General features: G+C 48.6%; 6 protein-coding genes, 1 non-coding gene and 1 pseudogene across 7 annotated transcripts; 5 read left to right on the top strand and 3 right to left on the bottom strand.

Moving 5' to 3' along the window:
• Window positions 1-182: 182 nt before the first annotated feature.
• On the bottom strand, window positions 183-1,121 carry LOC130024385 (olfactory receptor 145). Its single transcript, XM_056115110.1, has one exon. The coding sequence runs from the start codon at window positions 1,113-1,115 to the stop codon at window positions 183-185; it is 933 nt and encodes a 310-aa protein (XP_055971085.1). The 5' UTR covers window positions 1,116-1,121.
• A 9,982-nt stretch (window positions 1,122-11,103) lies between these two features.
• On the top strand, window positions 11,104-12,033 carry LOC130024381 (olfactory receptor 151). Its single transcript, XM_056115107.1, has one exon. It carries the CDS (start codon window positions 11,107-11,109, stop codon window positions 12,031-12,033), a length of 927 nt encoding a protein of 308 aa, XP_055971082.1. The 5' UTR covers window positions 11,104-11,106.
• Window positions 12,034-30,925: 18,892 nt separating this feature from the next.
• On the top strand, window positions 30,926-36,426 carry PANX3 (pannexin 3). The gene is made up of 4 exons (XM_056115231.1): window positions 30,926-31,106; window positions 32,859-33,001; window positions 33,640-33,854; window positions 35,787-36,426. The coding sequence occupies exons 1-4, from the start codon at window positions 30,926-30,928 to the stop codon at window positions 36,424-36,426; spliced, it is 1,179 nt and encodes a 392-aa protein (XP_055971206.1).
• A 4,172-nt stretch (window positions 36,427-40,598) lies between these two features.
• Window positions 40,599-46,743, top strand: TBRG1 (transforming growth factor beta regulator 1). The gene is made up of 9 exons (XM_056114853.1): window positions 40,599-40,900; window positions 42,139-42,209; window positions 42,746-42,978; window positions 43,503-43,639; window positions 43,875-44,021; window positions 45,100-45,197; window positions 45,379-45,489; window positions 45,769-45,911; window positions 46,453-46,743. Exons 1-9 carry the CDS (start codon window positions 40,760-40,762, stop codon window positions 46,626-46,628), a joined length of 1,257 nt encoding a protein of 418 aa, XP_055970828.1. The 5' UTR covers window positions 40,599-40,759; the 3' UTR covers window positions 46,629-46,743.
• A 4,266-nt stretch (window positions 46,744-51,009) lies between these two features.
• On the bottom strand, window positions 51,010-96,700 carry SIAE (sialic acid acetylesterase). Its single transcript, XM_056114822.1, has 10 exons — window positions 96,614-96,700; window positions 82,534-82,695; window positions 75,566-75,741; window positions 66,644-66,782; window positions 63,876-64,056; window positions 61,775-61,890; window positions 61,223-61,356; window positions 52,828-52,985; window positions 51,387-51,579; window positions 51,010-51,300 (listed from the first exon to the last, which is right to left on the bottom strand). The coding sequence occupies exons 1-10, from the start codon at window positions 96,678-96,680 to the stop codon at window positions 51,010-51,012; spliced, it is 1,617 nt and encodes a 538-aa protein (XP_055970797.1). The 5' UTR covers window positions 96,681-96,700.
• Window positions 74,039-74,142, top strand: LOC130024503 (U6 spliceosomal RNA). Its single transcript, XR_008792583.1, has one exon. It is a non-coding gene; the product is annotated as a U6 spliceosomal RNA (small nuclear RNA).
• Window positions 96,701-96,824: 124 nt separating the features above from the next.
• Window positions 96,825-109,111, top strand: SPA17 (sperm autoantigenic protein 17). The gene is made up of 5 exons (XM_056115003.1): window positions 96,825-96,908; window positions 97,867-98,047; window positions 103,987-104,057; window positions 106,735-106,812; window positions 108,806-109,111. Exons 2-5 carry the CDS (start codon window positions 97,894-97,896, stop codon window positions 108,935-108,937), a joined length of 435 nt encoding a protein of 144 aa, XP_055970978.1. The 5' UTR covers window positions 96,825-96,908; window positions 97,867-97,893; the 3' UTR covers window positions 108,938-109,111.
• A 9,609-nt stretch (window positions 109,112-118,720) lies between these two features.
• On the bottom strand, window positions 118,721-119,664 carry LOC130024299 (40S ribosomal protein SA-like; annotated as a pseudogene).
• Window positions 119,665-142,346: the final 22,682 nt, after the last annotated feature.

Below are 142,346 nucleotides of genomic sequence, written 5' to 3'. Positions count from 1 at the left end.
AATTTCAATAGTGTCATGTACTAAATTAGGATGACAAAAAAGCAGAGAAGACAGAGAATTGAATCTGTGAACTTCCTGTCTGAAGAGAGGTTAAAAAAAAAAACTTGAACTTGACTCTCTTATTAAAAACACACAGCAGTAAACAGAGCACTGCATCTTCTTCCTCAAGTGCTATTCCTTTCTCAAGAAGTGAGTTTTAATCCCAAGGTTTTCCTCAGGGCAACTTTGACATCCTTATTCCTCAAACTATAGATTAATGGGTTTAACATGGGTACCACAATTGTATAGAACAGAGAAGACACTTTCCCTTGGTTCAGGGGCAAGAGAGAAGGTGGTTTGAGATACATGAAGGCCCCAGAACCAAAGAACAGGCAAACCACAATGATGTGGGAGCTGCAGGTGCTAAAGGCTTTGGACTTGCCCTCAGTGGAGGGAATCCGGAGAATGCTGCAGAGGATCAGTGCATAGGAGATAAAGACCGTGGCAATGGGCACACCAATGTCAATGGCGACAACAACAAAGACCACCAGCTCGTGCACGAAAGTGCTGTCGCAAGACAGCTCGAGTAGGGGAAGGATGTCGCACATAAAATGGTTCACAAGGTTGTTGGCACAGAAGGTTAGACTCGCTATGCTCACTGTGTGGGCCAGGGCCCCGGAAAACCCCATCACATAGACCCCCAACAAGAGCGTCAGACAGACCTGAGGGGACATGGTGGTCGTGTACACCAGTGGTTTGCAGATGGCGACATAGCGGTCATAAGCCATTGCTGACAGCACAAAGGACTCAGAGATGACGAAGAAGCAGAAGAAAAAGAGCTGAGTTAGACACCCAGAGTACAGGATGAGGTTCTTCTTTGAGACGAAACTCTGAAGCATTTTGGGGATGATTGTAGTGGAGTAACAAAAGTCTATCAGGGAGAGGTTGAAGAGGAAGAAGTACATGGGGGTGTGCAGGCGAGGGTTCAACCCAATCAGGGTGATCAAGCCCAGGTTCCCCAGCACCGTCATCATGAAGAATCCCAGGAACAGGAAAAAGAGAGGGAGCTGCAGTCCTGGCTGGTCTGTGAGGCCCGCAAGGAGGAACACAGTCACAGAGGAGTTCCCAGCCGCCATTGGCCTCTCAGTTAGCGGGGAGGGTGCGGAAGTGCAGTGAGGATCTGTGAGAGCAAGGAGGGAAAGTCACTTCAAGGGAAATGCCCAGCACCAGCCCCTGCACCCTCACACCACTCATTCCCAAGCAGGATCCCTGAAAGATGTCAACTGGGCTGCACCGGGTAGGTTTTCCCACTGTGTTGGGGTCTGCCTCCATGGCCCAGTGACTCAAAGTTCCCAACAACAGGAGGCTACAAAGCCTCCAGGGTCAGATGTCTGGAAATATGGCACAATGTCCTTTAGCTATTATAGTCGGTTCATTTTCCACAGTCTCTCTTCCTCTCTCTCTCTCTCTCTCTTTCTCTCTCTCCCTCCCTCCATCTCTCTGTTTCTGTCTGTCTCTGTCTCTGTCTCTGTCTCTCTCTCTCTCTCTCTCTCTCTCTCTCTATTTTCCCGCCCCCTGTCTCTTCCTGCCTCCGGATCCCAACTGGCAGGAGCCAGAGAGCTCCCACATACAGTTACAGATGTTATACCAAGAACATGAGTCTACTGGAGTCAGAGCGACAGTGTGTGGGCAGGCGCTTGCCTTCCAGGTAGCTGATCTGATTTTGATCCCTGGCACCCCATATGTTCCTCCAAGCCCTCCAGAAGTGACCACTGAATGCAGAGTCAGGAGAAAGCCCTCAGCAATGTCAGGTATGGCCCCAAAATAAAACAAAACAAAAAAGGTGAAACCTACCTTTTCCCAAGATCTCTTAGCTCCAACAGTAGCTTTTATGATCATTAATCAATGCTAATGCTACCTTAGCAATTACAGAAAGGGGCTGTTTTTTAAGAGCTGAGTGACAATATCATCACCACCACTGATCACATGAGAAAGACAGGTTAAGAATGGAGCCCAAAAGCCCCCTACCACGAAGCTGCAGCCTGAAGGTGAAGGTGACCATCTGCGCTTCTGGGTCTGCCCTGGAACGTTTCAGGACCAAAGGATTCAAGCAAGCAGTGGCCTCCCTCAGGCTTAGGGTGAGAAGGCCAGACCCTATTGACCCAACCACAGCTGTCCACGAAATGACCTGAATGCAAAGATGGAACTCAGAACTCTCTCCATCAGCTCTGAATCACAGCAGCACAAACTCTCTTGTTTCTTCCAGCTCTTTTTACACTGAAAAGCATGGTTTCCAGTGGCTGATTAGGCCCTCCAGCTGCCTTGCCCAGCGGTGTGGAAGAGGAAGCAGCTTTGTTCTGGAACTCAGTGGCCTGATTATTAGACACCAACTCTCTCAAGACCATTTCCTCAGAGATCATTTTCCCTGTGGAATAAGATATGTTTGTTTATGTCCTTTATCAAGTATTGCTTGATTTGGCATTTCGAAACATCTTTGCTTCTTTCCTTCACTATCTTTTTGGTGAAGCAAGTTAGTTTTTAATGAATGAAACTTGCTTAGAAACATGTGAGAGGAGAGGAAGAGGAGAAATGCATGTTTAAGAGAGAACATGGGCTTCTCCAGAGTGAAAATAATCAGAGAAACAGAAAGAGAAGCAAGTGAGATTTGAGTTTAAGGAAGAACATGGGCTTCAAGAGTGAACCAAAAATCTCCATTTTAACTAGCATCTATCCAATACTCTAAAGAGAAAGAATGGAAGAAAAGAAGTTGATCATTACCCTGTCTCTCAGAATTCCTACTCAATCCCTGCTACCAAGAACCAAAGCGTTTGAGAAATCGATCCTTATTTAGAACTCACGATAGTAACATCCATTGTAGAGGCAAGTTTCTCCAAGTTGTTGTTCCAAGTACTCATACATGCCTTCAAGGTCTCTGATTCATAACCATCAGGCTAAATTCCTTTTAGTGAGAGCTACTGAGGACATTCAGGTTATGTCCCCTTACCACTGACTTTCTTTCTTTTTTTTTTTTTTTTTTTTTGCTTTTTAAGTCACACCTGGCGATGCACAGGGGTTACTCCTGGCTCATGCACTCAGGAATTACTCCTAGCAGTGCTTGGGGAACCATATGGGATGCTGGGAATCAAATCCAGGTTGGCCACGTGCAAGGCAAATGCCCTACCTGCTGTTCTATCACTCCAGCCCCAACACTGACTTTCCCTTGAAGTAACAAATAACTTTGCAATGACAAGTATTAGGAAAATTTAAAAGTAGGCAACAGAACACTTATGAGGAAGATATTAGAAACTTTAAAATGTTAGGAAATTAAGAAAGAATTAGAAGAACCAAAGGAGCAAATAAGCACAACTAGTAATACATTAGAAAAAATAGAAGTTTAAAAGAGAAATAAAAATAGAGAAGAGGGGCTGGAGTGATAATTGACTGTGTAGGGTATTTACCTTGCACATGGCTAACCCAGGTTCAATCCTTAGCACCCCATATGGTCCCCCAAACCCCATGGGAAGTAATTCCTGAGCATAGAGCCAGAGTGAGGACTGAGCACCAGATGTGGCCAAGAAAAAAAAAGAGAAAGAAATGAGTGTTTTAAGGAAATTTAGGAAAGTAATATGGATACAAAATATCAAATTAACGCAGAGGAGATGTCCCAAAGAAAATAATAAAAGCTAAAGACATAAATAATTATAGCTCAAATAACTTCTCTTCATGTTAAAAGATTTGAAGTGATATGTTACAAAGAAATAAGAAAACTGCACAAAAAGAGATCAGGATATATCCTAGTATCCTAGTAAAACTACTGATATATCTTGGTAAAGAGAGATCCTTTGACAATGATGCAATCACAAATTTTCCTAGTTCTTTTTAAAGAAATTTAAAGCAATAACTACCCCCACAAAAGTAATAAATGTGGTTGCTTCCTGGACTCCAAACATCTTGCACTGGGCTGGAGCAATAGTACAGCAAGTAGAACATTTGCCCTGCACACAGCCGACCTGGGTTCAATCTCCCGGCGTCCCATATGGTTTCCCAAGCTACACCATGAGTGATTCCTGTGTGCAGAACCAGGAGTAACCACTGAGCATCCCTGGGTATGACTCAAAACGTCAAAAAAAATCATATTCTACCAGGTAACAGATACTAATTCAAAGACTCAAGAACTAACTGAAGAGAGTTCCACAGTTCAAAGAAAGAACATTTGTTTTTTTGCTTTTTGGGTCACACCTGGCATGCACAGGGGTTACTCCTGGCTCATGCACTCAGGAATTACTCCTGGCGGTGCTCAGGGGACCATACGGGATGCTGGGAATCGAATCTGGGTCAGTCACGAGCAAGGCAAATGCCCTACCCACTGTGCTATCGCTCCAGCCTGAAAGAACATTTTTAACAAGAGAAAATTACAATAAGTTAAAGCATAAAATGTTTTATGCTTAAAATAAAATCTATTTAAACTAATGAGAGTATAAAATACTAAAGAATATAACAGGTCAACGTTGGAGGGCAATACAAATTAAATTCTAATTTTGAAGATTATGAAAACAAAGTTGGTGTTTTTAGCTAAATTGTCGTTATGGATATTCAATCTACATATTTAGAAAAATGGCATTAAACTAACAATATGTGTGCAAGCACACACACTCCTGAGTGTAAGTAAACCTGGAGAAACCTAAGTAGGATCCCAGATGGCATAGTTGAATATCCTGGGTGTGAAACTGAACTATAATTTCACAAAATGGTACCATCAGGTACAACTTCATAAAGGATGACAGATCTGTATAAATTACTTCTTAAAGTTGCACATGAATCTACAATTATCTCAGAAAAAAATGTTTATTTAAAAACCTTGGGCCAGAAGCCTCCTGGCTCTCATAGTCGGGGATGGGTGACCTCCCCACAAACGCCCTGTTCTTCTGGTGTCTGTAAGTCACACCTGTGAACTGCCTCTGGTGCCATATAAGCTCATTAACAGGCCATGATCCAGGGACTCATAAATAAATATAGAAGGAGATCCACAAGCTGAAGAGATGCCTCCAGAGCCTGTGCCAGGCTGAGTCTCATATCCAAGGCACTTTGGAGGGTGGCAGGTGAGTCCACCACCCACCCAAACAGAGCCCAGGCAGCTAAAAACCTTCAATACCCAATTGCTGCTATGCTCAGGGCTGGGCTCCACAGGCTCGGGTGAGCCTCATCTAGGAATTAATTTGTTGAAAAACTCGAGTATGCAGGTTTTGTGACCAAAATCTCCAGGCTCTCACAGAGTCCGGGGTGGGTGACCTCCCCCCATTTCCCTTTTCTTCTGGGAGTCTGGCAGTCATGTCCATGAACTGTCTCTGGCGCCATAAAAGCTCATTAACCAGCCATGATCCAGACTCATAAAGAAATCTCAAAAGAGATCAACAAGCTGCAGAAGTGTTCCCAGATCCCAAAGTCACCATTCATCAAAAAATTTAACTCCAGCTGTATCACCCCATTCAAAACTTTAGAATTTCTGGAGTGGCATCTCATACTCTACACCACTTATATACCAGGAATAGCACACCACATTGGATGGGATATAAAGTAGAAGGCAACCAATCTCAATTAAGAAAATATTAACACACAAGGCTTAACCTGTAATAATATGCTAGTAATCTCTTATACAAGGGTTCCATTGCTCCTGGGTGAGATACAACAATCTTCAAACTTCCTTCTAAGGAAATCTTTTTTGATCACTTTTAGAAAATTATTCATAACAAGCAATACAAAATAAATTATTTAGGACCTGCTATTGAGGCAGGTTTAGATGGTGGCTGGGAAAATTGGAAATAATGGTGGCATGAAGGTGTAATGCTGTTGGGATTGGTGTTGGAATACTGAATGTAGTGAATCATTGTAAACAACATTAGAAAAATAAAATTAAACTTTAAAAAATCTTGGGCTAGAGAAATAGTACAGAGATAAAGCATTTGCCTTGCATGCAGTCAACCCCGGTTTAATTCCCAGCATCACATATGGTCTCCCGACAAACCCTGAGCACAGATCTATGACGGGCTCTGAGATCTCCAAGGTGCAGCCCCAAAGCTAACATCATCATTAACAATCCTATTAGAAGAATTTTTATAGATACTACTGAATGTATTCCTAAGAACACGTTTTTAGGAACATAGTTCCTCTATGAGGGAGTGAAAACGTGCTGTGTTAGTTTATTCATAACAAACAAAACAAAATAAATTATTGGTTCTGCTTGGGTCAGGAGCTGGGGTTTGGGATGAAAACATCTAAATATGGTGGTGGGAATGTGTAATGGTGGTGTGATTGGTGTTCAAATATTAAATGTAATCAAATATTGTGAACTAATTTATAAAAATAAAATAAAATTTTAAAAAAGAAAAAAAGTGCTGTGCTAAGTCCACACCTCCACAAGTCCCTTGGCATCATGCCTGTCCACAGTGTAAAGTCAATAGGTGCAGCATACAGGTGACAAACTTGATATTCCTTAGAAATTAACATAGCACAGCGGTAGGGCATTTGCCTTGCACGCAGCCAACATGGCCGACCCGAGTTCGATTCCTCCGCCCCTCACGGAGAGCCCGGCAAGCTACCGAGAGTATCTCGCCCACACGGCAGGGCCTGGCAAGCTCCCCGTGACATATTCGATATGCCAAACACCGTAACAAAAAGTCTCCAATGGAGACGTTACTGGGCCCGCTCGAGCAAATCGATGATCAACAGGAGGGCCTTTACTTTACTTTACTTACTAGTATTATACCACTGAGTAAAATATTCAGAAAAAAAAAATTTAAATCCTATATAGTGTTTAAAACACTGCCTGATTAGTTTACTATATTTAATGGTGGTTATTCCTGGTTGAGTTTGCCTAATGAGGAGTAAATTATTTATACATCATGAACACAAAGGCAGTAACTGATGCTACTGATGGTGATACTGACATGGTGGTGGTGATGAGGGTGGGCATAAAATCATTGAATGCATCATTAGACTAAAGTTTCCTAAGCTGGATGATAACTCACACTAAAATGAAAATTAACACACTTGGGAGCTGAGAGCACAGGTGTAAAACAAAGCAATCTGTGCCTTCGGTAAAGACCCCAGAGGGGCTGCCCCCAGAGGTTCTGTCCATATATTCAGCTCCCCAAGTCTCCCAAGCTCAGCGACCAACACTTTTATGTGCTGGCCACTTCAAATACACTTAGCACGGGACACAAAGCGATACGGTTCTCTCATCTGCCACTGTACTCATGCTGGCTTAAACTGAGGCATCCCTGGAATTTTCAGAAGACAGAGTTCCATTTCTTCTCTGCAGGTATTTAATTACTGATTTAAAGCAAACATATGAGATAAATATCTGTTTCAGGAACTCCTGTGTCCAGTATTTCCAACTGCATGGTAAACCTTCAGTTCTAAGGCATTTTTCTTTGTGTGTTGTTCCCATTGGCATTGATTTTGAGCCTTTGTGGGAGGCCCTGATAGAACTACAGGGAATAACTATAGTTAAATAGGAAAAATGGGAGTCACGCTTGCCCATTTTATATCTCTAGGTATTAAAAGGCAGTAAAAAGTTCAAACAATGCTGCTTATGATTTTCAGTCTGAATTGCAATGAGCAAGTGGTATTCACTCTGCAGTGCTTCATAAAACTCTGACCTTTGGCAATGATATATTCAAGATAGACTTGGAAGGAATGCAAAGTTCCAATATTCACCCAACTAGACTGAATGGTTCATTTCAAGAGCCCAAAAAAGGAATGCACTTCAATCAGGAGCCCACCAGGGCCAAATCAATACATAGCTTCAAGGTGGATTTTTGTTGCTTTAAGAGTGGATATTGGGTATAAGAATATATATTTTAAATATATTGTTACCTACACCCAGTTTCTTTCTCCTGGTAAATGGAGATAGAAAAATAAAAAACACTTCAGCTAGCTTTAAGAATAGTTAATTGCAAAATTCAGTACCCTGCCACAATAAATATTTAACATATCACCTTTGCAGATTTTCTTGTCTTCACAATACATTCCATGGATTGAAATGCTCTTACATCAAAGAAATTAAAACCCAGCTAGTAACAGACTTTATTATTTTAATAATTAAATCAGTGTATTTTAAAGCAATACATTGAAGAATCAGAAAAATCAAGTTACATAATGTCCTTTAAATGTGTTTATATCTCAGTCTACTTTCTTATTTATATTTATAGCTAGTGACTATAAATATATATAAGATAAATAAAAGCTCTTTGGGAACCTCAAAAAATAAAAATAAAATAATAAATGCATTTATACTTACACACATGTAAGTATGCACAGAAAAAACTCTAGGACAGAAGCTGGAGTGATAGCACAGCAGGTAGGGCATTTGCCTTGCAAGTGGCTGACCCGGATTTGATTCTCAGCATCCATTATAGCCTCCTGAGCACCGCTAGGAGTAATTCCTGAGTGCAGAGCCAGGAGTAACCCTTGTGCATTTATGGGTGTGACCCAAAAAGAAAAAAAAAATTTAGTACAGTCACTACTAGTATTAGTCTCCAAATAGCAAAAAAAAAATGCCTTTTTGAGTTTTATTTATGTGTATTTCTAATTTTCTATGATGTATGCATATTGCTTTCGTGATGGGGGTTGGTGGTGGGAAGGGTGGCCCACACCCAGCAGTGCTTAGGACTTACTCCTGGCTCTGCACTGAGGTATCAATCAAGGCGCGTCCAGGGGACGAAAAGGCAAATACCCTACCCACTGTACTACTGCTCTGAGACCTACTATCATACTCTTAAATAAAACTGAAGTTAGGAGATTCCAACCCTCACATCCAAAAATGTATAACCTATATCTATTATAATATAATAAAAATAAGATAAAAAGTAATTTTAAGAAAAACAATAAAATGCTATAAAGGTATTAGCTACAGCAAAACCACCTTGTTTCATGGAAATGAAGCACCTGGCTGTGAGTTCTCGGCCCAATTCTATCTCCATCCAGGGCTATCAGTTGGGAGACTTTCGAAACTTCAGTATCCTAGAGAATGAAAAAGGCATCACAGAATTCCTCTTTCTCAAATCTGAGGCAATGATGACGCATCTTCACCCCCAACCCTGCTGGCTGGACAGATGTGCAGACATCCCCATTAGGCTACACGCTGAGATCAGGGACAAGCTCACGCCAGCACACAGCCGGTTTTTACTTCCAACTCACAGCTGCGGGTCACTTGGGGCCTGTTTGCTCAATGTGTAACTTGGAATGGAGCTCCTAAAAACACTTGTCTTCTCATACCCAACATTTTAGGAGGAGTTAAAGAGATTTACCTTTGGAGATGATTAGACAAATGTTAGTCATTGTTTAAGGAAGCCATTAAAATAGTGAGATTTTAAGATTTTCAGTCTCAGAAATGCATCTGAGACCGGGTGCCTAGAGCAGTTAAATAAACTGTAGATCACAGTCCCATTGGGGCTGTCTAGCTGAAGATAGGGAGTCATGAAAACTTTGACAACAGTGAGGTTTCCTGAATGCATAACCAAAAATTCATTCCAAATCCACCACAGAATGAAATGGTTTCTGGTCAGTGCTGCGATCCTCAGGCCAAAGGGGCAAGTGGAGAAACTTAAGGCCTGGTCTGCAGTGGTAGATCCCATGAAGACATGCGAACACAGCTGTGACCTGCATACTCTGCCTTGAGGGAGATTAGGGGGCAGCCCCCTGCAGTGCTGTGGGGATCGTGCAGTGCATGGACTAAACCTGGTCTCCTGCATGCAAAACATATGCTCAAGCCTTCTAGGCCCCACTCTGATTTCAGAGAACATCTTCAAATAACAATATTATTGAGGGCATGGCAAAAAAGCACAGTGGGTAGGGCACTTGCCTTGCACGCAGCTGACCCAGATTCGATCCCAGGCACCACATTCCATCTCCAGAGCACCATCAGGGGTAGGTCCTGAGCACATTCAAGTGTAGCACACACACAAAAAAAAAAAGACCCCAAAGTTAATTAATTATATATTATAATACTCAGCCAAGGTTGACCACCGCTGACTTGGGATCTCAAGTCCAGTGAAAAACTAAAAACAAATACCTAATGACAGCTCACAGATTTCCCTTTTCCTCCCCTTTGCAGTGTCACTATGAGTGGGGGCAGCCCACTTGGTTGCAGTGTCTCCCCGGGACCGGGCCTTGCACTGTCACCATCAGGGAGTCACATGAGCGGCACCATTAGGATTGGAGTTCTGGCACATGGCGGTGACAAAGATCAAATTTACAGCCTCAAAGCTGCCAGGCAGAGCTCTAACACTGACCCACATCCAAAAAAAACAGCTCACCACATAGCGGTCGTAGGCCATGACAGCTCACCATTTTTCAGACACCAAGCAATTAAAAGGGTATTTTTAAAGGCACAGACCCCCATTATTTTCTGCAATCACCTTTGGAATCGATAACATGAACTCCATCTTGCAAATGGAGAAACTCATTCTCATGCCATGGGACAGTTCTGGCTCCCTCTGCCCCTGGCAGCTCATCCATCGGAGTTGATAGTCATCTGTCTACATTTAGTGACTAAAATGTTCACAGATGAAAAAGAAAATGTAATTTCACAACCAATTGCCCCAGAGCCTGGGGATATGTTTCAGCCCATCCCGAGCACTACAAAAGGAAAAATAAAAGCCAGTACTCCAGCAACACACTCTGGAATGTCCTTCTTGGTAGTACCAGTAGACACTCCCTTACAGGAGCCTGTGTTATACCACCCAGAGGGAGAGGAAGTGCAGTGTGTAGAGCCCATCCCCAGTGTCCACTGTTAGGTCCTGCAAGGTCAGAGAGAGCAGCTCTAGTCTCCCTAGGTGAGGCTGTGGTTGCTGGTCCAAGGACTCAAAGCATCGGTGCTCTGGAACAGTTGAGACACTGCAAGTAGGGAATGTCCCAGATCCTACCACCTTCCCCTCTCCTCTCCGAGACCTGTAAAGAAGCCCCATGTGTGCTCTTCCTCCAGCAATCAGTGAAGCACAGGGAGGGAGCGTCAGGCCAAAGTCAGGACTGTCTACGGACCACAATGCCCCCACCTGGCTTTACCTCCCTCTGAGACACAGTTTCTCACGGGCTCTCTCTCCCACTCCCAGGGGTCCCCGCCGGAGAATGGCAGCAGGAAACCACTCCACAGTGGCAGAGTTCATACTTGGGGGGCTGACAAGCCGGCCAGAGCTCCAGCTCCCCTTCTTCCTCCTCTTCTTGGGCATCTACCTTGTCACCATGATGGGGAACCTGGGCATGATCGTGCTGATCTGCCTGAGTCCTCAGCTTCACACTCCCATGTACTTCTTCCTCAGCAACCTGTCCCTCGTGGATCTCTGCTACTCCTCCGCCATCACCCCCAGGATGCTGGTTAACTTTGTGGCCAAGCAGAACCTCCTCTCCTACACAGGCTGCATGGCCCAGCTCTACTTCTTCCTGGTGTTTGTCATTGCCGAGTGCTACATGCTCACCGTCATGGCCTACGACCGCTATGTGGCCATCTGCAACCCTCTGCTCTACAGCGCCATCATGTCTCTGCGTATCTGCGCCCTGCTGGTGGCGCTGGTCTATACCATGGGCCTCACGGGTGCCACCATCGAGACTGGCCTCATGCTCCAGCTGTCCTACTGTGAGCGGCTCATCGGGCACTACTTCTGCGACATCCTGCCCCTTATGAAGCTCTCCTGCTCCAGCACCTATGCCGTGGAACTCACTGTCTTCCTCCTGGCAGGATTCAACATCATCGTCACTGGTCTGACCGTCCTCGTCTCTTACGCCTTCATCGTGGCCAGCATCCTCCGCATCAGCAGCACAGAGGGCCGGACCAAAGCCTTCGGCACCTGCAGCTCCCACCTGGCCGCAGTGGGGTTGTTCTACGGCTCCACGGCCTTCATGTACCTGAAACCATCCACAGCCAGTTCCCTGGCCCAAGAGCAGGTGGCCTCCGTGTTCTACACCACCGTGATCCCCATGCTGAACCCCCTGATCTACAGTCTGAGGAACAAGGAGGTGAAGGACGCTGTGCAGAAAATACTGAGAAAGAGGTTCTGAGTCCAGTGCTATTTTTCATTTTGTTGCATTTTTGTAGTTTTAGGTTTCTGACCCACACCCAATGTTGTTCAGAGGCCACTGCCAGCCAGGTGGCTCAGGACACCATGGGGACCCAGGGATTGAACTCAGGCCTCCTGCATGCAAAGCCTCTCTCTCAGCCCCATGAGCCATCGAGGGCCCGTCTCCTCCATGCTAGAACTAAATTGCCACCAGTACCAGAAGGAGGTGTTTTGGGCACGTTCCCAGTCTGTTGGGAATGATCAGATCTTATGGGGGAAGCCCCCATCCTGTCCCTGACTCTCCTGCTCTCGGGTTCCTGTTGGCTTTTACGTGAGATCTGTCACCTGGGGGTCTCTGCCCTGAGTTCTTTAGTAGCTGTTTATTAGCTTCACTATAACAACATAAAGTTTAGTCTTCAGCACTTAATTTGCCCATCATTCGTTTATGATCTTCCATAGAGATGACCTTTTTTTTCAAACCTTTTGTGCTTTCCCATAGAAGATTCACCAAAGAGACATTGATGATAGGGAAGGCTATGAGGGAATGGAGTGATAGTACAGTGGGGAGGGCGTTTGCCTTGCATGGGGTCAACACAGTTCAATCCCCAGAACTTCATATGGTTCCCTGAGCTTTCCAGGACTGATCTCTGAGCACAGAACCAGGAGTAAGCCCTGAGCACCATCAGCCACCGCCACCCCAAAAAAAAATCTGCAAGCACATGAAAGACAAATTTTTACACTTGGGAGTTATTCAAATATCTAATCATTGATTCATAAAATCAAAATATATTTATTGAAGTAGTCTTTTGTGGCTACATGATCAGAACAAACTATCATTGGCAACACATATAAACGGTACACAGACAGTAACATAGCACCTCTGAGTAGATGTCAGCTTTGTGGGAAAGTAAGCGAGCCCACCTCGAGGGGAAAGTAAAGCAGTAAGAATGTGGGTGTCTGACTACAAACAAAACAAAGTGCGGGAATCAGGGTCGCACATGAAGGGTCTCAGACAAAGGCTGGGGCAGCAGCAAGGTGTGGTATGGTAGTCAAAGTCCCCTAGGTGCCTGCTGTCCCCAGAAACCCTGACAGGAGGGAAAACCCAAAGGAATAAACCAGCAGAGGAAATGCCCCCCCCTCCCCCGCAGCGAGAAGGTGCAGACACAGGCTGGTCTCAGCCTAGACTCGGCCAGAGCAGGGCAGGGATGGAAACTCTCTGGGGTCCCTAACCAGAGCCACACACAGCGGGGTGGCGGGGAGCTACAAGTGGATAGTCAAACCCTACCCAGACTGTCCCCATGAAGCAACCCTCAACCTATTACTCACGCAGAGCACAAGTGCCCTGGTGGCCCAGGTCTCTGGGCAGATGTAAAGTCTGCCGAGTAAGAGGGTGTAAGTGGAGAGTAAGAGGTAGCGGCAACAGCTGCTTCCAGCATCAACCCTCCATCTCTGCCAGGCGATCTACCCTCCTTTTGAGGTCCATTTGCGATCCCCCTGTTTGGGCACTCATGAGGCCAGAGGCTGGCTCACTAGAACCCTGAAGGGTAGGCCGCCGAGGGACCCTCAACCTCCAACCAGTGCACCCACTCGGGGATTTGACTTCTTGAGCCAGCAGAGCAAAGCGATCAGGACACATCTCAGAACATAATGGAAAGACGAAGATGACAGGGCCAGCGACCAGCTGTGCCCACAGTGCTCCACAGTGGTGTCAGCTTAGCTCAGAGAACAGTCAGAGTAGCCTTGGCTGCCATTTGAGACAACAAGCTTCCTTGGTCCATATTATTTCCCAAATTGGGATCCCAAGGCTTCTCTTCCAGTCTGCAGATCACCCCAGAGCTGCTGAAGTCATCCAGAGTCAACTGCATTCCACCCTAGTTGGAACAGAAAGAAGCTAGCCAGAGAGCGAGACAGGGGAAAGCAGGGAGAGAGCGCTCAGGTTCTCCACCACTGGACTGGTCATCAGCCCTCCACCATCCTGGCAGGCCAAAACGGCCCTTTCCTCTTGAATCCACATAGCACATGAGTTCTACTCAGGTGTTTCCTGTTCAGTAGAAATGGGGGGAGGTGCAGACAAGTCAGCATCTAGACATAATTATTCTACCAGAGAGCAGCATCCTTGAGGAAGAGAAGGGAAGTCTGTAGGCCATTTGTCTCACAAAATCTGGACCTGATGGCTGGAAAGATAGTACAGCAAGTAGGGCACTGACCTTGCACTCAGCTGACCCGGGCTCAATCCTTGGCATCCTATATGGATCTCCAAGCCCACCAGGAGTGATCCCTGAGCAATGCCAGATACAGTGAGTGTTTGGATTCTGAAGCCACCGCCCGAGCAGTCGCCAGCCTTTCAGGCACACACACACTGCCTCTGAGGAGGAGGAGGTGTGATCTACACAAGGGCAGCAGGTGCCCAAGTTATAAACTCTATTTAACAGTTTGATGCTCCTGGATGCAGCAGCCCACATTATGGGGTGGGTCTCAGCCCGGCTGACAGAGGAGCTCTGCCTTTGTGAATTGCAAACCCCTTCCTTGCTGAGCACTAGTTTTGAACACGGTTGCTATGGAAATCTATGCCAGGTGTATGGAGGGCTAAGAACACACCATTCTGCATCCTGCATGGCAAACAGAGTGTGACCGGCAAAAAGCAGGGGAGGGGCTCAGAAAACGTTCTCTAAAACACCAAGTTGGGTATAAAAGAGTCACATGTTTCCAGAGGAAGGAGGGAGAAACTGAGAAATGGGATTATTAAGCAACTTTATTGTCAGTGGACTAGACCGTGATTGGCAGAGGGGAGACTTTTCTGCCAGAACTGTGTGGAAGTGCGGTTCCAGAAAACATGCATGATACCAGGATGTCAGGGCATACTGTTGTGGATGGTTCTCTGAGTCAGCACAGCTCAGCTGTGGTGGCCAGCGGCTGCTGTGGGCGTTAGTGTAGACAGGATCCCTGCCTGTGATCATTCTCCATGATGTGGTAAGACCTGACCGAGCAGCTAAAAGTCTAAGAATAGGTTTCCCCAGAGAAGCACCGAGGTCCCAGTTACTGACAGAGGCGCAGTGCTGGACTGGGGGGCCTCTTCCTCCTCCTGGAAGGATGGGAAGAGCCTCGTCCTTTTGTTCCTCCATTATCCTGGCCAGAAGGTGGAACAGACAACCATGACTTCTGATTCAGGCAGTGCTCAGAGGCTCCTCACCAACTGCAGGACACATATTTCTGCACACTGTGGTCAGAGACAGTATTTGAGATGATCGCTCCGAGCCCTGAGCAGCAAACAAGGGGAAGCTCCCTCTAATATTCTCAGTTCCTGCAGAAAACACCACCAAGCCTGCAGTTCACACATGATGGGCCTGAACTCCAGCTATGCAAAGGTTTCACTTCACTTTTCTCCACTGGCCCACTTTCTCTGGGATAGTGGAGAAAGACCCCAATTCTGGCCCATCTGGCCCTGGTGCCCAAGTCAGGTGGGAAGCCTTCTGCCTGCTCTTCACATGGACAATCAAAATCCAGAAACACTATCTAGGATGGGTTTGGACAGTTTTGTGATAACCAACCTAGTGCAAGCTTTGTTTCACCTTTTGAAATCTATTGAGATTGATCAGACACTGGGACCTAAGTGATAGTACAGAGGGGAGGGCATTTGCTTAACACACAGTCGACCCAGGTTCAATCCCCAATATCCCATATGGTCCCCCGAGCACCATCAGGAATAATTCCTGAGTGCAGAGCCAGGAGTAACCCTATTAAAGGTGCTTTCATAACAGCATATGAAAAAGTGCTTGTCACCATGACACAGGGAATCCAATCAGGACCCAGAGACAAGCTTTGGGAGTCAGAGTTGGAGAGGAGGACCCTGGTGTTCGGGCAGCCAAGGTAGTGACGGTCTGTGGGGCAATGATTTTGAGCAGCACAGACCTCCACGGGCCGATGGAGGCAAGTCAGATCTCAGTAGACTTTAGGACTCTGTCTCAATACCAAATCTCAGTATGATTAAATTTCATCAGGACGTTTCTTTTTAAGTTTCTTTGACAAAACCAACTCCCTGAGCATAACCAACTCCCTGACTAGACTTGGAAGAGAGAATGACATAGCCAGACTCAAGATGAAAACAGCAAGCATCACAAAAGTGACAGAGACAATGGCATTGGTAGATAAGGTAGACCATGGCATTGGTAGATAAGGTAGACAATTAACTATCACAATTGGTAGACAATTAACTATCACAATCATACTCATGCATGCAATGATTTTTAAAATGAACATGCTAAAAGAACTGAGATATTTCCCAAAATGGAACATCCAAATTCTTAAAAATATGTAATATCTAAAGAGCAGGGAGAACCACTTTTATTGTAGAGCAACAAAACTTTTACCCAAACAGAAAGAAGACACAAGGGGGGCGGGGGGTACTGGAGAGACTGGTGGTGTAGAATGTGCACTGGTGGAGGGTTGGGTGTTTGATCATTATATGATTGTAATTCAAACATAAAAGGTTGTAAATGTATCTCACGGTGATTCAATAAAATAAAATAAAATAATAATAATAATAAAAGAAAAAAAACATGTAGGCTACAGAATCAGAAGGGAAGGAAGGAAGGAAGGAAGGAAGGAAGGAAGGAAGGAAGGAAGAAAGAAAGAAAGAAAGAAAGAAAGAAAGAAAGACACAAAAACATAGGGGTTAAGGGGTTTGTCTGATATGCAGCCAACCCCAGCTGAACCCCTGGCACATGGTTCCCAGTACTAAATGGTCCAAGCAGGACTGTATTGCAGACCTTGGCACAGACTCTGACCAACTGGTGGAGAATCACCTGCTGGGGTCCATAGATCTCCTGAAACTGCTTGGGATATATCCACCCCTCTCTCAAGTTTATTTTACCCTCAGTCTATGGAAAATATCAAACAATCTAAAATGGGTATAATCTTGGGCTCTCCAGCACAGCCATGACTTCAGAAGCACAAGGACTTAATGCAGAGCCTGGCAGCTTGTGGCAGAAAAGTGAATGGACTATGCGTTAATCCATGGCACCATACCTGCCCGGGAGGGAAAGGGTGTTGCTCCCTTCCGCCTTTTTCCCCCTGGACAGCAAGATGGCGGCCGCCTCGGAGCTTTTTGCAAGGCCAGGTATGAGCCGGTGGTGATGGGGCAACTGAAACCTCATGGGAAGGGGGGCATTCCCAGCTCGTCCTTCACGCCCTACCGAGGTCATGGGTTGCCCCCCAAGAGTGGCTCTACAGCACGGCTATGGCTCCAGAGCCACTGAAACCAATCTCATAATTATCTGACTCTCGGCAGAAACACTTCCAGGCTTAATAAATAAAATATCAGAAATCCAAAATCGTGCACCCGCAATAGTGGCCGCGCGACATCATTTAGTTCTTGTAACCAGGTGTAGAAAAAAAATTATTTCACAAAGCCTTTTCAGCAGGTCTGATTTTGGGGTGTAAACTCTAAATAATAATGGTGCATCTTTTGTCAAAACAATGAATCTAATCAAAGTAGACAGAGTGTTAACTAGAATTCATCTGCCTCACAGGCATTTGAAGGGGTGGGAGGGGGGGGTGTATTGGGGTTCTTGGTGGTGAAAAATAAGTACTGGTGAAGGGAAATGTGTTTGATGATTGCATGACCGAGACTTAAACCTGAAAGCTTTGTAACTTTTCCCACAGTGATTCAATAAATAAATTTAAAAAGAAAAATGGGTATTTTCTGAGTTCCAGGAGAAAGGAAGAAGATGTTCAAAGAAATAATGGCTCAAGTTTTTCCCAATTCGATTGAAACTATTACACCCAAGAACCCCAAAGCATCTACATGCAGAATACAAATAAAACCAAACTAAGAAAGAAAGTGCTTGGCACCCATCATAAAAGGAACATTTTAAAAGCACATTACAAGCACATTACAGAGAATGACTACAGACTTCCTATCAGAAAGGATGCAAGCAAAACTACTGTTGTGACATCTTTAGATGTAGAAAGGAAAAAAAAAACGTCAATCTAGAATTCTAAAGTTCTAAACTGAAGGTGAAATAAGGTTTCTTCTGTAAAAGAAAGCTCAGCAAATCTGCTATCAGTTGACTATAAGAAATGTTAGAGGCATTTTTCTAGGCAGAAGAAAAGATACCAGATTGTAATGTGTGAAGAAATGGGAAAAATTTCTGTTTCTCAATTCAAAATACCCTTTAAAAAATAAAAGAATGGCAGGGGGTGGGATGAGAGTTCTCTATGTGACACTGAGTGACCTCCTATATTTCCCTAGTGCTGGTGTCCCCCCACAATTAAAATTTTTTAAAGGGCAGATCATAGGAAGGACCACAGAACACGATACCATTTTAAACAGGGTGGTGAAGAGCTGCTTCAATTTGAATGTTACATTCACACAAATACATCTTAAAAAGTTGTGGTGAGAACAGTGCTCAGTATGATCAGATACTCTCATCCCACTGCATAAATACCGCTCAACCACCCCCTCCCAGATTAAACCCAAAGCACTCATTCTAGAGGAGAATTGAGACAATTTAGAAGAAGGGGTGGGGGCGGGGAGATGCTTCTGAGTCAAAGAAATTTCTGATTTAAAAGATCCTCTTCCTGAAGGGGTCACTAAGTCAATGATGGTTAGAAGGATCATTATGGGTGGGAGATGTGTGCTGAACATAGATAAAAGACCAAACGTGATAGCCTCTCAGTATCTATATTGCAAGCCATAATGCCCAAAAGTAGAAAGAGAGTATGGGGGAAATTTTCTGCCATAGAGGCAGGGGGAGGGATGGGATGTAGGGTGGGGAGGATACTGGGGACATTGGTGGTGGAAAATGTACAGGGATGGGTGGGATGGGTGTTCGATCACTGTATGACTGAAACTCAAACATGAAAGCTTTGTAACTGTATCTCATGGTGATTCAAATTTTTTTAAAGGGGGGAAAAAAAGATCCTCTTCCTGTGTCATATGTGAAGGTACCCATGTATATTTCCAATTCTATGCTCCAAACTCCCAACTCTGGCTATGCTAAATTCCATACACTGTACAAGTGACTCCAAGATCAACTCTTTGCTTCAAGGACTAATAAACTGGCATGTGACCACTTGTACCTCACATTCCTTTTCAGGGACATTTATTTTGATGAGGGCAGACTTTCTAATCCAAGCAATAAGCCTCAATTTGTGGAAATAAAAAATTCAGCCTGTGGGTGGGTTAGATATATTTTTGATCAAAGTTAAAGCACTGGAGGCCCCTGGGGAGGTTATGAAATCAAAAAGCTGAAATCCTCCTTCAGGATCTATTTATATGTATACACTTAATGACTGATTGTTTTTCCTCTGTGATTAAGAAAACTTCAGCTCTGATGGTGCCTTTTCACTTAGAACTTTGCTACATCTTTCAGCATCATTAATAAATCCCAATTTCTGTTCTCAATCCCACAGCACAAAATTGATAAATAAGAGAAAAACAAATCATTACCACAAACTTCAAAATTGACAAGTAGCAAAAACAATTCATTACCGCCAACTTCAAATAAGCCCCATAAGGCAAAATCTCCTTGGGACTCAAAAGCAAATGAGAACTCAGGGTTCATTAAAAGTTGACTTTTCTCTGAGAACCTGTTTGGATGATGAAACACCACGGAGAGCTGCTAGGAGTTAATGTGACTTTGGGGACTGTTACCATGGCGGCATCACTTCAAATTCATTTCAAAGCAATGAGACCACCCTCCTATTTTTACTTTTTGAAGTAAACTTCACTTTCCCCATTTAATGCACATAACCGTCTACACTGCGGGTTCTGGGTCATTCACACTGCTATGCAGCCGTCAGTTTGCTACCTAATTCCATAATCTTGTCATCTCAAAAAAGAAACCCTACACCTGTTAAGATTATTAAGAATCCATTCCTTATTTCCTTTTACCCAACTGACCCTAATCAGTTTTCTCTATTTCTCTCACTTAGTATCAGTGGAATCATACAACTTGGGGTCTTTTGTATCCAGCTTCTTTATTTTTTCTAGTTTGGGGGCCACACCCAGCGGTGCTCAGGGCTTATTCCTGGCTCTGTGCCCAAGGGACCATATGGCTTGCCATGGGTTGAATTCAGTGTGCTATGGCTCTGGTCCCCATGTCCGGCTTCTTTATCTCAGTATGTTTTCAAGGTATCTTCATGGTATAGCATGTATCGGAATATTACTCCTTTCTACAGCAGAATTGAATTCCTCTGTATGGAAACACCACATTGCCTTTACCCGCGCATTCAATGGCAGACACTGAGTGGTTTCCGCTTGGCGGCTGGGATAACCATGACTGCCTGAGAGTCAGCTGGAGATGAACATTTGGCATCTTCTCTGAGTAAGTGCCAAATCCTGGATCAGGTGAGGACCTCCTGGATTCAAGGAATATGTGGACATTCTTCAAAACCCTTATTTTTCCAAGACTTCTCATTTCCTGTTCTTTCTTCCCAATATATCTGATTATTCAATTCCTTGCTTCGACCATGACTGCTTGCACCAGGCTCCAGGAAAACTTTTGCCTTTAAGTGTTCCCACAAATCGGCCCTCCCTGAGTGGAAGGACAGGCCTGGGATAGGTCTGCCTGTGGTGCATAGAGGCCAGCCCTCTTGAGGTGCTCATTCAGAGGGACACCGCACAGGTCACACCACCACACAGTCCTAGGAGGATGAGGTCCAGAATGTGCCCTCCCGGGGGGCACTTACACCCCAAATGTAGGTGGCAGTTTCCAAGGCGTTCTCTGAGCTGGGTGGAGGCGGCACCCTGGGCCAGTTAAAGTGGCACAATTAGCAAACACAGGCCCTAATTGAGATCCAATGTTTCCCTCTCCTGGGCTGGAGCAATAGCACGGTGGGTAGGATGTTTGCCTTGCACACAGCCAACCTGGGTTTGATTCCCAGCATCCCATATGGTCACCAGAGAGACAGGAGGAGCCCCTGAGCATCAGCAGGTGTAATCCAAAAAGAAAAAAAAATCAGTTTCCCTCTCTGTTCCCATATTGGTTACAAGCACTGGATTTAATGTCCAGGGCTCCTAGAAAGCTCATCTTGAAGGTTTATGCCTGTTACTTATCACTTTTGTGGATGGAAGGACTGATGGTGGGGGCCTCCTTACCTGGCCCTCCCTCTAGAATGTTCCCCACTCACACTCAAACTTCCCCGTGCTAATGGGCATACTGTCCGGGGCCCTAAGTATTCAGAGACTGGATCTTGGAATCAGTCTGCACTCAGCAGAAATCCTGCCACCATCTAGCTGGATGACAGTGATCAATGTTTAGCTGCTCTCTGAACTGCAAATCTCTCGTCATGAAGTAGGAGGAAATACACTTGCTCAAGGGTGCAGCTAGTGGTGGTGTGCCATATTGAACACTGCAGTTACAAGAAAAACATTATAAACAGTGTGCATATAAATGATCTCATTTCAGGGGGAAAATAGGCCTAGGTATGTAGATAAATCTCTGGCAAGACGGGCATCAGGCACTTACGAATGTCAGTAACTGCAGAGGGGAAACGTAACGCTCTTCATTTCTCATTTTTCCTTACCAATAATTTTCTCATTTCTTCATGCATATGTAATTAAGTTTTTGAAATGCTTATAAAATACAGTAATAAAATCCACCCTCTCCTGAGCCAGAGTGATAGTACAGCAGGTAGGGCATCTGCCCTGCATGTGTCCAACCCAGGTTTGATCCCCGGCACCCCATACACAAGCTCCCACCAAGCCCATCAGGAGTGATCTTTGAATGCAGAGACAGGAGGAAGCCCTGAGCACCGCCGGAAGTAGCCCCCAAACAAAAATACAAAACAAATCCATCAGTTCCTGTTTACCCCAGAAATTCAATAAATTTTTTTAAAGTTTGCTGTTTCCACTGGTGTATGTATGTATGTAGGTATGTATGTATGTATGTATTTGCTTTTTGGGTCACACCCGGCGATGCTCAGGGATTACTTCTAGTGGTGCTCGGGTGGCCATATGGGATTCTGGGAATCAAACCCAGTTGGCCACGTGCACAGCAAACGCCCTACCCACTGTGCTCTCGCTCCAGCCCCCCATTCAATAAATTTTAAAAGTTAAGCGAAACAACATGTTGCAGTAGATGGCAAGATCTGCTAGTGGTCAGAAGTGGTGGGTTCTCGGCCCAGTCCTGCCTCTTCCTCACTCTCAGGTAGCTTGAGTAAGTCTGTGAACATCCGATTCCTGGAAGGTTAGAGAAGCACCACAGATTTCCTCCCCCAACCCAAGCTGTGCTGATTATAGAGCACAAGCAAAGCACATGTACCCAGCACTAGACACACAGCTGCACCAATTTCAAGAGTGACAAACCAGATCACTGCTCACAATCACTGCTGTGAATGAAAGTGGCCTCAAAAGGCTAAGATGCACAGAGCTGGACCACCAGGGTTTCGGATGCTGCTGGTCTAGGGACCCCTTGGGACAAACCTCTGCACTAGAGACATGACCAAAAGCACAGGGTCTTCCGGTTCCAGCCCCAAGCCACCCCTAAGATGGGTGACCTTGAGCTGGTCTCTTCATCCACCTGCACCTGAGCGTCTTCACCAATCTAAAAACCTGTTTGAATCCTGCTAATACATACCATCTGCCCCCCAGATTTGGTTGAGAAATAAATGATGGAAACTTGTGAAAAGGAATGCATAATTCCTACTGAATTATGCAGAGAGCATTAATTATATAAGTTAGACGACTCAAGTGGAATTTAAATTATTTTTATTTTAGGAAATAGATTCTCAGTCACAGGGCTATCTATCAGCTTTGATCCCAGCAGGAAGACCCGGGTTTCTGGAGAGCAGGTTCGGACTGGGGAGCTCGACCCCTCTTGGTGAGAGAGAGAAGGTGAGGTGGCGAGAACAAGCAAGATGCAGATGATGACAAATGTAGATGATAACCAACAAGAATTTGAATTTGTTGAAGGCTTAGCATTTACCAGGGACTGGAGTCCTTGAAACACCCCAGTCTAGGAGGCAGCTTCCAAAAAATCTCAAGCTTCAAATGGTCAAATTCCCTAGAGGGCCACTTCCACCTCCTACAAGGCCATTTGTTAATCATCCAACTCAGACTTAACTCCTTGATTCGGGGCTCAGAACAGTGTCAAACTCAAGTTTGATATAACTGTTACTAATCTCTATTGGCTGAGGGACAGATTGACAATTTCAAGGGGCTTGGCCTTAGTTCTGAACCCCCAGTTCCTCTCTCCTAGTCTCCCCACAGTGGGTACCTCGTCATTCTCATTACTCCATCAAGCTCATTGTACTGCAGTGCTGTTTCTTTACTATCCTTTGTCCCGGTGAACTCTGTCCCCATTGTCTTCTGTGTATCTCTTAGGGCCTTCATCAGCCATTTTCGAAGAATGGGATATGAGATATGATAGGCCAGTGGCTGTGGGCACCCAGGATACCCAGCATCTCAGAGAAGGGGAGAGCCAAGCATCTTCCTCTTGGTCTGGCAGAGCCGGATTTAATTTCAGACACCCCCTACTTCTTACCTGAACTGAACGTGAAGTTTTCCAGAGCTCCTCTGAGCACAGAAGGGCTTCAACGCCCATCTTTTTCTTACCCCACCCCCATGAGGACCCTGATTTTACTCTGGATCAAGTGCATCCTATGCCTACTTTGCCCGATGTTTTGGAACAAGGCCTCCTGCCTAGGGAGATGTTAGCCTGATGGAAACCACAGGGTTTAACCCAACCGACAATTTTAGTAGATTCAATTTCATATGCTAAGCAAACCTAGTTATCAGCAGAAACACCCACCAGCCTGTCTCCTACTTCTCATCTTGTTGATAATTCTTCCCAGAATTTTTCGTAAAATATTGATGACAGTGATCACGGTTGCTTTGGGGGTGGGGCCCAATCTTTGTTCTTTATTCCTTTCCTCCATCCTTGGCTATGCTCTGCAGGGACCAGGCTCCATCAGTCCCAGTTCTTTGCTCTTACTTGTGTGTGCATTAAAATCGCAGGAGTCACACTTCATGGAGCCCAACAGAGCAGACAATTCTTTCTGGAATGAGCCTTCTCAGGAATGTGAGGCTCTCCTCCCAATAATTCCCCTCAGAAAAAAAAATAATAATAATGCCCCTCAGAGCACAGAGGAGACTCCTGATGTTGTAACAGAGCTGCAAACCCAGGGAATGTCGGCTGGCTTTCCCTGGGTCTGACGTGTCTGTGCTTTTCCCTGACTCTCATTCTAGCACGGAGGTTCCCAAACTTCTTTTCTGTCAGCCCCTTCCCACAGAAAAAAAAAAAGTCACTCAGTGTTCCTCTGAAAATCTGTTCTTTCTCAGCAAACAAAGTGCCTCTCAACTGCCCCCAAAGCTACTGCCCACTGATCCCATGGGTCAGCCCAGCCCCTCACACACCCTGTTGCCACATGCCAACACACTCAAAGGGGAGGACATGAAAACACCTGCGTGGCATCTGTGAGGAGACACTGCACCCCAACAAGCCTTCTTAAGACCATAATCCAGCCATGCTTCAGACTTCTCCCTTGTGATTCTGACCCACAGCAACCCAGCAAAGGGGCCACCAAGTGCCCCACCTCCAGAACCAGGAGTGAGGGCGTGAAGGTGGGAAACACCGTGTAAAGAAAAACCATCAATGTGCAGAAGAGATGATGAGGAAAATACAAAGTACCAACGAGATATGACTTTATACCATCAGCTCTCACACATTATCATCTCAGCACACCTCTACATTCTTAAATACATCAAGAACCCCAAAGAACTTTTTTATGTGCGAGTCAGATTAATTTATACTCGCTATGTTAGAAAATACAAAATTGTATGACTGAAACTCTACTCCTAACAAAATCATGGTGACTCAATACAAAAATATTTACTCGTATTTTTAAAATATTAACACTGACTATCTTTGTATGTGTACTTACTTTCAAATAAAATATAATTCTGGGAGCTGAGCTGAAGAGATAGTACAATGAGTAAGGTGCTTGCCTTGCTTGTGCCTGACTGGATTTGATCTTCAGAACCCCAAATCCAGCAGAAGTGATCCTTGAGCACAGAGTCAGGAGTGAGTCCTGAGCACCGCTTGGGATAGCCCAAAGACAAAAATTAATTAATTAATGGGCTGGAGCGATAGCACAGCGGGTAGGGCGTTCGCCTTACAAGCGGCCAACCTTGGCGACCCGAGTTCGATTCCTCCGCCCCTCTCGGAGAGCCCGGCAAACTACCGAGAGTATTCGATATGCCAGACACAGTAACAACAAAGTCTCCAATGGAGACGTTACTGGGCCCGCTCGAGCAAATTGACGATCAACGGGAGGGCCTTTAGGGCCTTAATTAATTAAATAAGTCCAGAAAGAGAATTCCATGGGCTGAGCACATTTTGCATGGAGGAGGGTGGGGTTCAATCCCATGGTCCTGCAAGCAGAGAATCAGCCCCCAAGTGGCACCAGATGCAGCCTAAAAATTAAGCGAAAATGTAGCATAGTTTTGAAAAATAACTATTTTCTGAAATAAAGCCCCAAAATACGATACTACTTTGTAGTTGTGCAAATCTGGCTAATAGAAGGAAGATGGGTGGGCTCTTATATCTGCTTCTGATTCCATCCACCGAAAGACTATACATGGTGCAGCCTCTGGAAAACTCTACCCTACTCACACAAGCAGGATAGGAGTCAAACTGTATCTTTTTTGTTTTCTTTTGTAGAGCTAGGGCTCAAACCCCAGGACTCACACACACTCTGCCACTGGGCCACATTCCTCACCTCAAACAGTGTCTTGATTTTAGCATGATAATGGTGTTGATTTTTCAAAGTCCCTAAAGAAGCCTAAGGGAGGGGCTGGAGCGATACCACAGGTGGTAGGGCATTTGCCTTGCACGTGGCTGACCCGGTTCGATTCTCAGCATCCCATATGATCCCCCACCAAGCATTGCCAGGAGTAATTCCTGAGGGCATGAGCCAGGAGTGACCCAAAAAGCCAAAAAAACAAAAGCAGCCTAAGGGAGTCTCAGGAGTTCTTGAACCACACTTAGGGAGAATGCCACTTTATGAGAAATTTTTAAAAACTGGATTGAACAGTGGGTTGGAGCAATAGCACAACGGGTATGGCATTTGCCTTGCACACGGCCGACCGGGGTTTGATTCCCAGCATCCCATATGGTCCCCTGAGCATCGCCAGGAGTAATTCCTGAGTGCAGAGCCAGGAGTAACCCCTGTGTATTGCTGGGGTGACCCAAAAAGAAAAACATTTTTTTTTAAAAAATTGGAGTGAACAGGACAAACTGTTGGTAAAGAGGTGGGTATCCAGGAGCCTGCTCGTACTAGCATTTCGAAGCAGGGTGATCTATAAGACAGATGAATGCATGTGACCCAGAATTCTAGTCCTAGATATTTATCCCCAGCAAATTCTCCTGTACAGGCAAAAGGAGCATTTGTCAACAGGCAAGTGAGTAAAGTAAAACATTTTACAGAAGAAACACGTTAGCTATGGACACAGGAACTGAACTGACTACATTGCGGAGATTCTCAAGTAAGGATGATACTTTAAAATACATATACACACTGCAGTCAATGAAGCACTCAGTACCATAGCCAAGATGTGGAGACAAACCAAACGTCAAACAGCAGATGAAGGGCTAAAGAAATTATATAACAAATACTGTCACTGTCACTGTCCTCCCGTTGTTTATCAATTTGCTCGAGAGGGCCCAGTAATGTCTCCATTGTGAGACTTGTTGTTACTGTGTTTGGCATATCGAATACGTTACGGGTAGCTTGCCAGGCTTTGCCATATGGGTGAGATACTCTCGGTAGCTTGCCGGGCTCTCCGAGAGGGGCGAAGGAATTGAACTGGGGTCGGTCAGGTCGGCCGCGTGCAAGGCAAATGCCCTACGGCTGTAAGAAAAGATGAAATGTTGCAGTTTGATACAACTTGGAGGGAACTAGAAGGTATCATGGTAAGCAAAGTGAGAGGGTGAGAGACAATTACTAGATAATGTCACTCACCTGTGGCACACAGCGGCCCAAGGCAAAGGAAGGGAGTTATCAAATGACAAACCCTCAACCCCAGGTGACAGAACTGAGATGGCCCAGTAAGGGAAATGGGGGTTGGAAAGATGATGTAAACTGGGTATAACTTAAGGACATTGGTCGAGGGTCCTAGGCACTTTGGTAATCGGGAGATAAATGTATGTCAAAACCCTAAGCATTAACACTCTTGTAAACACGTGACCCACATGATAATAGCTGAATATTTTAATGCATTTTCCAAGGAGGTGGGATTCATAGGGGCATTGAAACCATGGCGGAGGGACGCTGACACTTGTGGCAGGTGTGGAAATACTGTGTGCCTGAAATTCTTACTAACAATATTTAAGTCAGTGCCCAAATAAAAATTTGGGAAGAAAAAAAGAAGTGAAAATGAGATTTTAAGTACATACAACATTGAGCCGAGAATTTAGGAAAAACTGGACCACACTAAATATATACACACAGACAGACACACACACACACATTCACACACACATCACTCCATTTGTATCAAGTACATAAATAAATGTTTTATTGTTATAAATGTAATGCATTGGGCTGGAGAGATAGCACAGCGGGTAGGGCGTTTGTCTTGCACGCGGCCGACCCAGGTTCAATTCCCAGCATCCCATATGGTCCCCTGAGCACAGCCAGGAGTAACTCCTGAGTGCAGAGCCAGGAGTAACCCTTGTGCATCGCCAGGTGTGACCCCCCCCAAAAAAAAATAAATGTAATGCAGAGCAAACGACATCCCCACAAAAGCATATTCCTGAACCCTCTCTAACGTACAAGCAAACCTATGCTATGCAGGTCCCAAGCGCCCTCTGGGTGTCACAAAGGGGCACGCCGAGGCCTGGGGGCATCAGGAAGCTGTCCTTCACCAGCTAGCACAGTGAAGAGCACTGAGGAGTATCGTATGTGTGTGCTGACGGACGCACGAGACTCTTCAAGAGAAGACTGTTCAACGGCAGGAAAGAACACAGGCCTACAACCCCATGATAAACATTTGGCAAAAGCACACAGATCCCTGGGCACACAAGAGCGTGGGAGGCAGTGGGGACAGCAGGCACAGCAGGGCCAGGATGCAAGGAGTCCAAATCACGTGCCGGCCCCTTCAGACCAGTGTTTCTCAACCTCATCCCAACTGTGGCGCCCTGCGGCCGTGTCCCATGTTGTGCCCTCCCGGTGTTTCTCACTCCACTCATGTGACTTTCACCTGTGACTCCTGGGAATGTCCTGGGGGGGGGCTCAGAGGGGCCACAGTGTCCACAGCAGAGGTTCTCTGTGATGGACATAAGCATGACCTGAGCAGGACCCTGGAAGGGGAGTCTCCAAGAAACCCCCTTAGCCCAAATGACTCCAGGGGTTAAAACAATGGCTGCTTGTTTCTAGAAGAATATTGGACAGTGAGGAAGTCCCGGAAAAATAACCAGATGGTCAGGCAGCAGATATGAGAGCATGTCCTCGAAGGCTGGGTATGCCAGGGACAGGGTGCTTACCCACGGTACTGCCTCTCCACCCCACCCCCACCCAGGAACACAGTATCTTTTTGTTTGGTTGGATTTTATTTGGGAACCACACCTGAAGATGCTCAGGGGTTACTCCTGGCTCTACACTCACTCCTGGTGGGGCTCAGGGATGCCAGGGATCAAACCTGGGTTGGCCACATGCAAGGCAAGCGCCCTGCCCACTGTAATATCACTCCAGCCCCAGAACCCTGTATCTTAAAACCAAAACTCCTGGGACCCAGGGAGATAGCTCATGAGGCTCAAGCCTCAATCCTGCACGGCCCCAGCACCACTAGGCATGGCCCTGGAAGGTGCTGGCTCTGTTCGGATGGAATGATACCTCAATGTACCCACAAAACTACCAAGCCTGCACAGCTGAGCCAAATACCACTGGGAGTGGGGGTCTGGGGCCTGGGTACTGCAGATTTTCACCCCACCCCTTATATTCCCCCGGAAAAAAGAAAAATTTAAATTTACAAGTCAAGCAAGCAAAGTGAAAGCATATTCTATCTGCCTACCTTGATACATACAGAGGTTGGACTGATCAAGAAAGGCAAGTGCAGGGCTGGAGCAATAGCACCACAGATAGGGCTGTTTGTTTGCCTTGAACGCAGCTGATCCAAGCTCAATTTCAGCATCCTATATGGTCCCCTGAGCACCGCCAGGAGTAATTCCTGAGTGCAGAGCCAGGAGTAACCCCGGTGCATTGCTGGGTGTAACCCAAAAAGCACTGTAGCACTGTTCTCCCATTGCTCGTCGATTTGCTTGAGCGGGCCCAGTAATGTCTCCATTGTGAGAATTGTTACTGTGTTTGACATATCGAATACAACCCGGGCAACCCGGGTTCGATTCCTTTGCCCCTCTCGGAGAGCCCGGCAAGCTAGCGAGAGTATCTTGCCCGCACGGCAAAGCCTGGCAAGCTACCCATGACGTATTCAATATGCCAAACACAAAAAGAAAAAGAAAAAGTAAGAAACCCAGGTGCATCTCATTCACAGCGGTGGGAATGCAAATTGGAACAGCATCAATGCAAAAAGGTAAGGAGATTCCAGAACATTTTCGAATCCTTGGTACCACATGGCACCCCCAGACCAACAGTTGTAGCAGGGGAGGTCCCCCAAGCACTGCCCGTGGAGGCCTTTGAGGTTCCCAGGCACTGCAGCGTGATCCTAGAGGTCCTGAACACTGCAGGGGCGGGAGAGGTACTAATCAGAACCGCTGCCCTGAACGCTGCTGGGAGGCAGGAGTCCCCGATGGCCAGTGCTTGCTTCTCCACCCACCCAGCCCCCGAGCATTGTACTCAGAGACGCCCCACACCTTACGGTTCACAAGCACCTCGAGTGCAGTGTTCTTAATGCTCACGGTCTCGTCAAATCACAACACACCACCACCAGGAGGATGAACAGGCTGAACCAAGAGGCGAAAGGAAGAGAGGTCTCGCCGGGCACAGGGACAAAAGACAGAGAGGTCTCCACCGGACGCCTTCTCCCTCCAATGTACAGGGACGTGTCCTTCCTACTGCCAAAAGCCCTCTAGAAAACTGACAGGGAGGGAAGAGGAAGAAAGAGAGGGAAAGAAAGAGATAAAGAGAGAGAGAGACAGACAGACAGAGAAGAGACAGAGACAGAAACAGAGAGTTGGGCCAGAGACAGCTCAGCAGGGCTGAGTGCTGACCTTGCTTGTGAGAGCCTGGAGTTCAATCCCCAGCATCATTTGACCTTCTGAGCACCCCCTGAGCACCACCAAGGATTCCCCCAGAGCCCAGAGGTAGTAATAGCTTCTGAGCACCAAGGGTACGCCCAAAAACAAACAGGAAAAAAAATATGGAAATTATAAATCCGTGGTTAAAGTATTTAGGGAAAAGACTAGAAGCAGGGTAGGAAACTGAACACCAAATATAGAGAAGTTTCTGGGAAACAGGCTGGCTCCAAGCTAAATCCTCGCCAGGACAGAGACCCTGTGAAGCAGCCATTCTTACTGATGGTGGGGGCCCTCAATTCCCACCCCAAACCTCAAAATGAGGGCCTTCCCCCACCTCTCCACAGTCCCCACCCAAATTCCACACCAATTACACGGGGGCCTGGCTCCACAGTCCTCCTCTCTGTGCCACGCTGCCAGGAATACTTTATTAATGAGAGGGAGCCATAAAGCCACAGACCTCCATCTGCTCCGGAACAACCCAGCCCAGGCGGGCAGCACCCCAGCTCACAGCCCACCCTCCCGCCGCCAAGCCCCACGCAGCCCAGGTCCCTCTAATCAGTAGGTGTGCTGCGGGCGCAGGCCAGGCCAGCTACTTAGACAGACCCCCGCCAGCCGCCACAGCAGCTCCAGGCCCGGCTGCTCCCGCCACTCCTGGGACCCCTCTGGCTGCCCTCTGCATCCCCCAAGCTCAGCACCATGTCGCTGGCACACACGGCTGCCGAGTACATGCTCTCGGATGCCCTGCTGCCCGACCGCCGGGGGCCTCGCCTCAAGGGCCTGCGCCTGGAACTGCCCCTGGACCGGATGGTCAAGTTCATCGCTGTTGGCTTCCCCTTGTTGCTGATGTCCCTGGCGTTTGCTCAGGAGTTCTCCTACGGTAAGTGGCTGCCCAGACCCAAGGGGGTCTCGTTTTGCAGGGGTCTGAGCGGAGACAGCTCCCGTTGTGTGGCCAGCACACTACCGGAAGCAGAGGAGGCTGGGGGCTGGGATGCTGTGATGCACACAGAGAGAGAGAGAGAGAGAGAGAGAGAGAGAGAGAGAGAGAGAGAGAGAGAGAGAGAGATGCATTTCCAGAAGTTATTGATAGGAGACGATTCATTCTCATTGCAGTATCTGTAGATTGCGTGGCACTGCAATACTTAGCTTTAATTCTGCAAACAGATAGTACAGAGGGGTAGGGTGCTTGCTTTGCATATGGCTGATCTGGGTTCGATCCTTGGCATCCCATATGGTCCCCTGAGCACCAGCAAAAGAGATTCCTAGAAAGGGAGCTCAGATAGAGAAGGGAACACCAAATAAAGGGTGTTGGGAGGATCCTTCCAGGATGGGAGAAGCATGCTGAAAGTAGACTATAGACCAAACATGATCGTCACCCATTGCCTCTTTTGCAAACCACAACACCCAGTAAGAGAGAGAGAACAAAAGGAAATACCCTGCCACAGAGGCAGGGTGGGATGGGGGGGTGGGGGGGATACTGGGATCCGTGGTGGTGGGAAATGGGCACTGGTGGAGGGACGGGTATTTGATCACTGTATAATTGAAACCCAAGCACAAAATTTGTAAGTCTACAACTGTACCTCATGATGTCTCACTAATAAAAATGTTTAAAAATTTTTCAAAAAGTGATTCCTGGGTGCAGAGCCAGGAGTAACCCCTGAGCATTGCCACGTATGACCCACCCAGAAAAAATCATAATAAATACATTTTTTAAAATAACCTTTGATTCTACTTCGCATGTGAGAGGCGGGAATGGGGGAGGGGAGAGGAGAGGCAAACTCCCTTGGCCCTTCCAGACTTGAGAGGATGAGGCTCTGGACAGCGTCTGCCCTGACCAGAAGTGGGGGCGAGCTGGATCCAGTACTGCCATACCTCCCTCCAGTCACAATCACAGTCACAATCCAGCCTCAGCCTGAGTGCCAGTATTGGGAACCACAGCAGGGCCCCTCCCCCTCTGGAAGAGCCTCAAGACTTCCAGGAAGTGGTTTTGTTCCCCAGCCATGCGATGTCACTGCTTTTCCTAAGGATGTGCATCAACCCAGCAACATGGGGGCAAGCACTGCTCCCCCGTGTGCCTATTTCAGCAGATGACGGAGCCACGAGAAAGCCAGAGCCTCTTCTCCGAGCCAACACTGCATCCTCTCTCCCCTGTAGAGCTCAGTGGCCCTAGAATTAATCTCATAGCCAACCTTTCCCAAAGTAGGCAATACCGCCCCTGGGGCGTTGGGGGGGGGGGGCAATCAAAGGATGGGGAGGGGTTTCTGCGTGTTTACTTCAAGGCTTGTTTCCAGAGGACCGCTGAGTCATTAGGGGTTTTGTTTGTTTTGGAGAGAGGTAAAATGCCAGTCAGTCTGGGGGCCTCTGATGCCACCTCTCTCGGCCAGAGGCTGGACCCCTATGCCACTGATGATGTCACACAAACATCAAAGGCAGCCTGGACCATAGCAAGCCTGTGCCAGATACTGGACACTGTCCCGGCACATCCCCTAGGGATGGCACTGTGCTGAGCCCAGGAAGCTGTGTCTTTGGGGAGGACGATGCTGACCAGGCACAGAAATGACATGGCCAGGACAGAGCACACAGTGGACTCCACCTGCCCAGCCTCATGCCGGGCACCGAACTCCCACTGCAGGCTCTCCCATCAGCTGCTTCTCCCCCGGGAACTTCAGTGCCCGGCAGGCCGCCTTCGTGGACAGTTTCTGCTGGGAGTCCCTGGTCCATCACGAGCTGGAGGGGTCTGGCCAGTACAAGACCAAATCGCTGTGGCCTCATAAGGTAAGGGGAGGGATGCTGGGAGAAAGCTTTCCTTGCCCTCTTGCCACTGTGGCACCAACTCCAGGCTCTTGGAGACCCTCGAGTACCTGTGATCTTTGGGGGTCTCCGACAACTCTGACCAGAAGCTTTATGCTGGGGGCAGAACCCCAGTGATGCTGGTTGACCAGCTGTTCAAAGTGCTCTCCCTGGGGGCTGGGAGATGGTACTGCAGTTAGGTCACCCAAGGCCCACTATCAGCAGGTGGTCCCGAAGCATCATTACTGCGCGGGAGGGGGGGGTAGGGAGGGAGGGTTGGCGGAGCACAGCCAGGGTAGCATGGGTACCCCTATACTGTAGGACAGGGCAGCATACACTCCTTAAGTCTTTGCAGTGAAGTGCTGGCCCAGTTGGCCAAAAACGGCCGGTGGGGCCCCTGGACCTCCTAAGGACCACCTGGGAAGCACCCAAGAACCCCTGCATGGGGAAAGCCTCAACTGTGTGTCTGGGGAGGGGGGGAGCGTGAGATCCACTGTTCCTTTCTCCGGGGCCTTGCGCACATGGCTGGCTCACAGAGGGCCTGGGAAGTCCTTTACCACACTGCCCGCCTGCAGCTGGGAGCAGGCCTGGGGCCAGGAGCTCAGCTCCCTCTCATCCCACAGGCCCTCCCGTACTCCCTGCTGGCCCTAGCCATAGCCATGTACCTGCCAGCCGTGCTGTGGCAGTACGTGGCCGCGCCTGCGCTCACCTCAGACCTGCTCTTCATCATCAGCGAGCTGGACAAGTCCTACAACCGCTCCATCCGCCTGGTGCAGCACATGCTGAAGATCCGCCAAAAGAGTTCCGACCCCCATGTGTTCTGGGACGAGCTGGACAAGTAAGTCAGTCCTTCCTCTCCTCTCTCAAGGGCTGGGTGCTCAGGACCGAGTACCCTAGCAGAGAAACCCCTACCCAACCTCTGGACAGTACTTGAGAGGGCACCATACTAGCCACCTCATGCCACTTGCCTCCTTGCATTTCTGCTCTGGGAGCAGCCTCCAGCTGTGGGGTGAATGCACTGAGCCCCCAGAAGCTGCATCTCTCTCCACGAAGCCTATCACAAATGAGTCCCAGCTCAAAAACTCACACAGCTCTCCTAGACCTACTGAACCACCCCCAAATTTCTCCAAGGCTCTTTGGACACTCTGTCACCAATTCCTTTTCCAAATTTCCCTCACAACCAGAAGCCCTACCCTCTAACCAAGCATGCTTCTCCTCTTGGGAACTAAGCATCCAGCCATTGGTGACAGGCCTCGGCACTATTCCAGGCGTCAGACACGTCTGTATGTGGCCTGGGACGCAGCTTGGTGGGAGAGGCTTGCCTGGCACACGTCAGGCCCGGGTTCAGTCCTTAGCAACACTAAAAACAAAAACAGAAGGCTGGAGCGATAGCACAGTGGATAGGGCATTTGCCTTACACACGGCCCACCCTGGTTCCATTCCCAGCATCCCATATGGTCCCCCGAGCACTGCAAGAAGTAATTCCTGAGTGCATGAGCCAGGAGTAACCCCTGAGCATCGCTGGGTGTAACCCAAAAGAAAAAAAAAACAGATACGTGTATGCATGCATGTGTGTTAGGTAAAGGTGTATAACAAAGTCACACATACTCACACAAGGCTCTAAACTATCAAAACAGACCAGGAGTAAGCCTGAGTCACAGGTAAAGCACCTGCTAGAAGATAATGGGGGTAGGGAAGTTCAGCAGAGAGTCTGTAGCGATTTCCCACACCCCATCGGGTCCCGCAAGCCCTGCCAGGAGTGATCCCTGAACGCAGAGCCAGGAGTCAGCCCTGAGCGTGGCCAAGCATGGAAAAAAAAAAATGTCAGCAGAGAAGGAGGTCAGGCTAGCTGGGAGGCTGCGTGATGGTGCGGTTTTAAATGAGGGGGATGGGCTCAGCTAAGCTAAGGTTCAAAACCGTATTCCAAGTGAAGTCTGTGTGCATATTCCATCCCTGCTGCCACGTGTCTGAGCTGCCTCCCACCTCCGGAAGGCAGCTCTGAGAGAACTCTCTCCTTAAAGGCCACACCATCCTCTCTCCTAACTTCCACAGTCACTGAGGTTGGTATCCAGCATTTTAGCAACTCACCAAGTGCTATTTTCATTCCAATTTGCAAATCTTATCTGGCCCTTTCTGTGAGCCAGAGCAGAGACTGAGAACTTCTTCAGCTCTGCCGAGACCAACTTACACAATTCTCGAACAAATGCTCGCTAGTGTGTTTGGCTTCACACACACACACACACACACACACACACACACACACAAATGAACTGCCTAAAAATCACAGAGTATACACTAGGAACCAGAGGGTATTCAGACTCCTGGTCCAGTGCTGAACGAATAAACCTGCGGCAGGCTGGAGCGACAGCACAGTGAGTAGGCTCCCAGCTTTGCATGTGGCTGACCCATGCTCAAACCCTAGCACCCCATATGTTTCCACCAAGCCCTGCCAGGAGTGATTCCTGAGCACTCAGCCAGGAGTAAGCCCTGAGCACTGCTAGATATGTGCCCCAAAAATGAATAAATAAGCCTATTGCTTCTGTGGGACCTGAGCTCAGAGGCCTAGTGGGTCCTGCTGGGCAAGACTGCTGACCATTCTCTGAGCGACAGCTGGGCGGACCTCACTGCACTCAGAGCTGGGACAGTGACCCTGTCCTCATGCTCTTCCCTTTGAAGAGAAGGTGTCTGTGCTCAGTCCTGGGAGCCCCGTAGCCCATGCCTTGCCCTTGCCTGTGGCCCCTCCTGACCCGGCCCCTCTCTCCGTGCCCAGGGCCCGGAAGGAGCGCTACTTCGAGTTCCCCTTGCTTGAGCGCTACCTGGCATGTAAGCAGCGTTCCCACTCACTCGTGGCCACCTACCTCCTGAGGAACTCACTCCTGCTCCTACTCACAGCCGCCGCCTACCTGTACCTGGGCCACTTCCACCTGGACGTCTTCTTCCAGGAGGAATTCAGCTGCTCCATCAAGTCGGGGCTGCTCCGTGCCGAGCCCCAGGTGCCGCCGCTGGTCACCTGCAAGCTGACTTCCCTGGGTGTCTTCCAGGCGGTCAGCCTCTGCAGTGTCACCGTCTACACCCTCCTGGTCCCGGTCATCCTCTACAACCTAACGCGACTCTGTCGCTGGGACAAGAGGCTCCTCTCGGTCTATGAGATGCTGCCAGCCTTTGACCTCCTCAGCAGGAAGATGCTGGGCTGCCCCATCAATGACCTCAACGTCATCCTCCTCTTCCTCCGCGCCAATGTCTCCGAGCTCATCTCATTTAGCTGGCTGAGTGCACTCTGCGTGCTGAAGGACACCACCACCGAGAAGCACAACATTGACACAGTGGTCGATTTCATGACGCTGCTGGCAGGCCTGGAACCCTCCAAACCCAAACACCTCACCTCCCGCCGCTGCGATGAAAATCCCTAGTTAAGAAACCAGGGAAGGGGCAAGACAACATCCTGGAGAGTCAGACTCTCCTTCCTCACAACAAAATGAGACCGGCCTGTAAAGTATGACCCACTGCAGAACTGTCATGCTTAGGTTCCATTCAATCGTCACCACGTTTTTCCAGAATGTGAGAAGATACCATCCACATATGGAACTGAGTCTGAAAGTTGGAGCTAAAGATTTCAAGAGCTTAAAAAAAAAATCATGCCCAGGGCATGAAGTGGGAAGAGGAAAGAAACTGGAGTGAAAGTCCTTTCATGCTCTCCTTACATGCTGGAATCTTCCATCTGGAAAGGAAGCTCTCGAGGATGTTGTGGAGGCAGATTCCTATTTACTACAAGCCCTGCTAGGTCACAGCTCATCCTGAAGAGCAAGGGCAAGAGAATAAAGATGTGAGCTTCCTGAAAACCTTTTCTTTTTCTTTTTCTTTTTTCTTTTTGGGCCACACCCAGTGATACTCAGGAACTACTCCTGGTTCTGCACTCAGGAATTACTCCTGGTAGTGCTCAGGGGACCATATCGGATGCCGGGAATCAAACCCAGGTCCTCTGTGTACAAGGCAAATGCCCGATCCACTATACCATCTCTCTGGACCCCAGAAAACCTTTTTGTGTGTTTTAAAATTCTAGGATTGTGCCCAGCTTGCTCTGTGGCACTCACAGCCTTGCCTGGCATTCTGTGACCCACTAAGCAGTCAGGAGAGAATGATGGCAGAAACTTATAAACCACTCTCAAGGCTGAGAACAGCAGAGAACACGGCCAGGCTGTGCAGAGCATCACATAATCTGGGCTGGGATCACAAGCCACACACACTCCTTCATAATTTGTCTGTTTTTTTTTGGGGGGTTGTGGTTGCTTGTTTGTTTTTTTGGTTTGGGGGCCACATCTGGCAGTGCTCAGGGATCCCTCCTGGTGGTGCTCAGATGATATGTTGTGTGCTGGGGATTGAACCTGGGATAGCCCCACATAAGTGCCTTACTAGTATCTCTCCTGATCACTCCTTCACAATTCTTAATGGGCTGATTTTGTGTTTAATTCCCCAGAGGGCAGTCAACTTCTGCCCACTATGTCCATCACTAAAAGTGACCACTTAGAAGTAAATTGGATAAGCCACCCCTTCTCTCTCTTCTCCTGACTCATCACATTCCGAGCTTCTAACTCCTGTTCCAGGCCTGGGTTTAACCTGACTCTCAAGGTCATGTCTGGCCTACAATACCATGATTTCTTTCTCACCCAGTATTTCTTTATAGACTTACACAGTATGTGTTTCTTTAGCTTTTTGCATAAGTCAGTTAGAGCCTTCTTCTTATAGATGAGTAGAAAAGTGTTATCCCTGACGAAATCAGTTAAGTTTACCTAAAACTAGCAAAAGCTGTATCCCAGATCTTCTGCCCAGGTTTTTCATTGGTACACAGAACTTTGGCTTCAGTCTCTCTTCTTGACTACCTCCAGATGTGCTGACAGGCTACTCACAGAGCCTGTACTTTTCCCGACGCCAGGCTGAACGCGCTGCCCCACTGCCCACTGTCTGGCTTCTTCTGAGCTGATCACTGACTCTCCTTCAGTCTTTCCACATCTGCTTCTTCAATTTTCCTAACTTTTCCTATCTCTCCCAAACCTTTCCTATGGGTGCAGCCATAACACTATTATATCATATTAATATTGCCTCCTTGGCATCTTTCCTTCTTAAATAGACTCCCAAAGGTTGGTTCATAGTAGGCACTAAATATTCTGCTGAATACATAAGTGACCGAAATGCCCAGTATCATTACATTGATTAGGACACACCAAGTCGGCTTCTAAATAAACCTGAATGGGGGGAAAACAGTGAACTTTGCACAACTGATGATCAAGAAGTTAAAGCACCTGGAAATAAGTGATATTAAATGATTATACCTTAACTGGAAGAATAAGCAGTCACGTAAGATTATGCTTGTAAAGATGCCAACATCACCCTGTGGTGAACAAGAAACATGTCCAGCATGATCTGAGCCAGCCTTTCTATACCTGCAGGCCACCCACCAGCCATCCCTGGACTGGAGATTAAAGACCATGGACCTAAGTCATGTGTTTGCCAAAGTGGGCGATATCCCCCCTAAGGGCAACCAGACCCATGGGGAAGGGGGCAGAAGTTGTGTCAGGGGGCAGGCACTGAACTTTTTTCTGAAAAGGAGGCAGTGGGCCAAAGAAATGCAGGAATCACTGATACACACTAGATGAAACTATTAAGTATACATACAACATCACTGATCACTGACCACTGGACTCCCGTTGTTCATCGATTTGCTCGAGCGGGCCCAGTAACATCTCCATTGGAGACTTGGTTGTTATTGTATTTGGCATATCGAATACATCACGGGTAGCTTGCCAGGCTCTGCCGTGAGGGTGAGATACTCTCGGTAGCTTGCCGGGCTCTCCGAGGATATTAAAAAGTGGCCTGCTACATGCGGCAGCACTAGGAATTTTTTTTCTCTTTGTACTATATTCAAGGTTTCTAAAATTTACGTGAACTATTTTCTAAATTGCGAAGCAAGCAGATTATTTTTGTGGGGATTGGGGCAATGCTGAGCTGAGCTCAGGGGCTACTACAGCTCCATGCTCAGGCTCCTGCATGCAAAGGATGCACTTTAGCCCTTTGCATCATCTCCCCAACACCAGAAATATTTTTTTTATTAGTGAAACACCATGAGGTACAGTTGTAGACTTACAAATTTTTGTGCTTGAGTTTCAGTTTTACAATGATGGAGTACCCAACCCTCCACCAGTGCCTATTCTCCACCACCAATGATCCCAGTATCCCCCCCATCCCCCCATCCCACTCTGCCTCTGTGGCAGGGCATTCCCTTTTGTTCTCTCTCTCCTATTAGGTGTCGTGGTTTGCAAAAGAGGCATTGAGTGGCAATCATGTTCGGTCTATATTCTACTTTCAGCATGCATCTCCCATCCTGGGAGGTTCCTTCCAACACCCTTTATTTAACACCAGAAACATTTTAAAACAAATTGCACTAAATTCCATTGGCCAAAGCAACTTAAAAGCAAAGGGAAATAATAGCACTTTCCCTCCCACTGTATAACACATATGAAAATAAGGTCAGATCACAAAGCCTACCAGGACAAAATAAGGTTAAAAAACAAGGAAGTTAGACAGTTAGCAAATCGGGTGCTTCCGGTTTTTGTTTGTTTGTTTGTTTGTTTGTTTTTTAAAAGGAAATCTCTTGTGTTCGCTCAGAACTATTTCCAGGTTCCAATGAAAAATATCAATGTGTATTATCAAAGAAAGGCATACGAGTTGGGGAAATGTAGCTGTAAACATTCCTGGCACTTTTCAAAAATGAAGTTATATGGATACTTGAGAAATGTTCACCCAAGCACACAGGTGGATCGTGCATTAAATGTCCAGATCCAACCAGCACACGTGGGGGACACGAAAAGCCTGTCCTAAATCTTCTCTGCCGAATCAACTTCTCAGACTCTGCGGCAATTTTCACCAGTCCCACAAATGTTAATACCTGAGTCATCAATTCCAAACCTTATTCTGCACTTTGTTTCTAAGTTACTTATACGAGTAAGTAATTCACCTCTGCAATTCACTAAACTTACTCTTTTAAGTATGTACATAGCTTTCTTGATTTCCATTTACACCCTCGTCTAAATTTTGAACCTATGAAATTGTACTTTACCTCAGGAAGAGTACCTGGGTCTTTGTATCATATTTATTCTAGAGTACTTTCAGGGGGGTGGAGGGTACTGTGGCCCTGGGCTAGGGCTCAGCTAGGTGAAGTTACAGCTAGAACTACAGTGCCCTGCCCGGCTCCCCTGCACCCTAAGGCGCGACCTCGGCTCCCGCTTTGCTTTCCGAGGAGCCTCGGCTGCAGGCTGGAGCTCGCGCAGCAGAAACGGACTCTGGGTTTCACCGGGTAAACTTTTCTGCTAAGCGCGGGTCGCGGGGGCGTGTGTCTCTCCCGGCCACACCTGTGCCAGGCTGGCCCTGCAGGGCCGTGCCCGGGAGTCGGATGGGGAGGTTGAGGCCGGCCCAGCCAGCACAGAACATCTCGCTCCCCCTCTCGCCCGCCGAGTTCCCAACCCGGCGGCGGGCCCCGCGCGGCCCGGAAGTGACGTCGCGCTCCGTGGCGTCACTTCCGGGAAAAGCTTCCGCGGAGCCCGACGCGGAAGTGCTGGCGGGCGCCGGTTGCCGGCTCGGGCGGCGGGGCACGTTCTCGAGGGGTCGCACCTGGAGGCCCGGGGCCGTCCGCCGCTGGGCCTCGGAGCCGATGCCGGCCGCGCCCCGGAGCCCCCGCCGCGGGGCCGCGCCATGAGCCTGCTGGGCGGCCCGGCTTCGGAGCCGCTGCAGGCCGGCAGGGCCAGAATGAAGAAGCCCCCGAAGAAGAGCCAGAACGAGAAGTACCGGCTCAAGTACCTGCGGCTGCGCAAGGCGGCCAAGGCCACGGTGTTTGTGAGTCCGCCCGGCGCCCCCTCCCCCCCCCCCACGCACCCCGGACCCGCACCTGTGAACGCGAGCCACGGGGGGGTGGGGGGGACGACGGGCCGCAGCTGGGCACCGTGCGCCTGGGCCCCGTTTGGTGAAAGCGGAGCGAGGGCCGAGAGATGGCAGAGTCCCTGGCCCAGCGGGACCGCCTGGTGCTAGTTCAGCCCACGACACACCTGCTGCCACCACCCACCCCGCCCAGCACGCGCGCGCACACACACACGCACACACACACCTGGCATCTCTGAGTCGCCCCAGTGTTTGTCCCCTCCTGTTGTCCCCCGGAGTGGTATCCACAGCGTGGTGACAGCAGCATGGCTTGCTAACAGCTGGAAACGGTGGGGTCCGCAAGCGTTGTCCACGCCCGGGTCCACACCGACCTTCCTGCCAAAGCTGGGCGTTCCCCCAGCTTCTTCGGAAGCATAAGGAATAGCGTGGGAATGAGAACCTTCCTTTCAAAAATACTTCCTTAGTATGATAGGCATAGGGAAGAAGAGAATCTGAAATTGAGAATTTACTGTCCTGGCAAAGGTGCCTGATACTTAAGAGTCTTATAAGTGGGGTTGGGTTCCAGGGGAACAGAAAGGTCCTATGAGGCCAAGGGCTAGGCTGGACTGGGAGAGTCTGAGCCCACACCTCCCAGGCCCCCAGACCCCAGTGTTCTCTTCAGCTGGGCAGAAGAGACGCTTGAGTGCACGCGAGCAGATTCTAAGATTTCTGAATATTACACCTGAGATTTTGATTGGTTCCATCCCATTCTTCTCTTCAAGGTTCATAACATGCGGGATGGTTCCAATTGGGTTGGTTCGGTAAGCAGTCCAGGAGGTGAGGTCCTTGGGAATGGGCGTGCCTGGGCTGCTCATGATGAGATGCCTCGTCTCTGGGTTTAGCCACCATCTCAGTCTGCACTTCTCTGTCCAGATGCTCCGTGACCAGGCCGATGGTACAAGATGATTTGCCCACGGGGCCCTCATTTACCACCATATCCTGACACAGTCACTCACAGGTGTGCCTTTCATTCCAAGGGTCCCGGTCCGTTCCCTGCAGTAGACCTTCTCTCTCCTTCTTCCTGTAGACTCTCCTCGGATCTGTCTACATGGGAGGCTAGATCATCTCACGCTTGTTTTGAAATAGAGCGCCTACTTCCCAGAACAATATTCTAATCATTCATTTCATGTGACCGTTTTTCTCATTTTTTTTAAAAGGAAAATGCTGCTATCTGTGATGAAATTGCTCGTCTTGAGGAAAAATTTCTTAAAGCAAAGGAAGAAAGGAGGTGAGCTGGCCTTTTCTGTGTGCTCCAAATAACATGGTTGGTGACTGGGTGTTACTGCCCCAGGATTCTCCAGCAGGATGCCTAGTCAGTCTAGCTGCCTGGACAGTACTTCCAGTCTAGTCCTGAGCCATTCACACGCTCTGGCGCTTGTATTTCCCTTCATGTGGGACCCTCGTGATAGATAGCGCCTCTGTTCTGACAAGGCTGTCTGTCTAGCCACAACTCAGAGTTATCTGATCCTTAAATCCCCCCCACCCCCGCACACACATAGAGAGCCAAGGAAGGAAAGAATCTTTCTTCCTTCATGTCACAGATCCACATTCAGTACTGCTCTGTGCAAGCCCAGTGTCTGTACACACCCAGAGACACTCCCTGTCCTTGACCTCTTGAGCATCTCCTGAGCCCATTTAAGAAGATGCTTTCACACATGTGACAATCTCAGCACATAGTTCTGGGTTTTGTTGTTTTCTGAGTAAAGTACTGGGCTGAGAGCCACTGGAAGCTCATGCCTCCACTCGCTGCCTTCTCTCCCTCAGGTACCTGCTGAAGAAGCTGCTGCAGCTTCAGGCTCTCACTGAAGGGGACGTTCAGGCCGCAGCTCTGCCCCACGGCTCCAGTCTGCCCCTGGCTTACGGTGTGGCCAGCACAGTAGGAACTCTACAGGGAGCTGGGCCCATTGCAGGGCCCAGCTCTGGGGCTGAGGAACCATTTGGGAAGAAATCCAGAAAGGAGAAAAAAGAAAAAGGCAAAGAAAACAACAAACTGGAAGGTACCCTGGGGAGAGGATGTCAGTTGTCCTGGTGGTTCGAGGACTAATGCCAAGCACCTGGTCCTCCCTGGTGGCCACACGTGGCCACTGATGAACTGCAGCTCTCACCTGTCCCTAAGCAGCCCCGCCCGCCTGAGATGCAAGTGTGTGGAGGAATCCCACACAGGCTGGAGGCAGCCAGGTCAAGGCCTCCCGCTCCTTCCAATGTCCACCTCAGGGACCTTCACGCAGTCCTTCCTAGGGCAGGGAAATGGGCTCGGTGGTCTTTCGAGCACATTGTTGGCACGGGACGTTCCTGATCGTAACGACAAAATCAGGCCTTGCAAAGGGGAAGGCTCTTAAGCCCTGAGCACTAACAGGAACTGCTTCCTGCTTGGTGGGCGGCAGAGAACCATCCTGGGAAGTCGGGAGCGTGAGTGGAGAGATCCAGGATTGGCTTCTAGTGTTCACTGTAAATTTTTCCCTTCCCCTCAGCACTGGGGGGGAGGGGGCTCAAAGTGGGTGACCCCAGATTTGCGTTTCAGTTCTGAAGAAAACATCCAAGAAAAAGAAAATGGAGGCAGGTGCTCGCAAGCTGGTCCAGCCCATTGCCCTGGATCCCTCAGGACGGCCTGTGCTCCCCATCGGACTGGGGGGTCTAACAGTATATAGCCTGGGGGAGGTGAGTGAGACCAGGAGAACCAGGCACGGGAGGGGCTCAGGCTTCCCTCCCGCCCAGCAGCAGCCCTGGGCTGAGCCAGACCAGCCCTTGACAAGCAGGTCAGTTCTGTCTGCACCACAGTCTCTGCTTTCTCCATGTGGGGTCCACCACCCTCAGGGGCCTTAAAGTGGTCTCAGGACACTGGACTCCCCGGTGCTCCCGGGAGCTCATCGCGGGCCGGGGGAATCATTTCCAGATCGTCACCGACCGGCCTGGCTTCCATGATGAGAATGCCATCTACCCGGTGGGCTACTGCAGCACGAGGGTCTATGCCAGCAGCAAGTACCCTGACCGGAAGTGTCTCTACACCTGCCAGATCAAGGATGGGGGTGTGCAGCCTCAGGTAACTGTCTTCCTTGTGAGCACCTTAACATGTTCCCTGTTTGCTACTCCCCACTCAGCGATGGGCTTGCAAGACTGCTCTAAAGCTTGACTCGTAGAACTCCAGTGAAGTCACAGCCACAGAGGAAAACGGACAGTAGTAAAATGCCCTCTGAAAAGTTTGGAATTCCAGAAAAAAACTGACATGTAATGTTGTTTTTAAAATGTATTTTTATATTTAAAATATGTATATACACAGAATAAACTAATTCAGTTTGAGGTGATATGAATACGCACCAAAAACCTGGAAATTACTTGAACTTTACATGGACCTAGTCAAAGAATTAGGTTGACAAGACAGCATTAGTAATAAAGTACTCCATGAGGTTGGGGGGGGCGCCACATCCAGTGATACTCAGAGCTTATTCCTGGCCCTATGCTCAGGGATTATTCTGTCAGGGCTCGGAGGACCATTATGTGATGCTGAGGATTCAAATCGGGTTGGCCGTGTACAAGGAAAGTGCCTGACCCACTGGACTATTGCTCTTGGCCTCCAATAATAAAGTACTCTTGGCAAAACTTGCTTGGTGTCAGTATGATTTCAATAGTTTCTTTAACGTAAGACACTTTGCAGTTCAGAAGATAAATAAGAAAATGAAAGGAGGCTGGTGTCAAAATGGCCTGCAGTGTTCCTCAGTGACAGTCCAGGTGGACAGGAAATGGTCTGGAAGGGTAGGTGCGGGTTACAGGGAATGGCCTAGAGCAAGGAGGATGGAATTACAGAACTTTCTCTGCATTCTTGGATTGAACGAGTTTTAGTAACACTCTAGGAGGTTGTACCCTCCCAGCAGGGCAGGGGGTGGCTTGAAGAGTGAAAGGCCCTGCGGTGTGTGCAGGAGCAGGCTCCATCGCTGGCACTGCACAGGCCCCAGACACTGAACCACAAGCGGGCCCTGAGCACCATCGCCCAAAAGCCAGGGGGAAGAAGAACATAGACGGCAAGTTCTAATAGTTCCAAGAGAAGAAATGTCTATAGGGATGTTCCGTTCTTTCTTCCTCCTGGAAGGCTGATCACTTAACTGCTCCTTCCTCTTTCTCAGTTTGAAATTGTCCCAGAAGATGACCCCCAGAATGCCATTGTCAGCTCTTCTGCGGATGTCTGTCACGCAGAACTGCTCAAGACCATCAATGCAGCCATGTGAGTTGATGCCGAGGGGGAGCAGCGGCCTGAACGCTGCCTTGAGTCACAGGGAGACGGGTGCCACCCCTCCTGGACAGGGTGCCTCTGAGTCTCCAAGAACGCTGCTGTGTTCTCACCCACACGCCATTCCCAGATCCCTTCTCTCTGCTCAAAATAAAATGCTCCCTCTCCTATTTAGGGGGAAACTCACGCCCAACCTGCTTCCGTCTGGAGCTGACTTTTTTGGGCTTTCTCATCCCGCTATTCACAGCCTGATCCAGAGCTGTCCAGGAGCTCAGAAGTGCATCAAGTAAGTTTCCTTCAGAGACGCTCCCTGACCAGGGGTCCAGGGCCTGACTACAATGCCCCTTGTCTTGTTGCTCTTGCCCCCAGCATAGTGGTCACTTCCACCATGTGTGTGTGTGTGAGAGAGAGAGCGAGAGAGAGACAGCAAAAGGGCTGGCAAGTTCTCACAAGTGCCACCAGAGAAGCTAATCTTATATGGGACACATGTACAGACACACCTGGGTATTCCAGCCATAGGGGATGGAGGTGGGGGGGTTCAGTGGCGTCCCCTTTAACCCTCCAGTTACCAGTGGGTGAAATATGATGTGTGCAAGCCTGGAGAAGAGCAACTGCCCCAGGGGGTCCCGGAGAATGACGTGACTGTAAGCTTTGAAGCCTTTCCGAGACAGACTTATGAGGAGGATCCTGACGACCCAATTCTACAAGGTACCATTGCTAATACCTCTCTCCCTTCCCCTCAGATAAAAGGCTATGCCCAAGAGTTCTAGAAACAGGCTCCTTTAGCTGCGTGTCCGCCAGCATCCAGACAAACGCGCCTGCTGAGAAACAGGCAGTCCCTTCCGAACCTGAATTAGACCTTTGTCAGCTCCAGAACAATTGTATTGTCAGGATGCGCATTCCCAGAGACGGAATCGGGATGGAGTTCCAGCCAGGGACCCCCCTATATCCAGGGAGCCCCTTTGCACATGCCAATAGTCAGGGACTGAGTCTGAGGTCAGAGGGAGGGCCCTGGGCTATACTTAAGAAAACAAAACTCACTTCTGGCCAACACATTGTCGCCCTAGGCAGGTCATTCTATTTAGGCCCCAGTTTTCTTTGTTTTAAGAGCAAATATCTGCCTTATCTGACCAAAAGGGCCATTAGTGGGCTTGCAGGTGAGGGCCTTGAAGAAGAGAAAGGCCACAGCAGGGACTGGCTGGGGCTGACCCGTGGGCAGCAGGGGCATTGGCAACGTATTCCCCTCCAGGGCCCCTGGACCTCCCGGAACTGCAGCCTGCGGCCTTTGAGTCCTACCAGTTCCTGACGCCTGAGGCCCTGGGGGCGCCTGCTCTGCTCGAGCACCTGAAGTCTCCCTCGCACTGTGGCCCTCTCAGTCCTCCAACTGAAGGGAAGGGATCCCCGACCCCAGCCTTCTCACTCTGACAGCCGTTGTGGAGTGACAATGTGGACACACTGTGTCTGCAGCTTCCTGGGGGGACTGTCCTGGGGAGAAACTTCAGCCGATTTATTTTTAGGAATAAATTTCTTTGACGCTTGTGCTTATTGTTCTCTTCTTGTAATCAGAACATATTTTGTCATTAGTTTTTGGGTTTGGGGCCACATCCAACAGTGCTCAGGGCTCACTCCCAGCGCTGTGCTCAGGGCTCACTTCCAGCTCTGTGCTCGGGGCTCAGTCCCAGCACTGTGCTCAAGACTCACTCCTGGCGTGTGCTCAGGACTCACTCCTAACAGGGCTCGGGACAATATGGGACGCTGGGAGTCGAACCTGGGTCAGTGCATGCCAGCACCCTCCCTGCTGTACTGTATCTCCATCCCAGTCAGCCTTGACTGTTCCGCTTGGTAGCATCAACTTAGGTCTCCTTCCAGGGGAAGTGTGGGGAAAATTCTGGCAGCCTGCCCGGACTTGAGGCTCAGGCCAAGGCTTGCCACCAGGCTGCTCCACTTCATTTTTCACATCCGGCGCCCCACACATCTCACACACCCCGCGAGGACATCCAAGTCCTCCTTGTCCCTCTCTCCATCCCCTTTGTCTTTCCTCACCAAAAAAGGCCCCGCACGAAGCGCAGAAGACACAGAGCAGCTGTGGAGGGAACACTGGAGCGTTGGTTCCAGGCCTCCACAGACACGCTCCGTTGTCTCTTCGACCCCCTGTTAGGAAACTGAGTCCACCTTCTATGCAGCTGCAGTTCTGATGGTTCGTCTCACCTGACCCAGACATCTCCAGCGCCTGCTGGGGTCCCTGGGCCTGCCCCACCAGGTGCGGGCAGGCTGGACAAGAAGGGCAAGGGGGTAGGAGAGGGAAGTGAGAGGGAAGTGGTGGTGAGGGCTGAGCCGGGGGCAGCACTCAGCTCCCCGGGCTGTGAAGAACCAGAAACCGAAGCAGCCTGATTCTAGAACTCTTTGCCACAGCCTTTTACCTAAGTTATCTGACATTACAATGCCCAAAAAGAAAAAAAAAAATGCATATTTTTAAAAATACAGAGCCAAGCTAAAAAATTTTAAAAATAAAATCTGGCATACCAAGGTTGAGAAGGGGATTACTCAAAGCTGATAATGTTTAATGGGTTTTGGTTTTGTTTCCTCTGCGGAAGTTACCTGAATTTATTTACACAGATAAACAGTATATGCTGCTTTATCATAAAGCAAATACCTGAGTAAAACCCTTAAGAGGACCTTGGGGTAGGGTGTTTGCCTTGCATGCGGCTGACCTGGGTTCAATCCCTGGTATCCCATATGGTCCCCCGAGCACTGCCAGGAGTAATTCCTGAGTGCAGAGCCAGGAATAACCCCTGAGCATTTCTGGGTGTGACCCAAAAAGCAAAAAAATAAAAAATAAGAGGACCTCATTTTTTGGTTAGTTTCTGCTTTTGAGGACACACAAAGCCATGTAGGCCCTTACTACCAGCTTGGGGGGGGGGGGGGGGGAGGATCATGTGGTACGCAAGATCAAACCTGGGGGCCCCATATACAAATCATGCACTTTAGCCCTGGGAACCTTTTCCCCGGCCCAGGCTTCATTTGAGGAACGACATCTAAGAACAGTTTCTGAATACACAGGGGTCGTGTTGAGTGTGAGGCCCCACTCTGAGCTCTCCGAGGACACTTTTTCAGACCACAGACCCTCCACCCGTTAGTGGTTAGACGTGAGCGAGCCAAAGCCCCACGTCCTCTAAGAACAAGTGCAAGTGAACACTAGCGTGCTTAGGGCCAAGGCATGTGCACGTTAAGGGCTACGTATGCTGACACACATGGAGGAAGGAACATACTCTCAGTGGAGATCATCATTTGGATTTGGAGTTTATCTGCCGTGGGGGCCACACCCACCTGCCCCAACCCGCAGAACTAGTCAACGTGGATAACCGGGAGAGGGTGCGCGAGTGGGAAAAAAAGAGAGAGACAGAAGAAGGGGAGCAAGACAAGACTGATCAAGCTCCAAATTTATTTCTCCCAAGCTAGCTTTTTATAATTGATTACATTAGGAAGTGGGCAAAATGAGGAATTAACAAAGCATGCAGATTTTCAGTGAATCAGAGTGTGAGCCCTAACAGCAGGCTCATGGCAGTTTTCTTGGGCGTAGCTCAGAAACTTCAAGTTAACACTTTTTCAAGAAGAAGTCAGTTCCTAAATTGTATGTCAGGCTGTACTACCTTTTGGCTCCCGGCAGTGTAACACCTGGGACTGACTTGGGGCCTTGCACAATGCAGGACTGACTCAGCCCCTGGCCCTTACGGATTGGATCATCATTTTGAAAAACACTGTTCTAGTATGCTTAAAATATCTTTTAGGGGAAGATGGGGTGGGGGGGGGGGTAGGAGGGATATTGGGAGCATTGGAGGTGGAGAATGGGCACTGGTGGAGGGATGGGTACTCAATCATTGTATAACTGAAACCTAAGCACAAAAATTTGTACGTCTACAACTGTACCTCATGGTGTTCACTAATAAAAACTTAAAAAAATATATCTTTTAGTCTTTTGGCTTGTTAATATTTTTAATTTGACAACATCCCACAGCAGTGAAAATAAGAGACAAAAATAGGACGATACCGTGTTGGGAACAGAAACTGTTGGCTCCTTTCAGAAGGTTAAGCTATGGGATTCAAACACTTCTCTGCAGGGAGCCAGAGCAATAGTACAGAAGGTAGGGTGTTTGCCTTGCATGTGGCCAACCTGAATTCAACCCCTGGTATCCCATAGGGTCCTCCAAGCACCACCATGAGTAATTTCTGAGTGCAGAGCCAGGAGTAACCCCTGAGTACCGCTGGGTGTAACAACAACAACAAAAAAACTTCTCTGCAGACCTGCTTCTCAGGGCCAGGGGCTGAGCTCCATCCCCAGTACAACAGGGGTCGTGAGCACCGCTAGGGGAGCCCTGGGTGGGGAACGAACAGTCAAGACACACATCAGCATTGCCTGGAAGCCCAGGAGCACCCCAGATAGGATCTGTGTCCACATGTTTTAAGAGTTCTCAGAGTTACTACTTAATAGCAGAAAACAAAACAAGAAAAATCACTATGTATAATGGACACAGGACTCCCACAAATACAAAACTTTCTATCCAACTTATTCAGGAAAATTATTTTGCTAAAACCTTTCAAAAACATTATGAAATCATATACCACGAGTAGGGTCTGAGTGACAGCACAGTGGGCAGGATGCTTGCCTGGCACTCAGTCAACCCAGATTTGAATCCCAGCATCCACTATGATCCCCTGAGTCTGCCGGGAGTGATCCTTAAGTGCTGAGCCAGGAGTAACCCCTGGTGTGGCCCAAAAACAAAACAATTTACACACCATGTAATATGTAAGGGCTGGAACGATTGCACAGAGGGTAGGGCGTTTGCCTTGCATGCAGCCAACATGGCTGACCCGAGTTCGAATCCTCCACCCCTCTCAGAGAGCCCGGCAATCTACCGAGAGTATCTCGCCCGCACAGCAAAGCCTGGCAAGCTACCTGCGACGTATTCGATCTGCCAAACACAGTAACAAGTCACTTTGGTCTCAGGTCGTTCCTCCTGTTAGACCTCTGAGGAAGAGGCTGGAACTGGACGCCAGTGATTGCTGCTGTCTGTCGGGGTTTCCTCAGCCCAGGGCTCCTCTACCCTCCTCTGGTCTATGACCACCTGGTCTTTCCATTCACTGCACATCCCCCAGCCCCTCCCCAAAAGCCTCCAGTGGCTAGTTGCAAACATTCACATTAGCATTACCAAGACTGGTCTGGGCTTAGAACACCAACAGGGCCAACTTTGCTTACAAAAAAACTCAGGGACCTGGACCTGGAGTTTTTAATCCCACTAAGGAACAGATCCAGGGAAATTCAAGTAGAAACTCGCTGGCGAACACACCCACCAGCTAAGTGCTTCATGAAGAACACATTGCCATGAGTTAGCCTAGAACGACTTGAACTGTCTTCCGACCCCTTATTTCCAGAATTCTGGGAAAGAGGGCAGAGCGATAGCACAGCAGTAGGGTGTCTGCCTTGCACGCGGCTAGCCTGGCCAATCAGGGTTCTATTCCTCCACCCCTCTCGGAAAGCCTGGCTAGCTACCGAGAGTATCTCGCCCACACAGCAAAGATAAAAATTATTATAAAAATAAATGCCCACACTGATAGCTGCATTTCTCAACCAGGGGCCACAGGTGAAAATTCACATAAATGGGGGGAGAGGGGGTAGGCATGGCACAAAATGCGGGCACCGACCAACCAGTGGAGATGGGGCACAGGAAGCAAACAAGGTTCTGAGGAGGACCATGAAGGACAAAGGTTAGCAAGCTCTGACAGGAAGGACCCCCATACAACAGGGGGTCTACAACAGGTGGGACAGAGGACAGCACATACCACAGCCCTGGCTCCAACCACACAGCTGAGCTGTCCGCGGAGTGGGAGCAATGCAGGCGGAGAAGGGGGGCGCTGGCAGGGCACTGGTGGGGTGGTACAGCAGACACCGTTTATAATCACAGGGCCACGAGGCCCAGGCATAGCGCACAGCAACCAGAACGCCATGACACGAACTGATATTCAGGGTCAGAGACTGGGTGGAGAAAGCGTCCACGGGAACTGGAAGCCACCGGCACTGACTGTCATTGCAGCAAGACACCTGGTCCAAGAACAGAGACAGCAGCAGTCAGGGGATGAGGGATGCGGGCCCACAACGTGCTCCCCCTTTCTTTTTGCATTTCTCACCGTAAATATCGTGTTGCTCCGTGCCATCACCTGGATCTGCTGGGAATATGTGAGGTTGAGCTGTCGCTCCTCAGTCAAGACCTCAATCTTCTCTGGCATGGGTCCCTGGAAGGTCACGTTCTCCCCGTAAGCCACGGCACGAGCCCCCAAGTGCAGCCTGTGAGCCACGGTCTGTTTATCCCGGGGGTGAATGCTACAGGATGAAAAACACAAAATTCTGGGGTTGATCTCAATAAGAGTCACTTTTTTGTACCAGAGTCACAAAGATGCTCCATGTGACCTTTGCTTTCAGTCACCTTCGGAGACTGTGCGTGGCATCATGTGCTTTCAAATAGAGACCACACACGTTCCTTCTGCTCCCGTGGCATTGGGCAGAGCATGTCCTGTGGCCAGCCTCACCTGGGGAACGGGGGGTTATTTATGACCTGCCCAGTATCCCGGCTCTAGGGGACGAAAAGAATTCAAAAAAGGAATTATATAAACCACCTTAAGTGTCAGTGATCAGGAGCGGGAGAGATAGCACAGCGGGTAGGGCATCTGTCTTGCCCGCAGCCAACCCAGGTTCGATTTCCAGCATCCCATATGATCCCCCAAGCACTGCCAGGAGTAATTCCTAAGTGCATGGCCAGGTGTGATCCATAAAGCAAAAAAAAAAAAAAAGGGGGGGGGGGAGGGAGAGTCAGTGATCAATAGAAGGTCCACTTCTCTCAGCAAAGAGTTAGGAGGAGTAAGCCCCCAGCAGAGGCAGATGTGTCTCAAACCAAAGACACCACCCCCTGTCCCGCACCAAAATGTGAGAGACCAGTGAGATAGTACAAGGGTTAAGGCACTTGCCCAGCACTTGCCCTTCTTGCAGTCAATCCCAGTTTGATCCCTGGCACCACATCTATTCCTCCTGAGCACCAACAGGAATGATCCCTGAGCAAGGAGCCAGGAGTAAGTCCTGAGCACGGCTAGATGTGTGCCCCTCACCACCAACAAACGCATAAAAAAATTTTTTTAAAGGTAAATGGTAACATAATCCCAGAGGGGACCCCAGGCCTTTACTGGAAGCTTTGAAGTACCGAGAGTATTCGATATGCCAGACACAGTAACAACAAAGTCTCCAATGGAGACGTTACTGGGCCCGCTCGAGCAAATCGACGATCAACGGGAGGGCCTTTACCTTTACCTTTACCTTTGAAGTAACAGATCACTTGGAGGAAAGCAAGAAACAAAGGAAGCCAGGAGATCACTGAATTAACACGGAGAGTTAACTCAGGTGGTTCAGGAGCCCAAGGATGTGAGACTTTATGCCCTGCAGTGCCAGGGCTTACCCAGATATGCCAACAGCACTTCACAGGCTCAAGCCTGAATCCACCTTCTCTGTTCCCTTCTGAGCACATCAGGATGAAGGCCATGGAGAGCACTTCTTCCAGCCAAGACCAAGCATGAGCCATACCTGCCATACGGCGAGTCACTGTCCCCGAGGTCCATGGCTACTGCCATGAAAGTATTGGGCATCCTTTTATTGGGGACAGAGCCAACATCAGCTGTTTGATGCCAACGGATGATGGGAAATTTCTCGTCCTGGGTTTTATCAGGCAGATATGAAGACAACTGAAAAGGAGAGAGGTGGTTGTTTTTCGGGGTTTTTGTTTTGGTTTGGGTTTGGGGTCTTGGGCCACACCTGGTGCTCCGGGGTTGCTCCCATCTTAGTGCTCAGACGGCCATACTTGGGCCTCTAGTCTGTAACTGAATCATTCTGTGTCTTCTTCACAGCTGGCCCTGCTTCTGCCTCTCCCTTCTGTTTTCATGCTCATTCCCAGTATTTCCTGAGCTAAGAAGGCAGAATCCTTTGTGTCACCTGGCCTGCCCCTGTCAGGAGGTCGAAGCTGTTCTCTGTGTCTGGAGTCTCCATCTCCTGATTTTACCCCCTGAGTCAACCATGGCTGGAAGAGGTCAGGTGCCCTCTTGGAAAAGCAGCAACGAGACACATCCTGCAGGTTCTCAAGCCTTCTGTTCCCAGCAGCCACGTGAGCAAGCTGGGCTAATATCACAGAGGGCAGAGGTGAGCCATCTCCATTTCCAGCCTGGCCGGTAACCAAGAATCACATTGGCTGATGTTTCAAGCCTGTGACCAGGGGCACCGGGAAAGTGATTCACGGACAGATGGAAGTGGCCCGGCCTGACAAAGGCATCCTTGAGGCAATTTCATTCTTATGGGAACTGCAACATGCGTAGGAGGTTATATGCATAGAATGGCTACAACAGAGTATGAGCCATGGTCAAGCACGTGGGCCCAGAAAATGATGCTGTAAAGAGGCACAGGAAACACGAGGCACACAAGGCCATTGTCCCTGGAACAGCTAAGTCATGCTGCCCAGTCTCATGGGGTGGTTCCAATCTTAGAGCCCCACATGATGCCTGGTGAGATGACCCAGGTGTGTCCCAGCAGCACCAGACACAAAGAAGCGTAGAGAAGGATTCGCTCCTGAACAAAATGCATCAAAGGTCCAACAGCCCACACCAACCTGCCCTCTGGCTTGGTGGTCTCTCACGTCTGCAGACGGGGTCAATCTCCCTGCCCCTGTGCCCAGTTCAGCTATATGGTTTGCTGGGGCAGAATCTACACTCCAGCTGGGCCATGCCAGTGCCTCGCTGGGCCTCAGACCTAGCATGGCTGTCTTGTTCTTCTCCAGAAACAGATGAAGTCCAAGTTTGTCCTCCCTCCCCCACCCCCTCCCCCACAGCCCAGACACACAGATGCCCAAGAGCCCGGCACATGGCCAGGATCCAGTAGCTCCAGTATGGGGGTGTGGACTGGGCAGATCTGGGGGCCGGCGGGCACAGAAATTAAGCCGTGCTGTGCATACAGCTGACATCAGTTTGATCCATGGTACAGCATGGTCCTCTGGGTATCACCAGGATTAACCACAAAGCAAAAAGCCAAAGATACCTCCTGAGCACCATTCACCCCAGAAGTCCCCACTCCCTCCCCCAAATCAAATAAAGAGGGCCGGGGCCAGAGACTCTCCAGCAGACCTTAAAGAAGTCAGCTGCTGGGTACTCCAGGGCTTCAAGGACAGCCTTCGGCTAGGACCCCAAACCTCGGCCAAGACCCCCGAGTAGTAGCCCGGCTAAGTCACACAAGGCCGGACTCTTCAGCCCAAGAAGCCATAAACTGTGGAGCAGCTGTGGTACTGGTTTGAGTTGCCAAATACACAGTTGTTTGTAGGCAGCCACAGAAAAGAAACTGAGTGAAAGAAAGAAAGAAAATTTTCCAGGCACCAGGAAGCGAAAATGGCAAGTGGTAGGTGGGAGTCACCTGGTATCTGTAGAGTGAGGCAGGCCGAGGCGCGGGGAGAGGATGGGGTGAGGGGAGGGAGGGCAGACAGCACCAGCTGCGTGGACCTCGGACACAGAGCATCACTGGGGCCTCGCTAGGCATGTCACCTTAGTGCACCCTTACACTGGCTTACGGAGCACTCGAGGGAAGAGAGGGAAGAGCAGGGAAATGCAGAAGGCACAGCCGGGCCTGAGCAGGAAGCAGACTTGAGCCTGTTCATGACGAACATGAACAGGCTCTCACTCCTGCCAAGGTGTCTCGCCCCAAACCACACAACAGTGCCCCTAAATGTTCATGCTGTGTCACACACACATACACAGGTCTCGCCCAAGGTGTGGACCCAGGCCAATTTGACCACTCGAATGCCACAGAGGACACTCAGTGTGTCCTTTGGAAGCAAAAATATATTACTATGAGCCCCATGGTCCCACGATTTCTTTCTTCCTTGGTCTCTGACGCTGCCACTGATGCCTCATGGCTCAGGGACAGCCCCAGACCTCAGGAAGTCCAAGCACAAGCCTGGAGACCGGTGGGGCCGCAGCCACCATGTCTCTGACCCATTTCAGACAGTCTGGACCCTCTGTCCCAGTCTCCTTAGAGAGCACAGGGCACCTGGGGTCATCCCCACCAATATGGCTGAGGACGTTTCTGCTTCTTGAGTTGCTCCAGAAAGGTGAGAAACTCTTCAGGAAATGCTGAAGAAGGTGCAATTATAGCAGAAAGGTGCCGTGGATGCGACAGGGACTAAGGGATAGAACCAAGCGTCTGATTCAAATCTCTTCTGTGAGTCAGCTTCACCATATAACGGGATGGAAGAAGATATTCCCCCGTGCAATCTTGAGAAAACTCGCAAAGCGGATGTGAAGACCCAGCAAGCAGCTCTGATCCCACACAGCACAGTAGACTGGCAGGGCACCTCCATTCGCCAGACAACGCCACCAGCAAGAGTCTGCGCCAAGTCCTGGCGTCCAGCAGACAGAGAAATACTGGTGACAGCCACTCCCACCCCAGACAACCTTCTCAAAATGCCAGGTGGAGGTGGGCAGCACAAGGGGTAGAACGCATGTGGCCATGAGTGCAAAGTCCAGAACTGCGTGCGCCCCTACCGGCACCAGTTGGGATGGCCCTAAGGTACCGGGAGCAAGCTCTATCATGAGTAGCTCCTGTTTTGAAAATTTAGTAATTAAAAGAAATTGTTAAGGCAACTTCTGAGAATTCTACAGCGACTGACTGGCCACTCTATCCCTGCACTGAAAATTTACTCACAAATCACAAATCATCCTGTTAACCGTCGATTGCCTCGAGCAGGCCCCAGTAACGTCTCCTTCATCCTAGCCCTGAGATTATATTCAAGGCTCTTTAGGAGAATGAGACCCATCATTGTTACTGGTATTTGGCATATTGGGGACACCACGGGGAGTTTGCCAGACACTGCCGTGAAAATTTACTAATTTAAAAAAAAATTTTTTGTTAAGGCAACTTCTGAGAATTCTACAGTGACTGACTGGCCACTCTATTCCTGCACTGCTGTCCAGTGGCCACGTGGGGGCACCAGCACACTCCACACCCCCAGGTACGCCAATGTTCATCCGGATCTGCCATGGGGCACTTCAGTCTCAGTGACAGGACAAAAGCGGCCGCTAAGGAAGGCTGACCAAAGGCAGAGATTATCCAACAGCATGCGCCTGCAGCTTGCGGTCAGTTCTTCTGGCCCTCCCTCCCTCCTTCACGTCCAGCCCTGCTCTTGTCTCTTGGCGTCCGACAGCTTGCTTCTCTACTGCTTGCTCGGACGCACAGCCCGGTGTCCCCACTGGGCTCAGACCTGCATCTTCACCTATGCCCCTTCCTGCGAGCTGCACTGCCGCAAAGCCGAGACTCTCTCACAGACCCACAGCCCCTCGGGAGCAGACTCTCATGATTGACAAGACACACTAATGGGACCTGACACGCGACACACGGCAGGATGGACTCCCCTGACGCTGAAAAGATCAAGGAATAACAGTGTCTCGCCCCAAACCACACAACGGTGCCCCCTGAATGCTCACACTTATGTCACACACACATACATAGGTCTCAGCCAGGGTGTGGACCCAGGCCTACTCGACTGCTCGGATGCCACAGCTGACACTCAGCGTGTCCTTGGAAGCAAACATTCCTTTCCTGAGTTTACACAAGTGCCCACATACTTCTGCCACTGGCAACAGAGTTCACACCCAGAGGCCCAGGGACTTGGCCCGAGGGGCCAGCACCCCACAGGTCAGAGCATCTAAGAGGTATGCAAGACAGACTCGAGGCTTGAACTGCTGAGGGTTTCTTTCAGTTTCCCAGGCTGGGAAACGAGAGCATCACCCACCCTTCGAGTGGCAGCCAAGTGGGTTGTGATAACTTCCCTGACCCCTGGGGCTCCCCCATCCCTCTCTTCACTCCTCACACAGTTCCTAAATGAGTTTACAGAGGCTGGAGGCATAGCACAGGGGGAGAGAGCTTATTCTGCAGGTGGCCAACCCCAGTTTGATCCATGGCTCAGCATATGGTCCCCCATGAACCAGCAGGCTCACCCCTGAGCACAGAGCCAGGAAATTCCCAGCTGGGTGTGACCCCAACTTCCCTCCTCCCAAAAAAGGCTTTTTTTTTTTTTACCTCACACACTCACGAAAAATAGGGAGTCCAAATGCAGTTCCCACCGACAGCAACAGAACTGGGGACACAAACTGCTATTTTAAAAATAATGAGTGGCCATTTTTACAACATACAGCCTAAGAGAAGGACCACATGGAGGGCGGGAACCACAGATCCTGGAGGAAAAAAAAAAAAAGGTTCAAAAAAGAGCCGAGATCACCGGCAAGTCCCAAATGGGGTAGGTACCGCATCCCGCATCCCCCAGATGGAGCCCTGGTGACCAGAAGCCGCTACAAGCACAGCTCGAGTATGCGGGAACTAGGACTTTTTCTCAAAACCGCTTGGCCGCTTACACGGCCGCGCGACATCTCTCTATATACAAAGTGATCATTGGGAAGTAAACCACCCAACATTTCTCCCTGAAAATCAGAGTTAAGTTTGGAGCATGGCCACAGCCCCAGAAACACAGGGACTTAATGCAGAACCCAGCAGCTTGGAGCAGAAAAGTGAACGGACTATGTGTTAATCCAGGCCATCATGTCTGCCCAGAGGGGAAAGGGTGTTGCCCCATTCGCCCTCTCTTCTCTGGAAAGAAGGATGGCGGCCGCATGGGAGCCTTGTGAACAGCAGGTATGAGCTGCGGGTGTGGGGGCGACTAAAACCTCATGGGAAGGGGGGCGTTCCGGTCCATCCTTCACGCCCTACCGAGGTCACCAGTTGCCCCCCACGAGCAGCTCCCCAGCACGGCCACAGCCCCAGAAGCACAAGGACTTAATGCAGAACCCAGCAGCCTGGAGCAGAAAAGTGAATGGACTATGCGTTAATCCAGGCCATCATGTCTGCCCAGAGGGGAAAGGGTGTTGTCCCATTCGCCCTCTCTTCTCTGGAAAGAAAGATGGCGGCCACATGGGAGCCTTGTGGACAGCAGGTATGAGCCGGGGGTGTGGGGGCGACTAAAACCTCATGGGAAGGGGGACGTTCTGGTCCGTCCTTCACGCCCTACCGAGGCCACCAGTTGCCCCCCACGAGCGGCTCTCCAGCACGGCCACAGCCCCAGAAGCAGAAGGACTTAATGCAGAACCCAGCAGCTTGGAGCAGAAAAGTGAACGGACTATGCGTTAACCCAGGCCATCAAGTCTGCCGGAGGGGAAAGGGTGTTGCTCCCTTCCGCCCTCCTCCCTCTGGAAAGAAAGATGGCGGCCACATGGGAGCCTTGTGGACAGCAGGTATGAGCCGGGGGTGTGAGGGCGACTAAAACCTCATGGGAAGGGGGGCGTTCCGGTCCATCCTTCACGCCCTACCGAGGTCACCAGTTGCCCCCCACAAGCGGCTCCCCAGCACAGCCACAGCCCCAGAAGCACAAGGACTTAATGCAGAACCCGGCAGCTTGGAGCAGAAAAGTGAAAGGACTATGCGTTAATCCAGGCCATCATGTCTGTCGGGAAAGGGTGTTGCCCCATTCGCCCTCTCTTCTCTGGAAAAAAAGATGGCGGCCGCATGGGAGCCTTGTGGACAGCAGGTATGAGCCGGGGGTGTGGGGGCGACTAAAACCTCATGGGAAGGGGGGCGTTTCGGTCCGCCCTTCACGCCCTACCGAGGCCAACAGTTGCCCCCCACGAGCGGCTCTCCAGCACGGCCATGACTCCAGAACACAGAAACCAATTTCTTAACTATCTGACTTTCAGTAGAAATACTTCCAGGGTCAATAGGTAAAATAGCAGAAATCCAAAACCAACATTTAATTCTTGAACCTAAGCTGTAGAAAGCAAATCACTTCACAATGCTTTTTCAGCATGTCTGATTTGGGGGGGGGTAAACTCTAAATAATAGTGGTGAATCTTTTATTGAAACAATGAATCTAATCAAAGCAGATAGAGTGTTAACTAGAATTCATCTGCCTCACAGGGGCTGGGAGGGGTGGGGGGTGGGGTTTTATTGGGGTTCTTCATGGTAAAAAATAAGTATTGGTAAAGGGAAATGTGTTTGATATTTGCATGACTGAGACCTAAACCTGAAAGCTTTGTAACCTTTCCCACAGTGATTCAATAAATAAATTAATTAATTAATAAAAAAATAAATAAATAAAAATAATGAGTAAGATAATCTTCCTCAAAGACAAAACAAATCTATGACAGGCAATTACTACAAAGTGACCATAAGTAAAATAGGTTCATAAAAATATTTATCAAAAAAAAGAAGCCTGGTGAGATGTATAACCAGCGAGAAGGGGTATGAGCCAGCCGGGAACAGCTGGCTGTAGCCAAGTCCGATGTACAGTGACATCTACTCTGTCAGCACTTGTGAACTGGACCATGTGTTTATGATGCCTTGCCTCACTTCCAAGATTCCAGAAAAGTCGCAGCTGCCCCTCCTTCACAATATACCCTTCCCCCGACCCCCCAGCCACGGAAAAGTCCGGCGCTAGGAGGGACCCAAGGAGCAGCAGCAAGGCCAGGCAAGCAGGAGACTTGGGGAGACTTGGTTCTGCCTCTCCCCGAAGAGCTGCTTGCAGGGTCTCTCTGGTCATTCGGTGCTGACCGCAGGCCTGAGGGGGCTCTTCCATCCTGTATCAGATCACCTGAAAGGGCCCCGAACACACAGGTGCCAGGACCCAGGTGTAACGTTCTGCAGGTGGGTAGGTGCGCCAACGAGCAATGTCCGATGTCTGGGAGAGCTGGCCTGTCCAGGCTCACACTCGTCCCGCAGTCACCCTGACACCCAGGCAAAAGTGCCAGATGATTAAGGGACATGTTGGGGGAAAAGGTGCACCCACCCAGGGCAGGGGGGTGCGGGGTATTGCACGGAGCCACTCCAGGGGCAGGGGAGACAACTCAGGTCAGGGGTGCAGGGAATGGACATTCTCCCACGGAGGTGCTCAAAGAATGAATTTATAGACATTCTTAATTTCTACGGAGAAAACTGGAGACATGTCCAAAGTCTTAGAAGGCCTGCAATTTAACCCTGCATTTTCATTTCTGGGTCAATTTATGTATGAAACTTAGTAAGCACAAATGCAATGACATAACAACAAGGAAATTAAATGAGCCATTGCTTATAAAGGCAAAATGTTTAAAGCAACCCAAGTACCAGCTACAAAAGACCAGTTACACAAATAACCACATACTCACATTTCAGAATATTGTCCAAGTCACTATAAATTGTGCTGAAAATGTTCATCAGTATGAAAAAATTTCAAAACAAGGGTCCATGGTCCATCGGTACAGAGGGCAAGGTACTTGCCTTGCACACTGCCCAGGTTCAATCCCTGCACCCCATAAGGTCCCCTGAGTCTGCCAGGAGTGACCTCTGAGCACAGAGCCAAGAGTAAGCCCTGAGCACTGCCAGGTGTGCTAATGTACTTCCACCACCCCCCCCCAAAAAAAATTCATAAGTCATTAACAGAAAAAGCAACTAATGATACAAAGCCACACTGTGGATCCCATTTCAAAACTACATCGTTGAAAAGTCTACTTCTACATTGTGGAATTAGAATTCCTTTCGACTGTAAAAGAAAATCACATTTCTTCAATGCACACAGTTAATTCTTTTAATTGTGTGTGTATTTATTTGTATTATGGCAGCAGGATCACAGTCAGCTGGGCTGCCAGGACACAAGAGATTCGAACTCATGACCGCGTACTTCCAAGGTGACAGATCCACTAAGCCAGGGCACTACTCCCCCAAGCCACATATGATGATCACTAAGTAAGGAAACAGATCAGCTATTTGTTAACTGTTCTAAAAGAACACACTATCACCTCAGTGAATCAAGATGAATTAAGTCTCGTCCAAGCTGACAGGGGAGGACGAGGGCTGAGACGGCGTCAGGAGAGAGGCAGCAGCACACCCCGCCCCGTGCTCCTGAGCTCCTCTTCCCCTCCACACGTACCTGGACAAATCCGAACGGGAAGAAACGCTGCGTCTGGCCCTGGGAGCCCTGGTGGAAGGTTTGGCGCCAGTCGTCAATGAGCTCAGGGAAGGTGCAATTGTACAGGTCCCTGTTAAGATCCATATTGGCCTCCCCTAAAAGCAAACCCCACACTGGAGCCTGGGCTGAAGGATCTGAGGGAGACCCCAAAAGAGTACAAATTCTCCCCTCTCCATGCATGCCCTTGGTAGCAGGCCTTCCCGCAGGCTCGGAAGGGAGGGACACCGGGAATTTAACCTCATGACCTCGTACTGGAAAGCACCCCGTGCTGAGTGATGCTTCTTGGCAGACCCCAGAGCTCCGGTGGACAAGGAGACAGGCCCCAGCAGCCACGTGCAGGAGATGTCAGGCCAGCAAACCTGAGGCCCCCGAGGCAACCCCCCCGGGAAACCACTCCACGCCCACAGAGCCAGGAACTGCCCATGCTGCTGCCACATGCAGTCATCGGGCCTAGGGGCTGCGTCACGTGGCAGGAGCTAAAATGGTGGAGAAACGGTGTGGCAGAACACTCACCCTGGTACCAGATCACCCCTTTCAGGGTCATATTCTGCAGAGGATGGATCATGGCGTTCCAGAGAACAGAATGGTCGCAGGGGCCCGTGGCCAGGGCAGGGGTGTGGCCGCCCACCCTGAAACAAGAAGACACGCCATGAAGCTGGAGCAGCCGCTCTCCGCCTTCCACACTGGCAACTTGGGGTGGCCTGGAGCCCCCTTTTCCCCTTGAGAATGGGGAAGCCCATGACTCACTAAGACTCTTCCCTGGGTGAGGGTAGCAGCCACTCCTGGGAGTGCGCAAGAACCAGACACAGCGTCTGTTCTGGGGCCCTCTCGAGGGCAATCAATGTCCCAGACAAGGGCTGGAGCGATAGCACAGTGAGTAGGGCGTTTGCCTTGCACACAGACGACCCAGGTTCAATTCCCAGCATCCCATATGGTCCCCCAAGCACCCCAGGAGTAATTCCTGAGTGCATGAGCAGGCGTAACCCCTGTGTATCACTGGGTGACCCAAAAAGGAAAAAAAAAAGAAGAAGAAGAAGAAGAAATGACCCAGACAGCCCCATCATCCCTTGCAGACTTCTTGCTTTTCCAAGCAGTACCAGGAGCATTTCCCAAGACTTCAAGCACTGCATGGGCCTGACCAATTAATTCCCGAAGACAAATTCCCAGAAATAATAAAATTTTGACCCAAAGCTGGGTATCTGAGCTCATGAGCACTCAAGAGCAGGGACTACTTAGGCTCAGAGCATTTCTACCCTTCCATGGAACATACTCACATGAGTGCTCTATGCGAACTATGCCCAGGGCCCCGGCCCTCAGTAATTTCCTCCCGTGTCCCCGAGATCCAGGAAGCCTGGTTTTCGAGCCCTCCCCCTCAGTGATAGACCACTATCTCTTCTTCCCTCCCCACAGGGCAGTACTTGACTCAGCTGACCCGAGAGCTGGAGTCCTTCCTCTCCCGACAGGCCTTCCCAGAATCCCCCAGACCATGGATACCAAGGCAGTGCTCATATCTGTGTTACAATGAATAAAAACAAAACACAAACACTGTCCTCCCGTTGTTCATCAATTTGCTCGAGCGGGCGCAGTAATGTCTCCATTTTGAGACTTGTTGTTACTGTGTCTGGCATATCAAATATGTCACGGGGAGCTTGCCAGGCTTTGCCGTGCGGGCGAGATACTCTCGGTAGCTTGCCGGGCTCTCCAAGAGGGGCAGAGGAATCGAACCTGGCTTGGCCGGGCTGGCTGCATGCAAGGCAAACGCCCTACCGCTGTGCTATCGGCTGTTACAATGAATAATCAGGATTTTATTAACTAGCCTTCTTTCTTCTTCCCCCACCCCAAAAGCACTCTCCCGGCCCAGCTTTTCCTAACTGTGTCTTCATGATCATTTTCCTAACATGCTTCTTTGATGACAGGTATATCTGCTCTCCCAGTGAAGGCAGTTTACTTGGTGGGCAATATTGCAGTGTGGAAGTCATTGTCTGGTGCCTCTGACAAAGTTACTAACCCACTCTGACACTTAGTACCAGACCAGGGATAAAGCAACTAAGTTATCTCTACTTCAAAAGATTGACCTATGGGGCTGGAGCAATAGCACAGCCTTGCACGCAGCCAACATGGCCGACACAGGTTCGATTCCCAGCATCCCATATGGTCCCCCAAGCACTGCCAGGAGCAATTCCTGAGTGCATGAGCCAGGAGTAACACCTGAGCATTGCTGGGTGTGACCCAAAAAGCAAAAAAAAAAAAAAAAAAAGATTGACCTATGTTATAAACTAATGTATACTGAAATGTGTCCAGTAAATATTATTGATAACTAAAAAACAAGACCCCAATTCCTTCCTGAGAGTTTCAGATGCTGTCTAGATGACAGGAAAAGAAACACCTTACATGTCAGTAAACCCAGTCACCAACATCTGACACACTGGGACCCTTGGAGCAGACCACAACCCCTCTCACACAGATGACTGGGCCCTTTCTCCCACACCCTCAGAGACGACCACATCCCCTCTCACACAGCTGCCCAGGGCCTTTCTCCCAGACCCACTGAGGAGACCACATCCCCTCTCACAGAGATGCCTGGGGCCTTTCTCCCTGACTGGTGTTTGCTCACCGTCCTTGCTGAGGGACGCCACAGGCTTTCAGGGACCGTGCCGATGACCAGGCTTCAATGGGGGTTCCGCCCCAGGAGGAGGCGATGAGCCCGATGGGGTACCCCAGGGTGTCGTACAGGTAGCGCCCAAAGAGCCAGCATACAGCCGACATGTAAGTGAAATTGCCGTGGCCCAGGTTTTCTGTTCCAACAAACAGAGAACAAAAGTCAGCGAATCACTGGCTGGACACAAGCGGGGCTGGCAGAGGGGTCCAGTTGAGAGAAGGGGTACGGGTCATCCTGGGAAGGCCACCAGCTCGATGTGTGAGAGGCAGGCCAGGAGGCTTCTCCAGCCCAGTTTCTGAGAGCCAGGAACACTAGTGCTCCTCCTTACACAGAGTGCAGGAAGCCAGGGGCCCCCCTCACCCAACCCTCTCCTTGACGCAGGCCTCCCCCTCTCCCCCTCCCCCCACCCCCCACACACTGAGTGGATGTGAAACAGGAAAACGGGATGTGTTCGCGACCAACGTGGTAGCTGCAGTGATGAGAACAAGGATAGGAAGGCCAGAGGGAAAAGCCACAGAAGGAAGCCAAGCACAGTCTCCATGTCAGGGGTGGGGGGGTGGGGGGGTGGGCCCGGCACCTGGCCACGAGCAGGGGGCAGAGTCCACGGTAGAAGAGATCAAGAGAGCAGCGACATGCACGGCCGAGGCCTCACCTCCACGGAGGAAAGGCCACTTCACCGCCAACACCAGCAGGGGGCCGAGAAACATCAGACTCCGCCCATGCTAGCAGCCGGCAGGGTGACAGTTTCCAGGCCAGAAGTCAGATCAACTTCATGTCACTTACAAGTGACGGAGCCTCTGCTCATGGGAGAAGGCAAATATTCAGCTGAATAACCTACGTGGTCCAACACATGCCTGAGAGGTGACAGAGAAGTCGGGGTCGGCGGGGGCGGGGAGGGGGGGATGAAGACAGCTGCTCCCTGTAACAGGAGTCGGGGAATGAAGACCAGTCTGTCCTCTGCCACAGGAGTCGGGGGATGAAGACTGGCCCACACTGTGCAGCGCCAAGTGTCCCGCCCTCGAGTGCCAGCTCTCCAGGACAGGTGCAAAGACAAGCTCTTACCTCAGCCAGCGGATGTCTGGGACTGGAGGGAGCCTGTAGTGGCAGATGCTGGAGCTTCACTGATGTAAAGGGTAGGTGCAGGGGCCGGATGAGTAAGGGGGAAGCCTCAAGGGCCAGGGAGGAGTTCAATGGAGGTGCCGGCATTCCCGGCAGAAGAAACCAGAGAAGGCGCAAAATAGGAAATATTCCGCAACTAAGACGACAAAAGGAGAATAGTGGAAATTCAGACTGGAGGGCGGGGGTGGGGGTGACTTCCCATCTTGGAATAAATGGTAAGCCCCTTAAAAATGTTTGAGAGGGGCTGGAGCAATAGCATAGCAGGTAGGGCGTTTGCCTTGCACACGGCCGACCCAGGTTCGATTCCCAGCATCCCATATGGTCCCCCGAGCACCGCCAGGAGTGATTCCTGAGTGCAAAGCCAGGAGTAACCCCTGAGCATCACCAGGTGTGACCCAAAAAGCAATAAATAAATAAATAAATAAAACGTTTGAGAGATGGGGCTGGAGTGATAGTACAGCGGGTAAGCCATCTGCCTTACACACGGCCCATCCGGGTTCCATCCCCTGCATCTCATATGGTCCCCCAAGCACTGCCAGGAGTGATTCCTGAGTGCTGTGCCAGGAGGAACCCCTAAGCACTGTTGGGTGTGGCCCCCCAACCAAAAAAGAATAAAACAAAACAAAAAACAGTATCACCACATACTAGGGTTGAATACAAAATCACTCAAATCCTGGGTTGTCTGAACTGACCTTTGAGAATGCAGGAGCAACGAAGTTTACCAAGGAAAGCATGGAAAGCACGTTTATCAAGGTAGAAACAAACACAATAAGAAAAACCACAAGGTGGGAGGAGGGGGTGGAAGAAAGTAAAGACAGGGGAAGCAGATAACCTAGGGAAAGCAGGAGCACCAGGGCTAAGGGCAGTGGGCAATGACCAGAAGCTGCGGTCAGCTGTGTAGAGCTAAAGAGTGTTCCAGAAGCTATATCCAGCCACATCAAGCTACCACATCTGAAGGGCAGCATTAAGACAAAAGTGTTGCCTTGATGGAAGCATGTTGTTGAGGGGGAAGCAGCAGTCAGATTAGAAACGGCTGGGGAGAAAAGACAGGGAGGCCAGAGAGAGAATCCAAAGAGGCTCCGGGCAAGAGGGCAGCATCCTGAGGAAGGGTGACGGTTCAGTTTCTCTTGGAAGGTTCTGTCCAAGAACAGGACCTGGTCACCACGGTGTCCCTGGGCCCAGCACAGAGCCTGACACAGAGGAGCCACAAAACCCAACGGCCACCAGAAGGCCAGCAGGGTCCAGGAGCAGATCCCACAGCTCCAAGAAAGGAAGAGCTGAAGTGCCCAGGTGACACCAGCTGGTGGTGTCCAGACAGAGAACAAAGGAAGGAAGAGTACAGCCAGGCAGCCCCGGAGGACAGAGCTGGCAGAGCACGCTGTCTGGGTGGCCGCCAAGGGCTCAGAGAACCTGAGGGGACCGTCTCCTACTCGGAGCAAGGGGGAAAAGATCCACGGACAGAAACCACTGGCATGGTCACCAACAGGAATGGAGTTCAGGAAGGGAAGGCAAGGAGGGGTGAATATCTGTTTATCTGTAATAAACAGATCAGAAGCAAACTCAGGATGAGAGTGCGCTCAGGAGATGGAGCCAGCAACCCTTACCCGAAGTGGGCTTGGACCACCACAAGTCAACCCGGAGGAGATCCTGCAGTTCCTCCCAGGCCTGGACCGGCGCCACGGAGAAGATGCGCACAGATCCATAAGCAGCAGTGCTGGACAGCTCCTCCGTGGCATTGAATATCTGGGGGAAGAAACGGGAATGTCACTCCACACCCCAATACAAGAGGCGCTCGATTCCCCTCCTGCCGGGCCAACACATCTGAGCCTCTGGGCACCTCCTGAGCCATCTGCCCACCAGGAGCAAACATGACACCAAGGGTGACCGGTCACTTCATCCACCCTGAGCCTCAGACAGTGATGGATCATGTCTCCCAAAAAAGGGGGATCCGCTGGAATCTGAGATCTCACAGAGCAGGCCTGTATTAGGGAGAAAAGTCATGGCGAGTGCGAGTTAGGGAAAAGGCGACTGCCCAGTGATCAGACTGCTCTGAGACCTTAACCCAAAAAATACGTTTCTGCTCAGGAAAAGGGTGTCTGGTAACACGGAGCCAAAAACTGGCTGTGAGGTTGTAGCTGTGCCCCACAGCAGGTCAGAGTAGTGTGTTCCAATGACGAGCACCTGGGAAACGGCTGTCAAACAGACTGCAATCTCCTGCCAGACGCTAGCTGATCTTCCTGGTCCCCATTATGGAGGCTCCTAACAGCCTTAGGGAGTCAGACAAAGAAGGGATCGCTCCAAGGACACAATCATTAGTCACCACCAAGTACGGCAGGAGCAGCTGGAGGCTTTCTGGACACGACAGTGTGGGTCATTCCCAACCTTCCCTCTGAGCGCCAAGCCGCCAGGACACCTGAGTGTGAGCTGCTTTAAAACTGACGGTTTAGGATATTCTCTTTCAGTTTATTTAAAAAAAAAAAAAAAGCTGCGCGTTCCATCTACGGCTTTGCTTTCCAATCAGAGTCTTTGTTTTCCCTTGCTTTCTCTTTAGCCCCCTGGGCTACACTGGTTTTCTCAGAACAAAGGGCTAAGGGGAAGCATCAGGACGCTCGGATATCACTGGCCTCGGGGAACAGGCGCTCCAGCTGGGGCAGGCAGCCTCCGCCAGGACCAGGAGGCAGGGACGCCTCCCGCTCATTGGCCACCGGCCACGGCCATGGAGTGCGCATCTGCTTCGTGTTCCCTCCCACCCACCAAGGAGAATGCAGCTGGGCCTCCAGCCCCAGTGGAGGACAAGGGACGAGGAGAATGCGGCTGGGCCTCCAGCCCCTAAGTAGGAGAAGGGGTGCAACAGAGCATTCCCTTGAAATATGCTGCCTTTCGGAGGGTAGGGGGCACCAAACAGACAACCAGATGCAAAGGACCTAGGTGCTTGAGGTCCAAGGGGAAGTCGCCACAGCTTGCAAAGCTGCTTCAGGCAGGGGAGGGGGATGCCTCCGGGAAGGGCAGAAATTACAAAGGGTCTCCTGGAAATGCCCAAGGAAACCCAGACCTGTGTGTCCAGGACCCGACCTGGCAAGGCAAATGGAAAACCCGCATCGGAGAGCACGAAGAGGCGAGGGCGCCAGGCAGGGAGATGGTTTCTCAGCTCTAAGTACCTGGGGAAAGTTGGCCCCCTTGAAATTCCGTTCGACACCAAGCACGAGGGATGGTGTGCTGCTTCCATGGAAACTGGATGAAACTGCTTTCATGCTCCCACCCACACTGGCTTCCGCAGCGACAGAGAGAAGCCAGTGGGGAGGCAGTCTGGGTGAATGTGCCCCCTCGCCTCTGAGCCTGTTGTCCATGCCAGGCCACCAGCGGCGGGGGGACTGGAATCCTCCAGGGCCCTTACCCACACAGAACTGGATCCCAAACACTGGCTGGCAAGGGCTGGTTTGAAACTCACACTTGCCTACTGTTTCCAAACAACCCTGAAAGTCTCGAGTGTTCACCAAAGGGGGGAGGGAGGGCAAAGGGGGGACATACTTGCTGTACCTGCCCATACCAACAAAGGGGACCCTGCCTTGCTGTCACCGGGCCTTTCTGATGGAAGCTTTTCCCTGGGGATACTGGTAGCAAACTCTGGAATAAAGAGATTCCAGGAAGATTTTCATTTAAATGACACTTGGTTTGCCCAGCTGATGAGAGGGGGTGCCTCACTCCATCTGCTGAGATCAAATTTCATCTCATCAAACACCTCAGTGTAATTATTTTCCTACCAACTATTTAAATGAGGATGTAAATGAATCCGAAGGTATTTGAAGTCATTAGGGCCTAGGGCCGCCGAGCGGTGGCTGGGAGTGAGGACCATGGCCTCTCGGGGGACTGGCCGCGCCCCAGCAAAGCAGCTGTCCGCCGCTGTTCATTTGATAACCTTTATTCCACATTTTTGAATTAATGAAGAAGCAGCCAGAATCCATTTCCCCTGAGAATCGTGGCTGGGGGAGGGAGGGGACTTTATGGGGAAGCCAGTCACACATGTGAGTGGGTGAGTGGATGTGAGTGTGTGTATGTGTGTTATTTCTGTGTACACACGCATGTGCAAGGCCCCTAAAGAACACAGGGCAACATAAGAGAATGTGGATTTTGTCACTTCACCTTCGACTACAGCATCACACACAAGTTTGAAAGGTGGAGTGAGAGCCAGAAATAAGCCAAGCTCCTGTGACTCTCGCTGTGACGTGGTACCAAGCCGGCTCTTCTCTATTCGGCTGAGGCTGGGAAACAGAGTTCCGGGCGAGCACTGGCCGTCCGTGGCTGCGGCTGACTGGAAAGAGCCAGGCTGGGGGCCGACCCTGGCTTCAGAGGCAACAGATGAACACTGAGACTTTCTCCATTTATAAACATCTCACTTGGCGTTATAAATAACAGTCAATTTAAAAATTCCACTTTACCCTAACAACAAGATGGGCACACAATCTGCCATTCCTTCATTTGAATGTGAAGAGTGGTAGGTTAAAGTGGAAATATTACCTTGGAAAAGACACACGGAGGGCAGGGGGATGAGGGGGAGAGAGAGAGAGAGAGAGAGAGAGAGTCGGGAATGACGTAGAGTATACTACAAATCAAAAAATAAGGGTGTGTGTATGAGTGTGTGTATATGTGCACGTGCATTTGTTGGAAGTCATGCAAAGCAGCATCTCAATCAAAAAAAATAAAATAAAAGTCCTACCAAGTGTTAAGGAAGTAAAAAGAAAACCTGACTTTTGGTAATGTTAATCTAAAATGCTGTCTTGCAAACGACGTGCATGATTTAAAAAATAAATTATCACTTCCATGTTTCAGATGGAATTTTTTTTTCTATTTCCCTGTACCTCAAGGTGGGTAGCCTGGCTAAATACAGACAATGCTCTGAAGTCAATTCTCAGCAGAAAGGATATATTCACTGAACAATCGGAGGCTAATTTAAGGGCAGGAAGTGGGGTGGGGTCCCCTGGCATAGGGTCATTGAGAGGCCAAGTGCCAGAAAGAAGAGAGCTGGCCGCTGTGTGCCACCTGGGATCTGTGTCCAAGGCATTAGGGAAAGCACCATTTTCCTTAATGAGTTAACGGTTTGCCAGCCAGGCTTTCCAGGGATAAAACTTCAATTTCACTTCATTTGCCTAGAAAAAAGAGAGTCCCATTAAAGTATAGTTTGATATGCATTTAAATTCAAATGGCTTCCATATATTCAAGCAGGGGAGGAAGGACGAGAGGGAAAAAAAGATCAGCTAGAAAGAATGAAAATATTTAGATTTTTATAGTAGAAAACTAATGATGAACTGAATCTATCCACAGCTGCATTTTTTTAGTAGCATTATTTAGAAATAAGGTTAACTGGGGCTAGAGTGATAGCACAGCGGGTAGGGCATTTGCCTTGCATGCAGCTGATAGAGACAGGAGTAACCCCTGAGCATCACCGGGTGTGACCCAAAGAGCGGGGGAAAAAAAAAAAAGAATGTTAACTGGTTGGTTTTAAAGAAGAAACTATGTGGGATAAAAGCCACAGAAACAAAGAACTCATAGAGTAGGTAAGTGGGTTGAATTAATTTAATTAAGAACTTAAAAGAAATTCAGTGAGATCATGATCTAGTTGTACACATTATTGAATTTCAAATTTAAATATTCTTCAAAGATTGTCAAAAATATTTAATAAAGGCTGGAAAATAAATATTAACAGAAATAGCAGTTTCAGAGTAGCACAATCACCTTCCCAAGTTCTTTAAAGTCGCTTATAAGCCACTTGACCATGCATGACCTCTTTGTCATTTTTTATAACCTTTTAGAAACCACAAATGACTCACTCTTCACAATGGTCCTGTAAGTTAGGTTGGTCACATATTAAGCTTTTGTGGTACAGTCAAAATCTAAGTCTCAGACAATGACAACATACAACATCCTGGGACTGGGAATGGCTCGTTGACCTAAGAAGCTCCTGGGATATGGGACCATTCTAGGAGCTGACAGCTTTGGGGCCTTCTAGGAATGGGGGCGGCCTGACACCCTCTGACACAGAAATGGTCCAGCTCCACAACTGAACCTCATCAAATTGCCAGGCCACCAAATTGTTCCAGATCTACTGTCACTGGACTATGTGGCCGCATATGCCTCCAAATGTCATAGAACTGTGAGCCCTGTAGGATCTCAGTAAATCTGATGGGAAAGTTGCCCAGAAGCCCACCAAGCTCAACGCCCTGAAACAGTAACACAAAAGGCTCAACCAGCACCAACCAGCACAGCAATCCTAAATGACTGTAGTGACATCACTGTGAGACATGACCGGGGCCACAAATTGACTCCGATTGATCTAAGTTTTGATCATTCCATCCTGCCTTTGTGTTGTAACAAATAATATGAAGCAAATTTACTTGTGCCTGCAAGGGGGCAGGCTGGGGTGGTAGGTGGGACACTGGGGGCACTGGTAGTAGGATTAGTGTATGGAACAATTTGGTAAATCAGTGTTATAATTTAAAGTTATTTTAAGTTAAAAAATTTAAATATATATATATATATATGAAGCATCTGGGGCAAACATGAGGTCACAAACCCTGTGCCACGTCAACATTCTTTTATGAAAATAAAACTCTTAGGTAACTAGGAACAGAGGGAAAAATCCTTAGCATGGTAAAAGGTTTTTATGAAAAGCCCACATAAAATATCATACACAATATCACAGTATTGAAAGTTTTCCCCCAAGACCAGACATAAGATAAGATACAGTTTTCAACACTGTATTAGAAGTTTAGCCAGAGATTTTAAACAAGACAAAAAGAAAGAAAAATCATCCAGGGACTGGAGCAATAGACAGTAGGTATGGCATTTGCCTTGCATGCAGCCGACCCAGGTTCAATTCTCAGCATCCCATATGGTCCCCTGTGCACCACCAGGGGTAATTCCTGAGACAGGAGTAACCCCTGTGCATCGCCAGTGTTACCCAAAAAAGCAAAAAAAAAAATCCAAAGGAAAAAGGCAAAACTATCTGGACTGGAGCGATAGCACAGCGATAGGGCGTTTGCCTTGCACGCAGCCAACATGGCCGACCCGAGTTCGATTCCTCCGCCCCTCTCGGAGAGCCCGGCAAGCTACCAAGAGTATCTCGCCCGCACGGCAGAACCTGGCAAGCTCCCCGTGACGTATCCGATATGCCAGACACAGTAACAACAAAGTCTCCAATGGAGACGTTACTGGGCCCGCTCGAGCAAATCGATGAACAACGGGAGGGCCTTTACCTTTACCTTTACCTTTATCTTTATCTGCAAATGCTATGAACCCACAAGAAAGCTACTAAAGCTGAAGTTCCAACCATTTCAGGATGCAAGAGCAACATGCAAAAACCTTGTTTCTAGCAATGAAGAAACTAGAAAAGAAATTATACGGGCCCAGTAACATCTCCATATTGAGACTTGTTGTTACTGTGTCTGGCATATTGAATGCGTCACGGGTAGCTTGTCAGGCTTTGCCGATGCGGGTGAGATACTCTCGGTAGCTTGCCGGGCTCTCCGAGAGGGGCAGAAAAATGGAACCTGACTCGGCTAGGCCGGCCACACACAAGGCAAACGCCCTACCGCTGTGCTATTGCTCCAGCCCACTCTACAGAAACATCAAGAGAATTATAATACTTAACTAAGGAAGTAAGTAACATACACCAAAACCAGAAAATATTGCTAAGAAACTAAAATGTATATCAGGGTTTCCCGAAATGGGTAATACTGCCCCCAGAGAACAGAGTTGGGCAGGGATTTGGAGGTACTGGAATGACTTGGGGGAGCAATAGTTACCCAACCCTCCCACAATTAATGAGGTGCCTTCTGTTTATTCACTTAAAGAAAGTAGGTTTCTAGAGGTGCCAAGTTAAGATTTTTTTTCTGAAAAAGGCATAATTGGCCAAATACATTTGGGAACCCTCTGATCTAAAGTAACAAATGACAGAGCATATTCATAGAAAGGAAGGGTTAACAGTTAAAAAGACAAAACTGGCTTGGAATGTGGCTCAGTGACCATGCATATGTGAAATCCTGAGTCTGATCCCCAGCAAGAGGAAGGGAGGGTGATGGGAGGGAGGGGAGGAGTGACAGAAGAAGGAAGGAAGAGAGGAACAGAGGGAGGAAGGGGGGAAAGCAAATACTACCCAAAGCAATCCACAGCTATACTATACCTATCAAAATTCCAGGGCTGCAGAGTTAGTAGAGGGTAAGGCACCTGTCATGTACATAGCCAACCTGGTTTGATCCCCAGCACACTGATGGTCCCCTGAGAACCACCGGAAGTGAGCCCTGAGCACAGAACCAGGAATAGACTCTGAGCACTGTTCTATATGGCCAGCAAACCAGACAGCCCCAACAGAGTAAGTTCCAAAACCTTTTTTTAAAAAAAAATAGGTTGTTTTGGTCTGCACACCCAGCAGTGTCCAGTGGTCAATCCAAGCTCTATGCCCAGAGATCACTCCTGGAGGGGTTCTGGGGACCATACAAGGTGTTGGGAGCCCAAGTGCCCTGCCCACTGTACCACTTACTATTATTCCGACCCCACTTTTTTTGCAGAAATGAAAATGCATGTCTTTATATTGATATGGAATTGCAAGAGACCCTGAATAGACAAAATAATATTTTAAAAGGAAGAATAAAGTTGGAAGACTACCAGTTCCCAACTCTGAAACTAATTCAAATAGTATGATACCAACATAAAGAGACATATAAACCAATGGAACAGAATAGAAAGCCCAGAAATAAATGCCTGTACATATGGTCAACTGATTTTTCACAAGAAGTCAAGGCAATTCAATGGGGAAAGGAAAAGTCTATGGGAAAACTAGATATCCACTTGCAAAAGAATAAAATGAAAACATCACAATATACCATATAATAAAAATTGACTCAAAAAATATCAGAGACCTAGGTTTAATAGCTAAAGCTATTAAACTATTCTAACACTGGAGAAAATATTTATAACATTGGATTTGGCAATACCTTCATGAATACGATCCCAATGGCAGTACATATACTAAAATTAGAACAATACAGAGAAGATTAGCATGGCCCTGCGCAAGGATGACATGCATGGCATAAATGAAAGAAAAATAAATTGGTCATCATAAAAATTAAGGACTTTTGTTGTCTCAAAGGAATCTATCAAGAAAGTAACAAAAGAGGGGATGGAGAGATAGGACAGTGGTTAGGCGCTTGCTTTGCACACAGCAAACATCGTACTACATCAGGTCTACTGTACACAGCCGGGTTAACATAGACATATAAAGAATTTCTAAAATTCAAAATATAACCGAGTCAGAATTGGCAACAGACTTAAATAGGTACTTCTGCAAAGATGTACAAAAGGGCCAAACTGGAGACGCAGCACAAGAGGTGAGGCACTGGCCTTGCCTGTGGTCACTTTGGCAGATCAGGTCTGAGGACAGAGCCGGGAATAGCTCTGGAGGACCACCAGGTGTGGTGAAAAGAAAAGATGTTCAAATAAACACTATATATCTGGTCCAATATCCAACTTATGAGTCATCAGGGAAAAGCAAACTACCAGGAGATACTACTTCACAAGGAGAGTTAAATGTTTTTTAATGAAAGGAACACATTAATGAAGATGGTGAAAAAATTAGATTCTTTGAGTACTGCTTGTAGAAATGTAAAATGAAACAGTCACTGTGAAAAACTGTTTGACAGTTCCCTAAAAGTTCAAAGAACAGCTAAGAGATGACTCAGCAATTCCACTCACTGACATTTCAGAGAAACTAAAGCTGGCACACCACCATTCAGAGCCGAAATTCTCACAATAGCCAACAGGCAACAACAACTCAAATGGGGTATATGCACAGTCCAATACAGACCAGTCCTAAAAAAAGAACCAAACCTTGGGAACATAACTTGGATGGCGAACCTTAAATGCTTAGTGAGAGGCGGCAGGCATAAGGGATGATTAGTACAGGAGCCTACCCGTATGGGGTGCCTCAAACTCACAGAAAGAAGCAGATAAGAAGTTAGCTGGGTCCGGGACAGAGACCAGAGGAGTTCCTACTTAACTGGCCTAGGCTTTGCACCTGAAATGATCAAAAAATGATCCATAGAGGTGATCTTGACATAGCTCTGTGCTTAGTGCCAATTTACCAACACTGCATTTGACCCATGTTTAAAATAAGAAATAAAGTACTATGTTTATCTTAAGCACTGTTTTGTTCAAAAGCATATTGACAAAGCCTTAGATATATCAAGTGACTTCTCTGAATGGCTCAAGCAGTAACAGACAAAGGCCACACTCTCCTCCCATCTCTGTCCCTCCTCCTTTTCTTCTTCATCCTGATCAACAGAAGTGTTTGAGGGGAGAAGGGAGGTCGGGGTGACACCCGGCTATGTTCAGGACTTCCTCCTGGCTGTGTGCTCAGGGATTGCTCCTGGCAGGGCTCAGAGAACCGTGTGTGGTGTCAGCCGCAGGCCAGGCAAACACCTTACCCACTGTACTACCCCAACAGGTTGGATTTGCACTGAGACCCAGCACATTACCTGTGACACCGTCATCTTCATGTTACTCTGCCCGCTGCAGAGCCAGACGTCTCCAAACAAGACCTCCCGAACGCTCAGGGTGGAGTTCACGCTGCCAGTGTTCTGTTCAGCAATTATTTCAAAGGGCCCACCGGGCTTCATGGGGTCCAGGACCACCATCCAGGTCTTGGAGCCCACTGCAATAACAAGATTTGGAGGAATCCGTCATTATATTTCTTGGTGCTTATCCCCAGCCTCCGTGCTATACTAAATCCACAATGATACAGACTGGCAAAATTTTGGACAAGCAAATGGAACTAACAGAAAGCAGCATTTCTAGCTTTAATTTGTACCCATCCCCTCTTTATTTTTCATCCAAAGATTTCTAAAAATATACTATCCAGTTATAATCCTAAATGGGAACACACAAAAACACAAAGAGGTTTAAAATTTCCAGAGTTGAACAGAAAGATAAAACGGACATTCTCGGTATACCAGCCTGCAGGTAATAACAAAATAACCAGAGCCGGACAGATCTGGAGATCTGTGATTCTTTGGCCTTATTCCAAAAATATTTTAAAATGATCATCTCCCTATTTCGTCTTTCTGTGATGATCCAATCAAATGTGAGCAACAGTCAGAAAGAAATCATTTGGAATCTGAAAATTCCCCTAAGGGACAGGTCCTCGATTCCCAACTCCTTGTAGCAACAGTTAAAAGAGGAGAGTGGAGAAACTGAATTCTGTGTCTGACTGCTTTCTGTGCCAATCTCCCTGTGAAGAAGACATACAGGCTTCACTGAGAGAAATCAGAGCAATTTACTAGATATAAGGTTTCAGGACTCAACTCGGGGATGAAAAGCTATCCAAGACCCTATTTCAGAAGCTCATAGCAAATTCCTTAGGAACCACCCCCCTACCACCTTCCCACCTCTCACCCACTCACCCCACCACCACTGCCAACATCATACTCGGAAACTTAAGGAAAATATCTTCAAAACGGTAAAATTATCCCCAGGGAACCAAACAACATGAGCAAAGTTGAAGGCAATAAGAGCGAGAAAACAGACAAAATAGAGAGATGATCATTTTAAAATAAAGATTCCTGGAACAAGGCCAAAGAATACAAGCTGATTCCAGGGAGAGGACGGGAAGAGCTACAACAGGAGCACCCTACCGTGAGCACACAAACCTGCAAGCAGTAATCAGCAAGCGTCGTGCACACGGGCACCAATGGCACATTAGACCGGATCCGAGGGCTCACCCGAACCAGGGGTCCAGCCACGTGGCCAGAGGTGAGGAGAGCTCAGACCTGCAGGACCACTCAGGGTGCAGGATCGCTCCCCTCCAAAGCACAAGCCCCTGAGGTCAGTCAAACCGGGAGCAAATGCTCACTATTGTTTTTATACCACCCCTAGCCAGACATCAACATATTAAATGCAGAATCCACCTAAAGTAGCAAGAGGCCTGTTTTGGAAACAGTGGGCAGCTCAGTGCAGCTTGTGTGGCCCAGGTGCGAGGTGCTCCGTATGGCGCTCACTTCTGAGCAGGCAGACGCTGCAATCTGTCCCCAGCACAGTCTCGCCAAGGTCTTTCCAGGCTTCGTGTTCTGACACGTCCAAGTGCAGCTCCGACCCCACCCCCCGCCACCAACACTGCTCACTGCTAAGAGGGTCAGCCGCCGGAAAAGGCCGGGATGAGCTGCTCCTGGCAACCGATTCTGTGCGCTGGTGAGAGCCGGAGCCCCAGGCACTGAGGCTGGCGTCAACTACCTTCGTCGGATAACGCGGGCCCTGGGCACATCATGGCAGGGCCGTCCCACCTACTCCAACCAGAGGCCGAGCAGTGGCTCGGGTGGAAGGCATCTGAAGAGAGCTCAGCATCCATCATGGTCTCGTGTCCCCAAAAAACTCTCGACTCCCTCAGAAGAGACCTCAGAGAAGCTCCCTCCCCAGTGCTCCTGCCGTCCGTTCCGTTTCTTGCTCTCTCTTACACTGGATAAAAGACAGCTTGTCTGACACAATCGTGCATGTTAAGAAAAATGATCGGGCAGTCAAGGGACAGACAACAAAGCCACTAGAGAGGTGACAGGCTAGCAGAGAGCAACTCAACAGTGGACACTACTGGGACAGCTGCTGCCTGGGCCGCAGGCCCAGGAGGACATTGGCAGCAAAAGCCACCATGCGGGCCTGTGAGCCATGCCTGTCCGCTTCTGGGAAGGTCACGCCAGGGGGGGCTCACTCTGGCCGAGGAAACCCATTTGGGGGATTGGAAGCTGGGTGGGCCTAGAATATGGACACTCACTGGGTGGAGAGCTGGGGCTCAGCCTCAGGCCCCAGACCCTGCTTTCTCCCAGGGGGCTCCTGGCTGACCAGTCACCTCCGCGGGCACCCAGGCCCAGCGCGATGTACGCTCTCGCTTCTGCTGCCCTAATGTCCTGTGCCCTTGGGTTTCTTCTCCCCGCACTAGGTGGACTCCCAGCCCCTGGGACCCCCACAATAAGGCCACGCCAATGGCTCAGAGCTTTGTATTTTCATGGTGAAGGGTGGCCATATGGGATGGCCTGTTTCTCCAGTCAAGGACATGAGTCCGGATCCCCCTTCCCCCTCCCTCCCTGCACTCCCCTCTCCCCTCCCTCCCTCTCTCCCTACCCCCTTTCTCCAGTCCAGAATGGGAAAATTAAAATCATTTGTCTAAAGACAAGATTAGTCATAAAGGGCTTTCTTGCTTTTTAATTTCTTCCTATGCACATCAGATGTTAATTATTTTTCAGGTTATTGTGCCAAATCTGATGCCAAGAAGAGAAAAAAAAATTACCAGCGACCTTTCCCTTCCCTAAAGGAAAAATCTGGAGCTGGAAGACGTCATCCTCTTTGCTTCTTCCTCATAGAACCCAGCTGCAAAGTGTTCTGGGACCGGAGGAAGTGATGGGCAGGGGACGAAGACGGGACTGTCGAGGTCACCTCACCCTGACCCGCCTCAATCCTATAGGGAGTCCACCATGCTCCCCCAAACAGGAATGCAAAATGAATCTTCCTGTTCTAGCAATAATCACAATGCAACACAGCAAACTGCCACATACTGGGGGGACACACCATAAAGAGATCCCCAAATGCCACACTCCTGAGTATCCCCCCTTAGATCTGAGCAAGCAGAATACCTGGGGTTTTGTTTGGGGGACACTCTCAGCAGTGCTCAGGGATTACTCCTGACTCTGCAGTCAAAGATTGCTCCTGGCAGGTGGGCAGGCTGGGGATCAAACGCAGATCGGATATATGCAAGGCAAGTGTTTTACCTACTGTACTATTGTTCTGGCCCCAGATTTTATGTTTTCGTTTTCAGACAATTGAATTGCTCAACCAGTAATAAGCAGTCTGATTATTGAAGTATTTATTCTAATAGCTATAATCAATTATAGTAGCACTGTAGCATTGTCCTCCCGTTGTTCATCGATTTGCTGGAGCGGGCCCAGTAACGTCTCCAGTAACGTCTCCGTTGTGAGAATTGTTGTTACTGTGTTTGGCATATGAATACCTCACAGGTAGCTTGCCAGCTTTGCCGTGCGGGCGAGATATTCTCGGTAGCTTGCTGGGCTCTCTGAGAGGTGCAGAGGAATCGAAACCAGCTCAGTTGGGCTGGCCTCGTGCAAGGCAAACGCCCTACCACTGCGCTATCACTCCAGCCCAATCAATTATAGTTAGAATATTAATTTAATAAAATATACTATAAAAATATAGTAATATTCATTATAATAAATAGCCCCTTGTTTAGGTTATACTGTACTGAAAAGACAAAGATATTTTACAGATACAATCAAAATCCTGAACATGGGGCTGGAGCGATAGCACAGTGGGTAGGGCATTTGCCTTGCATGCGACTGATCGGGGTTCGATGCCCAGCATCCCATATGGTCCCCCAAGCACCACCAGGAGTAATCCCTGACTGAGTGCAAAACCCCTGAGCATCGCTGGGTGTGACCCAAAAAGAAAAAGAAAAAAAATCCTGAACTTGTTGACTTTCAATTGAAAAAAAAACACGTTAAAAGAATAAAATAGACTATCCTGGGTGGGTCTGACCTTGTAAAATGAATCTTTTAAAAGAGGGCCAGAGGGGTAGAGAAACAGCTCGCTGTTCGCTGGGCTGGAGCACATGCTTCGCATGCCATAGTCTGGGTTCAATCCCCAGAACCACATAGTCCCTTGAGCACTGCCAGGGGTGAGGCCCGAGCACTGAGCCAGAAGATTACCCTGAGCACCACGAGGTGTAGACAAAAAAAGAAAATCAGCAAGATGTTAACAGTGCAACTGAGGGTAGGTCTTTATTTTTTTAAGTGAGGAAAAATACATTTCTTCAACTCAATCATAATACCAAATGTTCCCATAGCTACTTAAGGTCTTAGTTTTCCCAGCGCTTAAGCATCAGTCGGCTGGACAACCTTCTGTGCTGCTGTGAGGGCATGGTAAGCAGGAAGCAAGATACTAACAGGGCAGACAGAGTGATAAACAGAGGCAGCCCACCTGAACTGAATCTCAGCACACTAACCACACAGCAGGAACAAAGGCTCCTCATGGCGCCCAGGGGCCCACCTTTTATTCCTTCTCTGAAGCACTACCTACCCCTGCCACCTCCAGGGCAAGGCCCAAAACAATCAGGAAGGGGGAAAGACGCTGGAAATAATGTCACTGCCACTGTCCTCCCGTTGTTCATCGATTTGCTCGAGCGGGCCCAGTAACGTCTCCATTATGACAACTGTTACTGTGTTTGGCATATCGAAGACGTCACGGGGAGCTTGCCAGGCTTTGCCATGCGGGCAAGATACTCTCGGTAGCTTGCCGGGCTCTCCGAGAGGGGCGGAGGAATCGAACTCAGGTCGGCCATGTTGGCCACTTGCAAGGCAAACGCCCTACCACTGTGCTATCGCCCCAGCCCCTGGAAATAAAGAATGTATAAAAACATTTTTAATGGAGCTGGAAAGAGAGTGCAGTGGGCACGGTGCTTGCCTTTGCACGTGACTGAGGTCCTCTGAACACTGCCAGGTGTGAAACCCCCTCAGCACAGAGCCAGGGGTAAGCTGTGAGTACCACCAGGTGTGGTACAAAAATTAACAAAACAAAATTGGAATGCTCTTGAAATATGATGTACTTTTGCATAAATCTACTGCACTGTACAGTCTCTGTCTTCCAAGTGTTTATGAGGAATGTTGATCAGGAACACCGTGGAAACCTGTTTATTTTACTGGACAGGGAAGACCCACCATGTAGTGCTCAGGGGGCTCGAAGAACACTCCTGGCAAATGGACCAGAAGGTTCAGGGCTGGGGCTTGAGGAGGCAGTGCTGAGGGTTATTCCGGTCACCCCAGGCACCTTCCAGGTCCCTGCTTCTTGTTTTCTAAGTATCAGAAATCCTTCTGACTCCTAAATAAATGTCATCTACTCAGTACCATTACTTGTGCTCTGGCTGCTCACTTCTAAGACGGACTCAATCCCAGACGAAAACGGTGTTGTCTCTTGAATTCTCCATTTTCCTAGTTTCTCTTGTAAGTCTCTAGCAGCATTTAAATCATCTAACAGAGAATATCTCTATCCAGGGTAAGCTGACAAGTTTTTTTTTTGTTTCACCCAGTAATATTTTGATGCTGAAAGGTCTTGAAATTCAAGAGTTAGAAGGGTTTGCCCACATCTCTGTCCCATACATCCTATTTCCAAATGTTTCTGACATGGGAATAAATTATGAAGAGCCTGCCCAGGGCTGACTTCACTCTGCACCGGGTATCAGCTCTGCATATTGATAACACTAATTAATGAGCCTGGTTTTCAAGGATCAGAAAACTGCCCACGAGCTTCCTGGTCATGTGGACACTCACAGCTCAGAGCGGCAGCTCCCACGCTGATTCCCCACCCACAGACCAGACCGACACTGCCATCAGGCCTCCACGGGGCGAACCCTGAGCTCCCTCCCTGCACAATTATGGCTAGCACTTCTCCTCCCCGACTCACATCTGCACGCCTGCTAAGGCTCTTCCTGCTCAGGAGGGCAATTCCAGTCTTCGCGAGCATCCTGGGCTATACCATGGGTACAGCCATCGATGGCACTGTCTGGACAACTGACTGCCAGTGGAGAACCAGCTCAGCCCTCCTGCCGGAGCCAGCTTCTAAAGTAAAATGTGATAGTGCTGCTCTGAAGCCCAAACCCTGCTGACCCAAACCACACGCTACTTGACGAGGGCAGTAAGACCCTCCACCTCTAAGCCTGTCTGGTGCCTACAGAGCCCGTCAGGAGCCCAAATCCCAGGGAAAAAATCCATCTGCCCACCACACTGCCCACAGCCTTTGCCCAGATTCTGCCCTCTGCTTGAGCCTTCTTCCGGGATAAGTCTTAATCATCCCTGCACAGCAGCTCGTGCTCGCCCACTGTGACCGTCCTCACATAAGCTCCGATGGCTGATTAAATCTTTCCCCAGCCCCAACCTCCACATTTCTTGAGAGACATCATTTGTCTTCTGCTCATGGTACCACCGTTACCTACCACAGGGCCACAGGGCCACAGGGCATGGTAGAATACTTAGGTCATGAACTAAGCCATGTAATAGTCACAAAAACAACCTCAACACTTGACTCAGTGCTTTTTGTGTGCCTGAAGACTTTGCAAGTGCTAATTCTCTGGACCCTCGTCATACTCCTAAAGACCGTGACTGCTACAGTAGGAACAGAGAGAGGGTGACATACAAGGCCACAATTACTAGCGACAGCAAGTCCTAAGCCACGCAGAGTGCACAGCCGAGCTCTCCCAAGCATGCCCCACTTTACAGAGGTCCCCCACACCAGCACTCCCCGGGGTATCACAGATGGGTGCTGTGACTTCCTGCAAGGCTCTGGGGCCAGACTATTGAAAGCAGGTGACTGCTTCGGTCGTCAAAGCAGTCGTCATTTCCCAGTAAGCCAGCAGGGGGCAGAGGAGGACCAAGGCTGAGCGGAGGCTGGGCGGCCTTACCTCTCACGCGGGTCCCTTTCTTCATGACTGTGTCCTGACCACGGCGCAGACTCACGGTCACCGCGGCTCCAGGGAGGCCGTAGCCCCATAGCACAGCCCCTGCAGGCTCCTTCTGCAGGACCATGTGATCGCTGACGTACGAGGCGAAGCGAAACTTCACACCTAAAACGCAGAACAGTCATTTAGCATCCCCTGGGGAAAGACTCAGAACTGACTGGATCTGGCTAAATGGCAAAAAGAAAGTCTTCAGGCAAGAGAATCTCCACAGACGAAGTTCTGATCTTCCAGGAGCAGCTCCTACTCATCCCTACTAGGGGAGCAACATGCAAGAACTGTTTCCAACAACGAACATCAAAAAAAGGCCACTGGGGCTCGAGTGATAGCACAGCAGGTAGGGCGTTCGCCTTGCACGTGACTGACCTGGGTTCGATTCCCAGCATCCCATATGGTCCCCTAAGTACCGCCAGGGGTAATTCCTGAGTGCAAAGCCAGGAGCAACCCTTGTGCACTGCTGGATATGACCCAAAGAGCAAAAAAAGAAAGAAAGAAAAAAGAGCCACCAGGGCAAACCCACTGAGGACCAGCTGCCCCCCGCCCCACATCTGTTCTCCCCTGCTCATCCCTTCTCTCCTTCCCAAGGCTTCCCCCAGTTCCTCCTACCTGCCCACTCACCCCCGCTCTCCCCCCAGAATCCCTTAAATGCTCTTCTGAGGCCCCCCACATATGAAATTTTTGGGAAAAAACTAAACTACTTCCTTCCCCTACTGTCCATGACCGCATCCCCTCTCTGAGTAGGGAATGAAGCAAGCAAGCCTCTCTCCCAAATAGCCTTCCTCAACCTCCCTTGCCCACCTTCCTCCCCCGATTCCCAGCCCACCCATGAAAGTTTCCCTCAAGTAACTCCGTTATTGTGACTTTTAAGCAACCCACTGAAAATTCTACAGGAGCATTCCCAACTATCTGTGACAGGGCTGATAACAGAAATGCAGATCCATACAGATGGGAAAAGACACTACCAGTGAGAGGAAGAATCCGAATGTCTAAACAAGGGGGTCCTTCGTTGCCATCTTACACATTTTACAGAAAAAAAGAAAAGCGAGAGCGCTCAAGACCGGATTCTATTTCAGACCATCACTAACGAGACTGAGGAAGAACTCACCTTAACGAGATCATTCCTATTTTTAACATCCAGCCTCTATCAAGGCATCTTATTAATAACAAGCATTTATCCAAACTGTGTCTCATCAGAACTTAACAAAGGGGGGAGAGGGAATGTGGAAACTTCCTATGTCCCACTTAGTCTAAACAAAACAGACAAAAATCCTAGGAGAATAATAAAAGATTTTTAATAGGGTTTTTTAAACAAAAATGATAGGCAGGAAAGAGACCGAGAACCGAGCAGGGTGCCACTTCCCTTCCAGAAGATACCATGGGGTCACATGGGGTGGCACAGCTAAGAAGTGGCTCTCTGCAACTGGCAGGGGGTAAATTGGTTCTGGGGGTGAGGGTCTCCTTGGTCTGCACCAGGACTTGCAGCCAGCCCCGAGATGCCCTGAGTCCCTTCGAGGAGTGACTAAATAAACTGTGTGTGTGGCAGAAGGCCTGGCGGAAGGAGACGGCCACCCGAGCTGCATTAGGCTGCTGGTAGCCTGCTGGAGGGAAACAGGGACACACGTGGAGGAGGGCCCCGTCTTGGGGAGGTGCTTCATTGGGAGCAAAAACTGAAAACTAGAGGCAGGAGAGAGGGCGCAGAGATAGCTCCAAGGGCTGGCTGCCATCTGCAGAAGAGCCCCCGCATCTGGGGGGTTTCTCTGGGCACAGCTTCTATCTCCGAGGCTGGGGAAATGACTTCCCAGACACATCTTCCCACCAGTCCCGGTTTGCTCAACTTCTCTGTGCTTAGCTTCCCTCCAGGAGCCGGAGACAGAGCTCAGCTCTGCAGCATTCGCCTTGCATGGGAGTCCCTGGGTTTGGTCCCTGGTATCACAAAACACAAGTAACTGCATTAAAAGCAAAATAAAATGAGACCAAGAAGAGGGCACAAGGGCTGGAGCACATGTATGCAGGAGCTAGGGGTTTGATTCCTCCATGCACTGAGTTAGCAAGAGCTCTGGGTATGGACAGGTATAGCCCAAAAAACAAAATAATAATTTTAAAAAAACGTTAGCAGTTAAAGGTTAAGAGTGTAGCTCAATGGCAAAGCACTTGGGTTCAATCCCTGACTTGCAAAACTAAACTAAAAGTTAGCATGCCTAGTGAAAATTAGCAATGACTGGCTGTCACACCAGAAGATATAGTCCGATTATTACTGATCAACAGGCCGATCTCCAAGAAGATTAAGTAAATTTGGGGGCCACTCAAATTTGCATGCACTCCGCCCTGGAACCATCCCCACAGCTCCCAAGATCAAGGATTTTTTTTTGTTTTTTAAGTAGCTTGAATTTCAGTGAATTCAACACAATTTATTGATCCTAAGCATCAAGTACTGTTTTATTTTTGGCTTTGTGGCAAAATCCAGAAATGCTCAGGGCTTGCTCCTGGCTCTGTGCTCAGGTATCATTCCTGACAGAGTTCCGGGGACTATATGGGGTGCCAGGATGAGTCATATGCAAGGCAAGAGCCCTTACCACTGTACTTACTATCTCTCTGGCCCCCCAAGTGCCAAGTACTATTTTAAGCATTGATATTGTAACAGTGAGAGAAAAAAAACATACAAGAGACCAGAATTGTTCCCAGTAGAGACCTTGTGTCTGCAGTGGCACTTTCATAGGGCAGGGACGGTGCTGACCACACTGCAGACACGAACCTCTTCCACTGGCCTTACAGCACCCAGGCAGTTAGAACACAGCTAGGAGTCAGGGCACCTCATCCCAAAGCCACTGTGATTTCCTTCCTGTCTGCAGGAAACTGGTAACAAGTCAGAGAGAAGTCATTCCTGTGCTCTTAGCTCAAATTCCAAGCTTCTGAGAGTAAACAATGGAACATTACCAAGGAATTGAGCAGATAGAATGGAATAATGAGAAATGTGGGGGAATCGCACATTCTTTCTACCAGACACAAGACACTTAATACTTGGTTTTTAAGATCTTCAATATTATCTTCACTTGGGTGTTAAAATGAAAAAATTAGTGGGGCCAAAGCAATAGTGCAGTGGGCATATAATTTGCCTTGCACACGGCCAACCTAGGTTTTATCCCAGCACCTTATATGGTCGCCCAAGCCCACCAAGATTAACTCCTGAGCACAGAGCCAGGGCTAAGCCCGGAGCACTACTGGGTGTAGCCCCCCCACCAAAAAAAAAAACAGTAACTGGTATTTTGAGGAAGTTCAACATAGTCATTAAAAAGAGAAAGGCCAAATTTGGAGGGAAGGAACATCAAGGGTTCTTGACAAACCGGCCAAACCCTGCTCTGAACTTTATACATGAACTGTACATGGAGTTGGTGAACTGAATGTATTATATGATGCTACATGACAAACATAGGCAGGAGGGAACGACGTGACGGTTAGATGTTGCTGCATGCAACCAAATGAGAAAAAAAACATGTCAATTATTAATGAATCAGAACCTCCCAATGAAGGTGAAGTTCTGATATGACTCAACGTGAAGATAATTTATTGATATTAAACAGTCTTGGGGGTCGGAGAGACAATATCGGGGTTAAGGCATCTGCCTTGCGTGTAGCTGACCCCCGTTAGATCCCCAGCAACACACAGGGTCCCCCAAGCAGGAGAGATGCCAGGTGTGACCCCCCCTAAGCACAACATAAGGAGTAACCCCCAATAGTATGGCAAAGAAACTAATGAAATAAAATAAGATCAGTGGCTTTGGAAGATTCTATGGAGCTTCCTCAAGAAACCCTATCAATGTCACTTTGAGGTTTCAATGTAAAAAATACAAAAGCATTCCTTCAAAAGCTCTATGGGGAGCACGCATGTGGTTCAGGGTTACAGCACTGGCCTTGCATGTGAAGATCTGGGCACAGACCCTGGGACCACAGAAATAAAGCAAAATTGCATCTATCTCAATGTTTACTGAAGCATGATTTACATGGTTAAAACAGGGACACAGCCACAAAGTCCCTTGGTAGATGGGTTAAAAATACAGTATGAAGGAGCAGGAATGATATAGCACAGCAGGTACAGCATTTGCCTTGTATGCAGAGGACCCAGGTTCAAGTCCCAGCATCCCATTGGGTCCCCCGAGCACTGCCAGGAGTAATTCCTGAGTGCATGAGCCAGGAGTAACCCTGTGCATCACTGGGTGTGACCCAAAAAGCAAAAAAAAAAAAAAATTATGCAAAAATACTTATTTAAAAGTAAAAAATAGATATAATTTTAGACAATGGAATATTTGGGGTTTAGTTTTTTTGTTTTAGGGCCACACCTGATGGTGTGAAATTATTCAGAAATTATTCCTGGCCCTGTTCTTAGGTGTGACCTGGCAGTATTCCTCGAGGACCACATGTGATGCCACCAGAGCCACAAGCAAGGCAAACACCTTACCTCCCGTACTCTCTATCAGCCCTATAATTTGGTTCTTTAAAAAGGATGATAGGGGCTAGAGCAATAGCACAGCGGGTAGGGCGTTTGCCTTGCATGCAGCCGACCCGGGTTCGATTCTCAGCATCCCATATGGTCCCCCGAGCAGTGCCAGGAGTAATTCCTGAGTGCATGAGCCAGGAGTAACCCCTGTGCATTGCCGGGTGTGACCCAAAAAGCAAAACAAATAACTAAATAAAAAATAAATTAATTAGAGTCTGGCAAGCTCCCTGTGGCATACCCAATATGCCAAATACCAGTAACAATGATGGGTCTCATTCTTCTAACCCTGAAAGAACCTTGAATATGGCACTTTTTAAAATCTCAGGGCTAGGACAAAGGAGATGTTACTGGGGCTTGCTTGAGGCAATCGACGAACAACAGGATGATCGTGATTGTGATCGTGAATTGAAAAGATGATATTTTTTTGTATGAACATCTAATCTTTGGCAAGTGAGCAAGAAATGTGAAGTGGAGCAAGGAAAGCCTCTTTAACAAATGGTGCTGGCATAACTGGACAACAACAGGCAAAAAAAATGGGCTTAGACCTCGACTTAACACCATGCACAAAGTCAGATCAAAATGGATTAAAGACCTCAACATCAGACCAGAATCTATAAGGCACACTGAAGACAAGGTCAGCAAAACTCTCCACGATATTGAGGCTAACGGTATCTTCAAAGATGACACGCCACTGACCAACCAAGTGGAAATAGAGATAAACAAATGGGACTATATTAAACTAAGAAGCTTCTGCACCATGAACAATACAGTGACCAAAATACAGAGACAATCTACAGAATGGGAAAGGATATTCACCCAATACCCATCCAATAAGGGGTTGGTATCAAGGATATTCAAAGCACTGGTTGAACTTCACAAGAAGAAAACATCCAACCCCATCAAAAAATGGAGTGATGACAGCACCCAAAAGGAGAGAGAGAACAAAAGGGAGTGCCCTGCCACAGAGGCAGGGTGGGATGGGGGGATGGGAGGGTGGGAGGGATACTGGGATTAGTGGTGGTGGAGAATGGGCACTAGTGAAGGGATGGGTACTCGATCATTTTATAACTGAAACCCAAGCACAAAAATTTGTAAGTCTACAACTGTACCTCATGGTATTTCACTAATAAATATTTTTTTAAAAAATGCGGTGATGAAATGAACAGAAACTTTGTCAAAGAAGAAATCCAAATGACTAAAAGGCACATGAGAAAATGCTCTACATCACTAATCATCAGGGAGACGCAGATCAAAACAACGAGATATCATCTCACACTATAGAGACTGGCCCTCATCCAAAAGAACAAACGCAACCAGTGTTGGCGCAGATGTGAGGAGAAAGGGACTCTTCTTCACTGCTGATGGAAATGAAGACTGGTTCAGCCCTTTGGAAAACAGTATGGACAATTCCAAAAAATTAGAAATTGAGCTCCCATTTGACCCAGCAAGCGGGTAAGGGCATTTGCCTTGCACTCAGCTCACCCAGCTAACCTGGGTTCAATTCTTCTGCCCCTCTCAGAGAGCTGGCAAGCTACCGAGAATATCTCGCCTGCAGAGCAAAGCCTGGCAAGCTTCCCTTGAGTATTCGATATGCCAAACACAGTAACAACAAGTCTCACAATGGAGATGTTACTGGGCCCACTCAAGCAAATCCATGAACAACGGGAGGACAGTGCTACAGTGTTACTACTCCTGGGAATATATCCGGGAGAGGCAAAAAAGTATAGTCGAAATGACATCTGCACTTTTATGTTCATTGCTGCACTATTCAAAATAGTCAAAATCTGGAAAAAGCCCAAGTGCCCAAGAAGAGATGACTGGTTAAAGAAACTTTGGTACGTCTACACAATGGAGTACTATGTAGCTGTTACAAAAGATGAAGTCATGAAATTTACATACAAGTGGTACTACATGGAAAATATCATGCTAAGCAGAATGAGTCAGAAAGAGAGGGACAGACACAGAAAGATTGCATTCATCTGGGGAACATAAAGTAACAAAATAGGAAACTAACACCCAACAATAGCCAAGATAAGTACCAGGAGGTTCACTCCATGGCTTAGAGGCCAGCGCACATGCTAGGGGAAAAGGCAACTCAGATAGAGAAGGGAACACCAACTAAAGGGTGTTTGGAGGGTTCGCCCGGAATGCGAGATGCGTGCTGAAAGTAGACTATAGACCAAACGTGATGGTCACTCAATACCTCTATTGCAAACCACAGCACCCTAAAGGAAAGAGAGAGCAAAAGGGAATGCCCTGCCACAGAGGTGGGGCAGGGTGGGGGGGATGGGGTTGGAGGGTGGGGAGGACTATTGGGTTCATTGGTGCCGGGAGCCAAAATGTCAGTACAGCCTGACCAGCAGTTTAAAAACTAATCTCTTCTTGGAAAAATGTTAAAATACATTGTGTAGGGGCTGGAGAGATAGCACAGCAGGTAGGGCATTTGCCTTGTATGCGGCCGACCCGGGTTCGATTCCCAGCATCCCATATGGTCCCCTGAGCACTGCCAGGAGTAACTCCTGAGTGCAGAGCCAGGAATAACCCCTGTGCATCGCTGGGTATGACCCAAAAAGAAAAAAAAAAAACCTTGTGTAAGTTTCTGAGCTATGCCCGGGATAACTGCCATGAGCCCACCATTAGGGCTCACACCATGGTTTATTGAAAATCTGCATGCTTTGTTAATTTCCCATTTTGCCCACTTCCTCGGGTAATCAATTATAAAAGGCTAGCTTGGGAGAAATAAATTTGGAGCTTGATCAGAGTCTTGACTTGCTCCCATTCTTCTCTCCTCTCTTTTTTCCCACTCTCACACCCTCTCTGGGTTATCCACATTGACTAGTCCTACGGGTCGGGGCAGGTGGCGCCCAACGTGGGGCCAGGCCGGGCACGAGGTACCCCTGTGACAAGCACCACTGGAAAGTGGCCACACTCACAGGAAGTCAGGAACTTCGGACAGGTAAGCGGTGATTCTTTTCAACCTCAGCCCATCAGGCAAAGTGGTCAACGCACTGACCAAGATACTAACTTATGGCCTGTCTTCACTCTGTTTCTTTTGTTTGTGTGCACTCTTTTGAAGTTCCTTTTTTCATACTTTTTCTTATTGTTTACTTGATTTATCTTTTTTGTTTGTCTGTTTGAGAGTTATTTTTTTCCTGAAACAACAACGATCTTTCCCCCACGGGCACAGGTCAGGCATTTAAGAGCCATTAGGGTGCCTGCAGCTAGAAGACTCCCATGACTGGATAAGGGGGTCACAGCCACGAATCTCAGATAAATTCGCATCCCCCACAGAAGAAAAAACTGTGCATCTGTTAGGCACTCATCTCAATCACTCCACTGGCCCCTGATTACTGTGAGATCGTTGATAACTGCATCTTTTGTTTCCTTCTTTATTAACATGGGGCAGACATTGAGTAAACATGACTTATTTCTTAAAGGACTTAAAGACTCCTTGAAAACACAAGGAGTTAGGGTAAAAAAAAAAGGATTTGCATAAAATTTTTTACCTATATTACTGAGGTTTTCCCCTGGTTACCCCAAGAGGGTACTATGATGAGAAACGCTGGGGGAGAGTGGGTGACTATTTGAAGGATTATTATTGCACCTTCGGACCTGAAAAGATTCCTGTTCAAGCCTTTTCCTACTGGAACCTCATTAATGATAAACTTAAAATTTATAATCATCCCCCTAAAGCACGGGACATTGTTCAACAGGGCAGAGAACTTTTACAGTGATTCTCACGGCCCCCCTCAGCTTGTGGTTCTACTGCCATTTCTATGCCCTATGCCGGATGCCCCCCCTGCTGCTACTGGTCACACCAGCGACCAGCTGGCCAAAATCCATTCAAATTCAAATGAATCTCCCTCCTGTAATGATAAGTCTAAAGATTTTCCTCAGGTTAAGTCCCTATAAGTCCCTCCCTTTCTGTCCCTCCTGATGATCTTTCACCTGAGGACCTTGCATCTTTAGAAGATAAGGCCGCCCATTATCCTGATGACAATACCCTTCAAAAAGTTGAGTTGTCTTCCCCCCCATCCTGATTTTGCTCGACCTTCTGCTCCCTCACCTTTACCTAAAACTTCCCCTTTTTGTGCTCCAGTGATTCTTGATTTTAACCCTGAAATAATCTTCAGAGAGCTAAAAAGCCATTTGTGTACAGAGGCAGCCTCTCCAGGCTGTTCTCCAACAGAAACAGGAGCATGTCTGCTTGGAACTCCATGCATTAGATGAAAAATTAGTGAAACTTTCCCTTCCTAAGGAAGCCCAATCAAAACACCCCAAAAAGCCTAAACCTCCTGCCCTTGCCTTCCCCATCACCCCTAGTAAGACCTCCTAGGAGGCTGACACCACCCCAAGATCTGATCCTGTCCCCGAGGAACTTGGCCCAAGAGCTCAGGAGCCAGACCCCCACGAGGATGGTGGTTCAGAAAACTCTGGTTCTGACGAGGAGGAAACTTCTGATCACCCAGACCAGTTCAACCCGGACGAGGTCCCTAGCCAAAAATATCACCGCCTTAGCATTAAACACCTTAAAGAACTGAAAGAGACCGGTAACCCAGTATGGACCCATAGCTCCCTTTATAATCTTAGTGACCACTGGCTGACACCTAATGATTGGTAATTTTTGGCACGGGCCACCTTGTCTGGAGGCGACTATGTCCTGTGGAGGACTGAGTTCATTGAGAATTGCAGGGGCCCAAGTTGTATTGCAGAATTGAACAGGCCTGGACCTCCTTACTGCCGAACAGGGCAGCCTTTGTGGTTTTTTTTTTTTTTTTTTTTTTGCAAGAAGAATGCTGCTTCTTCTTCAACCAGAGCAGCATGGTCCGAGATCGAGTAAGACAGCTCCAGGAGAGGAGATGACCCACTGATGCCTCCCAAGGGTGGTGGGGGATGGGAGGGATATTACCTTATGTGCTTCCCCTGCTTGGTCCCCGTTTTGGTATCCTGATTGTAATATCCCTGGCTCCATTTTTGTTTAATGGCCCGCTCAAGTTATGGCTTTTATAAAAAAGCAGATTGACTCCCTGGCATCAAAACCCATCCAAATTCATTACTACCAATTGGATCTTGCTGATTAAGGGCTAGAGATGCCTCGATGGACCTGTACACCCGCTCCTTGTGCAGCTACTGGCTCCTCACACCTGAACTAGGGCAGCTGTATCTCAGGGCAGTTGTGATGATGCTATGGGCACCTCCGGGGGGCAGAACCGGGCAGTATCCACCAACGAGGAGCCTTCAAAGACTGTCCTGAGCTCGTAGAAGCACGCCTATCTGCATAGAGGTTGGATCTGAATAACATTCCTCTCCCCATTAAAAGGATCTTTAATAAGTGACTTGGGGATAGGCCCCTACTTCCCCCGCTAGTTAATGACCTTCTTTCCATGAAGGGGAACTTGCCTTCTGTGATATGGGTTGAGCTATCTCTGAAGCTGCAAGAACAGGCCCTCTATACTGCCGATACTTAATTGCCTATTTCAAATATAAAAATTAAGGCTCTCTATAAGATACTTAATGGCCTATTTTAAAAATAAAAAGGGAGGAGATGCCGGGAGCCAAAATGTCAGAACAGCCTGACCTGCAGTTTAAGAACTAATCTCTTCTTGGAAAAATAATAAAATATACTGTGTAAATTTCTGAGCTATTCCCAGGATAACTGCCATGAGTCCATCGTTAGGGCTCACACCATGATTTATTGAAAATCCACGTGCTTTGTTAATTTTCCATTTTGCCCACTTCCTCTGTAACAAGTCTCAAAAAAAAATGGAGACGTTACTGGGCCTGCTCAAGCAAATCAATGAACTACGGGAGGACAGTGCTACAGTGCTACCTTATAGATTCACTCTCTCTGGGCTGGAGCGATAGCACAGCAGGCAGGGCATTTGCCTTCCTTGCATGCAGCCAACATGGCCAACCCGAGTTCAATTCCTCCACCCATCTCTGAGAACCCAGCAAGCTACCGAGAGTATCTTGCCCACATGGCAAAGCCTGGTAAGCTTCCCGTGACGTATTCAATATGCCAAACACAGTAACAACAAAGTCTCACAATGGAGACGTTACAGGGCCCGCTCAAGAAAATCGATGAACAACAGGAGGACAGTGACAGCAGCCCACTTCCTCATGTAATCAATTATAAAGGGCTAGCTTGGGAGAAATAAATTTGGAACTTGATAGAGTATTAACTTGCTCCCATTCTTCTGTCTCTCTTTTTTCCCACTCGCGCACCCTCTCCCGGTTATCCACGTTGACTAGTACTGTGGGTCAGGGCACTTTGGTGGTGGAGAATGGGCACTGGTGGAGGGATGGGTACTCGATCATTGTATAACTAAAACCCAAGCACGAAAATTTGTAAGTCTACAACTGTACCTCATGGTGTTTCACTAATAAAAATAAATAAATAAATAAATGACATTTTGTCATTCAAAGCAAAAAGGAACACAAAGAAATATGCAAAGTAAAGTAAGTCCAATGAAAAACACAAACATTGAGTGATTTCAGCTATTTGAACAGTATAAGAATACAAAATTGATGCAGATACCCCCCTCCTCAAAAAAAAATATGGACATAGATACTAGAATTAAGATTGTCTGAGAAGATGGTGGGGGAGGACATTAAAAGGAATCAAACAAAGAAAAAAAATGAAAGAAATGGCACCCTGAAAATTCAGAGCTAGCAAAAATTAACCAACATGCAGGCACAGATGTGGCCTTGTGGGTAACGGTGTTGCACGTAGAAACAGACACGTGGCCATAAGTGGTGCCACACAGAGAGACGGGACACAAGGCCGTGTGAGTGGTGCCACAGAGAGGGACGGGACACGTAGCCGTGAGTAGTGGTGTCAGATGCAGGGATGAGAGACATGGCTGTGTGAGTGGTGTCACACACAGGGACGGACACGTGGCTGTGTGAGTGGTGGCACATGCAGGGACAGGAGTCACAAACATGTGCAGGGAGGGCAGCCACGTGCAGGCTGGGCAGTCTGGCAAAGCTCTGTCCAGTGGGCACGGTCTTCCTTAGGTGTCTGGGTACCTCACGACCTCATTTCCTGTCCCAGGTTCTGCTCCACAATCAACTGACTATGGAAGGTCTTGGCCACAGGATTGTGTCTGCTCAGGAAGCAGATCTCTTATTTGCTATCTGTATTTATTTGCTTGTTTGAAAACATAAAGTTTTACTGTCAAGTAGAAAGGAAGGGCAAAGTAACTCCCCAGTAGATAAGGAACTTAGAATAGGATTAAGTTTGTTTGCTATCTTTAAATACTTTTCCTCTTAAACGCTAATTTACAGCAGGCACAAGATACAAAGAAATGGGATGTGTTCGGCCAGAAAGACAAGTCAGTGGGCACATCCTCTGCACTGAAGAGACCTGGGTTCGATTCCCAGCAGGACAGTCTCCTAGGTACTGCGGGGGCAGCCCCCAAGCACTGAGATAGGGACAGCCTCTGTGCATCATTAGACGTGACCACAAAAGAAGAAATTTAATTTAGGAGGGCCGGAGCAATAGCACAGCAAGTAAGGCATTTTCCTTGCACATGGCCGATCTTCAGCACCCCATATGGTTCCCTGGCCCCGCCAGGAGTGGTCCCTGAGCACAGAACCAGGAACTACCAGGTGTGGCCCAAAAGCTCAAACCAAAAATATTTTAAATTTAAAAATAAAAGGAAATGTGGTAGATACTTCTGTTTCTAACAATGGCCTAAGTTACTGTTTCAGCCTATCCAATGGAAGCAACTGTCACTGTCACTGTCCTCCCGTTGTTCATCGATTTGCTCGAGCAGGGCCAGTAATGTCTCCATCACGAGACTTGTTGCTACTGTGTTTGACATATTAAATACATCACGGGTAGCTTGCCAGGCTCTGCCGTGCAGGCGAGATACTCTCGGTAGCTTGCCGGGCTCTCCGAGAGGGGCAGAGGAATCAAACCCAGCTCCACCGGGCTGGCTGCGTGCAAGGCAAAAGCCCAACTAAAAAAAGTAATACAGGCAGCAGCCCTTAATAGGAAAGCTAATAAAATGATGCCCTCCACCCCACGCCAGTCACACAGTAGGACTCACTGTAGGACTTGAGGGGTAGGGTCTTGAGAGCAGGGGGGCCTGTTTGATTAGGTATGTGTGGGGGTGGGGGGGTCTAACTCCTTACTGCAATGCTGGAGGTGGGAGTCAGGAAGTGATAGGCAGAACCCTACTCCTTCACACTGTTTACACCCTGAAAACTACCTCAGGCCGTAGTTAGGATGAATATGAACTAATCTGGGGGGGTTGTCTGTTTTGTTTTAAGGGGATGCCGGGGTTTGCGTCACTCCAGCTATGCTCAGGGCCCACATACAGTGTGCAGCATGCAGGGCAGATACCTTACTGTGCACTATCTCTGTCCCAAGGAAAGCTTTATTTATTTATTTTTTACATGTCCAGAATCAAACCCATAATGCAAGGTAAATGCTCTACACTGCAGCCACATCCTTAGTCCAATCTGGGAGTTCTCAAGCAGGCCAGCCTCACATTTGTACTCCATTCTCCATCCCCTCACCTCAAATCCCCTTCCCTTATACCCCCTCCCCTTGCTTTTCTGGGGTTCCTGGGTCCGTGCTGGCTACCCCTGCTCAGTGCCCAGGGTCCAGCCTCCTAGCTTGGAAGCATGCACTCCAGCCCCCTTTGGCTGTCTCTCTGGGTCTTCAACTTGCATTTCTTTTTTTGGTTTTTGTTTAGGGACCAACCTGGCTCTGCTCAGGGTTTACTGCCCGTTTTTGTATTCAGGGATCACTCCTGACTGGGGTCGAGAGACCCATGTGGTGCAAGGGATTGAACCCAGCTCCGCCCAGAGGGAAACACCCCCTACCCACTCCACTACACAATCTCTCCAACCCCTTAAGTTTCATTTCTTAACAGAAATCTTTTTTTTTGGGGGGGGGGTTCTATTTGAGTGGTTTGAAGTTCGACACTATCATTTTTACCTGGCATTAGCGGGTAGTTCATGGTGTTTTTCTGTGGCGGGGACCCAGTGCCCAGCCTGAGACAGGAACTGACAGAACCTGGAATCCGTGGGCCACCCCCACCTCAAAGCTAGGCTGATTTATCCCACCATCCGTTTATAAGCTGCTTTCGATGGCAAGGCTGAGCCCTGAGTATTGCGAGCTGGTGAGGGGGATGTATTCCTTAAGCCCTAATCACCACTTAAACTAGTATAATTTAATTCCCCAAGGGACCCAGCTTAAAGCAAAAGCCTCCCCGAGGGGACCGCTGAGGGGGCAGCACGAAAGTGTTCGCATGACTCAGACACCTGTTTCCAAATATTCTAACTGCATTCGCCCCCTTCCCGGCGGCGAGCTCCCTTGGACTTGGTGGCCCCGGACGCTTCGCCCACACGCTGCAGCACCGGGCGCCGGAGGATGCGGGGACGGGGGAGGGGGCGGTACCCCGCGCGGCGGGCACCCGCAGCCCTTGACGGAACCCCGCTAGCGGCCGAAGGACGTTCCCCAACCTTGACTGAGGAAGTGCAGGGGGGTGCGCGCCGCAAAGGTCCAGCCGGGACGCCTCACCTGCACTCGCGTCGGCCCAAAGGGCGAAAGGCAGCACGAGCCCCCACACCAAGCCCGGTTCCAGCATGCTCGCACCTGCTCTCCGGACTCCGGAAATGGGTACCGCAAGGGGCGGGGCTGGAGGGGCGGGGCCTGAGAGGGCGGGGCCTGCGCGGGGGCGGGGCCGGGTCTGTCTGACTCCGCCCCCGCGTCCCTTCTCGGCCACCGTAGTTCAATTTTCCAAACAAAAAACGGTTACCCAGCAACGAGAAAAAGCTACCGGAACCCTCGGTGCCAGCTCTGCGAGATCGAAGAGGTGAGGCGGTTTCCCCCACTTTCTCTCCGAAAACCGACACCCCGCCTTTTGCTGTCAGATTCCGCGACACTCCTCCCCGGACTCCCCAAGGCAGACTGGGGCCCCAGGGCCTCCGTCCTCGACGTCCCAGCCCCGACACCGGTGAAGGGTCCCACCAGCTCTCCCAAGCCTGCGACAGGTCCCTACCTCGCCTGTTCCCATAGAAAAGGGGAAAATACTCGGTTAAAACCCTCGGACTCGACTCTCCCCGGCGTGGTCTTCGCTGGCGCCAGCCCCTCGCAGACGCAGGCCAGTCCCCGGGGCCGGTCTGAACGGAGTCCTGATATATAGAGAGAGAAGGGAAGGGCTGATGAGAACAAAACCAGAAAATTCGAGAGGCGCAAAGTTTTAAGAAGCTGGAGTTGCAATAGTAAGACCTCCCCACTGCACTCCCTTCCGTAATTAACTCCAATTCCCCGTAATGAACTGCTCCCAGTCCTTATTGGTCTCACTGCACAAGTGGAAACTAACTGAAATACGGAGTGGGAAACTTCTCATTCAACCACTCAGTCATTTCTACAAGAATTAGCGTCACGTTTCCTTTTCCTTTCTAAATTTAGACCTGACCTGAAAGATTCTGAACAATTTATTGTGAATTTTTTAATAATCATTCTCTCTAAATTCCTGTGGGATAGCAAAAGTTAGCTTTCAAGAAAGAAAGACAGAAAGGGAGAGAAAGAAAGCACTTCGTGGAGAACTGTCTTGGTAATTTTAAAAAATGATTTGACCTGGTAAGTCGGTCAGTGTTTAACATTCTAGTGAATCATGAATTCGAAATTCTTTGGAAGAAATGGATGAACTTGAACGAGGGGTAAATAACTGACGAAAAGTTGGGTTTCAGATATAATGTCATCGTAGCTGTAACAACATGGGTAGAATCAGAGCTATTTTAAGAGCGTGCCCTTTACTGAATCTCTAGGTACGACAGGCAGTTCCTTCCAAGGAGATGTCGATTCCATTCTCCAACACCCACTATCGAATTCCACAAGGATTTGGGAATCTTCTAGAAGGGCTGACACGTGAAATTCTGAGGGAGCAACCGGCCAATATACCAGCTTTTGCCGCAGCATATTTTGAGAATCTTCTAGAGAAAAGAGAGAGTAAGCTTTTCTAAAATAGTCTCTTATATAAAAGGAAAAAAAGCCTGAGTATTTGGTTGTCAGTAAAACTTGCTTAAGATCATCTGAAGTCCACAGAAAGCTTTTCTACAAAGGCAGGCTGCTTCAAATAACAGTTCTGGCTATTGACAGTAGCATGCCTTTGTGACCAGGTCTCTTAACTCCCACTGTTTCACATTATGGAAGATTCCCGGTCTCTCACGCAGACCTTCTTCCTTCTTTCCCATGACACGCAGGGAAAGGGGCCTCCAGAGATCATTTCCTCCCTCTCTGCCTCCAGCAGCCTGTTCAGTACAGTCAAAGCAGTGGACAATGTTCTTCCTGCAAAGAGAACTGTGACTTCCCTTACATTCTCCCTCTTCTTACTTGAAAGTAGTATAAATGTTAGGGGAAAATCATTCTACACTATTTGGGTTGAATAAATTGGTATTTATAGGATATATGAAATGGCTCACCAAAAAGGCACAGAGGAAAGTACTTGGGAAGGTGAACTCCCAGCTAGGGAAGTAACTGATGTCTTTTCTACATCCAAGGATCCATCCTGCCCAGAGATTGAAGATTGATACAAACATTGATTTTTTTTTTTTTAGCTCACACAAACATTGGTGTGAGCCAAAAAGCAGTTTCTCCACTTCTGTCTATAAAATTTCCAGATCCTCAGCTTGAAGATTCACGGCTATCCAGACCTGATCCAATAGTCAAAATGAGAATCATTATAGCTTAAGTTTATTTTTTTTGTTGCAGGAGTACTGCTATTCAGCCATTAATTAAGTTGATTGAACTGGGCATGCATGAACTCAACATATAAGTTTCTACTAAAAATTTACTATTCTCGATTAGAACAACCATTTTGTATAAGCTGTCATCCTCATTACTTTGGATTACAGTATTCCCCCAGAGTGTAGATGGCTAGAAATGATCACAAGCAAATAAATATTCCATATGAGATGATTTCCCGGGGAGGGAAGCCTACAGACATAAACACAGCACCACTCCCTCCCTTGCTGCCTTTGCCCAACCCTACTAGAGCCTGAATCTCTGCCAGTTTTCCCACTGCTGGCCTTTTCCATTTCCACTCGGTGTGAATATTTGTTGCACAATTTGAAACTTAACTGCCACCAAAAATAAAAGCTCTTAAGAGAAATCTTATAGGTGAAGAAGTGAATTATGATGAACATATTAATTTCTGTTGTAACAGTAATTTTTATAACTCATGCAGAAAAGTATTTAATCACTTAAGTCCTTAGAAATCAGAAGTATTGCATTACAAAAACCTTTGATTCCTTCTTACCACATTATAACACATCATTTAAGCAAATGGCAATTCAAATTAATGGACTCAAACAACCTCTAGCAAAAAAATTGTAAACCTATTTGAAGAATGTTTAAGTATCACACCCGTTTTCACTGACATAAAATCAAATGTTAATTTCCTAATGAGGATAAATACTCAATCTCTCCAGAAGGGAAGAAAAAGCCCACTAGCCAAGAGTGTCGTGCAATGTAAGATTCCCCTTACCAACAGTGCTCACAGGGAACTGCTAGTCTTAATTTTGATATTTGGGATAGGAAACATGTTAGTATGTGACACAAGAGGAATCTAAAATCACCAGGGGAAAGAAAGTGGACTTCTGTTTGGGGGCCATATTCAACAGTGCTCAGGCACTACTCCTAACTCAGTGCTTGGGGAGGTCACTCCAAGCATGCTGGAGATAAAACCTGGCCACCTGCCCACTTAAGCCCTCTGAACCTAAAGTGGACTTTTATTTTTTGTTTTGGGGACATAGTGGGCGATGCTCATTAGTGACTCCTGGCTCTGCCCTCCCCGCTGTAGTATCACTCCAACTTTCTAAAGTAGACTTTTAAATGATGATGAGGTCAAGCTGGAAAAAGATAAAACTGGTGCCAGAGAGATGGTACCAGAGTTAAGGCATTTGCTTTGCATGTTTCTGACCCAGCACCAGAAGCAATCCTGCAGCACCATCAGGTATTTCCCTGTTAAAACTGGATCAATTCTTGGGGCTGGAGTGATAGCACAGCAGGTAGGGCCTTTGCTTTGCATGTGGCCAACCTGGGTTCGATTCTGAGCATCCCATAAGATCCCCTGAGCACCACTAGGAGTAATTCTTGAGTGCAGAGCCAAGAGTAACCCCTTTGTATCGATGGGTGTGACCCAAAAAGAAAAAAAACTGGATCCATTCTGTATATCAGACAGCAGGATAAATTCCAAATTGCAGAGTATGTTCTTAAATGAAATGCTACAAAAACAAGAAGAAAACATGCACAAATTTATCATATAAAAGAGGAACAAAGTACTAATCGATTAGGGAGAATATTGATAAAATGGTCAACATAGTAAGGAAAGTTTCGGGGTCAGAGATAGAATAGGAGATAAGATACTCACCTTGCATGCGGCTGACCCCAGCACCACATATGGTCCCCCAAGCCAGGAGAGATCTCTAAGCACAGAGCCAGGAATACACCCTGAGCACCACTAGTTGTGACTCCAAAACCAAAAAACCCTAAGTAAATTTTTAATGGACGAAGTCAACATGAGGAAAATTGAAACTGCAAATGACAAAAGGAAAAATTGTGACAAAATACAAATGAATGAAGGGCTGGGGAGATAGTTCAGCAGGCTGGAGCATGTGCTCAGCATTCAGGAGACCTGGATTTGCCTGAAGAAACCCCAATTCAACCCCCACCTCCACAGGGTCTCCCAATCACAGTTAGGAACAGCACCTAAGAACCAAACAGTGCAGAGTACCTGGCTATTGCTGCATGTCCCCCACCCCAATAACATTATGATTACGATTATTCCAAGCAAACATTGGGGGCAGACAATCCCCAGTGCTACTAACTGGGAGCTCTGTGAGCAAAGCCATTCCCGCAGGTGTTCAGGCGACCCTCTGTAGTCCTGGGGAGTGAAATGGGGTCAGCTGCAATAGCTCTCTGGCACCCTAAATGTTCTTTCTGTTTTTGTGGGTCACACCCAGTGGTGCCCAGGGCTTGTTCTGTGCTGAGGGATCAGTCCTGGCAGTCGTGGGGGGACCATTTGGGGTGCCAGGGATTAAACCCAAGTTTGGTCACATGCAAGGCAAGTTCTGTAACCCCTGAACAATCTCTCTGATCCCCCCCCAAATAATTTTTATATACCATGGGATTTTACAAAAAGTAACTATCCTGTCAGCTGGATTAAGAATTTTAGTGCCAAGTCCCACGCAGCATCACATCCCGAGGCCCGAGCACTGAACTCTGGCCTGCTGGGCTGAGTCTCACCCAAGCATTGCTTGGGAGACCGTCCCCCCAAGAAATGACTTTCAGTGTAAGGAAAATAAAACTAAAGAAAGTTCATAAAATTCTATGACTCTAAGTTTGAATGGAAGAGTATCAGTGAGACCTCGTGATACAGTTTCTCTTAGAAAAATAGGCCTGCTGTGCATGCATGAGGCCCTGAAGTCCTTCCCCATCTCCTCAGAGCCCCCACCTTTGACTCAGTGGTCAAGTGCAAGCATGCCTCAATCATGTTGGGAGGCCCTGGTCTCCATCCATGGTATGGCAAAGATAAAAAGGGGACCCACGTTTTTTCTTTTTCGGGGAGACCTCTAAGCAGTGCTTGGGCGGGCAGTGCAGGGGTCCTGTCAGCAAGACTCTACCCTCTGTGGGGGACTCTAAGGCCAAAGGTGCAGACCCAGCTGTGGGGTGTGAGGGCTCAGTCAGGCCTATGCTTGCTATCTGTGTGCTCAAGCCCTTGCACTCTCTTCCTGGTGCCTTATCTTACATTTTTCAAAATGTCTCAAAATGGTTGCCTACCCAGCATCAGTGAACACCTACCCGCTAGTCTGGCCTCTCCCTGTCACATTCCTAGCACTGGAGTTTCTTGGAGAACCAACTAATTCCATGGACTGGGTTCACAGAATTATAACCTGAACTGAACATTTTGTAATAATCAGAAAATAAGAAAGTTATCTCAGAATATTCCCGAGCTGTTTCAGGAACATCTGAGTACCCCCGTTTTTAATGACCGGTTTTTGACAATTAGAGCATCAATAAAAAAAAAAAACGAATACAGTGAGCATCAGTAAGAATAATAAATGGTTATAAATTTACCCAGTGTTAAGTATTCCTGGCTTTATAATGATTAAGAGATTAAAAACTTGAAAATATAGGAAACTGATTATTCTGAAAAACAAAGGGAAAGAATCAAATCTTTAGCCTGCCTGTTCTGTAAGAACTGTATCTCAGAGTAACCAAATAATTGATGAGAAAATGATTTTTCTGTTGAGTAGTATAGAGAAACAGAAGTAATGAATGCTGATCTCTCAACCTTAAAAAAATTGCTCAAATCACAGCACTGCCATTTTATAACTCCTAGTGAAATTACCTAATTCAGGTGGAGAGAGAGTAATGGGGATAAGTACTTATTTGCCTTGCAAGGGGCTGAACACTGATCCCTGGCACTTAATGACCTCCCAAGCACCTCTGGGAGCAATCTCTGACCACTGAGTGACCCAGAAGCAAAAGAAAACTATTCTCATCAGTGATGATTACTGTATGTGACCAACCTTCGTTAGATTCCTGGCACTACATGCGGTTCCACAAAAGCACCACCAGGAGTGACCCTTGAGCAGAGAACTAGAAGTAGTCCCTGAACACCAAGTATGAGCTGAAAACAAAACAAATACATATGTGTGTGTATAATACATATACTTATATACATATTATTCCTGTCTATAAACTGACTACATGCCTGCCTCATTATTTCTAACTTGGGTGGGTTTTTTTTTGAGGTACTGGAGATTGAACCCAGGGTATGTCTCCTTTTTTGTTTACTTCCTTGGGGTTAGGCAGAAGTTGGGGGCCACTCATGGCAATGCCTGGGACCTACTCCCAGCTCTGTGCTCAGGCAGTTCTCAAGAACTAGATAGTGCCAGAGAGTGAAGCCAGGCCTCCTGAATGCAAAGCAAGTGCTCCCACCCTCTGAGCTGTTTCTACGGCCCCGCATGTTTTAGATTTTGGAGGCCCACTCTGTGGGGTCGGAGTAGCAATGCTCAGATACACCTCCAGCGGCTGGAGAGATCATACAGCAAGTAGGGGGGTTGCTTTCTAGACATGGCTAATCCAGGTTGGCTCCTCAGCATCTCATATGGTCACCGAACCCCAACAAGAGGGATCCCTAAGCACAGAGCAGGAGTAAGTCCTGAGCACTAAAAGATACGGCTAAAAAACTGCACTGTAGCACTGTCCTCCCGTTTTTCATCGATTTGCTCGAGCGGGCACCAGTAACATCTCACAACAAATTGTGAGACTTGTTACTGTTTTGGCATATCGAATACGTCACGGGAAGCTTGCCAGGCTTTGCCGTGTGGGCGAGATACTCTCAGTAGCTTACCGGGCTCTCCGAGAGGGGCAGAGAAATCGAACTCGGGTCAGCCATGGCCCAAAAAAACAAAACAAAATAATAAAAGAATTCTAAGAACTTCTCCAGCTCTTCATTCTTCTTCACATTCTCAAACCTTCTTACTAGTTAGCATTTAGTTGTATCCAGTTTGATTTTTACGAATATATTTTCACTAATATTTTACTAATATATTTAATATACTAATGTATACTAATATATGTTTATTAGCTTCTCTCTCCATAATGGTGTTTGTTGTCTCTTGCTACTTTATTATACATTCTCTGAAGACATAAATAACGTTGTCTTACTGCTGCTCCAAATATCCCCAAGGGCTCATCTAACATTTGATTCTTCACTTATTTAATAATAACTAGTTATGTCTACAGTGCTACGTTACATATGTCAGTGTTCAACTGTCGGTAAAGACCTATTATTTGAAAAAAGAAAAATTGTTTCGTGTTACTGGATTTACTTAATGTACTTATTAATAAGTCCAAAATTACTATATTTTTATTATTAGAAACCAACTTTGACCCTGCAGAATGGGGGGCTAAGCTAGACGACCGCTTCTATAACAACCATGCGTTCAAGGTAGGCTCCTGAAAAACTTCTAAATCTGACTGTCTCTTCTCCCTGTCTCCCAGAGGGACTCGGGGGGCTCCCCGGAATCATGAGAACTCTAATCAGCATCATGCCTATTTTTATGGAACCTTCCTACTTGGGCTTTTCTGGTTTTTCATGTGTGTCTTTGGAGGGGAACACACCCATAGATGCCCAGGGGTTACTCCTGGCAGCGCTGGGGGAATGATATGAGCGGCCCTCCCTGCTGTACCACCTTTCTAGCCCCGACTTACCCTTTTCATTCTGACAAATATTTTTTTCTAAGATAACGGAATCGCTCACAGATCCTTAGCTTTATTTTAAAGATGATCTGATTGAAGAATGTACTTGAAATTTATAGAATAATTACTCTGTCATTTAGTCTTAAGACTTATTGAGCATCACAGAGCTTTAGGAATAGCAGATACTCAATTTTTTTGCAGTAATGAATGATATTTCTTAAAATAAAACATGGTACATCCAATTATTTCATTACCATTGACATCATACAAAAGAGACTGATGAGAATTCAAAGATGGTGATGGTAGAGTTTTCTCTTCAAAGCCCATGAACTGACCCACTCTTGAGCCGCGTTCTCAAGCCTAGCCTTGCTCAAAGAGCCTGCGAGTGAAGGCAGCTGCTCCCTTGAGGAACCGATCTCCCTCTCTTACATGTGCAGTCAAGCTACTTCCAGACCACCCTTGTGGGGGTTGAGAAAATGGTCACTAAAAACATTGTATTCTGGGGTCTGGATGAGGACTCTGGAGTGCTAAAGGCTTTGTGGGGTCAGGCACCATTGGCATCAAAGAGAAACTTGGTTGGAATTCAGTCTCTTATTTCAGGGTCACAAATCAGAAGCACTGTAGAATTTTAACAAGATCTCCTAAGTAAATTGTTGGTCCATTAAAGTCTGAGAAGCCCTTATGGAGACAAGTGAGATAAGACATTAGCCACAAAATGCCAGCAGACATTAGAATTAAAAGGAACTAATAAAGTTCCCATTTTTATATGTTCAGCCGTGGATTTGGGAATTTCCTGGGGAAATGACTATCACTTATTCCATGAGTTCAAAAGTAAAGTTCCATCCATTTGTGCCTGCCAGATATGGGGGTGTTCTGTTTATTTCCATTTAACTGGATTCTCTTACTCATGTTTTATTTCTATTCATGCTTTATTGAAATTGAAGGAATAATGTTGAAAAACGTAAATCTTTGTATCACACAGTAATTTCAAGGTGATTTTTTTTAAAAAAATTTTTAATCGAATAGCAGTGATATACACAGTTACAAAGTTGTTCATGATTAGATTTCAGTCATATAGTTTCAACATCTGTCCCTTCACCAGTGTACTTTTCCCACCACCAATGATCCCAGTTACCCTCCCCCACCACCACCATAGTGGCAGGCATTTCTCTCTCTCTTTCTCTCTCTCTCTCTCTCTCTCTCTGTCTCTCCCCTCCCTCCCTCCCTCCCTCCCTCTCCCCTTATGGGCTTTATAGTTTGCAATACAGTAATAAAAGGTTATCAGGTATATCCCTTTACCTATTTTCAACACTCAGTTCCTGTCCAAAATGATTATTTCCAACTATTATTGTCATGTTGGTCCCTTCTCTTATCCTAACTGCCCTTTGTGCCCCCCATGCCCCCCCCATCACACACACACACTCTTGTGGCAAGCTTCCAACCACTGAGCAGTCCTCCTGGTCCCTGTTTACCCAATTTCAGGGTGATTTTTAGCCTCCTTTTTGAATTTTGAAGGCCTCACTGGAGTTACATAAATTAAGAACTCTGTGTCCTCACATTTATTTTATGGGTTAAGGAAGCTCTTCCCATAGATTTTTACTTCACAGAACCTCTATTTGGAGGAAGATTTCCGTGTCCATGTCAAATTAGGCAGAGATGAGACCAGAGAAAGAATACAGCGAGTAAGGCCCTTGCCTCACATGCTGCCTACAGGGATTCTACCCCCTGTACCCCATATGATCCCCTGAGCCCCACCATGAGTAACCCCTGAGTGCAGAGGCAGGATGCAGCCCTGAGCACTGCTGGGGGTGGCCCAAAAACAAGCCAAAAGAGAAAACTGTGCTGTTTCTTTTTTCTAATTAAATCATTATTACTTTATCTTAGTTTTATTATAAATTACAAAGTCTACCTTACACTTTTGAACACTGGAAATTAGTATGTCCCTATTTCAGCTGGCACGTCATTTTTACTCTTCATATATGATTGTCACTGTCACTGTCCTCCCATTGTTCATCGATTTGCAGGAGCGGGCCCAGTAACATTGTGAGACTTGTTACTGTGTTTGGCATATCGAATACACCATGGGTAGCTTGCCAGGCTTTGCCGTGTATTAATTATAATACTTAACTTTCAGCATAATGCACGTTGCGATAAAACAATCCACGTAGTTTTCAAGAATAAAAGAGCATCTTTACCAATTCCTTGATCTGTCTTATTGTTTATGCATGTGAACTTCCAAGTCCTTGAGCATTTTCACTGAGTTGCTCTTTTTGCAACCTACTTCCCTTCCTCAAAGAGGGTGTATGCATTTTATTTCCATGCTTCTCAGTAACTTAAGGCAGCGTTGAGTTACATTCAAGCAGTTCAGCTTGAGCAGACTACTGTTCTGTAAACACTGCCTATTTCATCCTCATCCCTCTCTGTAGGACCAAGAAGCGCCTGAGAATGGTGAGCCTGGACCGAAGTCTCAAACAGCTGAGGAGGACACGCCCCCCCAGGGCTTTGTAAGTCCTGTTTCCGATGTACTCACAGTTTGACTCCTACAGAGAATGATCTGACCTTATTCAAATGGTGCCCCAAAGATGGATCTGATGTACTATCTAGTGCTAAGACCATGATTTTGCTTTCCTTATAACTAGTATCAATAATAACCTATCTGGTAGACGATTTTCTAACCACACCTTTTATAAAGAAAAAGTCACTCTTTCCCCTAGAAGTAAAACATATTTGTTCCCCCAAGAATGATAACAAGGGGGAGAACAGATAGGACAGGAGGTAAAGTGCTGGTCTTGCTTGTGGCAGCTTCAGACATGACCCAGGTTCTATCCCCAGGCCCAATATGCTTCCCTGAGCACCACCAGGAGTAAGTCCTGAGCACAGCCAGATAGAGCCCACAAACAAACAAACAGAAATAATGTCAATGGATTAAAATATCTCCCAAGGAGAACAGACAGAGCTGACAGCCCCATATCTGATCCTTCAGATCCACCTACCATTTGGGGGTTTTTCTCTGATGGATGCTGTCACCCTCTCCAGTGGCAAACGTCAGTTGTGCTCCTGTCCATCCTCTGCAGTAACTTCTGCCTGACACCTCCACCCAAGCAGGAACGACCAAGGGATGGGTCCTCCCTCAAAGATGGGCAGGCCCATTCTCAACTGTGTGCTTCTCTACACAATACCATGCCCACTCATGCCATTTAGGTAGCCTAGAGCAAGCCAGTGGGAATGCTAGACCATGACAGGAAAAACATTGTGAGACATTCATTGACCGGCCTATTACAGTTTACAATCTTCATTAAGACTCAAGTGCACAAGCCTCTTGAGAAAAAATCATTCTCTGCATTGTTGAAGGCCAAACTCTGAAGTTTCTTTTCATGTCTTAATGTACAAGTTAACTGCCCAGTAATTAATGCCCAAAGTGCCTTCCTTCCTACCCTGTAGGGCTACATCCTCTAACTTTACTTTTATAGGACTGGGGATGTCACTCAGGTGGTTTTATGGGCAAAGTGGAGCTGGGACAACCAATAAGAGACTGAGAAAAGAAATCAGGCACCCGCATTGAACTGCCTGCCCGGCTAACTAATAATCACCAGGAGGGACCCCTGGGCTTCCTGAGGATTTCTTAAAGATCCACATGAGAGAGAGAGAGAGACAGAGAGAGAGAGACAGAGACAAAGACAGAGAGAGAGACACACAGAGAGAGACACAGAGAGGTTTTGGGAAATTCAGAAGTTAACATTTTGATTCATTCTGTGTAATCATGATATTTTGAAACAGCACTTTTTCTCTTCTTGACATCTTACAATGCTTCTCATTCCCCCCACAAACAAAAATGTTATTTCTCAGAAAACTGTTGTATAGGAGCTATTTTGGAAGGGGGAAAGTTGGCAATGATCTTTTATTGCAGAAACATATTAAAGAATGACAAAACAAAATGCCTGCTATTTTGGCATTCACCATTTGGTATATAGCTGACAACGTATACAGTTCCTCAGGAAGCAACATCTCAGCACTGCTCTGCCCCTAAAGTGACAGAGGGCGGGGAGAGCCCAGTGGCACTCAGGGCTACTCCTGGCTATGCTCAGGGATTGCTCCTGACTGGGAGCTATATGGGGTATCGTGGATCAGATCCAAGTCAGTTGCACACTAGGCCAGCACCTTACCAGCTGTACTATGTCGCCAGCCCCTCTGTACTTTTTTTTTTAATTTTTATTAGTGAAACACCGTGAGGTACAGTTGTAGACTTACAAATTTTTGTGCTTGGGTTTCAGTTATACAGTGATCCAGTACCAGGAGTTTTGCTCCATGGCTTGGAGGCCAGCCACACACTCTAGGGGGAAAGGGAGCTCAGACAGAGAAAGGAGCACCAAATAAAGGGTGTTGGGAGGATCCTCCCAGGATGGGAGAAGCATGCTGAAAGTAGACTATATATTTGTACTTATTTTTATGGATTGAAATGTGGGATGTTTTAGAAGTGTGTCTCTCCTTTCCATGAAGAAATCTGCTGAACAGGAACATGAGGAGGAGATGGCTGCTATCAAAATCCAAGCAGCCTACCGGGGGTACCGAGCCAGAGAGGAGGTGAAGAAAATGAAATCCAATATGGCCGAGACAAAGGAACAGAAGTGAGCAGACCGGCTTGACGGGCACTCGTGCCCACTCCAGAGCACATGGAAAAGTAATCCAGATCCATCAATCTTATGATTGTCATTTTTCCCTTACTAAAGGAGATTTGATGTAGTGAAATAACATTTGTTGCTGTTGTGAAAATCTGTCGTGAGCATTTGTTTAATAAACATGCCATTGAACACATGCTTCCTGAAGATTTCTCTACAATCCTCGAGTCTTATTTATACTTCTGAATATGTATAGCGACCCTTCCAATTTCGGTCTCCAGAGCTGCCATCGCTGATTTTCCAGAGCTCTGAGGTGGTTTTTCCACTGCATGGAAATCAGCAGAGAGACACAGTGACAGAGGGAGAAGGTTCTAGGAGTATACCAGAAACATAGATGCAGGTGATCTCAAGGGAGAGTCTCGGGGCCAGAGTGCTATTACAGCAGGGAGGCCATGTGCAAATTGCATGCAACCTACCAGGGTTTGATCCCCAGTATCCCATATGATCAACCCATGTACCACCAGGAGTAATTTCTGAGTGCAGAGACAGGTGTAACTTCTGAGCATCACCAGGTTGACCCAAAACAAACCAAAAGAAAATTTAAAAAAAGGGGAGATTCGCATGAGGGAAGTGCTGTACTGGCAACAAGCTGGCACCTGAAGATGGCCAGTAGTCATCCTGTCTCTGTGGTCGCAGGAAGAGGTGTGGAGAAAGAAAGATAACCAACAGGAGGATGGTCTCAGAATGAGTGGGATGCAGGACGGCAGGTGCCAGAATGAACAACCGCCTCCCTTGCAGGCAGTTCTCCTGCAGCACACCTAAGCACAGTGACAGTTAGCAGGGGCATGCAAGGATACACTGAGACCAGCCTTCCCTTTATGCTTGGGGAGGCTGTGGCGAAGGCAATTGTCCTTGTCCTTGCCTGGGAGGGCTTGTGATGGCTCACTGACTGTCAATCAACAATTCTCTGTCAGAAAGACAGGTACACACACACACACACACACACACACACACACACACACACACACACCTGAAAGAACAGTGGATAGGGCGTATGCCTTGCACGCAGCCGACCCGGATTTGATTCCCAGCAACCCATGTGGTCTGCCAGGAGTAATTCCTGAGCCAAGAGTAACCCCTGTGGATCACTGGGTGTGACCCAAAAAGCAAAATAATAATAATAAAAGAAGTAATAGAGACAGGGTAGGGCTCAGGCCTGAGGGTGCGCCTCCGGTCATTACTGGGAACTGGAAAGAGAACGTAGTAAGTATCCATTCTAACCCTCAAGCAACTGACTATATTTAAGTAAGCATCTCTCCAGTGCCACACAGAACATCATGTTGAAACACCTGATAAAACGCAAAAGCTTTCATGACATCACACTCTTGGTCTTCAGCCAAAGACACCCCAAGAGGCAGAGGAATAGTATGACTGGGTAAGATACAACCCTTGTACACCACCCCTGTTCAGTTTCTAGTGCACATGGTATCACCAGATGTAGCCCTGGAGATGGGAAAATGCTGGGAGGGTGGGGGTGATGGGGGAGGGGGGGGAGGGGGCCTAATCCCCAGAACACTGAGCTAATAAGCACAATTTGGGATATTAAAGGGACAAAAAAACTTTCCAAGTTTAATGTGTAAGTGGTTAATACAAAAGATAAAAGCCAACGTTCTCTTTCCAATATCTCTCCCCTTGGTTCTGAGCACTAATCTGGTTTGCTGTTCACTTCCTCCTCTAGAATGCCTGTAGAATGGGCACAGAGATCTGTGATGTTATTTACTGCTGAGCACCTCTTTTTACATGTGACAGGAAGGACAGAATCATTTCCAATGGCTTATAGAGAAATGGGAGGAGCCCAGGCAAATGAACTGTAAAGGGATGTAGTATATTCCCTGCAAAAATAACTGAGGACAGGGGAAAGGACCCTGCTCCTGGCTTAGTTTATCACCATAACACACCATGTCTAGAGCAGGAGTCAGTTCCACCCCCAAGGCCTGGTTGAAAGCCCCTACTGTCACAGAATAATGTGACCTGAGGAAAGGAAAGAGGTGCTAAGCAGAACCCAGGCTCTGGTGCTCACTCCTCAAAAGCCAATTACTAGAGAGAAAAGATATGATGAGAGGAAAAGAGTTTACTCTGAGGCTAGTAACCTGGGAAGATGTGTGCCTCAAAAAAAACCATCTTTCTCCTGGGTGGAGCTATAGGCTTATATAAAACAGGTTAGAGAATAGCACTGTAGCACTCTCCTCCCATTGTTCATCGATCTGCTCGAGGGGGCACTAGTAACATCTCCATTGTGAGAATTGTTATTGTTTTTGGCATATGGAATACACCATGCGGAGCTTGCCAGGCTCTGCCTTGCGGGCGGGATACTCTCGGTAGCTTGTCAGACTCTCCAAGAGGGACGGAGGAATCAGACTCAGGTAGGCCGCATGCAAGGCAAATGCCCTACTCACAAAATAAGTTAGAAGAAACACATGGCTATGGGCAGAGCAGAGGGAGTCCTGTGACCCGGCAGACTAGCGGAGTGGGGAAGAAACCCGTGGAGGGTGGTGGTGACACGATCAGGGTCCAGCTTCCTTTCCCAGTCTATACAGTCAGTCACCCTGAGGAGTATGGCAGTGATATGGTCGGGGCCAAGCATCCTTTCCCAATCTATAAAAAGTCACCCTGAGGAGGACGGTGGTGACATCATCAGGGGCAAGCATCCTTTCCCAGTCTACATAGTCAGCCACCCTGAACAGGATGGCGGTGACATGGTCGGGGCAAGCATCCTTTCCAGTCTACATGGTCACCCTGAGGAGTCCTTCCAACAGGTCTGCTGTGGTCTCTTCTCCAAGGCAGGTGCACATCCTTGGGGAGGGGAAGGAGCGTTCTCAGAGGGTCTCTTGTTTTCTCTCCCCACCTCCACACCTATCTAACTGGACCTGTTCCAACACTAAACGCATAGCAGGAGAACATCTCTTAGGACTAAGGGACAGGGAAGCCCAGGAGAGAACTGTCTATGTGAAGCATAAGATGGCGTCGCTAATCCTCACTTACCTGTACATGCACGAACAGGCTTCTCCGCACTGCGCTGTTGATTCATTCGTGCCAAATCCAGACTCGGGAAGTATCGAGACAAAAAAAAGTGGTGGGGGGGGGGAATAAAAACCACACATGGAGGAGTTAATAAGGCCTGGGAAGGTGAAGGTAGAAGTAACTTGCCCTGGTGAAATCAATGCTGATGCACTCCTTGAGCTGTGTAATGCAACAGGAAGATCTCCGAAAATAAAGTTTGGGAGTCTAGAAGAATATGAAAATCGTGAGAGGGGAAAGGGAAAGGACTTAAAACTGTTTTTAAAATAAATGCAAATCTTGCACTGTGGGAGGTTAAGCAGGAGAGTTGGAGAGCACAAATCTTCCCATAAAACATTCCTGTGAACACAGTGTACCTGGGAAAAAGAAGTCTCGGGCGCCAGGGAGCCAGCTCTAGGGACAGGAGCATGTACTTTGCATGCAGCATCCCCGGTTCAATTCCCACTCTCCCTGTGCTCCCACATACACTGCCAGGTGCTCAGGGAGGAATTACTCCTGGTGGTGCTCAGGGGACCATATGGGATGCCAGGAACCAAACCCAGGTCAGCTGCGTGCAAGGCAAACTCCCTACCTGCTGTACTATTGCTCCTGCCTCCTACCCAGTGATTCTTGCTCAGCAGGACTGTCCTTCAGCTCCAGGCCCGGGGCCACCCAGGAATCTCTAGGGGCCTTTGGGACCACACCTGGCAGTGCCTCACAGCCTCCAGGGCTGCACCTGGAGGTGCACCCATGCTTAGGGGACAATATGGTGCTGGGAATCACACATGCCAGGCATGCGCTCTAAGTGCTCTACAATCTCCCCACCCCAGGGGCTTGAGTTCTTGACCAGGACTCTCAGAAACATGCTTTCGGGCTTCGGAGGAGACTCGCATACTTTGGGTTGTGTGGGGAGGGGGTGGGGGGGGCGGGGAGAAGGGGATGATAACACACCTTCCATCCTCATCCTCACTGTTCTTACCACCTGCCCAGGCTGCTGGCTGAGTTTTCTGGGGGCATCCATCTCTTGACCATTCGGAATCCTCTCATGTTCCCCATTTCTGTGGGTACCGGGTTTTTCTTCTTTGGGTTTCTATTCTTCATACAGACCAGAAATTGAACAAGCTCCAAAGATGAATCTAGATTGGTTACAGGCCTCAGTAGCTTCCCTCCCTCCACAGACTCTCACTGATGTACGCAATTTAGGCCTATCTAATTAGGCGCAGATAGGCTTCCTCCAGGGCACTGGCCAGCCCTGGCCAGGGGACATTCAGCAGTGTGGCAACAGTCTGGTTGTGCAGCTCAGGGTTGAGTATCCAGTGCAGGGAGACAAAGGACACTAATGCTCAGGACACGCCTCTGCCCCACCTCCTACCAAGAATTACCAGACAAAAGGATCCAGAGTCAAGGCCTAGAGACTGAATTAGGCTAAATATGGGCTGGAGCAATAGCCCAGAGGGTAGGGTATTTGCCTTGCACGCGGCCGACCCAGGTTCAATTCCTCCGTCCCTCTCGAAGAGCCTGGCAAGCTACCGAGAGTATCCCCCCTCCCCCACATGGCAGACCCTGGAAAGTGCCCTGTGGTGTATTCGATATGCCAAAAACAGTAACCAGTCTCACAATGGAGACGTCACTGGTGCCCACTCGAGCAAATTGATGAACAACCGGATGACAGTGCTACAATGCTATCCACAAGGGGGCCAGAGAGATAGTAAGTGGGTAGGGCGCCTGCCTTGCACTCAGCTAACCCAGCACCCCTCTATAGGCCCAAGCGCACAATCAGGAGTGATCCCAAAGTGCAGAGCCAGGAGTAATCCCAGAGCACGAAAAACAACAGGAGGACAGTGCTACAGTGCTATGTAAGGAAGAGCAGCAGAGGAGAGCAAACATTGGAATGCAGCTGACCAAGCCAGAAGCAGGGCCAAAAGGAAAACTCTTGGGAAATTACTGAATCAAAACACAAACTTGAGGGCTGGAGAGATAAAACAGAGGGAAGTGATCAATCCCTGAGCGCTTCCAGGTGGGACCCAAACACTTAAAAATACATAGTTTAATAAAAATGTTTAATCTATAAATTAATGTTTAATGTTTAATGTAAAAATATAAATTATATTTATTTTTAAATGTTTTGGTTTAAAAAAAAAAAACTTCAAACCCAAGATTGTTCACTTGTAGGAGCCAACTCATCCTTTTATTTATTTGGTTTTGGGAAAGCTCAAAGAAGCTCAGGGACTACTTCTGGTTTGGTGCTCAAGGGGTCATTTCTGGTGAAGCGTGGGTGACCATATGCAGTGCCAGGATCAAACTCAGGCTGGCTATGTGCAAGGTTAGTGCCTTACCCACTATACTATCTCTCTGTGCCCCCCCCCCGCGCCAACATCCTCCTTTATTTTAATGTTTGGAGTATCACTGTAGCATTGTCCTCCCATTGTTCATCGATTTGCTCAAGTGGGCCCAGTAACGTCTCCATTGTGAGACTTATTGTTACTGTGTTTGGCATATTGGATACATCATGGGTAGCTTGCCAGGCTTTGCCGTGTGGGCGAAATACTCTCGGTAGCTTGCCAGGCTCTCCAAGAGGGGTAGAGGATCGAACCCGGGTCTGCCAGGTCCACTGCATGCAAGGCAAATGCCCTACCCACTGTGTTATCGCTCCAGCCCTACTGTTTGGAGTAAACCTGTAGAAGAAAGCACTGGATTCTTGTTTTGTTTACTGGTTCCTGGGCTACACCTGGCGATGCTCAGGAATTACTCCTGGCAGTGCTTGGGGAACCATCTGGGGTGCTGGGAATCAAACCTGGGTCGACCACATACAAGATAAGCGCCCTCCCCACTATACTATTGCTCTGGCCCCTGAAAAAGAAAGAGTTATGAAATATCCTTCTAAGCTTATGCACCCAGGTGAAATTAGGAAAGAAAGAAAAGAAAAGAGAGGAAAGACAAAGGGAGTGACGGAGGGTCAAAAAGTCACATGGGCACCAGAGAAAGACCACAAGTTGCTACCACAGCTGGATTCTTTCAATCTACTAGTTAGGAATCTCTGGAATTCGCACTATCAGAGAGGAGAAAGTACAGAAACCAATTTTTCCTTAGGAAACATCAATATTCACCCAAAAGATGAATTCAACACAGCAAAATTTTACAGGCCAGAGAGCTAGTACAGCAGGTAGGGCATTTTCCTTGCACATAGCCAACCCGGGTTCAGTCCTTGGCATCCCATTTGGTCTCCCAAGCACTGCCAGGAACAATTCCTGAATGCAGAGCCAGAAGTAACCTCTAAGCATCGCTGGATGTGCCCGAAAACAAAACTTTTAACATCATATACACAGAAAAATTAAAAAGATTTTTAAAACATAACATAAAAAAGCACAAACCATAAAAGTAACATCTGACACATATGATCACATTAAAATTTAAAACTTTCATATATCAAAAAATACCATAAGCAAAGTGAAAAACACAGCACAGAATGAGAGGAGATATTTGCAATTCAAAATGCATAAAATTAACAAAGAATTATTATCCAGAATCCAAACTCCTACTCAGAATTAAAACTTTGCATAGAATGGTAAACACAAAGTTTATGGAAATGATTATTGGTGAAAAGCAGGCTTGGGTCTAATGGAGCTCAAATATATATATATAATGCTTTGTTTCTTTTTTAAAAATCAAAAGCAAATGAAGACAAACAAGACAAGTTTGAGTGGTAGGAACATGAATATTTTTATCCTCTACTATCTATATATTTCAAGTATGTTTCACAAGAAAAAAAATTGTGAACTCCTGCAAAACATGAAGAAGAAAAATGGGCAAGGACTATGCTGAGCAGAAGAGGAAGCCCAAACTCAATGAACCAGTGGAAAACAAAGGTGCTCCAATACGAGAAATACCAATTAAATAATGACTGCAAACTGGCACTTACCTATACCACTCTTGGCAATGTGAATGAGGAAGATAATTAACAAACTTGTAGAGGAGAAACATATCTGTGAGTGTTTAGTGAGACCAATAGAGAAAACTTCTCAAGTTCCCTGAGTTTCAGTAATTCCATTTTTTTTTCTTTTGTTCTCCTGGTCTAGAAGTAGCAAGCCATTTCTCTTCATATTGACTGAGTTTCTTTTTTGCAGATTTTTCAGTATTTATGTTAATAATTATTTATACTCCCGTTGATCGTCGATTTGCTCGAGCGGGCCCAGTAACGTCTCCATTGGAGACTTTGTTGTTACTGTGTTTGGCATATCGAATACTCTCGGTAGCTTGCCGGGCTCTCCGAGAGGGGCGGAGGAATCGAACTCGGGTCGGCCATGTTGGCCGCTTGTAAGGCGAACGCCCTACCCGCTGTGCTATCGCTCCAGCTTCAATTTAAATTCTACCTATTAAAATATAGTGGCGTAGGGGCTAGAAACGTAGTACAGCAGGTAGAGCATTTGCCTTGCACATAGCAGACCTGGGTTCTATCCCCAACACCCAACATGGTCCTCTGTGTCCCATCAGGAGTAAGCCCTGAGCTTACTGGCCCCAAAACAAAACAAAACAAAACAAAGATGAACTCTGTTGGGACTGGAAGGTAGTACAATGGTCAGGGGGCTCCTGTTCAATCCCCAGCACCACCTGGTCCCGCGAGAATCACCAGGTTCAGTCCTGGAAGGCCTGAGCACCGCCAGGGCGATCCACAAAACCCCCCGAAGTGGATTAGGTGCCTGAGCAGCACCACAGCCTTGAACCCTTGGTTAAACACCTGGACCAGTCAGCTGAGAATCTATGGTGGGGCCCCTGGGACTCCTGAGCACCTTTAGAAGGTACCAGCCTCCCAAATTAACTTCACAGGACAGGTTATGCAAGGAGAAGAAATTAAGTATTGATAACCTATTTAAGGCAAGAAAAGGATACTACATTTAATTTGGGGTTTTCTTTTTAAAGTTTTTTTTTAATTTTTTATTTTTAGTTTTGGGTCACACCCGGCAATGCACAGGGATTACTCCTGACTCATGCACTCAGGAATTACTCCTGGCGGTGTTCAGGGGGCCATATGGGATTCTGGGGATTGAACCTGGGTCGGCTATGTGCAAGGCAGACACCCTACCCACTGTGCTACCGCTCCAGTCCCTAAAGTTTATTTTAATGCAGAAAAAAATCCACAACTCTTGATACAATTCTATAATTATACTTCCGTAGATAACAAAGTTGTGATTTTGTTTTTAAGGGGGGAAAAACGACTCAGGCCAGCAGGATGCTGAAAAGGGGAAGTGGCCCAAGGCTGGGAGATGGCTTTGTGTGTCAGACTCGGACCAATAGTCAGTGGCTCCCAAACACAGCCCCCTCCTTAGTTTCGTTCAATCACTCTGGGCTCTGCTCTTGGGAATCACTCCTGATGGTGCTCGGGGTCCAAACGGGAGGTCAGGTAGCCAAGTGCCAGATTAAGTGAAATGAGTCAGAAAGAGAGGCAGACATAGAATGACTGCACTCATTTGTGGAGTATAAAGTAACATAATAGGAGACTAACACCTAAGTAGAGATAAGGATCAGGAGGATCGCCCCATGGCTTGGAAGCCAATCTCATGTGCTGGGGGAAAAAGCAGAATAAGTGCCAGGGAGTGTGGCTCCTGCCTCCTCCCTCCTATGGGTGGTCTGCATTCCACTCTAAAAGGCCTCTCCTGAAGCTACTCTCTCCAGGTTCTGGAACATCTTCTTCCCTAGGATCCTCAAAGCTTGCTACCAACATCTCCGAGGTCCTACACCCTAGCCAACTAGCTTTTCTTTACCTCAATATTTCGACCATCTATGTACGTGACTGCTCCCTGCCACCAGGCTGATCCCACTGGTTCCAAACCACCATTTGTTCTCGCAGAAGCTGGTGGATTTATTTATTTTTTTTATTTTAGAACTTTTTTTTAACGAATTACTGTGAGTACAGTTACAGACTTACAAACTTTCATGATTGCATTTCAGTCAAGCATGTTCAAATACCCATTCCTCCACCAGTGCCCATTCTCTACCACCAATGTTCCTAGTATCCCTCCCCCACCCATCCCTTCCCAACCCCTGCCTCCCTCTTACTCTCTCTCTCTCCTTCTGGGTGTTATACGCAGGTACTAAGCGGTCATCATATTTGGTCCATTGTCTACTTTCAGCATGCATCTACCATCCCATGCAATCTCTCCAACTATCATTTACTTAGTGGTCCCTTCTCCATCCCAGCTGCCTTTTCCCCCAGCACATGAGATTGACTTCCAAGCCATGGGGCGATCCTCCTGACCCTTATCTCTACTTAGGTGTTAGTCTCCTATTATGTTACTTTATACTCAGCACAGCGGTAGGGCGTTTGCCTTACAAGCGGCCAACATGGCCGACTCGAGTTCGATTCCTCCGCCCCTCTCGGAGAGCCCGGCAAGCTACCGAGAGTATCTCGCCTGCACGGCAGAGCCTGGCAAGCTCCCCGTGACGTATTCAATATGCCAGACACAGTAACAACAAAGTCTCCAATGGAGACGTTACTGGGCCCGCTCGAGCAAATCGACGATCAACGGGAGGGCCTTTACCTTTTACCTTTACCTTTATACTCCACAAATGAGTGCAGTCATTCTATGTCTGCCTCTCTTTCTGACTCATTTCACTTAGCATGATACTCTCCATGTTGATCCATTTATATGCAAATTTCTTGATTTCATCTTTTTTTTTTAAGAAACTCATTTCTTTTCCATCAACCTTATTTTCATTTCCCATTTGAGTCTAGAAGAACAGCTTAAGACCATTCGGTGGTGGTTCCAACCCACTCAGTGGCCTGAGCAGTGGGAGCTGCATACCATTCTTCTGTGGCAGACTGAGCACTCCAATATTCAGTAGGGAACTGCTGAATGGGCACAGAGGGCACCTGCACCCCTTCAGACCAGTCTGCAACCTCAGGCTGAGTTGCGGTGAACTCCGGAGCTGGGACAGTCCATTCACCCTGGAATTCCTCCTTAGTCACGGCCTTCTCAGCAGCAGCCTGCTCTTCCTTTTCAATCTCCTCAGGATCTCTGTAGAAGTAGAGATCAGACATTACCTCCCATGGGTGTTCACGGGAGATGGTACCTCGCATGCACTGAACCTCCCGGGCCAGCATCCACTGCATGAGACCCACAGAGTGAGCTCCCTTGTTGTTGCAAGGGATGGCAATGTCTACATAGCACAGAGGAGAGTCTGTGTTACACAGAGCAATGGTAGGCGGGTTAACGTAAGATGCCTCCATGAAGGACTGGTGGTCAGCCCTGGGATCAGTAACCACCAGAAGTCTCAGCTCCCAGAAAGCCGCCTGATTTGGTTGGTGAAAGTTCCAAGACTGAAGCGGCCAGCGATTGGAGTGGCACCCGTGGCAGCAGTGAACTTCAGCACAGCACGCTGGCCAGTATTCCTGGAGGAGATCACACTGACATCAGCTGGGTTCTCAATGGCAACCATGGCACGAGATGCCAGCAAAAGCTTCTCCCAGGTTCTCTTCAAATTTATGATGTAGATGCCATCACTTTTCCTTTTGTAGATGTACTGTTCCATCTGCAAGTCCAAGTTGGTGCCACCTAAGTGGGTGCCTGCTGCAAGGAATTTGAGGACATCCTCCTCCTTCACCTGCAGGACATCGAGGGCTCTGGACATTGTGAAATTTCCCTTTAAGTTATGACGGGAATCGTGAACAACGCCGTATGGATCCCTCACTGGACAGCACAGAAAAGCGAGTTCATCTTTTCTATTCAATTCCTCCGCCCCTCTCGGAGAGCCCAGCAAGCTACCAAGAGTATCTTGCCCACACGCCAAAGCCTGGCAAGCTACCCGTGAGGTATTTGATATGCCAAACACAGTAACAAGTCTCACAATGGAGATGTTACTGGGCCCGCTCAAGCAAAATGATGAACAACAGGAGGATAGTGCTACAGTGCTACATCTTTTCTAAGAGCTGCACAGTATTCCATTGTGTAGATGTACCAAAGTTTCTTTAACTAGTCATCTGTTCTCAGGCACTTGGGTTTTTTCCAGATTCTGGCTATTGTAAATAGTGCTTCCATGAACATACAAGTGCAGATGTCATTTCTACTGTATCTTTTTGCATCTCCAGGATATATTCCCAGAAGTGGTCTTGCTGGGTCAAATGGGAGCTGGCGGATTGAGACCGCACTTGGCTATGCATCTCATCCTCATGCTTCAGTCACTCTGTGAGACCCGCTGCTCTCTGTGAGTCTGGAAGGAGCAGAGCGCGCGCCAACAACTCCTGTTTCTCTCCTGATGGCTGCACACCTGAGAATAAACCGGTCAGCCAGAATGTACAGCAGTAGGGCATTTGCATGCAGTCAACCCAAGTCTGATCCTTGACACTGCAGGGGATCCCCCAAGCCTCATCAGGAATAGTCCTTGGGCACAAAACCCAAAGTAAGCCCTGAGCACAGCCAGGTCTGACCCAAACCAGACAAGACAAACAAAGACGTGTGATTGGACTGGGGATGGAGCCCAGAGGAGCGAACAAGCTAGTGTGGTCCCAGGCTCCCACAGAACTGACACGTTCTCCCTTCCATCCACTGCCATTGGCCAGAAGAGCCTATGACTGGAGTATTTCCCCTCAGAGGGAGCCTCTGAAAGGGCAGGGTGAAGGGAGCTCCGTGTTTCACCGATAGCCCAGCCTTCAACTTTACAGTTTAGTAAATCCACCTCCAAGTCCTTACTTCGGCGTCACATGTGCTTCCTTCCAGACCCCATAAGAATAAAACCAGGGGCCTCCAGTGATAGCACAAGAAGTAAAGTACCTGCCTTGCATGCAGCTGGCCCTGGTTCAATCCCTGGCACCCAAGAACTGCCAGGGGTTATCCCTGAGCAGAGTCAGGGGTAAGCAAGGGTATTTCCAGATGTGGCCAACCCTCCCCCACACCACAATGAATAAAAACCAAGAAGGGTTGAAGAAAACAGCCCTGTCCAAAGCATGATTCTCATATTCTGCTGTGCACATATTGAAGCACCCACCCGAGCTCTTCCAGCAGGAAACAGGCCACGGTAATCCCTGGCATTCAGGCTGCCATCACAGAGATTCAGTTTGGCACAGGTGGTGGGCCACAGAAACGCAGGACTGTGGTAGCTGGTTGCCATGGCGACAGCAGAGCTTAGAAAAGTGCAGGTGACCTCAGCCGGCTGCTTCTGTGGGCTCCAAGAGTAAACAGGGGAAGGGACAGTGAAGTCTTCAATGCCCAGCTCAGCACCATGGCAACACAGGAAGCCCCGAATGGGGTCCAGGTGGGCCTCTGGGCTTCCCGGACAGCCCACAAGTCTAGAGATGCCTTTAATTTCGTGGGTAAAAGGTAAAAGGTAAAGGCCCTCCCGTTGATCGTCGATTTGCTCGAGCGGGCCCAGTAACGTCTCCATTGGAGACTTTGTTGTTACTGTGTTTGGCATACCGAATACTCTCGGTAGCTTGCCGGGCTCTCCGAGAGGGGCGGAGGAATCGAACTCGGGTTGGCCATGTTGGCCGCTTGTAAGGTGAACGCCCTACCTGCTGTGCTAACGCTCCAGCCCAATTTCGTGGGTGCATAGTGGCAATCCCGCTATTCAAAAGTGTCCTCTCAGTTTCTCCCACTAAGTGGCGAGTCCTGGTGCCATGTGCGCCTTCCAACACAGGAGCTGGGTCTGCAGGCCTGAAGGGGCCTGCCGGGCACCCTGCACCCCTGCCTGAAGGTGAGCACCTTTCAGCGACAGCAACTCCCCTTCTTGTTTTCTGCCCTCAAGGAGAAGCCCATACCAGCAGAGCTGGACTCTGGAGAGGGCCAGGGCTCAGGAGATGGACTAGCTGGGACTGCACCCTTGCCAAGGGGAGGGTCCCTGTTGGGCTGAAAAGGAACAGAACCACCACCAGTGGGCACAGGGGCAAGGACACCCACACCAGCGAGGTGGACCTGCAGCAGGCACGCAGACTCCTGAGGGTGACATGGACGCAGGTGGGGATTCTCCCGAACAGGACCATGCCAGAGACAGTCCTGAGGGGTGGCTCTGGGGACTGGGGGGCAACCAGCCAACAGCAGGGAGAGGCAGCCTGGGCATGGTTGCCGCTACCACTGAGTAGAAAGGTGGGATTTCTGTGCCTGCCCAGAGGTGGAACAGACCCTCCTGCCCTGTCCTGTGTCCCAGCCTGTTCCTGCTTAGTTCCACCTGTGCACATAGAACACAGCTCGGGCCAGCTCTCAGGCTGAAGGGCTGGGGGCATGGCGCCATGGGGGGCTTTCAGTTGGCCACGCGAGGGGTGTCAGGCTTGCTTGGTGCTTCCCACTGGGCTACACTGCATATCTCTCTAACACCACACCGGAAGCAACCCACCTGCCCCCAGTGGGGCTCCTGCTCGGTCACTCCTTCCCAGTGCCAGAGGGAGCTGCAGGCTTGGGAGGGGGCGGGGGCAGGCGCGAGGCAAGGGACTAATCGTATTAATGAAAATGGCAAACACGCACCCTTTCCATCTGGTAGCACAAAAGGAGACGGCAGGGGAATGCAATCACCCACTCCAGGAGCGAGTAAAATATTTGTCAGGTTTAGCAATAAAACTAATATCCCCGCCTCACTAATGAGATGAATACAAATTGCCTTTCCTGGTTGCAGAGGAAGAACCTGTCAGGTTCAATCCCGAGGGGCGTCTCCGCAGGCATCGCTGCTGCCCAGGCAGGCATTTTCCACGTCTGCAGATGCCAGGCAAGACTAGGAGGGTTGGAGGGGGAGTGCCGTGCCAAGTGTGGGTGACGCATCCCTGACATTACAGACGGGGCTGGGGGGGCAGGGGATGTCCATTAGCAGCTGGGCTCCTATGATGCCGGAGGCCCCTGGACAGAGCCAGCCCAACACAGCCCTCCGCACCCCGGTCTGCCTTTTCCCCGCCATCTGTACCTTCCAGGTCTCTCGCCGCAAGTGGTTGTGGCCCACTTACAGCCAGCTCTTCCTGCAATTTCCGACATTTTTTCCCTTTATAAAATTTGTATATAGCAAAAGTCGGGTTTGCTTTAGGCTGAGCATATGCTTCCTATTTATTGGAATAAGTTTTCTAGTTCCTTAGCATTCTGCTCGCTGATATTCCGTATGTTAAAAATAACTCTGCTTTTTCCCCCGATACTCGGTCGTAGGCAGCCCCAGTTTTCCTCTATAGTTTTTTTCTGGGTGGAAACCAGAACCTGCTCTCCACAGCCCGGGGGAGTACTCTCTACCTTGGGAGAAAAAATGACCTGATTTCCCACCCAGGAAGACAAATACGGGTTTCTTACTCACTGCCCGTCTCACAGATGATGTCGTCACACAGCCTGATTCCAGGGAGCAAAGACCCTCAGTCTAGAGAGGGAAACAGAAGCCTCCCCAGGCTTGTGCAAGGGAGAGCCCTGGAGCAGAACCACAGGGAAAGGGTCTGGCCACCCCCATAATGGGGCTCCTGGGGAGAGCTCAGAGGCACCTTCCGGGGGCAGCTGTCAGAAGCCCCTTGGCAGCCCCCCATGCCGAGCCCACAGCTAGAACAGCGTCTGTGACTTCCCTCAGGTTCACTGAGGACCAAGGGAGCTACCCTCAGCAATGGGAAACTGATTTTTACAACAGGAAATAAACCAGAATGCTACGCATCTGAAAAACAGAATTTGGAGTGAAAATTGTAGGATCAATAACAAACGCATATATAAATATACGAGGGGGAAGAAGAAAAGGGAGAGGCAGGCAGAGAGAGATGGGAGAGAGGGAGGTGAGAGGGAGCCTGCCAGGGGGTGGGGGAGATGTTCACAACCCAGAGTGAGTGCCCACTGGCCGCTGGGAGGACAGGCCAGAGTGGCATGGAGGGCAGGAGAGAGCTCAAAGGACAGGACACATGCCCTACAGGCAGGAGGCCCCTGATGTCAGGGACCCCATATAATCCCTACCCCCAACCCCATACTGCTGGAGGGAGACCCCATAAGCACTGAGTGTGGAACTGCCCCTGAGCACAGCGGGATGTGCCCCTCCAAACAAAACTATGGAGCTAGGAGTCAGAACAATAGTATAACGGGTCAGGTACTTGCCTTGCACATGGAGGACCCAAGTTCGATCCCCGGCACCCCATATGGCCCCCAGAGCACCGCCAGGAGTGATTCCTGAGCATCAGCTGGTGTGACTCAAAAACAACAGGAAAAAAATGTTTCTAACTAAGGAACTACTAGCAGATCCTCCCACCCAGAGGCCATTCCAGGGTCACTGAAGCACCCCACCCCCCTCCAGACCCCACCCCCGCTGGCCTCCTCTGACTCAGTGCCTCTAAGCAAACTGGACCCGTGGATGCTGAGCCTCAAACACTCCTTCAGAAGCTTGTTCTCTCCCACTGGAAAGCCTTCCTCACATAAACAACACCTGAGTTCACGCACCAGTAGTTTAACCTTTTTATTTTATTCCTTTTTTTTTCCCTATGACTGGGATCAAACCCAGGGCTTCCCCCGCACCAGGCATTCGCTCTACACTGAGACAGATCCCCGTCCAACAGTTTCCTTTTACTTATTTGCCTGTGGTAGTCACTGCACCCAAAAGCACGCTGCGCACACAGTGCTGGGGGCCACCGCAGCCATACCGGGTGCTACTGGGTCACGAGTAATGGCCACGCAAGTCACATTCCTGATGGTTTAGGGGGGTACTTACTATAGCAGGTGTTGGGGCCATTCTGGGGGCGGGGGAGGAAGACATTGAGATTCCATGCCCGGATCAACCTATAAACATCTATTAGCAACAACGACAAACTGTTTTCCCTTCGCTGGAGAATTCCATTCCGGGCTCCATCCTGGGCTACCTGGAAAATAGCATCCCCTGCCTTGGCAACAGCAGCTGAGACTCCCACCTGGTCCCTGAGCAACTGTAATCACACGTCACATCAGAAGTGTGGAAGGCGCTGCCTGCCAGGGGGCCTTCCTGTGTGCCTGGGGACTCGGAGACAAGCACGACCACTTGGGTCTACAGATAGAGAGGTCAGGGCTCAGGAGCCGGGCTGCCGGGGGTCATCCGGCTAGGAACAAGCTAGCACCGGAGCCCCGGTCGTGGACACCAATGCTGTGTCCAGAAGCCCGTTGCCTGCTTGGATGGCTCAAACAGGAAGGAAGCAGGGACTGAGGGCCGCCTTGTGGCTGCATGCACTCGCACTCCGCTCTGGCTCGTTCTGTGGCCACCTGCTTCCTCCCCCAGGCTCCTCACCAGTGACCTTGGGTGTCAAGAACCCTTCCCATCCCGAGTGTTTTTACTGGGGGGCGGCAGTGGGAGATGTGAGCAAGGAAGACAGACTCAGTGATGGTTGCTGTTATGGAACCGGAAGCCCACTGTCTATATGGCCAGAGGCAGCTCTGAGAGCCAGGATTCCCCAGGTTCCGGTCCACCAGCCTGGGGGCGTCCTCTTGAGCAAGTCACCCCCTCTTCTCACTTCTCCAGGTTTCCTCCCAGGGACCTGGGGAAGGCAGCTGCTCTCCTCCCCTCGCCCGTGAAGAGCTCCCAGAGGCAGTGTCCCTTCTCTTGGAAGGAGGGGGTGCTGGGTCACCCTCAGGGCCTACTCTTGCTCAGGGGAATCAGTGCTGGCTGTGTTCAGGGGCCAAGAGATTGAACCCAAGTCAGCCACAGGCAAGGCAAGCGCCCCGCCTGCCGTACCCCCACAACAGTGAGCTGCAGCCCCTCTTCAAGCCCAGAGAGGCCTCTCTGGCCTCCACGGTATCTTCATACCCTTCCTCTCCTCCTCTTCCTCCTCCTCTCCTCCTTCTCTTCCTTTCTTCCACCTTCTCTTCCCCTGTTCCTGCTCCTCCTCCTCTTCCTCCTGCTTCTGCTCCTCCTTCTCTTCCTCCTATTCTTCCTCCTTCCCCTCCTCCCCTTCCGCCCCTCTCCCTCCTCCCTTCCTCTCTTCACCCCACCCTCCTTCCTCTCCTCCTCCTGGGCTCAACTGCCTCTCAAACATCCCTAGGCTCTGCTATACTAGACTGACCACTGGAGAAGAGGTCCAGCAGGCTCTGAGGGTGATAACCGACCACCTAGTGTGGCACTGAGGAATGCCAACAGCAGCTTCAACTTCCAGCCAGAGAGTCTAGGCCCCCCGAAACCTTTTCCTAACTCCATCCCTGCAGCTAGTTCCAGCAGGTCCTGAAAACAGGGCATACACTTCTCTGGAACATGTTCTACCTCTGGAATCCAAGGCAATGAATTAGGGGTCTGCACAAGTTCCATTTCCTGATTTGGTTTCCCTTTTCTAGGAATCGACAGATCCATCGCGGTACTGGGGATCAAACTCAGGACTTCTTACATGCAAGGCCAGGAGCTTCAGGACTACTCTGCCGGCCCAGAATCTGCCCCCTCACACCTTCTGCCCAGAGGAGGTGCCCCAGGGCTGATTCATGGACAGATGCTCAAACGAAGGCCCTCCCAACCCAACCACAGCAGGCAGAAGAGGTGCTAAGCCAGTGCTCCCACCCATCTGGGCTGCTTCCACACAGCAAGTGCCCCCAGGGGTTAGAGGGGGGAAGGGGGAAGGGCACTATTGCTCGCCCCAGCCACCCACCACTCGGGACAGTTTTGCTCTGCTCCCCGCGCCCTGCGTGGGCTGGCCCGTGTTGCTAGGGGAACCTGACCATTTGCATTTCCTGCTGTTTTTATTTTAGATTAGCAGCGCACTGCTGCAGGAACACAGAGTATTTTAAGAAAGACAGAAAAGCAAAATGTGAGGGGAGGACCGAGTGGAGACCTTCCCAAAAGCCCCGAAACACCCAGCCCAGCCCACAGGACGCGCCCCCATGTCTCCCCTCTCCATCCCTGCATAGCATCAAGCCCAGGGCCTGACTCCCCACAAGCTCGTTCCAGGTGCACAGGCCCCAAACAATAGTCCAGAGCAAAGGGTAGATCTGCCCCCAGCAACCCCCCCATACACACACACATGCGCAGGCGCATGCACCAACACACATGCACACAGGGTGTCTGCCTTGTTCAAGCCAAAACACACCTGGACCTGCCCTTTCCCATCTCCCACTCCCACTGCCCCAAAGAGGGGGCTTGACTTGTGCTCCCAGACCTGGCACAAATCTCTGCTCCTCCCCAGGCCCCTCTCATCTACTCATCTCTCCCTCCCCTCAGCTAAAAATACCTGCAAGCACCTCATTATCTTTTTTAAGATCCGTGATCTGCGCCTCTTGTCTCCCCCAGAAGATGAACTCCGAGGAGCCAGGTTCTCCGTCTTGTTTTCTAACCCCTCTTGCCTCGAGAGCACAGCACCCACCGCCCCAGAGCTGTGAAACAGGGGCTATCCCGCCACTGTCTTTGGCCCAGCGAAGGCCAACACGATAATGGAAACGATTCAAACCCTGTGGGGTCCTGGAGACAGCTCAAAGGCTGGAGCGGACATTCTGCAAGCAGGGGCCCTGGGGCCCACCCCCAGCACGGGAGTAGACCCCCGAGCACGATCAGACGTAGACAAAAATCAAAACCAAGGGGCTGGAGCGATAGCACAGCAGGTAGGGCGTTTGCCTTGCACACAGTGGTACTCTGGGAACCAGGTTCGATTCCCAGCATCCCATACGGTCCCCTGTGCACCCCCAGGAGCAATTCCTGAGTTCAGAGCCAGGAGTAACCACTGTGCATCGCCGGGTGTGACCCCCCAAAAAAATCAAAACCAAAACATTGCAAGAAAGTGTATGGACACCGTGGGGTGGGTGACAATGGGGAGAATGACTGGAAATGACTCTGGAGCGAGACTCCAGGGCTGCCTAAGGATGACCATTCCCAGTGGTCACCTGTGAGAAGTGGGTGGGCATAACGAACCCACCCAGGTCCTAAGAATGTGCTTCTTTTGAGCCTCGCCCTGGTGCTATCTCCTTGCACAGGGCTTAGGACCACAGCTGGCAGTGCTCAGAAACTACTCCTGGCTCTGTGCTCAGAAGCCATTCCTGGTGGTACTCTGGGAAACTATGCCGTGCCCAGAATCGAACCCGAGTCAATGGCAAGTGCCTTAACCCCTAGACCATCTCTCCGGCCCTCCTTTTTCTTACTGATGTCGCCCAGAGCTGCCACACGGCCAGCTAAGAAACAGTTTCCCAGCCTCATTTGTAGGCGGGTGTGGGCAGTCAGATGGAAGTGGATTTCAGGGAAAGCTTAAATGCTAGAGGGGAAGAAAGTGGAGTGTGGCTTTTTGCCCACCTCGGCACCATTTCTTTCTGCTTCCTGCCTAGGCCCATTGAACTAATGCCCTTACAGCCTCCGTGCACCAGGCCTCAAAGGTGGGTATCACATACCGGGGATGCCAACATGGAATATCAGATCAGCCCCCAAGGAGCTCAGAGCAGTAGTACAGTGGACAGGGCATTAGCCTTGCACGTGGCTGTGCCGGATTCAATCCCCGGCACCCCACATGATCCTCCAAGCCTCGCTAGGAGTGATTGATCCCTGAGCACTGAGCAGGAGTAAGTCCTGAGCAAGACCAGGTGTGACTCAAAAACAAAAACAAAAACAGGAAAGTCACAACTCCCCTGGGGGGGGGGGGGGGGGGGAAGCTGCTTCTGTGTGCACACACACACTCTATTTTGCAAACAATCCCAGGGTTGGACCTGGCAATGCAGCCAGGATTGGGCCCTGAGCATAATGGGTGTTCAAAAAAAAAGGAAAAATAACCTACCTCAGAAAAGTGGGGACAGCCATCTCCACCCCAGCTTGTTAGATCTTGAGGGTCCAAGTCCGGAGAACTGGGACCACCTGTGTGTCGCCTCTGCTTCCCACCCCCAGTTGGGCAGCAACGCCCACCTCAGCCCTCCTGCGGGTTCTGCAGCAGCCCCCCCTCTATCCCGTCCTCACCTCCCCTCCAGCTCCCCCCACCCCCAGCTCTTCTCCCTGGGCTGCCAATCCCCCTGCAAAATCACTCTATACCAGGAAGGAAATTAGCATTTGTGTTGGGACAGAAAGTGACACTGCTCAGCGCTCACTGTCATTCTGCTCTTAATTAATATTTAACCTCAGAAAGAGTGTAGCAGACGGAAGTGGCTGATGGGAGAACAAAGCCCGAGCTGGCTGGCTCTCCTTCTCAACGCCGCCCCCCCCCTTCGCCAGCTCAGTTCCCGGCTCCAATGGGGCCACGCCACATCCAGAGGGTCCCTGGGGACGATGATGACCTGGTAGGGAGGCCCCCTATCCCCCGGCCCTTAGTACACTCTGAGGAGTCGCACCCTGCAGGAAAAGACTCGTGCCAGGCAAGCGGCTGGAGCCAGGCCTGGCTGGTCCAGAGGGGAAGAGAGAGGAGAGGGGGAAAGAAAAGCAATTCAAATGTGCCCCTCAACGAGTCACTGGAATGCACTATTTTTAGTTGCTTCAATCCCTCGGGGCTGTCAAGGGCGGGTGGTTGCGCCCCACTCCCCCGGGAGAGTAAATGACAGGCATTATTACCCAGCCCAGAAATCAGGGTGCAGTGCGTGGTGGCTGGGGGAGGTGCTCCCTTGCCAGCTCCAAAATTTGGGAGCTTCCCTTTCCAACGGGAAATCCAGGATGCCCAGAGGCTCAAGAGGGGCCAACAAGGCCCCCCCATTCCCCGCCAGGCCTCCCAGACCTGGCCTCAGCACCAGTCCCCTAGGCCCGGGGCCGAGCCTGTGGGAGGGTATCCCCCCCCCCAGTCCCCAAGTGTCTGGAGAAGTAGGTTATACAACCTTCCCCAGTGCCAGGCTCTGCCTTCTCTCTAATCTTAGCCCTGCTGCGGTCTCAGCCCATTTCCCTGGTGCTGCAGGCAACGGCCAAGGAGGACAGCTGCTCACCAACCCCCGGTGAGAATGACTCCCAGCCCTCGGCCGCCTTGCCAACCCAGTCAGTCGGTGCCTCCCAGGCGCCTCAGGTCCTGGGACATTCATCACCCTTTCCCTCCTGGACCCTGGGGGCATGCACCACCCAGGCCCTCCTGGACCCCTGGAGCACAGGCCTCTGAAAGGCGGAGCTCCCCTTAGGCCCTGGGTGGTCTTGCTCACATCGCCATCTCCCGCCCTTCCACGGCCCAGACTCTCCTCACTACTTATCTCTACCTCTTTGCCTTCCAGTCCTCCGCTGCACCCAGGAAGGAGGAACAGAACAGTCCCCACTGCCCCCTCCCCCCCCAAAAAAACCCACATCACTTAGACACATGGATTATTTTGAGCTGAAGCCAATTAAGATCCAGCCGATTCAGGAAGAGCTTCTTCTGCTCCCTTAACTGCCTAAACAAACTGTGACAAGCGGCCTGGGCCAGGAAGGGAGCAATCATCAGAGATGACTCTCTGGAGCAGAAGGACACAGCCGCTGCTGCGTGGCCCATGTCTAGCCTCCCTAAGGTGTGCTCTCCCCGTCTGCCTCCCCCCACCCATCCTCCCCGGAAGCCCGCTCCTGCCTCCACTGCCTGACTCTCTCGGGGATTCAGGTCTACTGGGCTCCCATACATACAGCAAAATTTGTGTTTCTCCTATCTTATGTCGATTTAACTTTCAGAACAGCCAGAGGAGGGGAGAGGAAAGTTTTCCACGACATCAGCTAAGGCTTGTAAGAAGTGGTGCATACATTTGCATTGGGTTCAGGTTTAAGCAGATGCATATATAAAATATCTCTGCAAAGGAGTTGCCATTTACTTTGCAAGTTATACAATAGCACCTAAGTGGCAGCTCCTATTGTGCAGGGCAGACCTCTGGAGAGGCCTTGTTTATTGAACCAACCGGCACTGCAGGGCTCAGCGGCAGTTCATTTGTCAAGACTGACACTTCCTCCTCTTGGTTTGAACTAGGCCGGGTGGTCAGATGGCAATGAGAGAGACCCAGTGAATGCAGGGCTGCTGGACTCCCTGCCCAGTGAGGAGGGGGAGGGCATTAAAAGCTGGGCCAACTGTTAAAGGTCACACCAGGTACTTGGCAAACATTTAATCTTTTCTTTTTTCCAATGCACTGCACTGTCCTCCCGTTGCTCATCGGTTTGCTCGAGCGATCCCAGTAATGTCTCCATTGTGGGACTTGTTGTTACTGTGTTTGGAATATCGAATACGTCATGGGTAGCTTGCCAGGCTTTGCCGTGCAGGCAAAATATTCTCGGTAGCTTGCTGGGCTCTCTGAGAGGGGCGAAGGAATTGGACCCAGCTCAGCCAGGCCGGCCATGTGCAAGGCAAACGTCCTACCCGGCCTACCCGCTGTGCTATCACCTAGTGGTGTTCAGAGGTTACTCCCAACTGGGTGCTCAGGGGTCCCTTACAGCAATGGTGAGGGGATCCCACCAGGGTGAGTCACCTTCAAGGAAAGCACTGTAACACCTGAACTGTAATTCTGCCCTTTATTTTTTTATAGGTTTGGGCCTGTCCACAGCATCTGGCCAGCCCAACTGAAGAGGCCACCCTCACGGAGAGTCTCTAAGGACACTCAGCCGAAAGATAAGACAAGGTACTGGACCTGACAACACCATTCTAAACCCCTGAGTTCAGCCGTGCCCATCGAGCTCTGTCTCCTGTATGTCCTTTTCCTGTAGAAGCTTCTAACTCCAGCAGGAAGCAGAAGTCAGAAAGAACCTGTAATGTACAGAAGATCTCTGAGGGTCAAAGGTGACTGTCTAATGGGTAAAACGAACCCTCTCTTGGGGCTGGAGAGCAAGTTCAGTGGGTATGGCACTTGCCTGAAGAAGCTGACCCAGGTTCGAGCCCCAGGACCCCATATGGTCCCCTGAGTCCACCTGGAGGGATCCCTGAGCACAAATCCAGGAATAAGCCCTGAAAACTGCTAGGTATGGCCCCCAAACCAAAATGATAAATAAAATAATTCTCAGCTTCGTCTGAATGCTGCTGATACATAAATATATGGGGGAGGGGTAGAAATAATAGTAGGAGAGGGGACCACACATTGGAATTCTTTTAGAATTAAGAGGACTGGAGTGGAAGCCCGGCTCTCTGCCCACCAGCTGTGTGACTTTGCTGAGTCACCCAACCTGTTTCCCCACATGTTTCTTGCCTATAAACATCGATAACAGCATTTGCTTCATGAACTCAGGGGCCTCACACGATGCTCCATGCCCCGCTAGACAACATGACTAAACAATCAACCTCTTTCCTTCGGTGGAGTTGTTCTCCTCCTCCCCCCCCCCAACTGGAAAGAATTTTGGGAGCCAGAGATAATACAGCAGGCAAGATGGGTATGATCCCTGGTTTGATCCCTGGCACAACATATAGTCCCCACTCCCCACCAGCAGTGATCCCTGAGCACAGAGCTAGGAAGCAGCCCCGAGAACTGCTGGGTGTGACCCATAGCACAGCGGTAGGGCGTTTGCCTTGCACGCAGCCAACATGGCCGACCTGAGTTCGATTCCTTCGCCCCTCTCGGAGAGCCCGGCAAGCTACCCGTGATGTATTCGATATGCCAAACACAGTAACAATAAAGTCTCCAATGGAGACGTTACTGGGCCCTCTCGAGCAAATTGATGAACAACGGGAGGACAGTGATAGTTACAATAATAATAATAATAATAATAATAATAATAATAAATCATTGTGGAGAGGATCCTATCAGTCATCCACTCCAGCTGGCAGTGGGCTGTGCTACTAGAGAGTCAATTCAAAAACTTCACTGAGAGGGCATGAGGTATAGGTTTGGTAATTTTTAATTATTACCCATGAAGCTAGGGCTAAAGAAAGCTATTTCCTACTTAATCCCAGAGATAAGTTAAGAATCACCAGCAACTGTAGCTCCAGTGTTATGGGATGCAGCATTGTACAGAAGTAGAATGGAACACAGGGCCAAGACGTGGCTTGGCAGTCAAGTGCATGCCTTGCACGCCTGAGACCTGGGCTCGATCCCTGGTTGCACCAAAAAACAAACTGAGAACAAGTGAATTCGAAGAGAGAGCGAGATCAAAGAGAAGGAAACAGAGTCTTGATACGATTTGGCTTTTCTTATCTGGCTGTTCCTGGAGCTGCCACTCTGCCCTGGCAGGGAATTGGTACTTATGCCAATGTAAGTTACATCCAAAGAGGCCTTAACCAAACAGCATGTGATGTCTTTAGCATAAAGCAGATGGCAATAGAAATGCTCACAATAAACATTTGGCAAAGAAAGTACTCCAAGAAAATGGTTTGAGTCCCCCAAGCTTATGGAATCGCTCCTTTAAATTCTGAAGTCCTTGAATACAGACACTAATCCATAAAAAATAATAATTTTGAAATGCCCTCATGGCATTCCAGAGGCTTCTACTTATAAAGTCATTCCCATGTAGTTGTTAAAAAAAATAGCCATTTTATTTGATTTACTTGCTTTTGCAGTGCAGAGGATGGAAGCCAGGCCACACTGGTGAGCCACTTCCTGGCCCCCTGGAATGCCCAGGTGACAGGAGATAAGGCTGCATTAGCTCAAGATCTGGAGCAGAACCCTAAAGATCCCTAATTAGATCACGTAACAGCAGCACTGGACGGGCACCTGCATCTTGAAGGCCTGTGGAGAAGCTCCACCCTGAGCTCCAGAGGTTTACCTGCTGCTTGATTATCTCCTTCTAATGCCAACCTCGATGGTTTCATCTGTTCAAGTGGGAACTTTTATCCAACATGGTGATTCTAATTTCTCTGAAATCGTTTATATAGTTAACAACTTCTCCCTACAGCAATGGGAATTTCAGATCAACCACCATTTTTTGAAGGGGCCACACCCAGCTGGGCTCTACGCTCAGGGGTCACTCTTGGCGATGCTGGGAGTGGGGAGACATATGGAATGCCAGGAATCAAATCATGTGCAAGGCAAGCGCCATACCCGCTGTACTATCTCTCCAGCCCCTGTCACCTCTAACATTTTTTTAAACCAAAAGAACTCAGCCATCTGGCTAAGAGATAAAATGCCCAAACCCATTTCGTCCTCATCTAGCTCTGGATTCTCATCTGCTGTAAAGAAATTTTTCTTAATCCTCAGTAATTCTAATTTTAGCAGGCTCGCACACCAGACATGGGACAACTGGGAGAAGCGAATCTGACAGAAATGCTGAGACCAGGGGACCGTCTTTGAGCGTGACTACAGGAACTAAAAACGGTCACTTAGAATCCTCTAATGGTTCCTTCAATTAAGCACAGCCGATGTAGGCCAGTTGTTTAGGAAGTCAAGCTGAGTCCAGAAACTCAGCGTCTTAATTACTACTTGTTCTGATTTAGAAATTCCAGGATGTGTCATCAAAGAACCCTTAGAAGCACGGGCATACGCAGTCTCTACCTGATAGCGATGGTGGCTTCAATCTGACCCAGGCAAGCATGTCCTGTGTTATAGAGTCCTAGTCGGGATCCACCCGTGCAACACCCAGACAGCCTGGGTGACTGTGGCAGAACTACCTGGGAGCTCTTTCCCCACAGGAGTACAGCATGGTGACTTGTTTCGACAAGGTCAAAATTTAGCTAAGGCCATTTCAGACTCCAGATCTGCATTCAGGAATAAAAGTGAGAGACTGGGGGGAGGGGGGGTGCAGAATCTTGAAGAGGATCATCAGCCTATGAACCTCCTCCTTTCTGGAAATCAAAAGATTTCCCCAAGGCTTTCTACTCAAGAAACTGCTTGTATCTCATTGGCCATGTCTGGGTCTCATGACCATCCATGCTTATGTCTCATTGGCCATGTACTCGGGACCATCCTTCCTTATACCTCATTGGCCATGTCTGGGTCTTGCGGCCATCCTTCCTTCTATCTCATTGGTCATGTCTGGGTCTCATGATCAGCCCATTGCTGTAAGTAGTAACAGGCTGAGGCTGATGACTGTCAGGTCCTCTACAACAAACTGCTCAACTGTCAGCTTGCAAGAAGGACTGCTAAGTTTGGCTAGATAACCAGTAGTGTCTGTCATGATGATGGTAGCAAAGTCCATACCTCTCCACATAGTATCCCAGGTGTGAGGTTTGGCTGCTGTTAGCATCAGACATGTGTTTAGCAAATCCTAAAGGAGGGTTATCTCTGTCGCACTTGTCCAGGGAAGCAGAAATCATCCCCTGCCTTGATGACCCAGCTTTATACTTCACTTCTAAGCAATATCCACATAAGGTTATTTCTTCGTATCTGTTTCTTAGTTAGAGATGAACACTACTGGTGCAAAGATTTAAAGTGCTTTATGGCAGCATTCTTGAGTCTTTTCCAACCATGGCCGAGCCACTTAGGGAGACTGTTGGTCTTCAACATTTCTCTTTCTGCATAGCAGCAATGGTCCCTGGACCATGCTTGAAGACCAGTGCTCGAAGGCCTCAAGGTGATGAGGACAGAGCGACTTTACCCTGCATGCCTTCTCTGAAAACGCAGAAACATTTCCACTAACAGCCCAATCCCAAAACAGCTCATGTTCCAGCACTCCCCACCCTCACCCCCACTCCAACACACAATCCCACAGCAGGCAAAGCAAAAATAACAAAGGCATTTCAACCCAAATAACCATCAGTACTTAACTCATTTAAACTTAAACGAGCCACCCAAACCCCAGAAAAACAAAAGCTTATAGCTTAAAATCCAATGTTTCGGTATGACCAAAAAGGACAAAAGTCAGACAAAACAAACTTGCCCCAGGTTAGATGCACAGCCGATCTGGACACTGCTGCTCTCATTCTTACATAGGGAAAGGCATTTATTCAAAGGAACCAACGCCAGTCAGGATCCAATCTCCTGGCAGTGTATGATGTGTCTTTCATGCTGGGGGCTGAAGGAAGCTTTCTCTTGTAGAAGCCTAGCCACAGAAGTCCTATAATAGCTGAGCTCTCTTGTCTCTTCACCTGTACCGTGACCATATTGGATGACGGTTCACTAGGGCAGTTTTGTCAGTGCCTCCATCCATTTGAAGACTAAAGGTAAGAGAGCTTTCAATACCAACTCTTACTGTACTCATGACAAGAGGGTTGTTAACATGTTCTCAGCCAGACACTGAGCTATACTGGTGTGAACAAAGTGATAGCTAGTGAACCCCTAATACCTTGAAAAGAAGAGGGCAGACTGCTCACAATCTACCAAACAGTACTGGTGTAGCCTAATAAGCAAAGGTCATTTAATGCATAAAATTTATTCAAGGGAATTGGAATCAACCATGCTAAACTATGAAAGAATCTTCCTACATTTTAAAATAATAAAGCCTCCAAGGTTACCACTGAAGGTTTGAAAGTGATTGGGGCAGGACAGCAAAACCATAATCCCGGCTGATTCCCCAGAGTGTCAGCTTCTTGAGACCCTGCTTCTACCCCCAAAGGTTCATGCCACTGTTTTGGCTGCTCCATGTTGGGGTCTCTGGTTTCAGAATGAGCACATAAATCATCCTTAAATGGCCCCCTGTATGGCTGAAACGAAGTTGAAATGCTTCGTCAGGCTCTTGGGAAGAAAAAAAAATTAGAAATAACCAGAAACGTTAAACCAAAATGAGTTCGGTGGGTAGGACATTTGCGTTGCACGCAGCTGACCCAGGTTCAATTCACAGCATCCCATATGGTCCCCTGAGTACCACCAGGAGTGATTCCTGAGTAAAGAGTCAGGAGTAACTCGTGAGCATCATTGGGTGTGACCCAAAAAGAAAATAAATTAAAAACATTAAGCTCAAAAGTGCGGTTCCTCAGGCCCTCACATCCAGTCTGTTCTGTTCCCCTGCTTCTCCCCATGAAGATCCCGACAGGCTTCTCAAGAACCTCAGAACCTCACAGCAGAAGCCCTGAGGCTGAGTCAGAGATGTCTTCCTTTCTTAGGTCTTTGCTGAAGTCATACACAGGCCAATAGTGGAAGTCTGGACATATCTGGGCCACAGGGCCCAGTGCAGATTCGATCGTATTCAGTACCAAAACACACACTTTTCCTTACTCATTTCCCTCTCTTGGCAACATTATTCATTCACCCCTTTATTCATCGTTTGTCCTAGATCATTCAAAACACAGTTATTGGCACCTATTACAGATCAGTTAAGAGATAAAAGTGTATCTCATAGAGACATATATTTGTACATATATTTATATTATATTTATATATAAATTTATATTTATATATTTATTATATTTAGACATATATACATCTATATACATATGTATACATATATACATCTACATACGTATGTATAGATGTATATAGATGTATATACATATATATGTATATACACGCATATATATGTATGCGCGACCTCTTATTCTCTAGTTCTCACTCTCAGAGAACCCGACAGGCTACTTAGAGTATCCTGCCCGCATATATGCCTGACTGGGAACACCTGTAAAGGTGATTATAGGCTGCTCCAAAAACCTCCATCCCTCTCGGAAAGCCCGGCAAGCTACCGAGAGTATCCCACCCACACGGCAGAGCCTTGAAAGCTACCCGTGGTGTACTCGATATGCCAAAAACAGTAACAACGATGGTCCTCATTCCCATGACCCTGAAAGAGCCCCAAATATGCCATTGGGCTACCCTAGCACCTGACAGGGATGAATGGAGATGTTTTCGGTGCCTGCTCAAGCAACTTGATGAACAACGGGGTGATAATGATAGTGATAGTGATACTGATACATATGTAAAGATGTCTATATATGTGTGTGTATTTATACACACAGACACACACACATGTACTTGTATCATCAGACTGTCAGATCCACTATGTCCCAGACATTGTGCTCAGGGCACAGTTATAAAAGAAGCTCTATGGTAGAGGGATGGGTACTCGATCATTGTATGACTGAAACGTAAGCATGAAAGTTTGTAAAGCTGTAATTGTACCTCACGGTGATTCATTTAAAAAAATTAAATAAATAAATTTTAAAAAATAAAAGAAGCTCTAGCTGACTTTGCATGCGTAAGCCCCAAGTTTCGTTCCCGGCACCACATGATTCCCCGATTGTGTGAGCTATCCCCAAACAGTCTTCTGGGAGGAGCCCCCAGAATGTTCAGTTGTGACCCCAAAGCTAACAGCTCTAGGGCAGTGGATGCAGCTCAGCAGTAGAGCACTTGTCTATGTGAGTTCCAGGGTTATGACCCAGCACTGCCAACAATACATACTTAGTGGCTCTTGGCTCTGACTCTAGGAAACTCACAGTCTAATGAGCATATGCATTAGAGGGCAGTGCCAGAGAGATAGTTCAGAGAGTCACATGCTATGCAAGGAGAAGGCCCAGGTTCAACCCCTCCCTAGCACCACTAGGAACAGCCCCCCAAGCCAGGAGTAGCTCCTGGGCACTACTGGGTATGGCCTTCAAAGAAAACAAAATAGTTCTTACATTTCAGGACCACATACATAAGTATTAATGAATGAATGACCACAAAAGGACTCAGAAGACATATAGATTAAATACATTTATTTGGTGATGAGCTGAGAATGACTGAGTTGGGTGACAGGGGTTGTTCAGTTTATTAGACACAATGTTTTTGTTTGAGGGCCATACTAGGCGATGCTTAGGGCTTACCCCTGGCTTTGTGCTCAAGGGTCACTTCCGGCAGGGCTCAGAAACAGCATAAAGTGCCGGGTACCAAACCCAAGTTGGCTTTGTGCAAGGCATGTGCCCTACCTACTGTATACTATTATTTTGGCCACTATTAGACATAATTTACGTTTGCATCTGTTTACATTTTTTAAAAATAAAATGAAGGTGTTGGGGTTCTTAAATAATGAACACAGGCAAGGATTTCTAGACACTTAATGAAAGACAACCATGGACAGGACCACTAGCTCCAAGCACCCCTCTAGGCTGGGGGAATGGGGGCCCTGGCCTGAGCAGTCTGAGCACTCATGCTGGAAGCCTATAACAGTGCCTCCCCAGCCTAATGGTCTCCCCACTCTTCACTGAGGAAAACTGACAAAGGCCAGAACTTCCCTTGACATACCTTTGTGGTCCAGTGAGGGATTTTTGATCAGACCATCACGCAGAACTGCACGAGGAGAAAACCACGTGAAGAGCGTTTATGAACACAGGTCCGGGTGGGGAATACAGCTCGGCAATAGAGCACTGTTCGTGTGGGGTCCTGGACTCAATCCTGGCATCACTGAGTGCCCTACATGCTGGTGCAGAAGGAGAAGTGGGGATATGAACAGAGTGGGCGAGGACATGGGGAAGAGGTGCCAACCGCACGCAGGCCTTTGAGCCACCCAGAGACCCGGGGCAGATGCACTGGAGGTGGAGGAAGCAGATGGCCTGAGCATGCGTAGGGCCAGGGATTGGGGTGTTCTCACTCCCCGGGACCCTGGGGTTGTGGCTCACCCAGATTGTCCCTGTGGCCCTGGCCTGCTCAGCCCATCATTAGGGATGCAGGGATGCAGGCAGGGCTGGAAACTGCAGCCTTTCTGGTCCGGTCCTGCGCAGGAGGCAGGAGGCTGGTGTGGCTATCCTGGAGCCCCTCTAATGCCTGGCTCCACCTGACTCACCTTGGCACCGCACAGACCCTTCACTTCCAGGTCTTGTTCTGCCTCATCCTTCTCCGTCCTTATCCCAGAAGCTTCCTTAGCATTCAATTCTTAGTCAACTCTCTCATATCTCTACACCCATGACATCTACTACTGCTGATAGAGACGGAGGGGTAGGGGCGTCACGGCACTTGGGGGGGCACGAGTGTGCAATAACATTGTACATTGATACCATAAACTCAAACACTATTATAACCTTATTGCTTAAACTATACTAAGGACATAAAAATAAAACATTTGCTGCCTGTAGCTGTCATTGGCATCTATTACAGATTAGTTAGGACATAAAAGTGTATCTCATAGAGACATATATTTATACAGCTACATACATATGCATAGATGTCTATATATGTGTGTGTGTATTTATACACACAGACACACACACATGTACTTGTATCATCAGACTATCAGATCTAAGAAAGAAGACTCATTTGTTAACCACTATGACCTGTTCCACTTACCCAGCACATGTGCAGGGAACTGTACAAAATAAGTTAAAAGGCCACAGAGATAGCACATCAGGTAGGGCACTTGCTTCAAATGCAGCCGACCTGGGTTTGATCCCCAGCACCCCATACGGTTACTCCCCTGAGTATTTCCAGGTGTGATCCCTAAGCCCAGAGCCAGAAATAAGCCGTCAGCATTGTCAAGTGTAGCACCCCTACACACACACACACACACACACACACACACACACACACACACACGTAGCGGTGAAGATTCAGTATTCAGACCTATATGCTCTCTCTCTGATTCTGCAGCTCACTAGAAGTCCAATGGCAATCACTGTAGAACTGTAGCACTGTCCTCCCGTTGTTCGTCCATTTGCTCGAGTGGACCTAGTAACATCTCCATTGTGAGACTTGTTGTTACTGTGTTTTGGCATATCAAATACGTCACCAGGAGTTTGCCAGGCTTTGCCACATGGGCAAGATACTCTCATTAGCTTGCTGGGGTCTCCAAGAGGAGCAAAGGAATCAAACCTGGGACAGCCGGATCGGCCACATGCAAGGCAAACTCCCTACCACTGTGCTATCACTCCAGCCCATGGCAATCACAAGTCACTTAATCTTTCTAGACCTGTTTCCTCAGAATAAGAAGTAACTAGTGAAACAATACTAATACCTCCTCGCTCAGTTCTCAAGAGCACCAAATTATGTCGTGGGCGTGAAGGCGTTTTGGAAAGCTCTCTTGGGATTTAAGGTGACGTTACTGTTCTGCTCTGAGGGCTTCCCCCTTTGTTTTTGGTTTAGGAGCCGTACCCACCGGCACTCAGAGACTACTTCCAACTTGGTGCTCCAGGATTGCTCTTAGCAGTGCTCTGGGGACCACATGGTACTGGGCATTGCAGCCAGGCCTCTGGCATGTACAGCATTTGCTCCAGACCATTGATCATCTCCCTACCCCCTTCCTTTGTTTTCTTTTCTTTCCCTGTTAGAAAACTATTTGTTTGAAGAGACTAGAAAGGGGATAAAGGCAGAAGGGTCCCGTGGCCCCAGAGGGGGTCTCTGAGCAAGGCTTCCATTCCTTGGTTTTTACTTCTCCATCCATCCCCCACTGTTTGCTCTTGTTGTGAAGCCTGGGACGGGACGTGGAGTGCACAATTGGTGGAAATGTTCATGGGGAGGCCCACTCTGGTTGTGCTTTGGATTGCCAAACAGCAGAGACACCGGGACTGTACTTGGCACAGGGGAGTGGCACTAGGGATCAAATTTTCTCTCTCTTTCCTTTTGTTCATTTTTATTTTGTGTTTGTTTTGGGGGTTACATCCCTCTGAGTCAGGGCTTGCTCCTGGCTCTGTGCTTAAGGATCATTCTGGGCAGCAATGGAGAGACCATACAGGGTCAGCTATGTGCAAGGCAAGAGCCCTCCCCTCTGTCACTGCAGCCTCATGAACTGACCTTATGCCTTGCAAAACAAGGGTTCTGGCCGCTGCCCATGTCTCCGGGTTTTAATCTACATTCCACTGAATGGTACTGTGACCTTGGATAAGTTCTTCGCCTCAGAATCTTTGCTTCCTCACTGGTAACACAGGAAACCAAATAAACTTGCAGGACTGCCGGAGAACAGGTGCCGAGGCCATTACCAGAGGCGCCTCTTTCCCTGGCCTCCTAGTTCTGAGGATGCTAAGCCTCAGGCAGCCCATGCACAGTGGAGGATCAGGAAACGGTGACTTCTCATAACCACTCACAGTGCTGATGATGCCAGAGTAGACCGTTGAGGATGGCGGCCCAATGCAACCGCGTGCCCAGGCAAGCTCAGTTATTGAACTTGGAGGCACCTCTTGAACCATGTGCTTTTACCCCTCCCTTTCATGACATGTGGGGTGAGGGTGGGAGGAGGCCTCCAGCCTGGCAGAGGCCCCTTTAAAAATGTACTTGGCTCCTCTGCCAACCAGGTTGCTAAAAATACTACAGCAAAAGCTGAAATATTTGCAGAGAAAACTGCATTTCCTGCTCCCCCCACCCCCTCCACCCAAGTGGGTAAAATCCTGACCTAAGAAGCCCCCAGAGCAGCTCCACCCAAAGCACGGGCCTCAGCTTCACCCCGTTTCTGTCATGCGCCCCCTGTGGGCTTGAATTGGGATGCCACTGCAAGGAAAGTGGCAGCTCCTGGGAGGGAAGCCTGGGGACCTCAGGGAGCTTTGTCCTTTCAGGAGGTTCTATTCTCTCCAAATCCCTCTCCATCTCTCCATCTGTCCCAGGAAGCATCAGATTGGACCCGCAAAGATCCCACTAATCTGTCTTTAGTCTCTCTCTCCTCTCTCCTCTCTCTCTCTCCTCTCTCCTCTCTCCTCTCTCCTCTCTCCTCTCTCTCTCTCTCCTCTCTCTCTCTCTCCTCTCTCTCTCTCCTCTCTCTCCTCTCTCTCTCTTCTCTCTCTCTCCTCTCTCTCCTCTCTCTCTCTTCTCTCTTCTCTCCTCTCTCTCTCTCTCTCTCTCTCTCTCTCTCTCTCTCTCTCTCTCTCTCTCTCTCCCCTCCCCGCCTTTTTTGTTTTGCTTTTGGGGCCACACCCAGTGGTA

This window comes from Sorex fumeus, unplaced genomic scaffold (genome assembly GCF_029834395.1).
Source record: "Sorex fumeus unplaced genomic scaffold, SorFum_2.1 ptg000028l, whole genome shotgun sequence".
Lineage (NCBI taxonomy): Eukaryota > Metazoa > Chordata > Mammalia > Eulipotyphla > Soricidae > Sorex > Sorex fumeus.
The sequence above is the reverse complement of the archived record's forward strand: the minus strand, read 5'-3'. Positions and strand labels throughout refer to the sequence as shown.

What these genes read in the sequence shown, in the direction of transcription:
- LOC130024385 (XM_056115110.1), bottom strand. Translation starts at nt 1,115, where the DNA reads ATGGCGGCTGGGAACTCCTCTGTGACTGTGTTCCTCCTTGCGGGCCTC.
- LOC130024381 (XM_056115107.1), top strand. Translation starts at nt 11,107, where the DNA reads ATGGCAGCAGGAAACCACTCCACAGTGGCAGAGTTCATACTTGGGGGG.
- PANX3 (XM_056115231.1), top strand. Translation starts at nt 30,926, where the DNA reads ATGTCGCTGGCACACACGGCTGCCGAGTACATGCTCTCGGATGCCCTG. An exon ending in AATCGCTGTGGCCTCATAAG is followed by an intron (nt 33,002 to 33,639) that starts GTAAGGGGAGGG and finishes CTCATCCCACAG; the next exon opens with GCCCTCCCGTACTCCCTGCT. An exon ending in TTCTGGGACGAGCTGGACAA is followed by an intron (nt 33,855 to 35,786) that starts GTAAGTCAGTCC and finishes CTCCGTGCCCAG; the next exon opens with GGCCCGGAAGGAGCGCTACT.
- TBRG1 (XM_056114853.1), top strand. Translation starts at nt 40,760, where the DNA reads ATGAGCCTGCTGGGCGGCCCGGCTTCGGAGCCGCTGCAGGCCGGCAGG. An exon ending in CGGCCAAGGCCACGGTGTTT is followed by an intron (nt 40,901 to 42,138) that starts GTGAGTCCGCCC and finishes TTTTTTTAAAAG; the next exon opens with GAAAATGCTGCTATCTGTGA. An exon ending in GGAGCTCAGAAGTGCATCAA is followed by an intron (nt 45,490 to 45,768) that starts GTAAGTTTCCTT and finishes TTAACCCTCCAG; the next exon opens with TTACCAGTGGGTGAAATATG.
- SIAE (XM_056114822.1), bottom strand. Translation starts at nt 96,680, where the DNA reads ATGCTGGAACCGGGCTTGGTGTGGGGGCTCGTGCTGCCTTTCGCCCTT. An exon ending in GAAAGGGACCCGCGTGAGAG is followed by an intron (nt 75,742 to 82,533) that starts GTAAGGCCGCCC and finishes TTGTTATTGCAG; the next exon opens with TGGGCTCCAAGACCTGGATG. An exon ending in GTGGTCCAAGCCCACTTCGG is followed by an intron (nt 64,057 to 66,643) that starts GTAAGGGTTGCT and finishes TTGTTGGAACAG; the next exon opens with AAAACCTGGGCCACGGCAAT.
- SPA17 (XM_056115003.1), top strand. Translation starts at nt 97,894, where the DNA reads ATGTCGATTCCATTCTCCAACACCCACTATCGAATTCCACAAGGATTT. An exon ending in ATAACAACCATGCGTTCAAG is followed by an intron (nt 104,058 to 106,734) that starts GTAGGCTCCTGA and finishes CCCTCTCTGTAG; the next exon opens with GACCAAGAAGCGCCTGAGAA. An exon ending in ACACGCCCCCCCAGGGCTTT is followed by an intron (nt 106,813 to 108,805) that starts GTAAGTCCTGTT and finishes CTTTCCATGAAG; the next exon opens with AAATCTGCTGAACAGGAACA.